This window comes from Muscardinus avellanarius (assembly GCF_963383645.1).
Source record: "Muscardinus avellanarius genome assembly, chromosome: 18".
Lineage (NCBI taxonomy): Eukaryota > Metazoa > Chordata > Mammalia > Rodentia > Gliridae > Muscardinus > Muscardinus avellanarius.
The window spans coordinates 44,734,019-44,876,613 of NC_137804.1; the positions used below are offsets into that span (position 1 = coordinate 44,734,019).

The following is a 142,595-nucleotide window of genomic DNA, read 5'->3' on the forward strand; positions in this document are numbered from 1 at the left end:
AATGGGAAAACATATATCGATGCCAACACATGATGAAAGTTGATATTCCGACGGCTACCAGGACAGGGCTCTGTGGAGCGTGACCTTTATTTCTTAACACAGAACGAGACAGCGATATTTAGCCGATAAAAATCCAAAGTGGGTTCCCTGGATCCTGTAGGATTTCTCACCCCAGAGGACGGAGGGAGCAGCGCGAGGCAGGCTCTGCTCAAGCGTTCGCAGAGACAGGTCTCCGAGTGGCGAGCACCCCCAGGCTGTGCCAGGTCCCTGGCAACCCCAGCCCCTTCCCGCCAGTACTGCAGGCAGGTCCGTGCACGTGGCTGGACCGTGGAGGGGCCTCTGGGAGAGAGGGCTGTGCTCAGCCGCCCCTGGAGGCTTCTGGCTGCTGCCCGAGGGCCAAGCCGGGCTCGGGGCTCCCCGTGGAAACCACAGGAGCCTCACGTTCCGCGTATGACCAGAGACCTGGGCTCCTCCTTACAGAGACCTCCCGCCAAGCCACGCCTGGCCTCTGCTGGCGTCCTGAGGAGGACCTCACTCACTGCCCCGGAATAAAAATAGCAAAAGCAAAAGGGAGGCCAGTTGATTTAAAGCCATTCTGCTCGAAACGAGGCCAGCTCCTTAGCACCCGAGGATGATGCCCGGCCCCACGCAAGGCGCTGCTCGGTCTGCTGCGACTCCAAGTCTCCAAATGATGCGAAGATGACTCCCTGGGAGACAAATGCAATGTTTTTTTTTTTTTTTCTTTCTGCCTTCATGGGGACTTTAAACTGATGAAATAGACCAGGCACACACCTGTCATCCCAGTACTTGGGAGGCTGAGACGGGAGGACCGCAGGTTTGAGGACAGCCTCAGCATCGTAGCAAGACTTAACAACCTAGAAAGATCCTGTTTCAAAACAAAACAAAAATATAAAATAGGGAGCCGGGCGTGGTGGCCCACGCTTGTAATCCCAGCATTTGAGAGGCTGAGACAGGAGGACCGCAGGTTTGAGGACAGCCTCAGCATCTTAGCGAGACTTTCAACAACCTAGAAAGATCCTGTTTCAAAACAAAACAAACAAAATAAAATAAAATAAAATAGGGAGCCGGGCGTGGTGGCCCACACTTGTAATCCCAGCATCCGGGAGGCTGAGACAGGAGGATCGCGGTTTGTGGACAGCCTCAGCTAATTAGTGAGGCCCTCTGCAACTCAGTGAGACCCTGCTTCAAAATAAAGAATAAAAAATAGGGCTGGGGGTGTAGCTCTAGTTCCACCAGTATTGCAGTATATATATATATACACAGTATTTATATATATATATATATATATATATTGCAATATATATACTGCAATTCAGTATTCAGCATATATATATGCACATATACATAAAATATATATGCATATATATGCAGCATATATATATGCTGAATACTGAATCAGCATATATATATATATATATGGCTGGGGGTATAACTTCGAGGAAGAATGCTCCCTCCCAGTTCAATTCCTAGCAACACACACACACACACACACACACACACACACACACACACACGCGCGCGTGCGCACACAGCAAGGACAGGAAGAGGAGGATCCTTTCTGGCTCTGGTCCTGGGCGGCAGCCCCCCTTCCAGCCCCGGGTCTTCAGGCTCCCGCAGGAACCCGCGTCCTGGCGGCGGTCAGGAGGACGAGGCGACCTTCCCGCGGCTGAGCCTCCGCAGGGCGCCTTGCAGGTCTCTGTTCCTCAGGCTGTAGATGAAGGGGTTCAGCATGGGGGTGACTGCCGTGTACATGACGGCAGACGCTTTCTCCTTCACCGCCGTGCGGACGGAGGAGGGGCACAGGTACACCCCGATGGTGGTCCCGTAGAAGAGGGCCACCACGGAGAGGTGGGAGCTGCAGGTGGAGAAGGCTTTCTTGCGGCCGCCCGCGGAGGGCACCTCCATGATGGCCGCGAGGATGCGGGCATAGGAGGCCAGGATGCAGACGAAGGGCGTGGCGATCACCATGGCGGCCACCGCCAGGACAAAGAGCTTGTTCACCGACGTGTCGCTGCAGGAGAGCCGGAGCAGCGGCGTGAGGTCGCAGAAGTAGTGGGGCAGCCGGTTGTCGCCGCAGAAGGCCAGGCGGGCCATCAGGAGGATGTGGGTGAGGGAGATGAGGCCGGAGAACAGCCACGGGCCGCCGACCAGCAGGCCGCAGAGCTGCGGGCTCATGATGGCGGCGTAGTGTAAGGGGTGGCAGATGGCCACGAAGCGGTCGTACGCCATCACCGCCAGCAGGACGCTGTCCATGATGCCAAAGAAATGGAAGAAGTACATCTGGGTGAGGCAGCAGGGGTAAGAGATGGACTTGCTCCCGGTCCGGATGCCCGCCAGCATCTTGGGCACCGTGTTGGTGGCCAGGCAGAGGTCGACCCAGGACAGGTTGGCCAGGAAGAAGTACATGGGGGTGTGGAGGTGGGAGTCCCAGCCGATGGCCAGGACGATCAGCAGGTTCCCCACGACCGTGACCAGGTACATGCAGAGGAAGAGGGAGAAGAGCACCGGCTCATGCTCCGGCTTCTCTGAAAGTCCCAGCAGGATGAATTCCGACGCGCCTGTTTGGTTCCAGGGAGCCAGGGGCATGGTTCTTCTGGAAGCACAGAAAGCGGGGGTTGCGTGAATGTCGCGGAGAGAGTTTGGGAAGGTCACAGGAGGGTGCCCCTGCTTCCCTCCACATCTGGGCTAGTCCCCACACCTTGGACCCTTGGCGAAACGGTCACACGAACTTGTCTCTCAAGGCTGCGTTCCGGGACCCTCCTACGAACAGCTCCAGCTCATGTGGAGAGCAAGAGAGTAAACCCTGAACGGACCTTTGCAGAAACAACTACTGAAGGGTGTTCTCCAGCAGAGGTAAGTTGTGCCCAGAAAGAAGGGTGCTGTGACTTCAGAGTGCACGTGTGCAGGGGACAGGAAGAGCAGGCGCGGGGCGGCGACTGGACAGGGCCAACGAGCCCTCGATGCACGTGTGGAATAGCCTGGCGACCCCAGTGATTTGTACAAGTTAATCTGTGCCCGTAAAAAAAAATAGTCAACAAATATGTGTCTGCACACACATATATATGTGAAGTAGAATTAGAATAAAAGTGTAAGGCCAGGCGTGGTGGCGCACGCTTGTAATACCAGCATTCGGGAGGCTGAGACAGGAGGATCGCTGTTTGCCGACGGCCTCGGCTACTACTTCCTGAGGCCCTTTGCAACTCAGTGAGACCCTGTTTCAAAATAAAAGAATAGAAAATAGGGCTGGGGTTGTTGCTCAAAGGTAGAATGCCCCTGAGTTCCATTCCAGTACAAAAAAATGAATAAAAAATAAAGAATAAAAAATAGGGCTGGGGACGTGGCTCAGAGGTAGAATGCCCCTGGGTTCCATCCCCAGACCCCCCCAAATTACATTGTTTGCAGGAAAAAGGGGGAAAACTAGAAAATATTGTGCTAAATGAGACCAGCCTGTCTAAGAAAGTGAAGGGACTTCAGATAAATGGAAAGAGGGAGGGGGGGAGAGAAGAGAGAGAAAGAGAGAGAGAGAAAGAGAGAGAGAGAGAGAGAGAGAGAGAGAGAGAGAGAGAGAGAGAGAGAGAGAGGATTAGATCAGCAGAAGGGTGGGAAGAGAGATGGGAGAGGGAAGGGTGGACTGATGCAGGAGCCAGTTCGTATAATGTCCATAGATGAGGCCCTCTGCAATTTAGAGAGACCCTGTTTCAAAATGAAGAATAAAAAATAGGGCTGGGGTATGACTCGGAGGTAGAATGCCCTGGATTTCGTCTGCAGTACTGCAAAAAAAAAAAAAATCCATTTATTTATTTATTTTAGGGGGTAACTGGAGGATGAACCCAGGGGCATTCTACCTTCATGCTACCCCCGGCCCTTTTTATTTATTATTTTTAATTTTTATTTATTTATTTTTTACAGTACTGGGGATGTTACCCAGGGGGATTCTACCTTCGAGCTATACTCCTAGCTCTATTTTTTATTCTTTATTCTGAAATAGGGTCTCACTGAGTTGCAAAGAGCCTCACCAAGTAGCTGAAGCTGTCCGTGAACTGCGATCCTCCTGTCTCAGCCTCCCAAATACTGAGACTACAGGTGTGCACCATAAACGTGTTTAAATAAAAAAAAAAGAAAAGAAAAACTGAAAGCGGGTGTTGATTTGTTCAGTAAGAATCTTCCAGCGTCAGAGGTGGGTGTGGCACACGCCTGCCATCCTGAGAAGGATCTGTGAGGCTGGCAGGTTCGTGACCAGCCTCAGCAACATAGTGAGACCCTGTTTCAAAGGAAAAAGTAAAATAGGGCTGGGGGTGTATCTCGGAGGTTGAATGGCCCTTGGATTCCATCCCTAGTACCAAAAAAGAAAAAAAAATCTTCCAGTTAGTGTCTCTCATTAGTTCTACCAACTCCCACTTAGTGTCTGTCTGTCTGTCTGTCTGTCTCTCTCCATACTTACTTGGCTACCTTTCTTCTGGACACCATCACTCAGGTATTCGTCAAACTGGCTGCGTTTCCTCCCTCATGGTGGACGGCAAAGAGGCAGATTCCACTTCCGGGAGCGTCCTCTTTGGGCGAGAAGGACACCTCAGGAGTGCGCAGCCAAGAACCCTTCTGGTCCAAAGAGGGCCACGAAGGCACGAAGGCAGGGGATAAGTTGCAGGAACTGAGGGAATATTTACAAATTCTGGGCCAATAAGGAAAACATCAATCCCCAAAGCTCCTTGTTAGACAAACTGTCCAATTTCCTCGATTCCCCGAGTAGCTCACCCTCCTGTGGGGGCAGGAGGAGCCCGCAAGGACCATCTAGGTGTGTTTACAAAGCAGTTTAGTTTAGTTTCTCAACTTCCTCTACATCCTCCCCTCTGGCTGCAAACGCTGCCTTCTGAACTCTCGTGTCAGGAACATTTATTATTATTATTTTTGATACTGGGGATTAAATCCAGGGACTTTCCACCTCCAAGCTTTACCCCAAACGCTTCTTATTTTTATATCTTATTTTGAAACAGGGTCTCACTGTGTTGCTGTGGGTCTGGAGAAGCTGGCAAGTCTGGCCTGCAAACTGCGATCCTCCTGTCTCAGCCTCCCAAGCACCACTGCAATTTGCAACCACACTGTTCCTCATCACTAGGAAAGTGAAAAATATTTTAAACCCCTCCCGACATTCGTCCAGCGACTGGTCACTGAAGTCAAGTCCGCTTCCAGCCCCGCTCAGCTTGCAGAGGGTGTCGCTCGTGAGGGCATTGTGGGTCCCAGCAGGAACTGGAGTTTTCATTGGTGGGATTGTGCAGAGAGAGACACCTGCCTGCCCAAGACTCTACAGCTAGATCCCCACGCAATCACAGCAGAATTCCTGGAAGTCTCTGCTTTGTATTTTTAGGGTTCAGTTTTAAGAAATCACCCTTATACTACTGGATCATGTGTTCGCTCAATAAACACCCTCAGAACTACTAAACACTAGGAACCCATTTTCAAAATGCTTTACATTTTTGAATGTCTACATAAAGACAGAAACAAAAAAAAATTAACACTAGGTGAAGCCATATGAAATTGCCAACATTGTGTGTGTGTGTGTGTGTGTGTGTGTGTGTGTGTGTGTATCTGTTACTGGGGATTGAACTCCACGTCCTACCTCTGAGCCACACCCTCAACCCTTTTTTAAATTTTGAAATAAGGTCTTGCTAAGTTGCCGAGGGTTTCACTATATTTCTGAGGCTGGACTCGAAGTGTTAGCCACCATGCCTGGCTCCTTCTACTGTTTTTTGTTTTGTTTTGTTTTGTTTTGTTTTTGCAGTACTGGGGATTGAATTGAGAGGCATTTTACCTCTGAGCTACACCCCCTGCCCTATTTTTTTTTTTTTTTGATGGTACTGGGGTTCCTGGAAGCCCTTCTATCTCTGGGCTACACTCCCAGACCTATTTTTACATTTTTATTTGGAAACAGGGTCTCCTAAGCCAGCGCGCGTGATCCTCCTGTCTCTGCCTCCCAAGTGCGGGGATTACAAGCGTGCGCCACCACGCCCGGCTGCCCTATTTTTTATTATTTATTTTGAAATGAGGTCTCACTAAGTTTCAGAGGGCTCACTAAGTAGCTGAGGCTGGCAGAAAACCTGTGATCCTCCTGTCTCAGCCTCCCAAGAACTGGAATTACAGGCATGTTCCACCACACCTGGCTCAATTTATCATTTTTGACCAAGAAAATTAGCAATTTTCACATGCTCAGCTTTATCTATTAAGATCCATCTACTCATTGCCCGGCTTTAATGATTATCTGGTAGAGGCTTTGTCTTGTCTGTATCCAGCATCCCGCATTCACTAACTGAGGTATCACTCAGCTCTTTGTTGCTATGATAAAATACCTGAGGAAGCCATGTTAAAGGAGGAGAGGTCGTTTTGGGATTGTGGTTATGGTGTTTTCCATCCATGGTCAGGGAACTCCCTTGTGGCTGGGCCTGTGGGGAGGCAGGATAGCATGGCAGAGAAAATCAGCTGCGAGAGAGAGAGAGAGAGAGAGAGAGAGAGAGAGGGAGAGAGAGAGAATGAGAGAGAGAGAGAAGAAGAAGAAGAAGAAGAAGAAGAAGAAGAAGAAGAAGAAGGAGGAGGAGGAGGAGGAGGAGAAGGAGGAGGAGGAGGAGGAGGAGGAGGAGGAGGAGGAGGAGGAGAGAGCGAGCAGAAAAAAGACACAGTGCCTAGGAACCACTCTTTCCACTGAGGCCTTGCTGAGAGTTGGCGCCATCTCCCAGTGGTCCATTTAGCTACACATCCATCCATGTATCAATCCACAGATGTGGCCAGAGCCCTCATGACCCAATTGCCTCCCAAGAGCTCCCTCTGAGCCTTGCTGTGTGGGGACCTGGCGCTCAGCACCAGAGTTCTGGGACATTCCGCGCCCTTCGCTTTCTTTCTGTGATGACTCTCATTTACTGATTCACATCTGTTGAACCATCCTTGCATTCCTGCTTGGTCATGGTGTACAATCCTCTTTTTACATTTTGTCATATTTTTATATTTATTTTTTACTTTTGTGGTATTGGGGATGGAACCCAGGGGAGTTCTACCTCAGAAGCTACACCCCCAGCCCTATTTTTTAGTCTTTATTTTGAAACAGGGTCTCAATGAGTTGCGGAGGGCCTCACTAAGTAGCTGGGGCTGGCTTCGAACCACGGTCCTCCTGTCCCAGCCTCCTGAATGCTCGGATTACAAGTGTGCGCCTGGTTCATCATATTTTCACTTAAAAGCTATATTTTCTAAAATAATATGAGGAGAAAAGTAGCACAGTTTTACATTTTTTTGCATATCTCTAATGCCTGGCTTAATATAAGACAACTGTATTCTCATACCTTGTTCTGCATGCAACCTATTGTGCTGTGTTGTTTTGGGGATAAAGCATAGGAAGAAGAGCAGGACTTAGATACATGGTTCGAAAGGAGGAACACTTCAGTAGCCTTTTCAGTGAATTGCTGATGCTTTTTCTTTCACACTATCCCAAACTTTACAAAAGGTTTTTTTTTTTTTTTTTTTTTTTTTTTTTACAGAGCAGTTGCAATGAGGAATAAGAAAACAGATATCTGAATTTTTCTACTCTCTTATATTATAATCCATTTGTCTCTCCTGAAATTTGAATGCATCATCGGCACACATTATTTTATAACATTACACATTAGTCTCTTGGAAATACCGTTTCTCTAAATTATGTCAATTTTCCAAGTTCTGACACGTATTATATAATATAATAACATCACGTTTGTTGATATTACCACTGGTATCATTAGCGTATCCTTGAATATTGGGGATATAAAGATAGAGAGACAGAAGTTTTCAAAATTTTAGTTTTTCACACAAACGCCTGGCTTTTGCTATTGGCAATAGTTTTCCTTGAAGTGTTGGGCTCACTTCATTCGTATGTTGGGAATGTGTACAACCTTCTTGATGTGGCTCTGGATAGGAATTGCTAGTGTTTTATTCAGAACTTGTGCGTTTACATTCATCAAGGATATCGGTTTGTAATTTCCTTTTGGGGGAGGTCTTTTTCAGGCGTGCGTTATAACCACACATCATGATGCGGTTCAGCGTGATGGTCACACGCATGCGCACAGCACTGGCGAGCTCCTCCCGGCTCCCTCCTCTTCCCTGTGTATGATATCGGAATGGTAATTTTGTATGTATACATCATATAAACTGCAGTGTTTTCTTCATCAAGTCTCCCTCCCTCCACCCATCTCCCCATCCCCACTAGATACCCTCCATCACTCTACTGGGTCACTCCTCACCCACCTCCCCGTCCCCCACTAGATGGCCTCCATCACTCTACTGGGGTCGCTCCTCTTCACCCACCTCCCCGTCCCCCACTAGATGCCCTCCATCACACTACAGGGGTCACTCCTCCTCACCCACCTCCCCGTCCCCCACTAGATGGCCTCCATCACACTACTGGGGTCACTCCTCCTCACCCACCTCCCCGTCCCCCACTAGATGGCCTCCATCACACTACTGGGGTCACTCCTCCTCACCCACCTCCCCGTCCCCACTAGATGGCCTCCATCACTCTACTGGGGTCGCTCCTCTTCACCCACCTCCCCGTCCCCCACTAGATGGCCTCCATCACACTACTGGGGTCACTCCTCCTCACCCACCTCCCTGTCCCCACTAGATGGCCTCCATCACTCTACTGGGGTCGCTCCTCCTCACCCACCTCCCCGTCCCCCACTAGATGGCCTCCATCACTCTACTGGGGTCGCTCCTCCTCACCCACCTCCCCGTCCCCCACTAGATGGCCTCCATCACTCTACTGGGGTCGCTCCTCCTCACCCACCTCCCCGTCCCCCACTAGATGGCCTCCATCACTCTACTGGGGTCGCTCCTCCTCACCCACCTCCCCGTCCCCCACTAGATGCCCTCCATCACTCTACTGGGGTCGCTCCTCCTTTGTCTTGGAGTCTTTTTGTGTCCAAATGGATGACAAAATTATGAAATACACACACAACAGAATTCTACTCAGCTATAAAGGAGAAAATCATGTCCTTTATAGGAAAATGAATGAAACCAGAGCACATTATGCTAGTGAGATCAGCTATCCATAAGAATGAATGGTGTATAATTTTCTTTCCTCAAGGCATCTTTATTTGTTTGGGTAGCAAGGGGACGCTGGCATCATAGAGTGAGTTTGGGAGTATTTCATCTTTTTCTGTTTCATGAAATCATTTGAGAAGCATTTTATGATTTGTTGGAATATAAATTTTCAAAATAGCTCCTGAGTATCCTCTGGATTTTTTTTTTTTTAGTGTCTGTGGTGATAATTCTCTTTTCATTTTTTAAAATTTTATTAGTTTGGGTTATTTCTCTCTTTTTTTCTTTTTTTGCAGAACTGGAGATTGAACCCAGGGACATTCTATCTCTAACCTATATCCCAGCCCTATTTTTTATTCTTTATTTTGAAGGAGGGTCCCACTAAGTACCTGAGGGTAGATGTGAACCTATGATCCTCCTGTCTCAACCTCCCAAGTGCTGAGATCACAAGTGTGTGCCACCACACCTGGCTTCTCTCTTTCTTTGAATTACTTTCCCCCCAGAATATTTTTTAGTGTGAATTCCACATAACACAACGAGGCATATTTCTAAAACAATAAAAAACGGTTTTAAAGGTATGAAAATACTAATTATTTTTATTTGGTCCTGGGGTTTGAATTCAGGGGCATTCTATCACTGCGCTATACCTCCAGCCCTTTAATTTAATTTATTTTATTTTGAAACAGGGTGTCACTAAGTTGCCAACAGTCTTGCTAAGGTGCTGAGGCTGGCCACAAAGCTGTGATCCTCCTGTCTCAGCCTCCCAAGTACCGGATGACAGGCATGTGGCACCACACTAGGCTTTATTTTTAACTTAAAACATTAATTATAGAAGAAAAAAGATGACAGTGTAAAGGAAGCCGCGCTTTCCAGTTGTCCTGTGAATCAGAGCTAAACCAGCAGGGATCCTGCTTCCCAGCACTGCAGGTGATGGGGAGATTCACAGAATTCAACTCTGGAGCGTCAAAGACGCAGGGACCCCCAAGTCCTGGTGTTCTGAGCAGAGGACAAGAAAGGGTGGAGTGGAGAGAAGCTGGTGGTCCCCAGGACGGAGAGGGGAGGAGGGTGGTATCCGGAAAGAGAGAAGAGTGCAGGAGGCAGACCTAGAAGGAGGATTTCTGTAGAGAATAAAGGCAGCCAGAGCGCGGCTGAGCCAGCTGCTGAGCCGAAAAGTGTTCCGTGAACTATTTCATTTTTTTTTTGGTGGTACTGGGGTTCCTGGAAACCCTTCTCCAGGCTACACTCCCAGACCTATTTTTATATGGAAACAGGGTCTCTTAAGCCAGCGAGGCTGGCTTCGAACCTGTGCGATCCTCCTGTCTCCGCCTCCCATGCGCAGGGATTACAAGGGTGCACCACCACGCCTGGCTCTAGTTCCTTTTTCTCAGCATCCTTGCCAGCTTTGATTACTATTTGGTGTGTGTGTGTGAGAGAGAGAGAGAGAGAGAGAGAGAGGGAGAGGGAGAGGGAGAGGGAGAGGGAGAGGGAGAGGGAGAGGGAGAGGGAGAGGGAGAGGGAGAGGGAGAGGGAGAGGGAGGCTGGGGATTGAACCAGAGGCATTCTACCTCTGAACTCCATCTTCTGCAACCCCTTTTCTATTTTATTTTGAAGCAGGGTCTCCCTAAGTTGCTGAGGGTTTCGCTACATTGCTGAGACTGGCCAGGAACCTGCGGTCCTCTGTCCTTTGTGCGCCACGACTCCGGGCTCTCTCGTCTGTTTCTTGATGACTGCTCGTCTGAGTCAGATGGGATCTCATTGTGGTTTTGATTTTCATCTCCCTGCTCGCTAATGATGCTGAACATCTTTTTCTGGATTTGTTGGCCATTTGAAGAAGAGTCTATTGGGTTTTATGGACAATTTTTTTGGACTGGGTTATTTGCTTTTTATTTTTAAGATTTTGAGTTCTTTTTATGTTCTGGATGTTAGTCCTCTGTCAGATGGAACCCAGGGGCATTCAATCTCCAAGCTACAACTTCTGCCCTATTTTTTTATTCTTTATGTTGAAACCGGGTCTCACTAAGTTGCAGAGGGCCTCACTAAGTAGCTGAGGCTGTCTGTGAACCGTGATCCTCAGGTCTCAGCCTCCGAAATGCTGGGATTACAAGCGTGCGCCACCACGCCCGGCTACTGAAGAAATTTTTAAAATTTGATTTGAACCATTTAATTTGAGACAACTATGGATGATGGTGTGTGTGTGTGTGTGTGTGTGTGTGTGTGTGTGTGTGTGTGCTTTGCTGGGAATGAACCTGGGGTCATTCTACCACTGAGCTACACCTCCAGCCCTATCTATTTTATTTTTATTTTGAAACAGGGTCTCACTAGGTTCAAGAGAACCTTGAACCTGTCCTTGAACCTGTGATTCTCCAGTCTCAGCCTCCCAAATACTCGGAGTACAAGCATATGTTCCCACAGCTGGCTAACTTTTTAAAATTATTTTCAAACAGAGTCTTTCTAAGCTGTGGAGGATTTTTGCTAAGTTGCTGAGGCAGGCTGTAAACCTGCAATCCTCCTGCCTCAGCCTCCCAGATGAATGGTATACCCTTGGCATCTGATTTAGGAAATCAGCCACCCTGAATTCTTTGCTTGTGTAGTCTTGGTCTTCAAGGATCTGCACTCCTGAGATCACAGTGATAGTAACATATCTGCTCTAACGAGGAGCTGTGGATACTGAGCCCCCAAGGGTGCAGAGACCTTAGGAGTCAGCCTGTGGCATCTATCTCCACAGCCCTGCCCCAGCCAGCCAGCAAGTTGGGCCTCCTGCCAGACACGGTCCCTGCTGACCAGAAACCTGCTACTGCAGTCGGCTTGTCTGCCAGTGCCGAGAACAGGTCTCTGTTCTTCTATAACCAGGGGAGGTTCTCAGTCTCTTCCTCCCTGAAGCGACTCAGGTAACCCAGAGGCTCCTGGTTAACGCGTAGGGATTACAGGTGTGCACCACCACGCTCAGCCCCATCTCCTGAGCAGAACTGTTTCTCTTTTCACATATGATGACTCTTATGAAAAACTCTGAAGTTGACTTAAATTTTGGAGCCGGTGCTGGGGAGGGCTTGGGCTGGTGAGCCGGCTGCCTGGGCTGTTGGAAAGAGATGTCCCGGGTCAGGTGGCTTAACCACAGAAACTTACATCTCCCTGCTCTGAAGTCTACATGTTCAAAGATCAAAATGTCATCAGGGTTGCTTTCTCTGAGGCTGCCTTCCTGGTCTTAAAATGACTAGTTCATGATCCTTAAAGATAAGAAAGTCAGCAGGAATGTGTGTTAAAACATACACTGCTGTGGGAGGGACGTGGTGGCACACACCTGGGAGGCTGAGGCCGGAGGATCAAAGAAGGTTCGAGGACAGCCTCAGCAAGTAGTGAGACTCTTATAAACCTAGTGAGACCCTGTTGCAAAATAAATATAAAATAGGGCTGGGGATGTAGCTCGAAGGTAGAATATTCTTGGGTTCAATCCCTAGTAACACACACACAGAGAACAAAAACAAAACAAAACAAAACAAAACAACAACAACAACAACAACAACAACAACAAAACCCCAAACAAACATTTCTGGTCTGCTTCTCCAGATAGTCTCATCAGTAAGGGCATAGCCATAGCAAGGTTTTCCGTTTCTACCAAATCATCATTTTTTTTTTTTTTTTTTGGTGGTACTGGGGTTCCTGGAAGCCCTTCTACCTCCGGGCTACACTCCCAGACCTATTTTATATTTTTTATTTATTTGGAAACAGGGTCTCTTAAGCCAGCACGGCTGGCTTCAAACCTACACAATCCTCCTGTCTCCGCCTCCCAAGCACGGGGATTACAAGCGTGTGCCACCATGCCCGGCTGCCAAATCATCATTTTTAATATGTTTTTATTGGTGCGTTGTAATGATGTACCATGGTGAGGTTCAGAGTGATAGGGACATGCAGGCCCCCAGCACTTAATGCGCTTCCCCCAGAATGCGGCCCTGTCCCTCACCCATCCTTGTACATGATATTCAGATTGGTATTGATAATTTTTTTTTGTGTGGTACTGGGGATGGAACCCAGGGGCATTCTACCTCCGAGCTATACCCCCAGCCCTATTTTTTATTCTTTATTTTGAAACAGGGTCTCACTGAGTTGCAGAGGGCCTCACTAAGTAGCTGAGGCTGTCTGTGAACCACGAGCCTCCCATCTCAGCCTCCCGAATGCTGAGATTACTAGCATGCATCACCACGCCCAGCGGTATTGATAATCTCATATATGTGCAGAGCTTTGTTTAAAATGTTTCCTAAGTCACTGCTTGATGCTGCTGCTGTTTATTCCAAAACCAGTGATTTGATTTGATTTTCTTTTCATTTTCCCGTAAGATTTATCAGCAATACGGAAACCACTAACCAAACAGCTGCTTCCAAATTCCTCCTCCTGGGACTGACAGACGACCCAGCGCTGCAGCCGCTCGTCTTCAGCCTGTTCCTGTCCATGTACCTGGTCACCGTCCTGGGGAACCTGCTCATCGTCCTGGCCGTCAGCTCCGACTCCCACCTGCACACCCCCATGTACTTCTTCCTCTGCAACCTGTCCTTCACCGACGTCTGTATCAGCAGCATCACCATCCCCAAGATGCTGGTGAGCATCCAGACGCAGGACCAGAGCATCTACGCAGGCTGCCTCGCCCAGCTGTGCTGTGTCCTGATTTTTGGTGGTTTAGAAAGCTGTCTCCTTGCGGTGATGGCCTACGACCGCTACGTGGCCATCTGCCACCCGCTGAGGTACACGGTCATCATGAAGCCCCGCCTCTGCGTCCTGCTGTCGCTGCTCCTTAGCACTGTGGACGCCCTCCTGCACAGCCTGATGGGGCTGCGGCTGTCCTTCTGCACGCACCTGGAGATCCCCCACTTCTTCTGTGAGCTCGCGCAGGTCCTCAAGCTCGCCTGCTCAGACACCCTCGTCAATGACCTCGTCAATGTAGTGGGCATTTTACTTTTTGGTGTGCCCCTGTATGGGATTGTTTATTCTTACATCCGAATAATTTCTTCTATTTTGAAGATGCCGTCAGCAGGGGGAAGGTATAAAGCCTTTTCCACCTGTGGGTCCCACCTCTTGGTCGTGTCCTTATTCTATGGGACGGGTTTTGGGGTGTACTTGAGTTCTGCAGTTACGGAGTCCTCCATTAAGAACGTGGTGGCTTCAATAATGTACACTGTGGTCCCTCAAATGCTGAACCCCTTTATCTACAGTCTGAGGAACAGGGAAATGAAGGGGGCCTTGAGGACTCTTGTTATTGGGGTACCTTTTTGGTAATTGTGTCTTGGGATCTGGGATTGGGTTTCTAGAATGAGCTAAATGACAGGGGTATGGGTCAGCCAGGACGCCTGGTGCTTCTGCTATGAAGTTCATAAAAATGACTACATAATATGGTGTCTGAACACCTATCAACTCAAACTTCAAGCCTGGCGCTGTTTGGTTGGGTCTGCAGTATATGACGATTTTCATCTCTGAACTCTGTGTGTTGCTCTGACTCCATAGAAACAGCATCTGAGTCAGGCACATAGACAGGTTCAGCAGCAGACAGGATTGAGACAAACTCAGTGGTGGTCATGACTGAGGCAGGTGTAACAGCAGCAGTGATTGAGGTAGGCCCAGGGCAATGATTGGAATGGGCATTATTACCTTTATGCTGGGTCAATTTGAGTGGTCACATAATGCTGGCTTTGCTGGGAAAAGGAGGACATGGAGCCTTCCCCTCAGGTTTCAAGGGAGGTCTTGCCACCTGTGGCAGGCACAAAGGAGGCAATTTGCATGCGAGAGGGAAGCCAACGTTGCAAGAAGAAGAAGGAGAAGAAGAGGAAGAAGAAGATGAAGAAGGAGGAGGAGGAGGAGGAGGAGGAGGAGGAGGAGGAGAAGAAGAAGAAGAAGAAGAAGAAGAAGAAGAAGAAGAAGAAGAAGAAGAACAACAACAACAACAACAACAACAACAACAACCCCAAGATCTAGAAATGCCAGAAATGTGGAATTACCATGAGGAAAGGCTGCAAGCTTCGAGCCATGGGGCCAGGATGGAAGAGAGAGTACGCTGCCCATGGTAACTAACCAGCCTATGGGGCATGGGGCCGCCAAGGCTCCTTGGAGAGCACATCTCACCACACGCGCCTCAGACGCCAGAAATGGATCAGATGCTTGTCCTGCTGGACTCTGATGTTGTTTTGGACTCATTCTTTTTTTCTGTGCCCCTGTTTATCTCTCTTTGAATGTGAATCTTCGCTCTAGGCCATCGTACATTGGATGCATGCAACTTGCTTTTTCTTTCACAGGGGCTCACAGCCGAGAGTTCACCTGGAGTTTCAGAGGAGACTTTAGGGCTTTCGAGCGATGGCATAACTGTGAAGAATACTGAAACTCTTGGAGATAGACTAAATACATTTTGTATTCTGAAACGGGCATGAACAACTTAGGGTCGAGGGTGGGATGCTGTGGTTTAGATATAGAATGTCCCCTCCTGTAACCATCATGCTACTTCCTCCTTCAAAGTGCAAGCTCATATATTACTGTCCAGGGTTGATATGGTTAGTTAATGAGGATTGTAATCTCATGAGTGTGTAAAATCCATTGTAGTGGGCTTACTGGGCGGTGACCGAGGCAGGTGAAGTGTGGCCTTGGGAACTGTGATCTTGGTCTTTAAATCCCCTGACTCTCTTGCTCTCTGGCCTCCATGATGTGAGAGCAGAGTCTAGCTCTCTCGTCTCCCTGCTTCCCACTGCTCTCTCCTGGGACCCTCAGACCCTGGTTCACATGGACTGAAATCAGAATCTCCAAGAAAGCTATGAGCAAATAAAGCTTACTTCCTGTAAGTTGTGTGGCCAGTTGTTTTGGATTGTAACAGTGAGAATGTTGATTGAGACACTCACTTCTCCCTCCATGTAGAACTACTAAGTAATAACTTCATAATCTATTAAATTACTGAGCCAGGTGTGGTAGTATACACATGTAATCTGAATACATGAGGGCTGAGGCTGGAGTATTGATGGTTTGAAGTTAGTCTTGGAAACTTAGCAACACCCTCAATGACTTAGTAAGACTCTGTATCAAAACATACAAACAAAAATAATAAAATAGAGCTGGGGGTGTAGCTCAGAGGCAGAATGCCCATGGATTCAACCGGCAGTAACACACACACGTGCGCACACATACACACACACACACACACACACACACACACACACTCTTTCTGATATTGGTGAATCTTGGGTGGCTGTTTGTATTACATTGTGAATGAGGAGGACTGAGGATTCTCTTTCATGTCTTCTCATGAAATGAAAGATGATTTTATCTGGAATTGCTGGATAAAAGAGTGTAAATCGCCTCCTTTGTGTAGTTCCAATGAGCTTATTTTTTGGTGTTCATAAATGTAATTTTATTTTTATGTCCACTTTATTAGATATTATTACTGGCCATTCTCTCTAGAGGGAAAGAGTTGAACAGTTGGAATGGAGACCCAGTGATCCTTAGAGTTAAAATACCTGGCTACCTGGGGATTGAATCCTGGAGGCCCTTCTTGGTCTTTGCATCTGCTATTCCCGTGGGTTAGGTACCAGGTTTGGTTCTGTAGTGGGGTTGGGCCTCATTGGTGCAGGGCTCTCCACCTCTCTACACCTAAGTTGGCTTGTATCTTGGGACCATGTTTTTGCTACTGCTGCTGGATCTATAGGGGTGGCCAGGCTGTTCTGCTGGGAAGGCCCACCAGCAGTCCCTGGTTGCTGGCACCCCTGGGTCTGGGGTCCTGGCTCCATGCTGTCCCCTATGGGGGTGCTGGAGTGCTCTGTGGAGGAAATAGTATAATGAGGAGCTGTGGAGATTGAGGCCCCAGGGACACAGACACTGTAGGAGCCACCTGTGACCACCTCTTCCCAGAGCCCTGACCAGCCCAGGACTCCTGAGGTTCCTCCGGAGATGAGACATCTCAACCAGGACCTGCCACCACAGCCCTGTCTGTGCCTCCGCCTTCAATATCCAGGTGAGATCTCGAGCAGCACTGATTTTGAAACCGGTCAGGTCACCCAAGGTCTTCTCTTGAATATTTTGAAAGTGAACCCAAGTGTGACTTATAGATCTCATTTATTATTATTTGATTCATTTTTTAATGGTACCGAGGATTGAATCCAGAGATGTTCTACCTCTGAGATGTACCTCTCCAGCCCTGTATTATTTATTTATTTATATTTTGAAACAGGATCTCACTAAGTTTCTGAGAGCCTTACTAAGTTTCTGAGGCTTGCCATAAACCTTCGATCCTTCTGTCTCAGCCTCCCAAGTGCAGGGATGGCAGGCGTGTACACTGAGATGGGAGGGGTATACACTGAGATGGCAGGCATGTACACTGAGATGGCAGGCGTGTACACTGAGATGACAGGCGTGTACACTGAGATGACAGGCGTGTACTGCTGAGATGGCAGGCGTGTACCACTGGATGACAGCCGTGTGCCGCTGCGCCTGGCTATTTAGTCCCTTTCATTTGTTGTGTTATATTATATATTCACATGGCGAGTGAGCGCTAGCATCTTGGATACCTCCTTTCTCGTGCTCGCTTGTGGCATTCAAGGGAGGGGTTCTCTTTCTGTCCTCAATTTCCCCAGCATATCATGTATTTCTGGTGGGTGACCAGTGCCACGTGCAAGAGCTCACTGTGGGACCCAGGTCCGGCAGGGAACGCCAGTGCTGGGCTGTGTGCTGAGCACCGTGTGGGCGATTCTGTCTTATTTCCAAGTCATGACGGATCACTCTCAAATTCTACTCTTACAGAGATGAAATTGAGTAGAGTTTTTATACATATTCAAGGTGTGTAACGTGATGATGGGGTACACTTATATGTGCAAGATGATGACCATTATCAACCTAATTAATACAGCCAGAATATCGGGCTTTCCATACAGTATATGGCTTTTTGCAACAGGAGGCATGTGCTGAGCTTGGGCCACATTGAGACCGTCTCAGTCCAATTTCATACCTAGTAATATATTCTGCCGTAGCCACTTCTGTCTTCCCTGGAGACAGAGACCGTGGCCACCACGCCCGGCTCAATAGTTTTACATCTTAATGGAGTACAAGATGGTAGAGGCACACATGCACACATTGAACCCACGGGCATTTTGAAATAGGGTCTTGCTAAGTTGCTGAGGCTGGCCTTGACCCTGCAATCCTTCTGTCTCAGCCTTCCAAGTACTGGGATGACAGGCATGCACCAAACCCTTTTGACTTCCTTTTGAAACAATGATACGACATCTGTTACCGTATGGAAAGCCCTTCGGAGGAGACAAAGAGTCTTATGCATAGACTCTGCTTTTCCTAGAATTGTTAAAAGAGAAAAATTAGAATTCTGTGGGGAAGCCTTGAAATATAAAGGCAACATTTCCCAATCTCAGCTCAAGTTTCAGTGGATAGGTGCCATCCATGATCTATAACCAATTTCACGGGTAGGGGTGGACATACCTTGGAGGTAAGGGAAAGACTAAAGGATTTGTCCAGAAAGGAACCATTAAGATGTCAGGAGTACGCTGGGTGCAGTGATGCACAACTGGGAGGCTGAGACAGGAAGATCATAGGTTTGAGGCCAGCCTGGGCAACAGAGGCCCAAGTCGCTGAGGCTGGCCACGAACCTACCATCCTCATGTCTTAGCGTCCCAAGAACTGGGATGGCAGGTGTGCGCCGCCACGCCCCACTTGCTGCTGATATTATCTTACTTCATATATCCATCAGATTCTTCAACAGCATGGGGGCTAGAAACCAAACAGAAGAGACACAATTCTCCCTCCTGGGACTGACAGACGACCCAGCACTGCAGCCGCTCGTTTTCAGCCTGTTCCTGTCCATGTACCTGGTCACCGTCCTGGGGAACCTGCTCATCGTCCTGGCCGTCAGCTCCGACTCCCACCTGCACACCCCCATGTACTTCTTCCTCTGCAACCTGTCCTTCGCCGACGTCTGTATCAGCAGCACCACCATCCCCAAGATGCTGGTGAGCATCCAGACGCAGGACCAGAGCATCTCCTACGCGGGCTGCCTTGCCCAGGCCTGTTTTGTTTTGAACTTTGCTGGCCTGGAAAACTGTCTCCTTGCAGCCATGGCTTATGACCGCTTTGTGGCCATCTGCCACCCCCTGAGCTACACCGCCATCATGAACCCCCGCCTCTGTGCTCTGCTGATTCTGTTGTCTGTGCTCGTCAGCGCTGCCAACGCGCTGCTGCTCAGTCTGACGGCGCTGCGGCTGTCCTTCTGCGCAGACCTGGACATCCCCCATTTCTTCTGTGAACTGGCGCAGGTCATCCAGCTGGCCTGTTCTGACACCTTTATCAATAACATCATGGTGTACGTTGCGGCTCTCGTGTTTGGTGGTGTACCTGTCTCGGGGATTATTTTCTCCTATACTCGCATTGTCTCCTCCGTTTTGAGAATCCCCTCAGTGAGAGGAAGGTATAAAGCCTTTTCCACCTGTGGGTCTCACCTGTCTATGGTCTCCTTGTTCTATGGGTCGGGTTTGGGCGTGTACATCAGCTCCGCGGTGACCGACTCGCCCAGGAAGATGGCGGTGGCCTCGGTGATGTACTCTGTGGTCCCTCAGATGCTGAACCCCTTCATCTACAGCCTGAGGAGCAGGGACATGAAGGGCGCCCTGAGGAGGCTCAAGGGAAGGGTCCCATCTCTTCTGTGATGTGCCATTTGCTTTGGACTGAGTTGAACTCTAAGCCACAGACATAGGATTACGGATGAGCCAAAAGAATCCCGATACCAGGGGTTCTCTAAGATGAGCAGATGACACAGCCACCGAGTCTGCTGCTCTTCATCTACAAGTGTGACGTGCGGCAGATGGTTCCAGCTCTCCACACCCGCTGGTTTGCGCCATCGGGCCACGGACTCAGAGCCTCAGCTAGGTGCTTTCACTCTTTCTTTCTTAATTGGTCGTTGTAATTTCACATCATAATGAGGTCCAGGCCAATAGAAAGGGCATGCACACAGCACAGCCCTTCAGGTACCCCCGCTCCTCATTCATGGACCAAATACTGAAACTGGTATTGACAGCTCCATATACGAACATAGCAGGAGTTAAACTATTTCTTCACCAGGTCTCCCTGTCACTTCCCATCTCCCTCCCCAAATCCCCTTCCACTATTCAACTAGGGGGCTCTAATTTCTAAGGATATTTAAAGACATTTCTAAGATATATATATATATATATGTATATATATTCAAACATATATGTATATACACACAAGTGGAGTCATACATGCTGTGGGCACAGTGTGACATTTATCCTGTGTGTATGGTGTGTAAAGATTAGATGAAGCCGGGCGTGGTGTTGCACGCTTGTAATCCCAGCGCTTGTGAGGCAGAGAAGGGACGATTGCACTAGTTGGAAGCCAGCCTCGCTGGCTTAAAAGACCCTGTTTCCAAATAAAAAAAATATAAAATAGGTCTGGGAGTGTAGCCCGGAGGTAGAAGTGTTTCCAGCAACCCCAGTACCACCAGAAAAAAAAAAATAGATGTAGCCGGGCGTGGTGGCGCACGCTTGTCATCCCAGCATTTGGGAGGCTGAGACCAGAGGATCGCTGTTTGTGGACAGCCTCAGCTACTTAGTGAGGCCCTCCGCAACTTAGTGTGACCCTATTTCAAAATAAAGAATAAAATACAGGGCAGGAGGTATAGCTCGGAGGTCAAATGCCTCTGGGTTCCATCTCCAGACCCACCAAAAAAAAAAAAAAAAAAAAAAAAAAAAAAGATTAGATGTGGTTAAGCGGAATGGCAACCACCTCACATTTGATGAGTTTTTGTTTGGAACTCTGAGAACGTTCTCATTTTGACATGTTATATGAGGTCTTGCCTGGCGTATGTATCCTCCCTTGCTATGGAACATCAGAAGCCATCTATTTTCCCAGTGGCGCCCCTGTATCTGTTAGCCATCCCTGTGGCCCCACATCCTCTAAGGCTCCCTTTCTACTCCCTCCTTCTATGAGATCAACTCAGGTTTTTACACATAAGTGAGAGTATGTGGCATTTGTCGTTCTACGACGTATTTTTTCACTTAACATAATGTTAAGTTCCATCTATGTGGCCACAGATGACAGTATTTTTTTTCTTTGTGGTGCTGGGGAATGAACCCAGGAGCATTCTACCTTAGAGCCACACCCTTGGCCCCACTGTTTATTTTAAAGCAGGGTCTTCGTAAACCATTGAGGGTCTTTCTGGTATTGAACCTACGATCCTTTTGTCTCAGCCTCCAAAGGAGTGGGATGACAAGTGCAAACCACCACGCCTGGCTGAGTTTACTTTGTATGTCTGAATAATATTCCATTGTGAACATACACCACATCCTCTTTATGTATTCACGCATTGACTGACACCTAGGATGATTTCATAGCTCGATTGTCATGAATAATGCACACAGGAGTGTGATGTGTCTCGTATATGCCGGCTTAATTTCAAATATATACCCAGTAGTGAGATAGTTGGATCCTATGGTAGTTTTATTTATTGTTTATTAAGAAAGCTTCCTACTGTTTTTCATAATGCACCCTATCATTCACTTCCCACGGCTGTCTCTGTTTCCCTTACTCTGCATACTCACCAGCACTTCTTGTTTTTTGTGGCTTTTTACAATTTTTGGTAGTGTGTATTCTACCTCTGAACTCCACCCTCAACCCTTTCTATTTTCGTTTCGAACAGGGTCTCACTAAGTTTCTTGTTAAGTTGTTGAGGCTGTCTTGGACTCGTGATCCTCCTCACCTTCCAAGCACTGGATTGCAGGGCTGTGCCACCACGCCTGGGATTTTTTCTCATTTTGATATTAGTCTCGGTAGCCGAGGTGAGATATCGCATTGCAATTTTGATTTGAATTTCCTTGATGATTACTGTTGCTGAATATTTTTTCATAGAGTTGCCGGTCATTTGTGACTGGGGATTGAAACTGGGAGCGTTGTACCTTTGAGATGCACCCTGATCTCTTTTTAATTTCTTTTTGCTTTGAAACAGGATCTCAATCGGTTTCTAAGAGTCTCTCTAAATTGGTGGTGCCTGTCTCGAACCTACGATCCTTTTGTCTCAGCCTCCCAAGTATTGGGATTACAGGTGTGCACGGTTATGAAATCCTAAAAGGGGTTAATCCAAATAAGTGTTTTGATGATAAATTTATATCTGATGAATTAAATACACAGAGTGAAGATCAAGGCTCAGGAAAGGTCAAATGGTCCTCAGAGGAAGACCCCACAGTGTGTGTGCATTGTGGTAATGTCTTAGCCACATACAGTCATGTTCTGTACCCCTCCTATGAAATCTGCTTCCACACCTACGAGAAGAGGCAAGCTTCAGGCCCCACTGCTCTGGGCACACACACACGACTGGGAGGGGGTTAGGGAGGGTTTTTGCACACGCGCTTGCAAGGCGCGGACTCTGTAGTGAGCAGAAGCAGTCGAGAAGTGAATGGACAAGCTGGATCTGAGAGGGAGGCACTCGGCCACCCCACTCTCCACTACCTGGAGTCTTGGTCCTTAAGGATTTACGCTGTCCTCGGATCCAAATCACAAGAAGAATATTTTTCTAATGAGGAGCACTGGATATTAGGCCCAGGGGATACATGGAATATATATTCTGTGTGCAGTCAGGAAGCGGGCTCTGATGATCACCAGGGCACGTCTCGCTGGCACGGAGCCCAGCGCCTCAGCCGGTCCCTCTACACCTGCCGAGGACAGATCTACGGTGTCCGTCCGACATCCAGGGCAGAGCGCGAGCCATTCCACAAAGATGCCAGCCAGGTAACCCACAACCTCTCAAAGTTTTGGAAACGAGGCAGGTGTTTGCTAAGTTTGACGCTGTTTTTTAAAATTTTTATCGGTGCCTTGTAGCCGTACATCTCAACGGAGCACAAGCTGGCAGAGGCACACATGCACACCTCACTCATTTAGCCCTCCCCCAATTTGCACCCCACTCCCTCCCCTCTTCTTCCTCCTCTTGTTTGGCTTAGTGATTGATATGTTTGTGAATCTGGGAAAAATGCATGCCTAAGGGGACCAATACCGAGCCCCACGGACCTGTCAATCTACTTTCTGGACATCCCCTGACACTTTTGTAAAAATCAGTCAGTGCCGTCTTCTCTCCTCCGTGTAAGCCGGGTCAGGAGCGTGCTCCTCTGGAGCAGAGCCTCTTCTCAGATGCGGCAACTGAGGTAAAATCCGCTGGCCTTTCCCCGCACCCTTTGGCTGGTGGAGGGAGAGCAGAGGTGCTCAACAGAGACACCCCGGGGTTCCATCACCTCCCTGTGCCTCTTGGTAGAGAAGGGCTTTGGCGTCTTCTCTGAACTGGTGTGAGGATGCTGGAGAGGAAGCGCAGACCTGGACGAACCAGGAGGCTACCAGTACCTCTCTAAAATAAACAACAGCAGAGATATTGTAAGAATAATTTAAAAAGGACCACCGTGCCTCCCTTTTTGAGAACTAGCTGATATTCATGTTCTGCTAATCAGCTTCATATCCTTTTATAGGTGATAAGTACATAACTTCTATGCAAGTTAAAAATTATAAGTAAGTAGGATGTGGTGGCATGCACCTGTCATCTCAGTATTTGGGAGGCTGAGACAGGAGGATCGGAGGCTCAAGGCCAATCTCAGCAATTTAAAGTGGTCCCCAGTAACATAATGAGATCGTGTTTCAAAAAAAATACAATAGGGCTGGGTGTGTAGCTTTGAGGTAGAACACCCCTGGGTTGTAAATATGAACACACACACAATATAGACACCTTTTATATTCCCTTCCACAAAGGTTATGAGCTTTCTTATGCCTGATTTCGCATTTTATGTGTATCCATCTGTAGAAGTGTATGAGCGGGGAAAGCTCCAAAGTGTCAACCAGATAGAAAAAGGAGAAGTTGTGATATATCGATGCAGTGGAATACTTTATGTGGTTATAATTAATGAAGCAGAATTAAAATAATCAGCTTGAATTTTAAAATGATGTAAGAAATCAATAGTAAAATGGCATGCACAGTATTTTGCTTGTAATATAGAATTTTTAAGGTTTGACTCCCAAGTCAGCTGTGGTGGTGCACGCCTGTAATCCCAGCATCCGGGAGGCTGAGACAGGGGGATCGTGGTTCATAGACAGCCTCAGCTACTTAGTGAGGCCCTTGTAACCCAGTGAGCCCCTGTATCAAAATAAAGAATAAAAAATAGGGCTGGGGTGTAGCTCGGAGGTAGAATGCCCCTGGGTTCCATCTCCAGTACTGCAAAATAAAATAAAATAAATAAATAAAGTTCAAATCCCAGAAACATGGTAGGTTGAGACAGGAGGATCACAAATTTGAGGCCAGCCATGACATGTTAATGAGAAACTGTCTCATGAATAAAATAAAAAGAGCCGGGAGTGCAGCACTGTTACAGGTCACCCTGGGGTTCATCCCCACACCTCAGTGTGAGTGAGTGAGTAAATCTATAAATAAGAACCACGAAATTACTTGTGGAACAATAATATAAAATATAATTAAAACCTACATGGGAATCAGGTATATCAGAGTAGCAGCCTTTCATTTTTATACTTTATGTTATGTGCAGATAATGTACAACAACCCAACTCAAACCGGCACAGTAGCACATGCCTGTGATCCCAGCACTTTCTCGACTGTGCCTGGAGGGTTGCAGGTTTGAGATCAGCCCAGACACCTTCTGAGACCCTCAGCAACTCAATGAGACCGTGTTTCAACATAAGAAGTAAAAAGGGCTGGGCACGTAGCTCGGAGGTAGACTGCCCCTGTGTTCAGACCCTGTCGGTTTGATGAATATTGAAGCGTTTCCCATGGAGGACCCTGCGTACCATTCAGTGTCCATTCCCTGCACATGTTCTGTGCTTACATTGATACATATGATTTGCTTTTCGTGTAAGTGATTTTGAAGGCAGTGTGTGCATGCCGAATGAATGGTCTTGGGTTCAGTCTCTAGTACCAGAAAACAAAATTTAAAAAGCAGATTGTGTATGGAGAAGATGAGGGAGAAGAAGAAGGGTGCAGAGATAAGCAAGGGAAGGGGTTCAGCGTTTCCTTGGGGTCACAGTGTGGAAGAGTTCTGGCTGAGCTGTGGTTCTCAAGCCTTAGTGCTTGTGAGAAGCTTTTTAAGTTAGGGCTCACCGGTCCCCATCCCTGCATCCTGTCTCAGTAGGTCTGCAGGGTGGTCCAAGCATCAGCACCTCTAACAAGCCCCCAGGTTGCATAGCAACTGCCGAGGACCCAGGAATCACCGCTCGATTCTCATGCCATCTACCTTTTACTTTAGATTCACCAGCAGCATGGGATCCGGAAACCAAACAGCTGTTTCCAAATTCCTTCTTCTGCCATTGACAGACGACCCAGCGCTGCAGCCGCTCGTCTTCAGCCTGTTCCTGTCCATGTACCTGGTCACCGTCCTGGGGAACCTGCTCATCGTCCTGGCCGTCGGCTCCGACTCCCACCTGCACACCCCCATGTACTTCTTCCTCTGCAACCTGTCCTTCACCGACATCTGTATCAGCAGCACCACCATCCCCAAGATGCTGGTGAGCATCCAGACACAGGACCACAGCATCTCCTACGTGGGCTGCCTCGCCCAGGTCTTCTTTGTCCTGGCCTTTCTCGTCTTGGAAAGCTGTCTGCTCACAGCAATGGCCTATGACCGCTACGTGGCCATCTGCCACCCACTCACGTACACCATCACCATGAGCCCCTGCCGCTGTGTCCTGCTGGCTCTGCTCTCCCTCCTCATCGGCACGGTGAACAGCCTGCTGCATGCCCTGATGGTGCTGCCGGTGTCTTTCTGTGCAGAGCTGGAGATCCCCCACTTCTTCTGTGAACTTTCTCAAGTCATTAAATCTGTCTGTTCTGATACCCTCATCAATAACATTTTGGTTTATTTTTCTTCTGTCCTACTGGGTGGGAGTGCCTTCTCTGGCATCATTTTCTCCTATGTTCGAATCGTCTCTTCTCTCTTGAGAATGCCGTCAACTGGCAGAAAGTACAAAGCCTTTTCCACGTGTGGGTCTCATCTCCTGGTTGTCTGCTTGTTCTACGGGGCAGCTTTTGGGGTGTACATCAGCTCTGCGGTGACCGACTCATCCAGGAAGATGGCGGTGGCTTCCATGATGTACTCTGTGGTCCCTCAGATGCTGAACCCCTTCATCTACAGCCTGAGGAATGAGGATATGAAGGAAGCTTTGAGGAAAATACTTGGCGGGAGATCATTTTTTCAGTGATTGTCATTACGTTATCAGCTAGATTTCGCGAATGTTTTTTCAGAGGTATTATATTTAAATCAGATTTCTATAATGTTTTTTTTTCAGTGTTGTGTTATATATATTTGCAGTAATGGGGATGGATCCCTGGGGCATTCTACCTCTGAGACACACCCCCAGTCCCATTTTTTATTCTTTATTTTGAAAGAGGGTGTCACTAAGTTGTGGAGGGCCTCACTAAGTAGCCGAGGCTCCCTGTGAACCATGATCCTCCTGTCTCAGCCTCCCAAGTTCTGGGATTACAAGTGTGCGCCACCACGCCTGGCCAGTATCCTTATATTTAAAACTGATTTCTAGAATGCGTCTAAGTGACCATGTAGGGCGCTCATGTAAAATGTCTGGATGGGTCTTTGTGAGGAAAATCATTTTTCTATGGAGAAAGAGTCCTATGTAATGGAGGAAATGTTAGGTGTATGAAATAAAAGCAGTGCAGGAGGATATGAAAGCAAGCAGGGGTGTACATCAGCTCTGCACTTCCCGACCCACCTAGGAAAACTGCAGCGGCCTCAGTGCTGTGTCCCGTGGCCCCTCAGATGCACAGCTCCTTCCTCTGCAGCCTGAGGAACAGGGACATGTAGGCGCCCTGAGGAGCCCGTCAGTGGTCAGCTTCTGGGCTATGATGTGTCCTTTGCTTTGGACTTGGGTTTCTAGAGAAGGCCACGATTTCAGCACTCCTGAGGAGGCAGAATGACGGACCCTCTTGTGACTACGTCCCTCTCAAATTATGAGAATATGGTGAAGTGGGACAGGTGAACTTGTCTTGGACCTGGCCAGGTGTTGTGTCCCTCTCAATGGTGTTTGACTCATGATTTCAATTCGCTAAAACCAGGGCATCACAGGAGCGAGCCTGAGTCGGGCGGACTCAGGATCCGTTTCAGAAAAAGGGGCTTGTAGAAGGTTCCAGCGAGGGAAGGCTTGTGCTCTGTCCTGATGGGAACGACTCCGGCACAGGGCGTGGGCAACAATTTGGAGTCTAACTTGAGCAACTCAGCGAGATCTTAAAAAACTTAGATCTTTTTTTCATCATAAGGTTCAGGGTGTAGTAAAGAGGCAAAAATGGCTTCGATATGAATGTATTTGTGCGACGACCAATATGAAATAGACATGAATATTGAGTATCCATACACACACGTATACACATTTGACACAAATACACAAATATACGAATCCATTTATAAATATGCTTTTTATTCAACGTGACCCCAACAGTCTTCAGAAAAATCTGTATGGTACACGTGAAGTTTCATACTGCGTTGAGTCTCATACTGCACTGTTCCCTCAGAGGTGTGGTGCTTTTATTTTTTTATTTTAATTTTTAAATTTTTTATTGGTTCATTATATTCATACATCATATTGGGGTAAAATCTTGTGTGTACATACACGTACACATCACTGATTTATCCCTACCCAATTCCTCAAACTATGGAACCAGCCAAGATGTCCATCAACAGACGAATGGCTTACACAACTGTGGGATGTGTTTTTATTTTCTCTACCTCCCCAACCATTCTTTGAGCTATAGTTCCATTCCTCTCACTTTATAATAAATCTTTTTACCCTACAGTAAATGCCATCTGAGTTTCCTGGTCAGTATTTCTAAACCTTCTGAGAAAAGAACCTGCCAGGTTGACCTTGACACTGTAGAGGGTAGGCAGCCGCTCGGGGCCAGTGGGGTGGTCTCTGTGAGGCAGTTGGACCACAGGAAGTGACCTCACCTCCTCGAGCTGGACATGATGGAACTCGGAACCTGGTAACCGGGCGCCCGGATGCGACCAGCTCAACGGCCAGTAGACACTGGGAAGCCATGTTGAGCTGCTGCCTCCCGACTTGCCGAGGTGCAGGCCTCAAGAAAAAGAGGAGCTGGAGCCTCGTCCAGCTCTGGAGACGTTGGGTCAGACCGCGGCCAGGAAGCCCTTGCAAATTCTCCTGGAGGACCTCAAAAGGGACACGGATCAGTCCAGCACAGGTTCAGTAAAGCCCTCCTACCCTACGCTGCGACCCTCAGCTGGGGATCCTGTGTGTGTGTGTGTGTGTGTGTGTGTGTGTGTGTGTGTGTGTGTGGTGTGTGTTGTATCTATGTTCAGCCAACTCACAGTGACCACATTACCTGAAAAGCCCAACATAAAGAACATTTGCCGGGTGTGGTGGCGCACGCTTGTAATTCCCATGCTTGGGAGGCAGAGACAGAAAGATCACGCAGGTTCAAAGCCAGCCTCGCTGGTTTAAGAATCCCTGTTTCCAAATTAAAAAAAACAATTTTTTAAAATAGGTCTGGGAGTGTAGCCTGGAGGTAGAAGGGCTTCCAGGAACCCTAGTACCACGATAGATAGATAGATAGATAGATAGATAGGAACATTTACATTTTACAGGTTTGGAACTATTTGAGTTTTATAGTTCATTCCAGGATCAGTTAAATGTGGTGAAACTTCAGATTAGAGTGGAGAAGAAACATCAGTAATCAAATTCTGCATGGCAGAAGCAGAAAGAAAGACAGAGGGGAGAGAGAGAGAGAGAGAGAGAGAGAGAGAGAGAGAGAGAGAGAGAGAGAGAGAGAGAATGAACAATCACTGTCTCCAGAGCTGTGACCAAAGCCCTTCTGGTCGTGTTCCACCTCTGAACCTGGCCACATTGTTCACAAGTGTGGCTTTAGGGGATTTTGAAATCTAAATCATAGCATGTAGGCCAATCTTCCCGTGCAGTTTTATGTCAGGGCAGGACAATGGCTCACTCCGCAGTTGCTACTGTTCCAGTGTTTGAACCCAGCCTTCTTTCTCAACACAGGAGGGAAATGGGTCTCCCCCGATGTCACCTGACCACTGCCGGGCGGCAGACCCGGACTTGGTAAAGCTGGAAGAGCAAGTAAACCAGTTAGTGCCTTCCCTGCTTCGTGGGGACCATGATTTTGTCCCCACCTTCCTCAACAACTACGGCAGATATGGCAGCACCCAGCAGGTGCTGAATCTAATTTTTAAAAGGTGAGTGCAACCTCCAGGCTCAGAGAGTGTTGCCCATTCCTGGCTGGTCATGGGAGGTCCCGATCCTCTCTGGCCACAGAGAGTCCTGTGGAAACTGGGGTTCTCAACGCACACGCTTCATCAGTCAATGTCAGGGACAGGAGTGATGAGTCCTGGAAACACAGCCCTGAGAGGAGTGGGCTGCCAGAGCTGGGGCTTCTCTGTGCGACTGACTTTGATCCACGAAGATTTTTCTAGACCAGGGCATTCACTTAGCTGAGGACTGTAGCAGAACACTGTTCCCTTTCATACAGGATGTCCCAGATTCCATCTGGGGGATACCCAACCTGGGTGTAGGCAAACAAGAAACTGCAGGCTGGGAGTCTGGCAACGGCCCCCCTGAAATATCTTGCAATTCACTCAGACATTCGCTTGATGAACATATGAGGCGCCTACTGTGTACAGCACATCTCTGGGCACTTACACCACTCCATGAGACGTCAGGCATATACCTGTCATCAAGCCCTTCCCAAGAGTGAGCCAGTGTATTCAGAGATGTCAGAGTAGGTACAGTCGGAATGATGCCCTCTTGTCTTCCCTTAGATATGGTTACATTGTGCCCTGCTCGAGAAAGTACAGCCAAGAAAATGAAGAACTGAGAGCGTGAGTGCTTGGGGCAATGAGGACGGGTCATGTCTTCAGAGTGGGCCCTGTAGGTTGGGGGGAGGCAAGGACTTGGCTCAGCAGGGCTGGCAAACCCTGGCTCATCCACGTTGGATTGCTGCTGGCAGGCTGAGGTCTGGGCTCCTCCTGCTGCAGGAGAAAGACACAGCGCCATGGGTGGGATGATGAGCACCCAAGGAGCAGAGGAGAGACAGGGGCTCAGAGCTGGTCCCCATGAGAATCCTTTCCCAGCACAGCCCATCCCAGGCAGGCGTGCCCACCTGTCCTCCACCTGGCCATAGAGAGGTGGGGACTCTGCACACAGGGTGCAGGCTGTGCACTTGAGCAGGAAGGTGTCAGCAGGCAAACAGGACCGTGCCTGTCCCAGTGCATATGCGGCTTCAGGATGATATCAGTAGGCAAAGCAGAGGGTCACCAGGGCCCTGTGAATGCTGGGTAGAGTGTCCAAGATCCTGGGGTTGACAATGCAGTGGGGAGGAACACAGACAGACAGACAGGAGACAGTAGGGGGTCAGCTCCCTGGGGGAGGAGGAGAGCTGCTCGCTCATGGGGTGGATGTGAGGATCCTCTGAAGGAGATCTTTGCAGCCCTGCCTGGTGGCCTGGTTACTATGGCAGAGGGCTGGGGATGGCTCGGGAGCCCAGATCCACAGGGGTGCTGTGGAGGCTGTGTGCAGGAGAGCCCTGGCCTCTTGACTGCTGCCTACTTGCCCACAGGGCCATGTATCATATCCTGGAGACCTGGCTGGAACAGTGCCCCAAGGACTTTGATCAGCCTCCTGATTTCTACTGCCTCAGGCAGGTGGAGGCTTATGTGCAGGTCAGCATGCCTGGCTCGGACCTGCAGCACCGTGTCCACCTGCTTCTGTGCCAGCTGACTGGGCTGGAGGCTGTGGAGTCCATTGAGGCTGAGCCTAAGGGTAGGTACCCGTGTCACCGGAGGAAGGGGCGCTGTGGGGCCATGATGAAGAGACTCCACATGGGACATGGGGCTGGATACCTGAACAGCCCTGGCACCCAGCAAAAGTGCCCCTTGGGCTTCTAATTCTCCCTGCTGTGGACGCAGGGCCCGGTCCCCAGGAGAGCAGGTTGTTCTCAGGCAAGAGAAGGGCTCAGGGAAGGTGGTCCTGTGGGATCTTTTTCAGCACTGGAAGCTCAGAGACACTTATCTTCCACCTGTGTCCTGGAGCAAGGGTCGGCTCCTGGGCTTGCTGAGGGCCGAGGTGTGGACCCCACGGCAGCAGCAACAGCTATTCCAGAGACGGACCTCGTCCTGGTACAACTCCCAGAGGTGGAACCAGCACTAGTGCTGGTCCCCAAAGCAGAGTCCGGTCGGCTTTGTCCGGTGGGCATGGAGAAGCCTCGTGTATGGATGGCTCCGCGGGACCTGCTGGTGGAGCTGCTGGTGCTCGTGGTGAGAGGCTGAGCTGGGCAGGAGAAGGGGCGGCCTCTTGTCTTTTATCTTCTGCCCACATCTGCCATTTGCTCCCCAGAGCCCATGTTCCTTCTGAAGCCCAGCAGCACCGCTGCAACCCCTGTGCCCAGGGAGAGTTTCTCAACCTCAAACACTTCAGTGCCCTTGGGCACTGGACGTGTGCCATCACTGCTCAGCAAACAGAGGGACTTTGTCCCCTCCATCAAGGGCCACACTGGCCTCGAGCCTCTAGCCCATGACCTGGAGGCTCCTCCTGACCCGCAGCGTGGGTTGAGCTTGAACCCTGCTGTCCATCACCCCTGGCTGCAAGGCCTGTCTCCCCGGTCCTGCACGCGTCTCATTAAGAGAAGGCACAGACCCAGGGCTGAGGTGGGGTCAGGGGAGCCGCAGCGTGGCTCACAGAGTCCTCTTCTGCAGGAGAGGGCAGCCATTAGGAACACCTGCTTCTCTTCCACCTCGTTTGCACTTGAGAGACATACCATTCAGAGACAAGTGAAATCGAAGGAAAAGGTGCCCAGGTGGGTGTGCCCCCGCCATATCGGCTCTGCATGGACCACTCAGGGAGGCAGGGGCTCACTCCCAGAGGGCAGGGCCACTCGTGGGCAGGGCAGAGGTGTCCATGGTCCCCAGTCTACACATCTGCAGCAGGACACAGATTTCCTGTCTCCCAGATACTGAAGGAGCCACTGAGGGGGAGGGTTTCATGGTTTCTATGGCAAACATGCATTTCCCTATTGGTTGAAATCAACTGCTCCAGACAGCGTGTCTGCAGAACTGCCATGTACTTACTGCTTCAGCACGAAGGCCCTTCCCCTGTGCGGGCGGTTTGAAGTCTTATCTAAAGGAAAACGCCTGTGTCTTCCTACCCCTGCCCACCCTCCTGACTGTCCCCTGCTGCTGCCCTTCCTCAGGGACACCTGCTGGATCCTTCAACAGCTCTGCAGGCACGTCTTTGAGAGAATGTCCCTGAATGCAGAGCTGCTTCCAAGGTCAGGGGCTGGGGGCCGGGAAGGGAGGGCAGGGTGGTGGTATCAGCTCCTCACTGAACGTCCATGTCAAAGACCGCGGTCCTGTCTCTCCTGGACGGAGGGAGAGGGTGTCCAGCCTTCTGACAGGCGTGGGATGTTTGGGAGTCCTCACAGTGGCTGGAGTTTGGGAGCTGGGCTATTGGTGTTGGCACATGGGCAGCCAAGGCTAGAGGTCTCTGCCTTCAGGCTGGGATGGAGAGCCGTCCAACAGAGGGTGGATGGAGGGTGTGGACAGCGCGCTTTCACTTATGACACATGCTGTCCACCTCTTAGAGTGAGTGCAAAGTGTTGTGCTAGGATAGTCCCCGCCAGTTGATTAAAACAGAGTTCACGACTTGCTTACTGTGTCGGGAGGAAGCCAGGAGGGGAATCTTGGTGTGAAGTCCATGTGCGCGGTGCTTCGGCGGAGTGGACCCCTGTTCCTTACATACAAAACTTGAGCCTCACATACATGACCTAAAAGTCTTTCTAGTTGTCTACAAGAAATATCAATGGAGCTCTACTATTTTCAAATCTGCATCTACCTATCAAAACAACCCTTAATGTTGCTAAAAGATGGAGTGAAGTCAGGCACGAAAGTGAACCTAGAAATGGCCAGATACACGAGGAACACAGGGAGGGGTGTTGACATAATGTGTGTTTTTTTTGCAGATCTGGAGCTCCAAAGCTTGCCAACAGGGCTTTACTCCCAGTCCCTGTCTCTGCAGAGAAGATATGATGTGAAAAGTAGTGTAATGAATAATAGTACCATGAACATTTATATTATATATAAGTATTTTCTTAGGTCACTGAACCCATTTTTTATATCCCAAACTGTATTAAAATAAAATATAGGATTAAATGTAGAATTAAAAATATGTTGTTTGATTTTTTTGTAACACACACACACACACACACACACACACACACACACAAACACCAGTGTTGAGTGTTTGGGTTGAGGAGTCTCACACTTGAATGGCTAGGGATATAATGTAATAATTTTCCTCCTGATCTGATATGGCAAAGATATTTGCAAAGATAAAAAATCCTAATAAACACAGTGTGTTGGAAGGTGGGGAATAGAAATTGGATATTTAAATATACAGAAAACGAAAATGAAGTCCATTAACTGGACACTAAAGCTGGGTGGGGTTGCACACATTTGTAATCTAAGCCCTTGGCAGTCGGAGACAAGAGGATTGCTAAATGGGTGAGGTGTGCATGTGTGTCTCCACCATCTTGGATCCCATTAAGATGTATGACTACAATGCACCAATAAAAAATTAAAAAATAAAAATATGCAGTTTGATTTTTTCCATCAAATGTATACACACATATACAGACAGAGGCACACACAGACACACACCATTTTTGAGTGTTTGGGGTTGAAGAAATCTCACCCTCCAATGGCTAAGGGGGGAGTAAAATAATTACCCTTCTGCGGTGAATTGTTTTCAAAGTAAGCAATTTGGCAAAGATAGGAAGATCCTAGCCATCATAGTGGAAGGTGGGAAAGGAAATAGGATATCTAAATATACAGAAAACCAAAATGAAGTCTACTAAGTGGCCAATAAAAAAGGAAAAATGTATGTACAATTTCAAGCAAACATTATTTACTTTTATTGTTCAAGTTTCATTCAAATAAAATAATACAGCAAAGATATTTTAAGTTTCAAATCTCTTACTTCACACGTCTGATTTTTGAGGACTCAACTGAGGAGCACGCCCGCCACATGGCCCAGCGGTCACTCTCCTCGTGTCTTCCCAAAGAGTGAGCTTCAGAATCCTGTGACCATGCACGCATAGTCATGCTGATGGCAGTACTAGTCACAGGAACCAAATGATGGAACCAACCAGGTGTCTACGGTGTGAAGACGATGACCACTGTGGCTCAGGGCAACGCCCCTCTCAGCAGAGCTCCTGACAGAACAGACCCCCTGCACTAAAGCCCACATGTTCAGGGTCTCTGTGGCCCGTGTGTGTGTGTGTAAACATGCTCCCCAGGCCACCAACTCCAAAGATCTCACTTGTTCTTGGATAGGCAGAATAAATATCATCAAAATGACCATTCTGCCAAAAGTGGTCTACAGAATCAATGCAATCCCTATCCAAATACCAATTTCATTCTTTATAGACCTAGATAAATCAGTAATAAGCTTCATAGGGAGAAACAAAGACCCAGAATAGCCAAAGCAACTCTCAGTAACAAGAACCATGCAGGAGACATCACTATTCCTGTCTTCAATCATACTACAGAGCTATAGAAATTAAAACAGCCTGTTATTGGCACAGAAACAGGTAAACAGACCAATGGAACAATACAGAAGATACGGAAACTAACCCGTGCACTTATAGTCAATTGATCTTTGACAAAGGGGCCAAATACATTTGCTGAAGAAAAGATAGTCTTTTCAATGAATGGTGCTGGAAAAACTGGCTCTCCACCTGCAGAAAAATGAAACTAAGTCCTTACCTCTCACCCTGCACAGAAATCAACTTAGGTGAATCAAAGACCTGGAAGTTAGACCTCCATCTAAGAAGCTATTAGAGAAAGGCATAGATTCAACATTCCAACATATAGGCACACATAGAAACTTCCCCAACAAGACCCTCAAAACTCAGGAAACTAAAACAAGAATTAATAAGTGAGATGAAACCAAAGTTTCTGCTCATCAAAGGAAATATCAAACATCTGAAGCAAGAGCCTACAGAATGGGAGATCTTTACCAGCCTTCCCTCTGAAGGAGGTCTAATATCTAGAATATACAAAGAATTTTAAAAACCCTAGAGAAACAAATAACCCAATCACGAAACAGACAACTGGATTGAATAGACATTTCACAAAAGAGGAGATACAAATGGCCAATGGATACATGTAAAAATGTTCAACATCATTAGCCATCAGAGAGATGCAAATCAAAACTACGCTGAGAGTCTAACCCCAATCAGAATGGCAAGCATCAAGAAGCCAAAAAACAATAAATGTTGGTGAGGTTTCAGGGAAATAGGCACTCTTCTCCGTGGTTGTGCCACACATAGAATGGTATCTTAGTGTTTGTGGGTTTGTTTGGAGGCTATCTTCTTCTCAAGCCGAGGTGCCACGTGCCTTCCATCCCAGTATTTGGAAGGCTCAGACAGGAGGATTGCAGGTTCTGGGACAGCCTCAGAAACTTAGTAAGACCCTGTTTCAAAACAAAAAACAAAAAAGGGCTGGGGTGTAGCATGGAGGTAAAATGACCCTGGGTTTTATCCCCAGCACCAGAAAAGGTTATTATTTATATCCACATCAGGATTCCTGAAGACATTAATTAAAAAGAAATAGGTTGTTGACCACAGTAGAACAGGGCTGGAGCCTGTTAGAGAAGCCCCAGGTGTCCTGTGCCCAGGGACCGGGCTGAGGAGAGCCACAGGCAACGCAAAGATCGGATGATGTAACCCAAACTCAGGGCTCAGGGGCTCCACCACCCTCATCCCTCGCTGCTGCAGAAACGGTCTCGAAGGACCTGCTCTCTTGGGATCAGAGGGTGTATAAAGTGCTGCTCTAATGAGGAGCAGTGGACATTGCGCCCCGGGGACACAGAGGTTGCGGGAGTCATCTCGGGGCAGCCCTGATCCCGTCCACTCCTCCCGAGGACTCGCCTGCCACCGTGAGCCTGAGATGCTGAGCAGCGCTCCTGCGGAGTCCACCCAGGTACCTGGAGCCCCTCTGCACATGCGTGCACACGGGACGGTGCCTCTCAGACACTTGTCACTGGGTGCATTTTAATGCCCACGTGTGACATCAGGTTCCCATGCAAGAAACGGCCTCCCTGATCTTTCTCTCTCCTTTCCTAACAACGACTGCTGTTTCCGGAGCCGCTTCCAACAGTTTCATTACTTCTTTCACCTTGCGTTTCTCCTCTATTTTCTCTGTGGTCCCCTAAAAAATGTTTTCTTTTTAAATTTTGGAGAAATGAATAACGGTCCTGCGATGGCTCCTGACAGGCACGGCAGGAACCTTCTGGAAATGTCAGTGCGAGGGTCTCAGACATCAGCAATGTGCTTGGCTTTGCTGTGTTTGTTCATCATGGGACGTCCTGGGAACTTTTATGTTACACATGCACTGACACACACATACATACATTCTAGAAAAGCATACCGTGAATAGAAGAAATGCATATTTATAATATATATAGGTAGATAATAGATAGACGGATAGATAGACAGATGGATAGACACATACATAGATTTTTGTACTGGAGATTGAACTCAGTGGAGTTCTACCTCTGAGCTACCCCCCCAGTCATTTTTAATTTTCTTGAAACAGGGTCTTCCTAGGTTTTGAGGGTCTTATTAAGTTGCTGAGGCTGGCCTCAAACCTCTGATCCTCCTGTTCCAGCGTCCAAAGTCCTGGGGTGACAGGCGTGCACCACCACACCTGGTTTCATGATGTATATATTTAAAAATTGCATATATTCAAAGTGTACCATGTGATGGCTGCATGCATGTGTACAATGAGAAATGACTTTCCCCATAACGTCACCTAGCACTTCGACCCCGTAGTCCCCAGCATAGAAGCACAGCACCCCGGATCCTCATACACTTGACGACGTCTCCCACTCCCAAGCATGTTCTAGAGCCTGGAGCACAGTCAGAGTGTGTGAGCTCCACAGTCCACCCCTGGGGGTGGGATAGGCTGCTGTCCCAGTGCTCAGAGGTAGAATGCCCCTGGGTTTAATCGCTAGTGTCATGCACACTTACACACACACACACACACACACACACAGAGTGCAAAAGGAACCTCTGAGATCTGAGATCTGAGTGATGACTTAGGAATGCCAGCTTTGAGCTATCCAGAAGCATTCAGAGACAGGCTAAGCATCAACGTGTCAGTGAGAACATACGGCCACAGCTTCAGTCCTGGACAGCGAACACTGGACCTCACACGTGTGGCAGCAACTCAGCTCACCTGTGTGTCTGGGGGGTAGATGAGGACGCTGGAACTCACCTTGTGTAGCCTGTCACAGTCTTCAGATGATTCTGAAGCTGGCCAGTGTCAGGTGCTATGCTCTAACAGACAGACGTAAAGATTTCACTATCGACATTTGTTAACGCACGAAAGTAACTCCATTGAAAACTCATCTCTTGTGTTTAAGCTTTTCAATACTTTGCACTTAATCTAAAACACTCCTGGTGTTTATTCAAGTTTCAGTGGAGGAAAAACAGGAGTCAGTAGAGAGAGGCAGAGGGGAAAGTAGCACCAGAAAACGTCTGAATACTCACTTGAGTTCACAGAGAAAGGTTTTGTTTTAATGAGCTGGGTCTTAAAGTCCATCAATGACACAGCATATCAGAGGGTGTGCTGGAGCCTAGACAGCTGCTCTCACATATTACGGCAGGTCAGAGCAAGCAGGGATCGAAGACTGACAGTTCTCATTTTTATTGACTTCTGAAATACTAATGCTGTCCAGAAATTGTATTATTGTTTTATCTCATTTGTTTCCTGTTAGATTCACCTGCAACATGGAGCCCAGAAACCAGACAGCTGTTTCAGGATTCCTCCTCCTGGGACTGACAGACGACCCAGCGCTGCAGCCGCTCGTCTTCAGCCTGTTCCTGTCCATGTACCTGGTCACCGTCCTGGGGAACCTGCTCATCGTCCTGGCCGTCGGCTCCGACTCCCACCTGCACACCCCCATGTACTTCTTCCTCTGCAACCTGTCCTTCGCCGACGTCTGTATCAGCAGCACCACCATCCCCAAGATGCTGGTGAGCATCCAGACGCGGGACCAGAGCATCTCCTACGCGGGCTGCCTCGCCCAGGTCTTCTTCTTCATAGTGTTTGCATGTTTGGAAAATTTTCTGCTCGCAGTGATGGCCTATGACCGCTATGTGGCCATCTGCCACCCCTTGCGGTACACGGTCATCATGAAGCCCCGCCTCTGTGTCCTGCTGGTTCTGGTCTCCCTGCTCATCAGCGTTTTTGAGGCCCTTCTCTTTACGCTGATGGCGCTGCGCCTGTCCTTCTGCACCCACCTGGAGATCCCCCACTTCTTCTGTGAGCTTGCTCAGCTCATCAAGCTGGCCTGCTCTGACACCCTCATTTTTAATATCCTGATATTTCTTGCGGCCTGTGTAGTTGGTGGTATTCCCCTCTCTGGAATCATTTTCTCTTACGTTGACATCGTGTCCTCCGTCTTGAGAATACCGTCATCAAAAGGAAGGTACAAAGCCTTTTCCACCTGCGGGTCCCACCTGTCTGTTGTCTCCTTGTTTTTTGGGACAGGTTTTGGGGTGTACATCAGCTCTGCAGTGACCGACTCCCCCAGAAATACAGCAGTGGCCTCTGTGATGTACTCTGTGGTCCCTCAAATGCTGAACCCCTTCATCTACAGCCTGAGGAGCAGGGACATGAAGGGCGCCCTGTGGAGGCTCCTTGGAGGGGCAGTTTCTCTTCTGTGACATGTATTTGCCTCTGCACGTGAGTTTCTAGAGAAAGTCAAAATGACAGGATTCCTGTTGAACATGAATGTCTGCACCTTTCTTCACTGCATATTTCTAAGGTGATGAGCTAAAATATCCGCCGTGTGCATTTTACCTTGGCTGAAAGCCAGACTTTTAAATCTAACCGTGTGACATTTGACTCATTATTTTAATGATCTAAATGCAATTTATTTGCCCAGATTTTATAGTAGTTTTTGCTGGTGCAGGGCTTCTAGTTTTAACCAATTTGTGGTGGTACTTTCTTTTTTTTATTGGTGCATTGTAGTCATACATCTTAACGTAGTCATGTATCTTAATGGGGTAGAAGATGGTAGAAGCCAATGTACACACATCACCCCTTTAGCCCTTCCCCATTCCCACCCCATTTCCCCCTTCCCTCCTTCTCATGTTTGGCTTAGTGACTGACTTTGATGTTTGACTTACATATATGTGTTGTACTGGCGATTGAACCCAGGGGCACCGTACCTCTAAGTTATACTCGCAGCTCTATATTATTTTTATTTGAAAGAAGGTTTCAATAAACTGTTTAGTGCCTATTTATATTGCCGAGGCTGGTCTCAAACATAATATCCTCCTGCCTCTTCCTCCCAAGTACTGAAATTACGGATGTGAGCCGCCACACCCAGCCTCATAATCTTAATTATCTAAATACATAGTATTTGCTAAGTTCTCACAGTACCATTGCATGGATCAGAGTTTCTAGTTTTATCAAATGTCATTGGTGGTATTCTCTTAGAAAAAGATATGATGTTGAAGATGACTGATCCAGGGAAATATCAAACGCTGGCTGCGATCGTTTCTAGGGAGTGACTTTCTGTTGATCAGAGGGCTATGTCAATGTGACTTGCCTCTTAGAGCTAGTCTGAGATGAGTAAAGGAGGGGACACCCACCGCCTGTGAAGGGATTAGTGAGAATGGCCTGTGGTTTACTGTAACCTTCTCAACTCATAATAGCATCCACTATGCTCAGCTTCCTTTCTGTAAAATGGACACGATAGATGGTACCGGTGGTTTGCCATGATTCTGATGTAGTCAGGACTCATGAGTGAAGATGGCTAGGTGTCCGTCATCACATGCATGAATGAAGAATGTGTGGTCGGTGCACACGATGGAGTTGTTTTTTTTTTTTTTTTTTGCGGGTTTGGGGATGGAACCCAGAGGCATTTGACCTCTGAGCTACTCCCCCTACCCAATTTTTTATTGTTTATTTTTTTTTGCGATTGAAGGATTTTTATTGCATTCTTTCTTTTTAAAAGACAATTTATAAAAGTTGGCAGTGTTTAGGCATGTCTTTTTTTTAACAATTTTTTTATTGAACATAAATAGTATACATTTACACTATATTTGGTGCCCTCTCCCCCCCCCCAGCCCCCGTTTTCTCTTCCCCCCTCCCACCAATGGTTGTCCAGGTTAACCATGTCTTATTCATAATTTTACACATGTTCAGGTGTAGACCCTCATTAATCAAGATCAGCCTTCCTCCTCTCCTATCTTTCCATTAAAACTTAGCTAGTATTTCCCCTCCATTATCTGGAGTCCCACTGGTATCCTCTGTGTTCCCTAGTTTGGGCATATTAGAGGAAACATATGTACCTTCTCCTTCTGTGCTTGGCTGGTCTCACTTAACATAATGTTCTCCAGGGCTTTCCATCTTCTTGCAAATGATATAATTTTGTTCTTCTTTATGGCTGAATAGAATTCCATTGTGTGTAATTCCCACAGTTTTGCTATCCATTCATCAGTTGATGGTGGTCTGGGTTGGTTCCATATTTTGGCTATTACAAATTGTGCTGCTATGAACATAGGTATGCATATGTTGCTGTAGTTCTCTGAATTCAACCCCTTTGGAAAGATACCCAGGAGTGGTATAGCTGGATCACATGGTGGATCTATTCCCAGCTTTCTTAGGAATCTCCACACAGATCTCCATAGTGGCTGAACTAGTTTGCACTCCCACCAACAGTGTAAAAGAGTTCCTCTTTCCCCACATCCTCGCCAGCATTTGTTGTTATTTGATTTCTTTATGCTTGCCACTCTGACTGGTGTTAGATGGAATCTCAGTGTAGTTTTGATTTCCATCTCCCTGATGGCCAGTGATGAAGAACATCTTTTCATGTATCTATTGGCCCTTTGTATCTCTTCTTTTGTGAAGTGTCTATTTAGTTCATTTGCCCATTTCTTGATTGGGTTGTTTGTTTTGCTAGTGTAGAGTCTTTTGAGCTCTTTGTATATTCTGGATATTAGCCCCCTATCAGAATGGTGGTTGGTAAAGATCTTTTCCCATTCTGTAGGCTTCCTCTTTAGGTTATTGATAGTTTCCTTTGATGAGAAGAAACTTTTTAGTTTGATGCTATCCCACTTGTTTATTCTTGCTTTAATTTCCTGAGCTTTGGAGGTTTTGTTGAGAAAGTTACTGCCTGTGCCAATATGTTGTAGTGTTGAACCTATGTTCTCCTCTACTAACTTCACAGTCTCAGGTCTAATTTCTAAGTCTTTGATCCATCTTGAGTTGATTCCTGTGTTAGGTGAGATATAGGGGTTTAGATTCATCTTTTTACAAATGGATAGCCAGTTCTCCCAGCACCACTTGTTGAAAAGGCTGTCTTTTCTCCAGCGTATGTGTTTGGCCCCTTTGTCAAAGATTGACTAAAGATGTGTGGGTTTGTTTCTGTATCTTCTATTCTAATCCACTGGTAAGTATATCTGTTATTGTGCCAGTACCATGCTGTTTTTACTACTATTGCTCTATAGTATAGTTTGAAGTCTGGGATTGTAATGCCTCCTGCGTGTTTCTTGTTATTGAGAATTGCTTTGGCTATTCTAGGTCTTTTCTTTCTCCATATGAAGTTCATGATTGATTTTTCTAGGTCTCTGAAGAATGTCACTGGTATTTTAATGGGAATTGCATTGAACCTATAGATCAGTTTTGGCAGAATGGCCATTTTGATGATATTTATTCTGCCTATCCATGAGCACGGGAGATCTTTCCATCTTCCAAGGTCTTCCTCAATTTCTTTCTTTAATGTTTTATAGTTTTTGTTGTAGAGGTCTTTTACATCTTGGGTTAGGTTTATTCCTAGGTATTTTATTGGTTTTGAGGTTATAGTGAATGGAATTGTTGTTTTTATTTCTTTCATTGTGGATTCGTTGTTGGCATAAAGAAAAGCCACTGATTTCTTTAGGTTGATTTTGTAACCTGCGACTTTGCTGAATTTGTCAATCAGCTCCAGAAGTCTTTTGATTGAGTTCTTTGGGTCTTCCAGATAAAGGATCATGTCATCTGCGAATAAGGATAATTTTACTTCCTCTCTTCCTATGTGGATTCCTTTGATTTCCTTCTCTTGTCTGATTGCTGCAGCAAGAGTCTCAAGGACTATACTGAAAAGGAGTGGTGACAGTGGGCATCCTTGTCTTGTTCCTGACTGTAGCAGAAATTCTTGCAGTTTTTCCCCTTTCAATATAATGTTGGCTTTGGGTTTGCAGTATATTGCCTTGATGATGTGGAAGTACTTTCCTTCTATCCCAATTTTTTTGCAGTGTCTTTAACATAAATGGGTGTTGGATTTTGTCGAATGCTTTTTCAGCATCTATTGCTATGATGATGTGGTTTTTGTTCTTGGTTCTATTTATGCGGTGAATAACATGTATTGATTTGCGTATGTTGAACCAGCCTTGTTTTTCTGGGATGAAACCGACTTGGTCATGGTGTATTATTCTCTTGATATAGTTTTGAATGCGTATAGCTAGTATTTTGTTTAGAATCTTTGCATCTATGTTCATTAAGGATATTGGTCTGTAGTTTTCCTTTCTTGAGGTATCTTTATTTGGTTTGGGGATTAATGTGATACTGGCCTCATAGAAGAAATTTGGGAGAGTTCCATCTCTTTCAATTTCCCGGAACATGTTATGAAGTATTGGTATTAGTTGTTCACTGAAGGTTTTGTAGAATTCAGCTGGGAACCCATCTGGGCCTGGGCTTTTCTTTGGTGGAAGAATTTTTATTGCCGTTTCTATTTCTTTGGTTGTTATTGGTTGGTTTAGGCTTGCTATGTCCTCTTGGCTGAGTGTAGGAAGGTTAACTGTGCTTAGAAATCTATCAATTTCATCCAGGTTTTCAAATCTATTGGAGTATAAATTTTTAAAGTAGTTTCTGATAATATTTTGAATTTCTTCACTATCTGTGGTGATATCTCCTTTTTCGTTTCTAATTTTGATAATTTGAGTTGATTCTCTTTTTCTTTTGGTTAGGTTGGCCAGGGGTTTATCAATTCTATTAATCTTTTCATCTTTGAATTGTTTTTTTGTTCTCTATTTCATTTATTTCTGCTCTAATTTTGATGATTTCTTGCCTTCTGCTGGCTTTGGGAATAGAGTGTTGCAGAATTTCTAGATCCTTGAGTTGTGTCATTAGGTTCTTTACTTGGTGGTTCTCTGTCCTTTTTATGTGGGCACTCAATGCAATAAACTTTCCTCTTAGTACTGCCTTCATGGTGTCCCATAGGTTTTGGTAGGTTGTGTCTCTGTTTTCGTTTGTTTCCATAAATTTCTTTATTTCTTCCCTAATTTCTGCTCTTACCCATTCGTCATTCAATAGTGTATCATTCATTCTCCATGAATTTGAATACTTTCTTTCGAGTTTCCTGTTGTTGATTTCTACTTTTATTCCATTGTGGTCTGAAAAGATGCATGGAATTATATTACATTCTTTGAATTTGCTGGTATTTTCTTTGTGTCCCAGGATGTGATCTATTTTGGAGAAGGTTCCATGGGCTGCTGAGAAGAAAGTGTATTCTGTAGTTCCTGGTTGAAATACTCTGAAAACGTCTATTAGGTCCATTTGGTTTATGGTTTCCTTTAGTTCTAAAGCGTCTTTACTCATCTTTTGCCTCGAAGATCGATCCAGTGGTGTGAGAGGCGTATTAAAGTCTCCCAGAATTATTGTATTTGGGTCTACTTGGGATCTTATGTCCAGAAGGGTTTGTTTTACAAATGTGGTTGCACCCATATTTGGGGCATAAATATTTACTATCATTATATCTTCTTGGTGTATTGTTCCTTTTAATAAAAGGAAGTGCCCTTATTTGTCTCTTTTGATGTGTTTTAGTTTAAAGTCTGTTTTGTTGGATATCAGGGTTGCTACCCCTGCTCTTTTTTGGTCACTGGTGGCATGGTATATCTTTTTCCATCCTTTCACCTTCAGCCTGTGAATGTCTTTGGCTGTGAGGTGAGTTTCTTGCAGATAGCATATATTTGGATTATGTTTCCTAATCCACATTGCCAGTCTATGTCTTTTGATTGGTGAGTTAAGTCCTTTGACATTAAGAGATATTATTGAAATATGATTTTTGTTTTCTGCCATTTTGTGTTCTGTCTACTCTTGGGTGGTTTGATCTTTCTTCTTTACTTAAATGGCCCATTTATTAACTTCCTCTCTTCTCTGATTCTGAAGTCTGCTTCTTTTTTCTTCCTTATGGTTTATTTCTTTAAGAATTTTCTCTAGTGTTGGCTTTGAATTCATGAATTTTTTGAGATTCTGTTTATCCTGAAAGACTTTGGTTTCCCCATTGATCTTGAATAGTAGTTTTGCTGGATAGATGAGCCAAGGCTGGAAGTTATTTTCTTCCAGGGTCTGAATCACGTTGTACCAGTCTCTCCTAGCATTCCTGACCTGGGTTGTATAGTCTGGGGTGATTCTTATTGTTTTGCCTCTATATGTCACCCGTCCTTTTGGTCTCACTGCTTTTAAGATTCCTTCCTTGGCCTCTATGCTGGTCAATTTGGTTATTATGTGGCGTGGAGTGGTTTTTCTTTGGTCCTGTCTCAGTGGAGTTCTGTATGCCTCCTGGACTTGAAGATTCAAGTCTCTTTCCATATTTGGAAAATTCTCTGAGATTATTTCCTTGAAGATATTACAGATGCCCTTGGTCTGTACCTCTATCCCTTCCTCAATGCCTATTATCCATAAATTAGGGCGCTTCATATTATCCCATAATTGCTGGATGTTTAGGTTTTGTTGCTGTAAAGATTTCTGTATATCGCTGACTGTGTTTTCGGTTTGGGATGTACTGTCTTCTAATATTTTTTTTTTCATATTTATTTTTAATTGGTGCACTGTATTCATACATCATAGTGGGATACATACTTTTGTAGACATACATGCACACATTGCCCAGTCAGCCCCCACCCGATCCCCACCCCGTTCTCTCCCTATCCCCCCCTCCTATGCTTGGCTTAGTAGTTGACATCTAGTATTATAGCAATTTATCCAAAATTAAAAATGATAATCTCTCATAACAGTTTCATTTGTCTGATACCAAGCTTTTGATGACTTAAAGATAACATTTCAATATTTCTTTTTGCTTTCTTTCTTACCAGAGAATCTATTTTTTTCTATTTTTTAGGTGAAACTATCATATATTTATATATTTATTTTTCAGAAAAAAAATCTATCCTAATATGGAATATGGACTCTAGGTACCCACATCGATCTTGAAAAAGAACAAAGCTAGAAGATATATATTTTCTGATTTCAAACCATATAAAGCTACAATAATTGAAACAGTGTAGTACTATTCTAAAGGCAGATATATAAACCATTGGAGTTAAATAAAAGCCTAGAGCTAAATTCTTCCCTATATTGTCAAGTTATTTTTGACAAGGTTTCCACGAACATTTGGTGGTGGAAATAATAATCTTTTAACTAAATATTGTTGAAACATAATAATTACATGGAAAAGAATAAAATTGGACCCTTACCTAATCCCATATACAAGTATTAACTCAAAATAGATAAAAGACCTAAATATAAATCTTAAGACTATAAACTTTTAGGAGAAAATCTGGGTCATAAAACCTCACAACATTGAAATTGGCAGTGATTTCTTGGTTATGATTTCAATGGCACAGGCAACAGAAGAGTATACAAACTCCCTAAAAAATAAAAAACATATTGTATATCCAAAGACAATGTAACCAGAGTTAAGAGTTACTAATAGAATGGGATAAAATATTTCCAAATGCTATATCTGAAGGTATATTAATATTCCAACTAGAAATCCTAAAAATTAACAACAATAAAGGCAAACAATACCCTTTAGAGATAGGTAACAGACTAACATAAATAATGAATCTCCACAGATAACCAATCTTAGTTGTCTGTTGGATGGAAAATCTTGTTTCTCTAGTTCTGATGTGTGTTACCTATTTCTTCTTTGTAGTTTATCTCTTTGAGTTTTTTCTCTAGTGCTGGTTTTGAAGACATAAATTCCTTCAGTTTCTGTTTGTCATGGAAGCTTCTTATTTCTCCATCTAATTTGATAGAGAGTTTTGCTGGGTAGGAAATTTTTGGCTGGAAGTTGTTTTCTTTCAAAATTGGGAATATGTTACTCCAAGCCCTTCTGGCTCTCATAACTTGGTTTGGGAAGTCTGGAGTGATTCTAATTGGTTTGCCTCTGAATGTCACTTGGCCCTTTGCTTTTGTTGCCTTTAAGATTCTCTGCTTGGCTTCCACATTGGTCATTTTGACAATTATGTGGCGTGGGGATCCTCTTCTCCGATCCTGTCTAAAGGGAGTTCTATACGTTTCCTGGACCTGCGTATCGACCTCTTGCTCTATGTCTGGAAAATTTTCTGCTATTACTTCCTTGAAGAGATTGTTGATCCCTTTGGTTTCACTTTCTTTTCCCTCCTCTATTCCAATTATTCTTAGGTTAGCTCTCTTAAAATGGGCCCATATTTCTTCAATATCAGATTCCTGCTGTCGGATATTTTTTCCTAGATTAGAAACTATGCGTTCATTTTTGGAATGATCATCTTCTAAGAGCGAGATTCTGTTCTCCATGTGTTCTAATCGGTTGTTTGTGCTTTGAATTGAGGCCTTTACTTCATTAATTGCATCCTTTATCTCTTTTTGGCTCTCTCTGAGTTCTTTTCGAAGCACCTCTATTATTTCTACAGTTATTTTCCTGATTTGATCTTCTAGAAATCTCTGATTTTCTGTTTTATCGGGTTCTGATGTTGTGGGGTTGTGAGCATTAATTGCTCCAGTATTATTCCTCTTTCCCATGATTTCGGAAGTTTGTGCCTTCTCTGGGTTCTTCCCTTGGGTCACTATGACTTCACTTAAGGTGCTCTGGATCTCGAGTCAGTAGTATCTCAGACCCCACTACTCCTTTACTGGGTTTTATCACAGAGTCTCCGACCCAGAGAGTCGATAGAGGCTGCTTTAGACCGTGGGGGGTGCCAGGTTGCACGTTCTCCTATGGTGTGATATCACTGCCACCGCCCCTCTCCCACTGGGTCAAGTCCCAGTGAGCACAGTACTGGGATTTCTCCGCTGTGGCCCGCAATTTGACTCACTGTTCTTGAGTACGCAGATGTAGCTGTAGTGAGTTCCGTGCTGCTGCCGCCGGTGGCAATATGGCGCCGCTGCTACGCCCTTGGCTGTTGGGCTGGCGGTTTTTTTTTTTTTTTTTTTTTTTCTTGGTTTTAATTTCCACTCTGAATCCCTGCAGCGTGTGCTGAGCTCAGACACTGGGAGCTTTAGATGTCCTCTGCGCCGAGAAATCCCGCCTGGCTGTTCCGCAGCGGCTCCCCTCGGCTTGCTGTGGCCGTCCCGTGAATTCGCCGGCAGTATGGCGCTGCTGCCGCGTCTGCCGCGTCCTCGGGCGTGAGGATATCCTCTGTGGCTCTGTTCTCAGTCCGCTTTCTCTTTGGAGCCTGGTGATTTTTTTTTTTTTTTTTTTTTTTTGTTTCTCTGGTGATGTTGTTTTCTGGCTTTGAAAGGCGCTGATTTTGTGGTAATGGATATTTGTTGTTAGCGGGGCTCTTAAGCCCCGCTTTTCTCGGTCACCATCTTCCCGGAAGTCTACTGTCTTCTAATATTGATATTCTGTTTTCCATTTCATCTAATCTTCCAGAATTTCTTTCTATTGCTGTCTTCATTTCACTTATTGCCTCTTTCATTTCATTCCAGACCTCTTTTATTATTAATGTTCTGTATTATTATTATTATTATTATTATTATTATTAATGTTCATTTTGTTGCTTATTATACAGGCATGTATAATTTTTCACGTCAGGTCACATTTTTCTAATTTTTTTCTTTGGTGATGGGAAGTGGTCTTTGATTTATTTTCTACAGAACATTAATAATAATAATAATAATAATAATAATAATAATAATAAGAAAACTCAGTCACTGTAGAACACACATTATTTATTTAGTGGAGATGGAACTTTTTCAGGTTGGACCACAAGACTTACTACAGGGGTAATTATTACGTGTGTGGCGTGACTGTGCCCACTTTACGGATGTGGAAACTGAGCCGAGACTGTTGAGTTGCCAGGTCTGTGACACAGAATAAAAAACAGGAGAGCGGAATTAAACGCCAAGCTACCTGACCGAAAGGCTCACGACTAACCACACTGCCGAATGGGCTGGACTGAGGGAAAGTCGGGATTTCTGCCTGCCCAAAATCTCATTATCTTTGACTCTTTCTAGAAGCCCACACCCCAGGGAGTTGAAACAATCCCGAGAATGAAGAGGTCCCCAAGGTGAGTTTCCTCAAGGTCCCTTTCAGGTCCTTGTTCCTCAGGCTGTAGACAAAGGGGTTCAGCATGGGGGTGACCACGGTGTACATCACCGAGGCCACCGCAGTCTTCTCAGGAGAATCCGTAAAAGCAGAACTAAGGTAAACCCCGATACAGGTCCCGTAGAACAAGGAGACCACGCACAGGTGAGACCCGCAGATGGAAAAGGCTTTGTACTTTCCCCCAGCGGATGGGATCCTCAGGATGGAGGAGACGATTTGGCCGTAGGAGAAAATGATCCCAGCGAGGGGCCCGACACCCAGCAGGATGGTTGCTAAGTTGATGCCAATGTCATTGCTGAGAGTATCAGAACAGGCGGCCTGGAGGATCTGGGTGATTTCACAGAAGAAGTGGGAGATCTCCAGGTGTGTGCAGAAGGACAGACGCAGCACCATCAGGCTGTGGACCAGGCTGTCGGCGGTGCTGAGCAGCAGACAGAACAGGACTGACAGGACACAGAGTCGGGGGTTCATGATGACCGTGTAGCGCAGCGGGTGGCAGATGGCCACGTAGCGGTCGTAGGCCATCACGGTCAGGAGTAAATTGTCCATACAGAGAAAAACCATGAAGAAAAACGCCTGGGTGAGGCAGCCCACGTAAGTGATGGCTTTGCTTTTGGTCTGGATGTTCACCAGCGTCTTGGGGATGATGGTGGAGCTGCAACCGATGTCGGCCAAGGACAGGTGGCAGAGGAAGAAGTACATGGGGGTGTGGAGGCGGGGGTCAGAGCCGACGGCCAGGACGATGAGCAGGTTTCCCAGCACCGTGACCAGGTACATGGTCAGCAACAGCCCGAAGAGGACGGGCTGCAGCCCTGGGTCCTCTGAGAGTCCCAGGAGGAAGAATTCTGCCACGTGTGTTTGGTTTTCTGGTTTCATGTTGTTGATGAGTCGGCTGGAAAACAGAGGCAGGATTGAGGACGAAACACACACAAGCATCGTCCATTGGAGGATTGCAGGTTAATGACCAGCCTCAGCCACTTAGCAAGACTATCTACAACCTGGCCAGACCCGGTTACAAACCAAAAAATAAAGTAGGGCTGGGCGTGTAGCCCAGAGGTAGAATGCCCCTGGATTCAAACCCCCAACAACACACGCATAAAACAAAGCAGTGCCCATGGAGGGATGCCCGGATACATATGTGGTGTATCCAAACACTGAAATCACGCTGAGCCTCCAAAGTGAAGGGCATCGTCACAGAGGATGAACCAAGAGGGTATTCTGGCAGCGAAACCAGCCAGACACAAAGAGGTACGTGTGTGATTCTACTTAGAAGGTTCCTAGAGGACTAGCATCCACAGAGGCTGGTGTTGGCCGGGGCTGACTGTGCTTAGAATGGCCATCATCAAGAATAGAAACAAGAATAAGTAGCGGGGAGGATGTGGGGAATGAGGAACGCATTCTGTTCTGGCGAATCTGTAAATTAGCACAGAGACTACGAAGGTTAGTATGGAGGTTCCTCAAAAGACTAGGAACGGAGCCAGGTGTCATGGCGCACACTTGTCACCCCAGCACTCGGGAGGCTGAGACAGGAGGATCGTGGTTCACAGACAGTCTCAGCTACTTAGGTCCTTTGCAACTCAATGAGACGCTGTTTCAAAATAAAAAATGAAAAATAGGGCTGGGGTGTAGCTTGAAGGTAGAATGCCTCTGGGTTTCATCCCAGTACTGCAAAGAAGAAGGAGAAGGAGAGGGAGGAGGAGGAAGAGGAGGAGGAGAAGGAGAAGAAGGAAGGAAGGAAGGAAGGAAGGAAGGAAGGAAGGAAGGAAGGAAGGAAGGAGACAAAAATTGAACCACCATAGGACCCAGCTATAGCACTTCTTGGGTATTTCTAAAATAATTAAGGTCAGACTATACACTGTACACATAACCATGTCGTAGCAGTATAAGTCACAGTAGCTAAATTGTGGAACTAATTTGGAACCACCTAGGTGTCCATCAACAGATGAACAGATAAAGAAAATATGGCATATACGCAGAATGAAATTTTACTCAACCATAAAAAAGAAGAAAATTAGGTCATCTGTGGGAAAGTGGACAGAAGTAGAGGATAGATGCTGAGCGAGGTCAGCTGTCAGAAGGTCAAGGGTCAGATGTCTTCTGCCACATGTGGAAGCTGGAGAGGAGATAGGAAACAGAACGGACTTTAGAAGTTGAGGGGAGAGGCCAGGGGACAGTGGAGGGGCCACCTGGGAGGGAGGTGAGGAGGGGTGAGGACGAACTTAAGTCAAACAGTTTAAATTACACGCTGCTGTCACTACCGAGACCCACGAGCACGCTTGTTGGCATGACTTTGAACCTCACCGGTAACAGTGTAAAAACCCAATAAAATAAAACACAGACAGCAGCAGTGAGCTCTACAATACCACAGAAGAGTGACCGCAAAAGGCTGACCACAACTTATTAACTATTTTATAAGGAACTAGCAGAAAGGAAACGACAAGCGTCTAATGGGAACGTTGATTGCCCTGATCTGATTTGTACGCAGTGCATGCCTATATTAAATAATCACACTGTACCTTAGAAATATGCACGATTCAAAATATGTTTTGGGGCCCGAGGATTGAACCCAGGGACATTCTACCTCCAAGTGATACCTACAGTCCTTTTATTTTACTTATTTTTATACTTGGGTTAAACTCAGTGATAGACTATCTCTGAACTACACCCCAGCCCTGTTTTTTTTTTTTTTTTTGTTTTGTTTTTTTTAATTTTGAGACAAGTTCTCAGTAACTTGCTGAGGCTGGCCTGGAACCTGTGATTCTCCTGTCTTAACCTCACAATTACTGGAATTACAGGAATGCAACACCACGTCTGGCTGTTATTTTTAAATTTTAAACAGAGCCTTGCTAAGTCGCTGAGAGCTTGCAACCCTCCTGTCTCAGCCTCCCGAGTACTGAGATGACAGGCACGGGCCTTCATTTTGGGTCTGTTGCTTGTATTTTCTTAAACTTTGTGAGCTGCGCAGTTCTGTAAGTAGACATGTTAATCATTTAAGGATTAATCATCTAGATACTATGAGCACAAGGCTTGTTTGCTCTACACTGGTCTAACCCGTCTCATCCCTCTTTAAGACTGAGATAAAATTTGCAGGGAGATTCTCCCGTCGGCTGCCTGGAGCCAGGGCTTTGGAGTGGTTTCTAGAGGGCTCACTCCTTGTCCTGTAGACTCCAGGGTCAGCATAGGGCGGCACGTCACCCCTCCTTGAGCAGAAGCAATCATCTCGAAGGGCAACAAGCTCCTCCTTCGAGGACCATGGACCTGAAAGCCACCCCGGGCAGCACGTAGGCATTCATCAGGAGAGAAGGACTGCTCAGGAGCCACCTTGCAGGACCGCGGCGGAACTACTGATTAGCCAGAGCACAGACGGAGCCAGACCCTTAGTTAGGCTTCCCTCTCAGCCTTTGCCCATATCCTCTTCCTGTTTAAACCTGAAGCTCCCATTGCAGTCCAACTAGAGGGCCGGGGAAATGGATCGCACTTTGCCTTCCAAGTGCGGCCCTCTGGATTAGTTTTCTTCTCTGGTATTTTTTTGGGGTGTGTGTGTGTGTGTGTGTGTGGCCAGATATGTTTTGTTGGGATATTCAGAGTTAGGCCACTAGCCTGGGACTCCAGCAATTACACATCTGGGACCGGATATTTACCCCCAAATAACTAACATTAGTGTCTCAAAGAGATATCTGGACACTCGTGTTTATGGCAGCATTGCTCACAAGGCCCAGAAGATCAAGTGTCCGTGACAGGTGAATGAATAAACAAACGGGGTAGATGCTCAGCCTCAAAAGGAAGAAAGTTGTCATGGAAACGACGGTGTGGATGGATGCGAGGACACTGTGCTCACAGTTGTCACAGAAAGGCAGGCACCGTGATAATGTAATTCCGCTTATATGAGGCACCCTGTGTACTCACATCTGTAGAGACAGGAAGAAGACTGGTCGTCACCAGGGCTGGGGAGGGGAGGGTGGGGATTGCTTTTAATGGGCACAGACGTTTAGTTGGACAAGATGATAAAATGTTCTGAAGATGGAGAACGGTGATGGCTGCGCAGTTGTAAATGTATGTGACGCCACCGGGAAATTTGTAAATCGCCAAAGGGGACGGGTTGCTATGATATGAGAGGCTGAGCTGGGAGGATCTCTTTAGCCTGGAATTTCAAGACCAGGCTGGACAGCATGGTGAGACCCCTTTTCAAAGAATAAAATAAAACAAAATGAAATAAAGCCAAGCATGACAGCACATGTTTGCATTATTCTAGTATTTGGGAGGCTGACACGGGAGAATGGCGGATCTGAGGCCAGCTTCAGCAATTTAGCAAGGCCCTGGGCACCTTAGTGAGGCCCCTTTCTAAAAGAAAATAAAACAGATCTGGGTGTGTGGCTCAGAAGTAGAACGTCCCTGGGTTCAATCTCTAGTACACACACACACACACACACACACACACACACACACGTGCACGCGTGTGCACACACACACACACACACAAATAAAAAGATGAATACAAAGGTAAACATCGTCATGTATGTTTTACCACAATTTTAAAATTACTTATTTAATAAAAATGTTAAAGGACTGTTCTTTAATTGGCTTTTTTCTTTTTCAGAACTGGGGATTGAACCCAGGGTCATACTACCTCTGACCTACACCCCCAGCTCTAATTTTTATTTTTATTTTGAAACAAGGTCTCTCTAAGTTGCAGAGGACCTCACCAAGTAGCTGAGGCTGGCCGCGAACCTGCGATCCTCGACTCTCTGCCTCCCAGGTGCTGGGATTACGAGCGTGTGACTGGCTTTTTATGATGACTATCTTTATTAGTTTCTGAGAAAACACTCACCCCTCTCATGCCACGCATTCCGTGGGTGGAAAGGCCCTTTCCCCTGTCCCATCTCTCTCTCCCTCAGCAGGAATTTCTACAGACGAGGAAAGACCGCACGCTGTTCGGTATGACGCAGACCCTTCCTCCTCCTGTCTTCCGGAGCATCACCTGCACTCCAGCTTTGGAGTGAGGGGTGGAAGCTGCGTCTTGGAAGGAGGCGGCACATGGACACGGCTTAGATGTCCGCAAGCTCCGTCTCTTCTCCGGTTGGGTCCTGGAACACTGGCCCTTAGATGCCCCCGCAGTGACAAAGGGCAGAGTGCTTCTGTACGTGTCTACCAGAGCTTCATATAAATAAAGGGATTCAACCACCCATGACGAGTCCCTCGGGACCAGCAGAACCACAGAGCTCTCAACACACAGCACCCAAGTCCCACACACCAGGGGCCAGACGCCCAGGGACGTAGGGCGGGTTATTCTCTAGAAAGATGGCAATCGCCCTCCAATGGCGTCTCTCAGGCTCACCACCCAAAGGGCTAATTAAGGCACAGACCACTGGGTCCTACCCAAGGCTCTCAGATCCACTAGGTCTGGTGTAGCATCCTACAACTGGCCTCCAATCAAGCTCCCAGCTGCTGATAATCCTGCTGGTTGCAGAACTCTGCTTTTAGAGGAATGCAGTACATAAAAATTTACAAGTACAGCTGGGTGTAGTGGTACAGACCTGCAATCCCAGGACTTGGGGGGATCGCAGGTTTGAGGTCAGCCGTAGCAACTTAGATCATGTTTCAGAAGAAAAAAGGGTGAGGATGTAGTTTAGAGGTAGAAGACCTCTGGGTTCAATCCCGAATACTACAAGAAAAAAAAATTGCACTTACATAATATTTGGCAACGATTATTACACCACTGTCCAAAGTTCCTGGTCCCTGAATACATGAAACAGTGCTAATAAGCAGGCTCTGATGGGGGACCTGTAACCAACATGATTGCATGAAGCACTTGTTTTGTAAAATAAGGGAGTGTCACTGAATGCCAAGGAAGGCTCGACTCCCAGTGCACTCCCAGGCATGGCTCAGTATACTTCAGGGAGATATTTGGGGCATAAATGTGACTCTCACAGCATACACAGGTGAGGTCAAGGTAAAATAAAAGTAATAAAAAGAAGACAAACGGGGAAGGAAAGGACGACTGTAGCTTTAAATCTAAAAACTCCATGATGGCCCTCACCTTAACCTTGAAGGTCTGTTTTCCTTCGGACTTAAATTCCTAAAACAATCAATAAATATTAGAGTACTATACATCCAGTTAATTGGTGCATATATTTTGTTAGCCTATAGATTATATGTTAGACTGACAAGAGAAGTCTAGGCTCAAATTCATTCTTTATTTATTATTATTATTATTATTATTATTATTATTATTATTATTATTATTATTATTTGGTGGTACTGGGGTTCCTGGAAACCCTTCTACCTCCGGGATACACTCCTAGACCTATTTTATACTTTTTTAATTTTTGGAAACAGGGTCTCTTAAGCCAGCAGGGCTGGCTTCGAACCAGTGCGATCCTCCTGTCTCCGCCTCCCAAGCGCGGGGATGACAAGCGTGCGCCACCACGCCCACCTACTGAACTGTTTTTGTTTTCTAGTTGTCTTGGAATGTTCTGAATTTGTATGAACTCGGTCTTCTCTATTAGCCAAGGCTCCCATTCTTGGGTGGCAGAGAAACTCCCCAAGCTGTGAAGATTCAGGTGGCATCCACGCAGGAGATCAGCGCTCCTTTTTTCCCCTTACGTTTTCTCTCCACCTGTAGCAACTGGACTTACGTAGACTTCCTAGTGGTAGGTTGGTGTTTGTTGTTTAAAATTATGTTTTGGAACGTAAGAGGAGCCCTTTTGAGACCTAGAAAAAAGTGTTGCTTTTGCTCCACAGGTAGCCGTGGGACTTCAGGGAGGATATTTCTCTACCTCTGTCTCCTTCTCTCTCTCTCTTTTCCTGGCCCAAGCCCACCCCTTTTAGAAGACGAGTGCTTGTTAATAAAAGTACCAAAGACAGGGCACCCCCTTGTAGGCCAACATACCCCATACTTGGGTCCAATGGAGATTGCTCACCCAGAAAAAGCAAATAAGTGATTGGTCTCCCAGCCGTGTGAGCACCCCACATTCCCTCACCTGTGGGACTGAAAATTTCAGAGACGTCATGTTGAAGGACACCAGCGACCTTGATGTGATAGTCAAAGGGGCCACCTTCACTAAGCGCCACGTATCTAGACCTTAAAGGCCAACATTTTAGCCTTCTAAAGCTTTTTTTTTTTTGGTAAATGTAAATGTGAAGTGTCTCATCTCAAGTTTAAAGCTCTAGCAAAACCAGTCAGTTTGTCCTTTGCTGTCAACAGCAGCTTGGAAGCATTCTCAGAATTTTGCCTTGGCTAGAATATGTTGACATATATACATTTATTTTGTTCTTATTGTACTCAATATTTGATGAAAAAGTGAGTTCAGTCTTGTCGTTTTTCAGTAGCTATAGCCTTCTGCTGACTTAAGTTATTTAGCCTTAGGTAGCCGTGACCTTTTGATTTACTTGCCATAGAGACCCACCGATGCTGTTTAAGGGCAAACAGCCCCGCCTCTCTGGAGCAATACTCGTTGCACTTGAGGTATGTTTTGTTGTCTGGCTAACTTTGTTTTATTTAGGAAATGTCTTCAGATCCTTGTGGGACTCTCCACGAGGTTTTGATTCATCATAAAGTTGTAAAGTTTTAAGTGCGCTTTAATTACTTGGGATCTCAGGGATATATAATTACTTAAAGGAATTTTTCTTTTAGGTGCCCCTAGGAAATTTTCTTTTAGGTATCCCTAGCTGGCTAGGGGATCCAGGAGGAGGTAATAGAGCACCCCGAGAACTGCACACTGGGGTCAAGGACACTTAAATCACCAATAATTTGCGATGGAATGAGCAGATGGCGTTCATTCTGACTGGGCCGTGGCGCCGCTGCAGACACCTAGCCACAGGTAGATTATCGGCAGAGGTCACGTGGAAAGTCTGGTCCTGGTAGAAACAGTGAGAGTGCTATTCTTTTTAATTTTTTCTTCTCAGAAAAACACAAGAAAACGACTTAAATCACGCAAGGTTATAAGATCAGTCTCTCTTCACCTATCTCCTGGGTGCATGAGAGCATTCATGCTAGACAGAAGCATTATCAGTGCCATGGTTGGGGAAAAAAATCTTTACAAACGGCTCACTTCTTAAGCAACATGAAAGAATTCTTGAGCAACAAGACCTACAAATGCAAGAAACATAAACAGTCCTTCCGCACAAGCTCCTGCGTCACGGGAAAGACTACGAAAGCATCCGCTGTGGGAAGGCCTTCAGCAAGCTCCCGTATCGCAAGAGACGTGGAAGAACCCCCAGTACAGCCGCCGAGGAGACTTCTTACAGCCTCGGACCGTCCCTCTGTTTGCACCTGTGTGTACACGTCAGAGAGAACCCCTCACGTGTGGGGGTGTAGAGAAAACTTTTAGAAGGAGGTCCACTCTCACTTGGGTGAGGAAGCTCCTAGTGGAGAGAGCCAGCCCAAGTGCAGGGACGGAGAAGCACGCGGGGTTCCACGCGGCTGTAAGGACACGTGAGAATTCACACTGGAAAAGGCCTTTACATGCAGTCAGTGTGGGAAAGCCTCCAGGGTGGAATATTCATTTCTCACAGGAAACGCCTCATGAAAACGAAGAAATATGAATCTATGGAATGTGGGAATGCCTTTAGGGGTCTCTCAAGTCTTAATAGACCTAACAAAAAATCACGAGATGGAAAAAAAAAACCCTCTTAAATTTAGTGAGAATGGCAAAGCTTTTAGTAGCAATGTGCTTCTTACAACACTAGTGAGAATTCACACCGGAGAGTAGCCCTATCCGTATAGTCACTGTGGGGAAACTTTCCGTGTAAAGGGTAATCATACTCTGCGCTAGAGAAAATATTCTACAGAAAAATCCCAGGAGTTCAATGTCTATGGGAAAGATTTCAGTAGTTTTTCCTCTTTCAGGCAGCTCGAGCAATTTCGCGATGAATCAAACCGCTCCTGCTGGCCTGGATGTAGAATAGCCTCTGGGAACCGTCACATTGTTTAGTTGCTGTTGTTGATTTGTCTGTCTGTAGTGCCAGGGATTGAAAACAGGTATGTTCTACCGTTCACCTACACCCGCAGCCTTTTGCTTCTTTTAATTTTACAATAAAAAAATACAACGGGCTGTGGGTATAGCTCAAAGGTAGAATGCCCCCAGATTCAGTCTCTAGTATCAGAAAAAAGTACCAATAATATTTGTTTATAATTATAATAGTGAATGGGTAGCCGGGCGTGGTGGTGCACGCTTGTAACCCCAGCACTTGGGAGGCTGAGACAGGAGGAGCGCAGGTTTGTGGCCAGTCTCAGCTACTTAGTGAGGCCCTGTTTCAAAACAAAAAAAATAAAAAAATAGGGCTGGAGGTATAGCTTGGAGGTAGAATGCCTCTGGGTTCAAAAATCCCAGCCTCACACACAAAAAGAAAAGAACAGGTAGGAAAAGAAAAAGAATTTGGATAATATGTCTGTTACATGAAGTGTTTAAATTGGTTTTACAAATCTATATGTGCATGAGTTTAATGTCTATTGATACATTATTGACACTCAGATTATCTGGAGCATTTCCCACTAGGCTCATGGGTGCTTAAAATTTTTCCTCATGATTCTGGAATTTAGCAGTGCATTCTTGTTTACTTTAAAAGTATGTACAGGAATCCCCAACTCTTAAGATTTACATGCTAGAGCACAACTGTGTTAACAGCCGCACGCACTGGTCAAGAAAGCACACGTTATCGCCCACCTACCGCTCCTCAGCTGTCCCTTTCAATTTCTAAGCACCCGTATTTCTTCCAAAATATTATAAGTACTCTGTGAATTTAAGTCTGCTTTTTGTTTGCCTTTCTTTTTTTGCGGTACTAGAGATCGAACCCAGGGGCGTTCTACCTCTGGGCTATGCCCCCAGCTACATTTTATTTTCTGCTTAAAAAAAAAACACTTTATTTTTGCTGGAAATTAAGTTGCTAAGAGTCTCACTAAGTTACTGAGGCTGGCCTCAACCCTGCAATTCTCCCGTCTTGGCCTCCCATGTACTAGGATGACAAGTGTGTGCCAGCACCAGTAGCTGAATTAAAGTCTTTTAAAATAGCTTTATTGAGGCATAAGCTAACGGTCATAACAGCGACCCAACTAACTACAACATGAAATTTGTGCAAGGTCCTTGCGATGATGGTCAACAGAAGACATGGCGAGAGCTGGGTGTTTGTTTGTGGAGCCTCAGAGGCCAGGAGATCAGCCGACCTGAATCCCTCGCATCTCTAGAGTTTTTCTTTGAGGATTTGCTCTCCTGGGATCAGATGCTAGTAAACCTGCTGGTCTAATAAGGAGCTGTGGACATTGAGCCTCAGGGTACAGAGAGTGCAGGAGCCAGCCGGGGACACCGTGCTCCACAGCCCTGCCCCGCCAGGAAGCAGTGTCTGAGTCCAGGAGGACAGGGTCCTCCCCGACGAGGAGCCCATCGGCGCAGTGGAGGGTCCGCCTATTTTGCGAACAGAGCTTCTGTCTCCGGCATCCAGGTGAGGTTCTGAGCATCCTTGCCAGTCAGTGAGGTCAGCCAGGGAACGGGCAGCTGCTTAGTCCCTGCTTTGGGGATGGGGACAGATGGTCCCCTGACCCTCCCTGCAGCAGCCTGTCTTGACCAGTGCACATCTCTACCTGTGCCCCGATGCCCACCCAGCGGGGACCCTGCTGTTCTCATTCTTCCTAAAAGAATGGAACTAGCTGGGCATAGCGGCACATGCTTGTACTCCCAGTACTTGGTAGGCTGAGACAGGAGGATCCTGGGTTCGAAGCCAGCCCCTGCAACTTAGTGAGGCTGTCAGTAACTTAGTGAGACCCTGTTTCTTTTTTAAATCTTTATATACGATATTTATTTTTTAAATTTTTATGTGGGTCATATTGAAAATGGCACACATTCAGACTGTGCTTGGCGCCCCCCACTTCCCCTTCCCCCTCCCAGCAGTGAGTGTCCAGGTTGACCATGCTGCAGTCATACTTTTACACATATTTGGATGTAGCTTCTCCATTAATTAACCTCGGCCTTCCTCCTCTCCTACCCTTCCATTTCAGCTTTGCTGAGGTTTCCCCTCCATTATCCACAGTCCCTCTGGTCTTCCTAATAGTCCCTGGTTTGGGCATATTGGAGAAAACATATGTCCTTTTTCTTTCTGTGCTCGGCTGATCTCTGTTAACATAATGTCTCCAGGCCTTTCCATCTTCTTGCAGACCCTGTTTCTAAGTAATAAAAAGGGCTGAGGGTGCGGCTTGGAGGTGGAATGCCCCTGAGTTCAACCTTCAGTACCACAAGAGAAAGAAAAAAGTAGCTAAAAGAACAGGACTCATTTTCTGTGAGCCTTTCTCAAACAGGCTGTTTGTCTTTAAATATTCTTTTTGAAAATTTTTGTTGTTGCATTGTAGTGGTACATCTGAATGGGGTACGAGATGGTGGAGGCACACATGCTCACATCACTCCTGTAGCCCTTCCCCTGTTCCCACCCCTCCCCTCCCTCTCCCTCCTCCTCGTGTTGGGCTTAGTGGTTGACTCTGACATGTCTGTGAATGCACATCATGCACATTAGGGAATTGCCTTATTGGCCCATTTGTTTTCTCCCTCCCCGTCTAGAGCTCCTCCAATGCCCCCTCTCCTCCCCGGCTTCCCCACATTAGGGAGAGCGTCCACTCGCGCCTTGTGACTGACTAATCTCACATAGCATAAGGGTCTCCAATTCCATCCATTCCTTGAAAATGAGATAACTTTGTTCCTCTTTATGGCTGAATAGAATTCGATTGTGTACGTTTCCCATAGTTCCATAATCCATTCCGATATGTATCCTTGTGGTGGTTTTAGGAGAGCGTGTTAATTTTCTGGATGTTTCTATAACAAACTACCACCAGTGGGGGTGGGGGACCTAAAGAGTGGGAGTTTGTGTTCTCATAGTTCTAGGGGTTAAAACTTCAGAGACCAAAGTGTTGGCCAGAATGTTTCCTTCTGAGACACTTCTCCGTGGCTCCCAGGCGGGCATCTTTCCCTGAGTTGGTAGGCGCTGGTCCTATCTATAGTTGAATTAGCCATCCAGTGACCCTGAGACAGGCCCCAGGTGGAGACCACTGCTCCAGAAGGTAGACGCCACACACTCAGCCTCCTTTCCTTTGGCACTAAGCTATTGAATATTTCGGGACGGGCAACCCTGTCTTCTTCTATGTTACTGTTATTCTTTGCACTTGGCACAATATAAGACAAGCACTGGTGTTCAGTTAAGGCAAAGGGAGCCAGGGCATCTGTCCAGAAAAAGAGTGGAGGGGGAAAGTAACATTTGAATATTCTCTTAGAAAGAATTGCTGAAACGGCTAGGCATGGCGGTCGGTGCACATGTACAATCCTAGTCCTTGGGAGACTAAGACAGGAGGATCGCAGGTTCAAAGTCAGGCTCAGCAACTCAGCGTGGCCCTCTTTAACTTACACCTTGTTTCAAAATAAAAAAGGGCTGGGGTATAAGTTCAGAGGAAGAATGCCCCCTGGGTGCAAACCCCAGTTACACACACACACACACGAGTGATAGTACAGCTTTTCATATCTACCATATTCCCAGATGGTGCTGGCTGGCTTATATAGAAACTATATGGTGCATTTTTAAACAATTATTTCTTTTTTTTTCTTGTCCCAAGCTAAGAATAAATATGCATAGCTTGGACAGTTGCTGAAGGTTTAAAGAAGTTTATTAGAAAGATAGAAATACAGAAAATAGAAATACAGCCCCATGCCAAAATGGCATGAGGGGGTGACTCGAAATGAATACACCCAACAATTATTTCATGAGTGCATTGCAGTTACACTTCAGAGTGAGGGTCACATATGCACACAACTCTTAGTATATCTCCCTCCAGATCTCTCCCCACTCCTCCCTCTTCCCTCTGGCACGTGTTGGTGAGATCGAAATATCTGAAGTGTATTAACGTATGGAAGAATATAAAATATCTTTGTAAATGAATGTTTCCTTGCACACGCCTCTCTCTTCCCCTCCCCACACGCTCCCCATCTCCTCCCCATCTCCTCCCACTACTCCACAGTCTCTCTCCACATTGCTTAAAGCCCCTCATGTCTCCTATTTTCCCTCTCTGAGACTACCTGGTTTCATTTAGAAAATCATTTTTCTATCCCATCTTTTCTGTAAGATTCACCAGCCACATGGATCCCAAAAACCTAACATCTGCTTCCAAATTCCTCCTCCTGGGACTGACAGACGACCCAGCGCTGCAGCCGCTCGTCTTCGGCCTGTTCCTGTCCATGTACCTGGTCACCGTCCTGGGGAACCTGCTCATCGTCCTGGCCGTCGGCTCCGACTCCCACCTGCACACCCCCATGTACTTCTTCCTCTGCAACCTGTCCTTCACCGACGTCTGTATCAGCAGCACCACCATCCCCAAGACGCTGGTGAACATACAGACACAGGACCAGAGCATCTCCTACGCGGGCTGCCTCGCCCAGCTGTGCTGTGTCCTGATTTTTGGTGGTTTAGAGAACTGTCTCCTTGCGGTGATGGCCTACGACCGCTACGTGGCCATCTGCCATCCGCTGAGGTACACGATCATCATGAGCCCCCGCCTCTGCGTCCTGCTGGTTCTGCTCTGCCTACTCACCACCACCGCGAACGCCCTCCTGCACAGCCTGATGGTGCTGCGGCTGTCCTTCTGCGGACCCCTGGGGCTCCCCCACTTCTTCTGTGAGCTCGCCCAGCTCATCAACCTCTCCTGCTCAGATCCCCTCGTCAATAACTTGCTGATGAATCTGGGAACTAGTCTGTTTGCTGGAGTTCCTCTGTCTGGGATCATCTTCTCTTATACTCAAATTGTGACCTCAGTTTTGAGAATGCCATCCTCAGGGGGAAGGTATAAAGCCTTTTCCACCTGCGGGTCCCACCTCTTGGTCGTGTCCTTATTCTATGGGACAGGTCTTGGGGTGTACATGAGTTCTGCAGTTAATGATGCTTCCATTAAGAACGTGGTGGCCTCAATGATGTACATCGTGGTCCCTCAAATGCTGAACCCCTTTATCTACAGCCTGAGAAATAAGGAGATGAAGAGAGCCTTGAGACGTATCATCACGGGGGTGCCGTCTTCCCTGTGACTTCCCACCTGCTTTCAGCTCTGTTTTCTGCTATGAGCTAAAACGACAGACACCCTGGTGAGCCACTGGACCCTACACTGGACCCTACGACCACAAGATTCTTCCAAAAATGATTCAGGAATATGATGGTCAGACGCATCTCAACTCTGGTTTTAAATCTGACTTTGTATTCTGCCCAGCTCTGTGACATTTGACAACTGATTTCCATTTCTATGTTCTGTTTTAATTCTGTGCTATCATGGAAGTAGAGCCCGAGATGGGGATTCTGTTTAATGAATTTTTAAGGATCTGGGGGAGACAGCTGCATGATATTGTCATCCCAGTACTTGGGAGGCTGAGACGGGAGGACCACATCTTTGAGGCCAGCCTCATCAACTTAGCGAGACCCACAACAACTTAGTGAGACCCTTGTTTTAAAATAAATAGCAAAAAGCTGGGCGTGGTGGCACACGCTTGTAATCCCCGCTCTTGGGAGGCAGAGACAGGAGGATCGCGCAGGTTCGAAGTCAACCGCGTGCGCTGGCTTAGGAGACCCTGTTTCCAAATAAAAATGTAAAAATAGGTCTGGGAGTGTAGCCCAGAGGTAGAAGGGCTTCCAGGAACCACAGTACCACCAAAAAAAAAAAAAATAGCAAAAAGTCTGGGACGTAGTATAGAGGTAGACTATCTCTGAGTTCAGCACTTGATATAAAAAAGATAAATGAAACTAAATCAGGAACATTTTTTGTGGTGCTGGGGATGGAACCCAGGGGCATTGTACCTCTGAGGCACACCCCCCACCAGCCCTATATTTTAGTCTTTTTAGTTTTGAAACAGGCTCTCACTGAGTTGCGATGGGCCTCGCTAAGTAGCAGAGGCTGGCCATGAGCCATGATCCTCCGGTCTTCACCTCCTGAATGCTGGGATTACAAGATTGCACCATAACACCTGGATAATAAGGAACTTTAAAGAATCTGTCTTAGAAGAAAATTTGTAGAAAAGATGGGATAGAAGGAGGTGTGAACAAGGCCGATGTCATACCTAGAGGCTGGACTCACCCTATGCCATGGTTAGAACCAGGGATATTTCACCCACTGGTTGACTTACTGTGAGGCCCACGATCATGGCCTTTCGCACTCAATTACGAAAGTACATGCTTGTCATCCCAGCATTCGGGAGGCTAAGACAGAGGGATCACGGTTCTCAGCCTCACCTCCCCAGTGAGGCCTTTTGCAACTCAGTGAGACCCTGTTTCAAAACAAAACATAAAGAAATAGGTCTTGGGGTGTAGTTTGAAGGTAGAATGTCCCTGGGTTCCATCTCTAGTACTGCAAAAGAAAAAAAAAAAAGAAAAAGCAATGAGGCTGGGCGTGGTGATGCACACTGTAATCCCAGTACTTGGAGGCTGAGACAGGAGGATCTCGGGTCTGAGGATAGCCTCAGAAACTTAGCGAGACTCCCGGAAGCCTATGGAGATTTTGTTTCCAAACAAAAATTAAAAAATAAAATGGTGGTGAGTATAGCTTGGAGGTAGATTATCCCTGGGTTCAATCCCCAGCAACACACACACACACACACACACACACACACACACACACGCACGCATTTCCTGGAAAACTGTATCCCTATGAGGTCGTGTTACCATGCCACTCAGTTTCATTTTATAAGTTTCACACAATTACATGATGACACGTGAGATGGTTTTATGATACTCCTGTGAGAGCGCTTTATGATGTTGACCTGGTTTTATGATGTCGAGGCAGCCTTACTAAAGTTACTGTCAAAGAAAAAGAAAACCTCCCTCTAACGTGCTGAGAAAATAAAAGGAATTACTGTTCCTTCCGAGGACCTGGGGAGGGGAGCGCGTGTCGTCTCGGAGATAAGCTGTGAGTGCCACCGAGTCCTGCGCCGGGCGCCTCTCCTCAGCACCTCTCCCTCAGGGCCCCCGGGCGGCGGCCGTGGGGTGGAGTCACGCCTGGACACCACGGCAGACAGGAGGCTGAGCACCGCTCCTGGGCACCGCGACGCCCTTCCCTGATCGCAGTGGAGACGTCTCCGTCACAAGGTGAACGCTGGTCCTCGTCCCATAATTACGCGTTGCAATGAACCCCGTTTCAGAACGCAGTCTTTCACGATAACAGGTGAATGACGCTTATACCCCAAAGTGGTCGTTGCACGGGAACAGTTGATCTGCGAGCCTCTGGCCCTCAGTGTCACTGTGTATATTCTTTGGGTGTGGGGGCGCGCCGGGGGGCGCATGCTGACGGATTGTACCTCTGAGCTACATGCCCAGCCCTGTTTATATGAAACAGGATCTTGCTAAGTTACTGATGTTGGCCTTAGACCCGGGATCCTCCCGCCTCAACCTCCAGAGTAGAGAAATTGCACCACCTCGCTCAGCTTAATTTTATATATTCAAAGAGATGCAGAGAGGAGTTGGGTGACAGTGGCCAGTTTGTGTCAGTATTCTAGCACTTATCCCAGCTCTGTGACCTCGTGGAAGTCGAACATGTCGCCACTTGCACTTTTGTAAGCCTGTACAACTCACTTGTCAGTTTGCTCCATTCTCACCGTAAGATTTAAAGGCGGTAAATACAATACTGTATCTTTCTTGCTATTATTATTATTATTCCTTTGGTGATTCTAGGAACTGAACCCAGAAGCATTCTACATACAAACCACATCCCGAGACATTTTTTTTTTAATTTTGAAACAGGGTTCGCTGAGTTGCTGAGGGACTCACAAAGTTGGTAAGGCTGGCCTCGAACTTGAGACCCTTCTGTCTCAGCCTCCCACGCGCTGGGAGGCCGGGTGTGCGCCGCCTCACCGCCTGCATCCTTGCTCTTCTGATTACAGACTTGCTCTTAGCAAACATTCGTTTATTTTTGTCCATCTCTCTTTTTGCAAAATGTCTGCTAATAGCCCAGAGTCTTTCTGATAATGGTGCAGTCGGAGCAGGCAGATCTCGCCCTGCCGCTGTGCACAGCTGGCTGGATCTTCTCCGCCGTGTGGAGAAGCATGGCGGAGCATGTCACGACCAGGTCAGAGAGAGGAGGGCTCTGTCAGAGCCAAGTCAGGTTCCTCGGTCGTCTGTCACGCTAACCCTGCGAAGCACGAACGTCACGGCAATTTCCCTGCGGAGCCGTGCATGCTGAACGACGGGGACCTCAGTTCCCTCTAATCTAAGGCCACCGAGGTGCTCAGCGGCCTGAGCAGCGGCCTTCTGTTTCGCCCTGTTGCCGCCTGTCTTGTCTTTTCCGTCCTGCAGGCCCCGGGGCCGGTGCTGAGGGCTGGGCTGCGGTTATTCCAAGGTCCAGCTCAGGCCACAGTGAGGAGGTGTTGCTCTTTTTCTTCAGTGTTTTAAAAATATTGTTTGTGCTTGGCGTGGTGGCGCACGCTTGTGAGCCCAGTGCTTGTGTGGTTGAGACAGGAGGATCGCACGGGTTCGAAGCCAGCCTCAGCTACTTAGTGAGGCTCTCAGCAACTCAGTGAGACCCTGTTTCCAAATAATATATAAAAATAGGTCTGGGAGTGTAGCCCGGAGGTAGAAAGCCTCTGGGTTCCATTCCCAGGACCACCAAAAATAAATAAATAAAGAAATAAAAATATGGTTTGTCATATCTTTTCTGTCATTTCACTTTTTTAGTAAAAAAAAAATGTTGCGACCTATCAGCTTAAAGTCGTGACTTGAATTTCGAGCAATAATCATGAAGTGCGTCTTGTTGGACTCAGAGGCGTGGGGCTGGGAGTGTGGCCGACCGTGGGGCGCTGGCGGAGCATGCGCAGTGCTCCCGCCCAGTCTCCAGCTCCAAACCAAACCAAACCACAGTCAAAAAACCAAAAACAAATAAACCTCAAGCCAAAACACCACCACCACCACCAACAGCAAAACCACCACCACCAACACCACCACCAACAACAACGCCGCCATAGTCTAACAGCTAGGGATTCAGGAAGCGTGGACCCTGCGTCCCGAGTCGATGCCGCCACCTCGTAGGTGCTGTTTACCAGATCAGAGAACCGACTGTCTCTAAAGCTAAGGTGCCGGGGTCCAGCCCTAGCAAGAGTCGAGGTTCGTGTGTTGGTGAGAGGAAGCCGAGGTCGATGAGGGAAGAACTGCCACACGAGATCAATCTTCTCCGTTTTATTCAGGATTTGTTACAATTTTTATACTTTTTTTGGCAGAAAAGCAAAGGCATAGTTATGCAAGCAGGATCTCCAAGGACAGGAAAAGTTTTATTTTTTCTAGAGTTCAGGGCAAGGGTGCCATTTAAATAATCGTAGTGTGCTTCGTCTCACCTCCCAAGGCCGACTCAAACTCAATCTTATACAGTGGCCCAAACTAAGGTCAGTTTGAACTTACTCTTTGGCCCAAACTTTATCCTTAGGAAAAGTTCTTTGCTGCCTGAGTCTCTCACAAGCCGCTGCCCATCAGTTTTAGTTATAATGCTTATGCACAAAATTCCAATTATACATGTTAATCCAAATAATCCTAAAATAATTTTTTGAAGAAAGGAATGCCAGACATACTTCACGGGGGACCTACGCCGTTGCGGGTCCCCTGACCGAGCTTTCTCAAGGTCTGCGTGCGATGCTGTGGCACTGAGGAATACCTGCTGGCGCGCGCTTGTCATCCCGGCATTAGGGAGGCTGAGACAGGAGGACCACGGGCTCAAAGCCGGCATCACAAACCCAGTGAGGGCCTCATCATCTTAGCCCTGTTTCAAAATAAAAAATAAAATAGGGCTGAGAGTGTAGCTCGGAGGTGGAATGCTCACAGGTTAAACTCTCAGCACGGCACACAAAAAAACAACAAAAACAATTCCCAGGCATATTGATGCACCCCTGTAATCCCAGTACCCGGGAGGCTGAGATAGGAGGATCGCGGCTTTGAGGACAGACACAGCAACGTAGGAGATGTTCAGAAACCTAGTGAGACCTTGCTTCAAAAAATAAAAAAATAAAACAGGGCTACAGGTGCAGCTCAGAGGTAGAATGCCTCAGAGTGCAATCTCCAGTAACACACACACACGCGCACAGACACACACACACATGCTAAAGAATGCTTTTGTGGGTGGGCATGTGGTGCACCCCTGTACTCCCAGGATGTCCAGAGGCTGAGGCAGGAGGGTCACAAGTTGTGGGTCAACCCCGGGGACTTATTTAGGAATAAACCTAACCAAGGAGATGAAAAATCTCTACAAGGAAAATTATAAAACGTTGAAAAAATAAATAGAAGAGCTTAGGAGATGGGAAGCTCTCCCACGCCCTTGGAAAGGCAGAATGAGTCATCGCAATGGCCGTTCTTCCAAAGCCATCTACAGCGTCAGTGCGAAACCCAGTAAATTACCAAGGTCATTCGTCACAGGCATAGAAAAACCAGTTGTTAAATTCATTTGAAACAACAAAAAACCCCAGAACAGTCAAATAAAAATTTCAAAAGGGATGTGAATGAGCCGGGCTGGTGGCGCACGCTTGTCATCCCAGCATCCCAGCATCCGGGAGGCTGAGACCGGAGGATCGCGGTTCGCGGACAGCCTCAGCTACTTAGGCCCCCCGCAACTTAGTGAGACCCTGTTTCAAAATAAAGAATAAAAAATAGGTCTGAGGGTGTAGCTCGGAGGTCAAATGCCCCTGGGTTCCATCCCCAGACCCGCACACACACAAAAAAAGATGTGGATGGTGTTTAGAGGTAGAGAGAGGGCTTGTCTAAGTAGAAATGAAATGCACACATTCACACAGCGGATTTGCACTCGCACAGAAAGAAGAGCAGTGATGCCGTTTGCAGGAAAGTGGGTGGAGCTGGAGGACAGGACGCTAAGTGAGGTCAGCAGGCTCAGGAGGGGAAGGCGCCAAGTTTCTCTTGTATGTGGACAACAGAGAGAAATTGAGAAATGAAACTTCAGAAAAGTGGAGGGAGGGAGAGAGAGCGCAGAGGACAGGGATTTGGAGAGGAAGGTGGGCAGGGGAAAGGATATCCAATGAAAGAAAAAGTTCAAATACTGCTATGAACACACACGGAGTGACCACAGCCAACGCCAATAACCTCTGCAGAGTGGGAGGCCGGTGGGACCCAGCGGGACACACCACGGGCCTGTGCACGCGCTCCTCCACTTAGCCTCAGTGTGTGTGTGTGTGTGTGTGTGTGTGTGTGTGTGTGTGTGTGATTGGGTGTGAACCCTGGGGGCATTCTACCTGTGAGCTACACCCGCAGTCCTATTTTATTCTTTAATCTTAAGACACGGTTTCATTAAGTGGCAGAAGGCCTCACTAAGTTGCTGAGGCTAGAGGCTGGCCTTGGACCTCTGATCCTCCTGTCTCAGCCTCTCAAGAACTGGGATTACAAAAACGTGCACCACCACATCCGGCTGAATTTCATGATGGCACGTAATTACAATACACCAAGACAAATGATTTTTTATAAAAAGGGTATAAAAATAAAATATTTTAAAATGTCATAAACATCAGTCATACATGGAAAACACACTCCTGACGTATTTTCAGAATAGCTTAATGTTTATAATTACATTATCCATACTCATTTATATAAGAATATTTTTTTTTTGGTGGTACTGGGGTTCCTGGAAGCCCTTCTACCTCTGGGCTCCACTCCCAGACCTATTTTTACATTTTTATTTGGAAACAGGGTCTCCAAAGCCAGCCGGCTTCGAACCTGCGCGATCCTCCTGTCTCTGCCTCCCAAGCGCGGGGATTACAAGCGTGCGCCACCACGCCCGGCTATAAGAATATTTTAAAGCCTACTATAGGAATAGTTTTCCTGACATTAGTAAATATAGAGATTTCTTTGTGATTTTAAATGAACAGTATAATTAATCAGAGATCTGAATGCAAGTTCCATGCAGAGAGGACTGAATTGTGCTCAACAGGCCTCTGTGGCAGGAAACCAGCCCTCCTGGATTCCTCCCCTCAGATCTGCTGGCCTTTATGGACACGTCCTCCTGGGAGCGGAACTGCTGGTGTAATGAGGAGCTGTGGAGCTTGAGCCCCCAGGGCCTCAGAGGCCACAGCACTCAGCTGGGGCCATTTAGTTCCACAGTCTGTGCCGTCAATAGCGGCACCAGAGCCTCCTCCGGAGAAGACCCTTCTTACCTGCGCCTTGACACGTTGCGTCTGCCTGTACGCCCCAAGAAGCGCAGATGGAGACTCTGCACCTTCATGGATACCTTTCAGCATCCACGTGAGATGCTGGGCGTCATTCCCCGCGAGGCACACCGGGTAACGCGAAGCCCTGTGGTGAAGGTTTTGGAGCGGGGCGAGCCGTCGTCCCCGCCTGTCCCCTGAATGCCACGGTGGGCACGTTCTCATCTAAGTCCCGCTGATGTGCAGAAGCCCCATGCTGCTGGCCCCACGCTCTCAGCACGGCCGGGACAGGTTTCTTCTGGGCAGAAAGTGATCCCTTCTCCAGCATCACGGGCACAGTATTCTAGAATTTATACGGATTCTCCTAGGGATGTTGGCCAAGAGATTCTGTGAGTGCGTGAGGTGCTCGGGCTGCCGTGGCCAAGTGCCGGGCGGTGTCACAACAGCAGCGACTGTCCCACGGTTCTGGAGTCTAGAGGAGCAGAAGCCACGTTGTCCACACGGTGGTTTTCCAGCACGATCCCAAATGCTACTGCGGATGTCTGTGCATTTTATTATCTTTTTTGTTTGTCTTTTTGTTTCACTTATTGGTACTAGGTATTATATTCAAGAACATTCTTCCTCTGAGCACATCTGTAGCCCTTTCTATTTTTTATGTTGAAACAGGGTCTTGCTAAGTTGGTGAGGCTGGCGTCAAACCTGTGGCCCTCCTGTCTCAGCCTCCCGAGTAGTGGATGACAGGTGTGCACCACCATAACCGGCCACTTTATTATCTTTTCACTCAGATTTCCTGCAGATTCTTGAACAACATGGAGCCCAGAAACCAGACAGCTGTTTCAGGATTCCTCCTCCTGGGACTGACAGACGACCCAGCCCTGCAGCCGCTCGTCTTCAGCCTGTTCCTGTCCATGTACCTGGTCACCGTCCTGGGGAATCTGCTCATCGTCCTGGCCGTCGGCTCCGACTCCCACCTGCACACCCCCATGTACTTCTTCCTCTGCAACCTGTCCTTCACCGACGTCTGTATCAGCAGCACCACCATCCCCAAGACGCTGGTGAACATACAGACGCAGGACCAGAGCATCTCCTACGCGGGCTGCCTCGCCCAGCTGTGCTTTGTCTTCAGTTTTATTGGCTTAGAGAACTGTCTCCTGGCTGTGATGGCCTATGACCGCTACGTGGCCATCTGCCACCCGCTGAGGTACGCGGTCATCATGAGCCCCCGCCTCTGCCTCTTGCTGGTCCTTCTGTCGCTGCTCCTGAGCGTCGCGCACGCCCTGCTGCACACAGTGATGGCGCTGCCGCTGTCCTTCTGCGCGCACCGGGAGATCCCTCTCTTCTTCTGTGAGCTCGCGAAGGTCCTCAGGCTCGCCTGCTCCGACACCCTCGTCAACGACCTGCTGGTGTACTTGGTTTCTTTCCTCTTTGCTGGAGTTGCCCTCTCTGGAATCATCTTCTCTTATGTCCACATCGTGTCCTCTGTCCTGAGAACGCCATCACCAGGAGGAAAGCAGAAAGCCTTTTCCACCTGCGGGTCCCACCTGTCTGTCGTCTCCTTGTTCTATGGGACAGCTTTGGGCGTGTACATCAGCTCCGCGGTGACCGACTCGCCCAGGAAGACGGCGGTGGCCTCGGTGATGTACTCTGTGGTCCCTCAGATGCTGAACCCCTTCATCTACAGCCTGAGGAACCGGGACATGAAGGGCGCCCTGAGGAGGCTCACGGGTGGAACAGCTTCTCCTGTGTGATGTGTTGTCTGCCTTGGTCTTGGGTTTTGAGGTAAAATAAAAACCAGAAGAATTTAGGTGAACTAGATGCCATATCCTTCTGCCATCATGTTTTTTTCTTTTTAAAAAATTGTTTTTAGAATTTTATTGTTGCAATGTAATTATACATCCTAGTGAGATTTAAAACGATACATTCATATAGGTAACATCTCCTAGAGTTAGCATCTGTGAGGCCCTGGGTTCAATCCTTAGTATCTTACACACACACACACACACACACACACACACACACACACACACTTTGTCACTATGCTTTTCTAAATCAACTAAAAACCAAAATAACCAGATTCACTTTACCTGGGCGTGAAACCTGACCTTGCTTTATAGATAACCCTGCGAGGCTTGCCACTTAATTCCAATGGTCTAATTGCAACCTTTGCTGGGCATGGTGGCGCACACCTGTACTGCCAGTACTTGGGAGGCTGAGAGAGGAGGATCGCAGGTTCAAGACCAGCCACAGCAATAGTGAGACTATCAGCAATCTAGCAAGACCCTGTTCCAAAATAAAAAAGGGGCTGGGGGCGTAGGTTGGAAGTAGGATGCCTTGGGTTCAATTCCCTATAACACATAGACACCAAATTAAATAAATGCAATTTCTCTGCTCTGTTTCCCTAGAAGCAGAGCCTGAAGCAGGGGTCCTCATTCAGCAAGCGTTTTGTGGTGTCGTCTTAGAAGAAGGTAAGAGGTAATATTTAAGCAAAGCTTTAGTCTTAGCTAGACAGTAGCGCCCACCTGTCTGTATGGTGCGTTCCACTAGAATTTTGATCCAGAGCGAGTCCTGCTGGGGGCTGGAGTACTCATAGCTTAAAATCTGTGTCCTGACAAACTGTATTCTTCACATAATAAGAGCACCCACTCTCTTTGGGGTCATGATCTATCAATTTTTGCTAATCAGGTAATATCACTGGTATGTGACATCTGTATGATATTTGAACCTGGCCGGTGAAGACGCTTTGAATCCTAATAAGAAAAATAGACACTCTACGGTTAGCACACTGGCACAGTATGGAAGGCTGCCTTTCCTTGAAGAACTTGGGAAGCAAGGACGTCAGCAGCAGAGAGCCGGCTGCCTTGTGTCCTCCACCAGGGCCACCGAGGGCGGGCTGCTCTCCTCCAGCTGGACCGGCATCCTCAGAAAATGCGGGAGTCAGGTGTCAGGCCAGAGCAAGAACACGGAAGGCCCTCGCCTTGCTCCACTGATCTGCACGTTTCCCTGGCCCACCCACACTGCACCCCTGCCCCAGACTGGCAGGTGTCCCCTCCCTGTATGGGAGACGTGCTGCCGTGTGACTTGCTTGGAAAAGGGCGTTGGCAAAGAATGAGTTTCTTCCCGAACTCGCTAGGCGAGAAGTCAATGCCGGAGTGTGTTTTCTTTCAAGACCAACAGCCGAGGAGAGGACCCCGAAAGAAAGGGGACATTACAAGCACGGAGAGGAATTGGGGCTGATGGCGCTGGTCTTGCGACGATGTTTACCCCACAAGGCTGGCATTTGCAGACACTGGTGCGTGTTCTCTCACCCAGGAGAGAGCCCTCTAATTTGTTGGATAGCTGTGTCGCCTCTGGGCCTTGATAATGTCATGCCATTGGGGCACTGTATGTCTCCCTGCTGTCCTCAGCTCTGTGATTCTGAGCACGTCTTTACGTGCTTATCAGTCACCCATTTGCTAGCAGATCAGTACTCCTTCCTACGCATGGGGCGTCATAAACAGGGAGAATTCAGCCGGGTGTGGTGGCGCACACCTGCAATCCCACGCCTGGGAGGGTGGGAATGGAGGATGACAGGCTCGAGGCCAGCCTCAGCAACCTAGCAAGGCCCTCATCAACTCAGTGAGACCTTGTTATAAAATAAAAAATAAACCGGGCGTGGTGGCACACGCTTGTGATCCCAGCATTCGGGAGGCCGAGACAGGAGGATCGCAGGCTCGCAGCCAGCCTCAGCTACTTAGTGAGGCCCTCCGCAACTCAGTGAGACCCTGTTTCAAAATAAAGAATAAAAAATAGGCCTGGGGGTGTCGCTCAGAGGTAGAATGCCCCTGAGTTCGATCCTTAGTCTTGCAAAAAATAAAAAGTAAAATAAAGAGTAAAATAAAATAGGGCTGGGGGTGTCGCTCAGAGGTGGAATGCTCCTGGGTTCAGTCTCTGTGCCACAAAACAAAACAGATGTTGATGAGATTTCAGTAGCTATTTTTGTGCCGTTGTGCACGAAGCTGTTTGAATATTCTCCGTAACCTGGGAAGGAAGTCAAAGGCAGTGCTACACCTGAGGTGGGATTATGGGCGGTCGCAGAGGAACTTGTCACAGCTTGCGGCTTTGAGGAGGATTTCCTCAGGGTCAGAAGCCGGCGACCTTCTTGTTAGACATGCCTGGTGCTCTGCCCACCCTGAAAGTATTTCTACGACCCCGTTAAACTCCTGGGTGCAAAACAGTGTCTACTGCGTCCACATCCCTACGTGACTGCGGGCCACTGACCCTGTGTGTGGTATCTGTTCTCTCTTGTGACATCTGCCTGCGCGAGGATTCATCGAGCTGCTCGTCTGTGTCATAAAACTACCCCATGCCAGCGCTCCGTGCAGCCGGAGCGGGGCCCGTGGATTTAGGACTTGTCCCTGTTGCCGTTCAGCCTTCTGTAGTGAGCTTTCCTCTAGATGTGCATTCTGGGTTTATTAGATGCCCCGAGAGGTCAGTATTTATTTATTTATTTATTTATTTATTTATTTATTTATTTATTTATGCAGTACTTACTGGGGAAACATTCTACCTCTGAGCTACACCCCCAGCCCTTTTCTTATTCTTTATTTTGAAACAGAGTCATACTGTGTTGCAAAGGCCCTCACTAAATAGCCGAGGCTGTCCTCAACTGTGAGCCTCTCGTCTCAGCCTCCCGGAAGCTGGGATGACAAGCGTGCGCCACCACGCCCGGCTACTTGTTTTTTTTTTCTTTTGTTTTATTTTAAGCAGACTTTTATTGGTACAGTGTGATTCCACATCGTAATGAGGTTCAGAGTGGTAGGAACAGACCCATACATGTTACTGAGATTGGTATTGATGATTTAGTGTATGTTCAGAGCATCATTTGAACCATTTCCTTCATTTTGAAATATCTTACGCCTTTTTTTCTTTCTATTGGTGCCTTGCAGTCGTACATCTTAATGGAGTACAAGATGGTGGAGGCACACATGCTCACATCACTCATGTAGCCCTTCCCCAATCCCCTCCCCTCCATCCTTCTCATGTTTGGCCTAGTGATTGACTTTGATATGTTTGTGAATGTACATCAGGAACATTAGAGAATTTCCCTCCTCCCCTCCCATGCCCTCGGTTAGGTCGTCTTACTTACTCATCTATAGAATTTCCCTCTTTGTCTAGAGTTCCTCCTATGGCCCATTTTCTCCCTAGCTTTCGCATATTAGGGAGAGCATTCGACTTCTTATTTTTTGTGACTGACTAAACTCATTTGGCATAATGTCCTGTGTTTTCATCCATTTCCCTGCAAATGATGTAATTTTGTCCATCTTTATGCCTGAGTAAAATTCCATTGTGTACATATCCCATAGGCCTTTCATTCTTTCTTTCTTTTCTAGCTTTTTCATATTTTTAATTTTGAAACAGACTCTCGCTAAGTTGTCAGGCTGACCTTAAACCTGTGATTTTCCTGCTTCAGTCTCCCAAATAAATGAGATTATGTGAATGTACCACAATACTTGGCTATTCTTAGATGGCTTTTTCTTATTATAAGTTTTGACTACAAAAAAAAAATCTCAGGACACTGATATTACCTAATGATGAGAATAGGCATGGGGGATGCTATTATTCTATCAGAAGGTTAGCTAGTCACTAATGGTTTTCACTAATTGCTCCACAGATTACACAGAGTGACCCTTTTGGCTTGACTAAGCCCAGTACTGGGTAGACCTGTCCCTATGATCAGATGGAGACCATTCTCTAGTTATGAACAACGCTGTGCTTTGATAATTCCCTGGCATAGCCACTTTCTCCAACTTGCTTTTTCTAAGACAATACTACCACAAAATTTTCTAAAAACAGAAATCCTGCTCCAGGTAATTCTTCCGTGAATGTCGCGTCCCTAAGGCTCCGTCCTGCAGAGCCCTGGGAAAGAAGACACAAACGCCGAGTCTGTTGATGATGTTTCCTCTTTAATGCTTCCCCTTCAATGCACACAACAGGCAAATATATATCAGTCTCATCACCCCTCCCTCATCACTCCACCAACCCCAAGCTTCCCACAGCCAGGGCATGCACATTTCTAACCCTCTCATAGGTGGGCTGGTGGTAGCACGAGGCGCTGCGTCACTGATCATCCGTAGGGCGCCTGATAGGGCTCACTGCGCAGGCTCAGGGCACCGCCAGCCTCGTGAGCCTCGTGACTTGGCAACATGCCTAGGCGCCATCTTGAGCCACCACCCCTTCCCGGTCTAGCCGAGCAGGCCCCAACACGTGAAAGTTTGGAAAACACAACATACATAGAAATTAAGATTCTGAAGGTAGACGTGGTAGCACACACCTGTAATCCCAGCACTTAGAGGGCGGAGACAGGAGGATCACAGGTTCAAGGCCAGACTGAGCAACCTAGTGAGGTTCTATTTCAAATAAAAAAAAATTAAATAGGGCCAGAGTTGAAACTCGAAGGTTAAAAAAAAAATTAAATAGGGCCAGGGTTGAAGCTCGAAGGTAGAAGGCCTCTGGGTGTAATCTTCAGTACCCCCCCTCCACACACACATATTATGAATCAAACATCACAAACCTTGAAAAAAAAGCCATATTTCAAGCCAAACAAAAATGCACATGGTGGTTTTAGTTTTGCTCACTATTTTAGAAATATGCAGCAACATAACACACAGGCATTGTGGATCAAGATGAGTCACAATGCCACTGTGACTTTTGAAAAGCCCAGCCAAAAGCTAATGGCTCATCACAGAAAAAAAGCTACCGAGCGATGAGTCTCCTAAAGGCACCTTCCACGTCCTGCTCCTCAGGCTGTAGATGAAGGGGTTCAGCATTGGAGGGACCACAGAGTACATCACCGAGGCCACCGCTGTCGTCCTGGGTGAGTCGGTCACCACAGAGCTGATGTACACACCCATACCTGTCCCGTAGAACAAGGAGACGACAGACAGGTGGGACCCGCAGGTGGAAAAGGCTTTATACTGTTCTTTTGATGATGGCGTTCTCAAGACTGAGGACACAATGGGAACTTAAGAGAAGATAATTCCAGAGAGGGGAACTCCACCAAGTATGAACACTGCTACATAGACCGGGACATTATCAAGGAGGGTGTCAGAGCAGGCCAGCTCGAGGACCTGAGCAAGCTCACAGAAGAAGCGGGGGATCTCCAGGTGTGTGCAGAAGGACAGCCGCAGCAACATCAGACTGTGCATCAGGGCAACCACAGTGCTGAGGAGGAGGGAGACCAGGGCCAGCAGGATGCAGAAGTGGGCTTTCATGATGACCGTGTACTTCAGAGGGTGACAGATGGCCACATAGCGGTCATAGCCCATCACGGCAAGGAGATAATTTTCCAAATATGCAAAAATTAAAACAGAGAAGACCTAGGAAAGGCAGTCAGAGCATGTGATGAATCTGAATGCCCAGTAGTATCTTTGGGACCATGCAGGTGCTCAAACGGACGTCATTCAGGGACAGGTTGCAGAGGAAGAAGTGCATGGGGGTGTGCAGGTGGGAGTCGGAGCTGACGGCCAGGACGATGAGCAGGTTCCCCAGGACGGTGACCAGGTACATGGACAGGAACAGGCTGAAGACGAGCGGCTGCAGCGCTGGGTCGCCTGTCAGTCCCAGGAGGAGGAATTCGGAAGATGTTAGGTTTCTGGGTTGCCTGTTGCTGGTGAATTTTTATAAAAAGCATGGGGTGAAAAGATAATAAAAATGTCTGAAAAGCACCAGCTTGGGAAGTTGATAGACACGAGAGCTGTCACTCCTCCATCTCTACTTTACTGCTCATCTTCCCTGCAGTGAGGACCGCTCTCCAGGCTCCAGCACAACCCCTGAGTGCTGTAGCAGTTGATGGACTTTAAGACATAATTGATTAAAACCAAACCTTTCTTGTGGTGCTGTGGACTCAAGTGAATATTCAGGTGTTTTCTGGTGCTGCTCTCCTCTCTGTCCCTGTCCACTGACTCCTGTTTTTCCTCCTTTCCCTTCACTGAGATGAAACCTGATTGAAAACCAGTCCTTTTTCAGATTGGGTGCAAAGTGTTGAGAAGGAATCAAATACAAACGTGACTTTTGGATGGAGAGTCTTGCTTTCAACAAATGTTGATAATGAAATATTATCAGAATATTAGAAGAATATCTATCTTCTAAGGCAACTACATCCAAACATCAGCTCATTTTAAAATCATCTGAAGGTTTTTATTTTTTTAAATTCCATTTTCTTTTTTTATTGGTACATTGTTGCCATACATCTTATTTTCTAAATACTCTCTTTTTAAAAATTTTTATTGAACATAAGTGGTACACATTTAAACTATACTTGATACCCGCTCCCCCCTCCCGCCCCTGTTTCCCTTCCCTCTCCCAACAATGATTGTCCCGGGTGACCATGCCATATTCATAATTCTACACATATTCGGATGTGGACCCTCGTTAATCAAGTTCAGCATTCCTCCTCCATCTTTCCATCCTAGCTTTACTGGTATTTTCCCTCCATTATCTGGAGTCTCACTGGTATCCTCTACATTCCCTAGTTTGGGCATATTAGAGGAAACATATGTACCTTCTCCTTCTGTGCTTGGCTGATCTCACTTAACATAATGTTCTCCAGGACTTTCCAACTTCTTGCAAATGATATAATTTTGTTCTTCTTTATGCCTGAATAGAATTCCATTTTGTGTATTTCCCAGAGTTTTGCTATCCATTCATCTGTTGATGGGGACCTGGGTTGGTTCCATATTTTGGCTATTACGAATTGTGCTGCTATGAACATAGGTATGCCTATGTTGCTGTAGTTCTCTGAATTCAACCCTTTAAAAAAATACCCAGGAGTGGTGGAGCTGGATCATATGGTGGATTTATTCCCAGCTTTCTTAGGAATCTCCACACAGATCTCCATAGTGACTGAACTAGTTTGCACTCATCTGAAGGTTTTTAAAAATCACAGATGAGTTCATTCTATCGTCCCCGTGCCCCTGGGCCACTCGGGGAGCTCAGTTTCCCTCACAGTGTGAGATACAGTGTGTGACTGTCCAAGAGCAGCCTGGCCATGTCGGGTATCTAGGTATACTGGAGGATCTGATAACAGAAGACATGGCATTCTGGCTCACCTGTGTTCTGGTCACTCTAATTCATTCTGGAAATCAAAGCCCTGAGCCGAGGACACAATCACAGCGAAGGTGGCCCAGTCACAAGAGTCCTCAAGGCGCCCTTCATCTCCCTGTTCCTCAGGCTGTAGATAAAGGGGTTCAGCATTTGGGGGACCACAGTGTACATCACCGAAGCTACGACACTCTTAACAGAGGAGCCCATCACTGCAGAACTCAAGTACACGCCAAAACCTGTCCCATAGAATAAGGTGACAACGGACAGGTGGGACCCGCAGGTGGAAAAGGCTTTGTACCTCCTCCCCACTGATGGCATACTCAAAATGGAGGCCACAATTTTAATATAAGAGAAAATAATCCCCGAGGGAGGAACAGCAAAAAATATATAACCCACTGAGTACAGCAGGGTGTTACTGATGAAGGTGTCGGAGCAGGCGAGCCTGACGACCTGTGCGAGCTCACAGAAGAAGTGGGGGAGCTCTGGGTGTGCTCAGAAGGACAGCGGCAGCACCATCAGCGTGTGCAGCAGGGCATCCACAGTGCTAAGGAGCAGTGACAGCAGCACCAGCAGGACACAGAGGCGGGGGCTCATGATGACCGCATACCTCAGCGGGTGGCAGATGGCCACGTAGCGGTCATAGGCCATGACTGCAAGGAGACAGTTCTCTAGCCCACAAAATATCAGGACACAGCACAGCTGGGCGAGGCATCCCGCTTAGGAGATGCTCTGGTCCTGCGTCTGGATGTTCACCAGCATCTTGGGGATGATGGTTGTGCTCAGACACACGTCATTCAAGGACAGGTTGCAGAGGAAGAAGTACATGGGGGTGTGCAGGTGGGAGTCGGAGCCGACGGCCAGGACGATGAGCAGGTTCCCCAGGACGGTGACCAGGTACATGGACAGGAACAGGCTGAAGACGAGCGGCTGCAGCGCTGGGTCGTCTGTCAGTCCCAGGAGGAGGAATCCTGAAACAGCTGTCTGGTTTCTGGGCTCCATGTTGCAGGTGAATCTAACAGGAAACAAATGAGATTAAACAATAATACAATTTCTGGACAGCATTAGTATTTCAGAAGTCAATAAAAATGAGAATTGTCAGTCCTCGATATCTGCGTGCTGCTGACCTGCCGTATGACGTAAGGACAGCTGTCTAGGCTCCAGCACACCCCCCGGAATGCTGTGGCATTGATGGACTTTAAGACCCAGCTCATTAAAACAAAACCTTTCTCTGTGAACTCCAGTGAGTATTCAGACGTTTTCTGGTGCTACTTTCCCCTCTGCCTCTCTCTACTGACTCCTGTTTTTCCTCCACTGAAACTTGAATAAACGCAAGGAGTGTTTTAGATTAAGTGCAAAGTATTGAAAAGCAATAAATGTAAGAGATGGGTTTTCAAAGGATTCTCTTTCATGGGTTAACAAATGTTGATAGTGAAATCTTTACATCTGTCTGTTAGAGCATAGCTCCTGACACTGGCCGGCTTCAGAATCATCTGAAGACTGTGACAGGCTACGCAAGGTGAGTTCCAGCGTCCTCATCTACCCCCCAGACACACAGGTGAGCTGAGTTGCTGCCACACGTGTGAGGTCCAGTGTTCGCTGTCCAGGACTGAAGCTGTGGCCGTATGTTCTCACTGACACGTTGATGCTTAGCCTGTCTCTGAATGCTTCTGGATAGCTCAAAGCTGGCATTCCTAAGTCAGATCTCAGATCTCAGAGGTTCCTTTTGCACTCTGTGTGTGTGTGTGTGTATGTGTGTGTGTGTGTGTGTGTGTGTGTGTGTGTAAGTGTGCATGACACTAGCGATTAAACCCAGGGGCATTCTACCTCTGAGCACTGGGACAGCAGCCTATCCCACCCCCCGGGGTGGACCGTGAAGCTCACACACTCTGACTGTGCTCCAGGCTCTAGAACACGCTTGGGAGTGGGAGACGCCGTCAAGTGCATGAGGAGCCGGGGTGCTGTGCTTCTACGCTGCGGACTACGGGGTCGAAGTGCTAGGTGACTTTATGGGGAAAGTCATTTCTCATTGTACACGTGCATGCCGCCGTCACATGGTACACTTTGAATATATGCAATTTTTTAAATATATACATCATGAAACCAGGTGTGGTGGTGCACGCCTGTCACCCCAGGACTTTGGACGCTGGAACAGGAAAATCAGAGGTTTGAGGCCAGCCTCAGCAACTTAATAAGACCCTCAAAACCTAGGAAGACCCTGTTTCAAGAAAATTAAAAATGACTGGGGTGTAGCTCAGAGGTAGAACTCCACTGAGTTCAATTTCCACTATAAAAATCTATGTATGTATGTGTCTATCCATCTGTCTATCTATCCATCTGTCTATCTATCATCTACCTATATATATTATAAATATGCATTTCTTCTATTCACGGTATGCTTTTCTAGAATGTATGTATGTGTGTGTCAGTGCATGTGTAACATAAAAGTTCCCAGGAAGTCCCATGATGAAGAACAAACAGCAAAGCCAAGCACATTGCCGGCGTCTGAGACCCTCGCGCTGACATTTCCAGAAGGTTTCTGCCGTGCCTGTCAGGAGCCATCGCAGAACCATTATTCATTTCTCAAAAAAAAAAATCCCCATGTTTTAGGGGAACACAGAGGGAAAAAGGAGGAGAAACACAAGGTGAAAGGTGCAAAGAAACTGTTGGAAGCGGCTCCGGAAGCAGCAGTCGTTGTTAGAAAAAGGAGAGAGAAAGCCAACAAGGGAGGGAAGGACAGGGAGGGAATGGGGTGGGATTGGGTAGGGGCTAAAGCAGTGATGTGTCCATGTATGTACACACAAACTTTTTACCCCAATATGATGTATGAATATAATCCACTAATAAAAATTTTTAAAAAGGAGAGAGAAAGATCAGGAAGCTGTGAATTTGCATGGGAACCTGATGTCACACGTGGGCATTAAAATGCACGCAGTGACAAGTGTCTGAGAGGCACCGTCCCGTGTCCACGCATGTGCAGAGGAGCACCAGGTACCTGGGTGGACTCCGGAGGAGCGCTGCTCAGCATCTCAGGCTCACGGTGGCAGGCGAGTCCTCGGGAGGAGTGGACGGGATCAGGGCTGCCCCCAGATGACTCCCGCAACCTCTGTGTCCCCGGGGCGCAACGTCCACCGCTCCTCATTAGAGCAGCACTTTATACACCCTCTGATCCCAAGAGAGCGGGTCCTTGGAGACCGTGTCTGCCGCAGCGAGGGTTAGGGTGGTGGGGCCCCTGAGCCCTGAGTTTGGGTTCCACCATCCGATCTTTGCGTTGCCTGGGGCTCTCCTCAGCCCGGCCCTGGGCACAGGACACCTGGGGCTTCTCTAACAGGCTCCAGCCCTGCTCTACTGTGCTCAACAAGCCTATTTCTTTTTAATTAATGTCTGCAGGAATCCTGATGTGGATATGAATAATAACCTTTTCTGGTGCTGGGGATAGAACCCAGGGCCATTTTACCTCCATGCTACACCCCAGCCCTTTTTTGTTGCAGGCTGTCCCAGAACCTGCAATCCTCCTGTCTGAGCCTTCCACATTCCGGGATGACGGGCACGTGGCACCTCAGCTTGAGAAGATAGCCTCCAAACAAAACCACAAACACTAAGATATCATTCTATGTGCGGCTCAGTAAGGGTTGTTGTTTTTATTATTACATGTACCTACTCCTAAAATGTTCTTTGTAATCAATATGGATTGAATATGTGCTATAAATACAGCTCAGTTACCGGGCGTGGTGGCGCACGCTTGTAATCCCTGTGCTTGGGAGGCTGAGACAGGAGGATCCCGTAGGTTCGAAGCCAGCCATTCTGGCTTAACAGACCCTGTTTCCAAATTTTAAAAAAGTATAAAATAGGTCTGGGAGTATAGCCTGGAGGTAAAGGGGCTTCCAGGAACCCCAGGACCACCTAAAAATAAAAATAAAAAATAACAAAAATAAATAATAATAATAAAATATGGCTGAGTATAGCTTGGAGTTAGAATGTCCTTGGTTCAATCCCTCGTATACACACATATGCACGCATGCACACATACACACATGCACGCACACACACACACACACACATGCCCTCACAAAGAGAATTATTGAGCACAAACAGGGGAAATATTAACTAACGAACCAGATTAAGACTTACTGCCTAGATGCGGCCACTCAGCACATTAAGGAAGATCCGAACAGGCCACACACGTAAAAAGTAAGTTTGCAATCGAGAGAACTAGGAAAGGAAATAAAGAATCTTTATACACTGACCAAGAACCCCACGAGGTCGATCTCTGACACAGAATTTCCAAAGTGAAACATCACTATATTCTCTCACATAAAATGTAAAAAGACAGTCAACCACATCAAAGAGAAATATGAAGTAGCAAAATAACACTTCACACTGCGAGATGTCTGGGCCAAGGAAAATGTCTTCCTTGATGGGGGACCCCAGGGTCACCCCTGGACATCACTCCATTCTGCTCTTGCCTGGAGTCGCGGCAGACACCTGGCCAGAGGTCGTATTGTATGTCACAGAACTGCAGACCAGGCTGAAGCCAGGTGGACGCGCCCTGAGCCGTCCTGTCCTCGCAGTGATGGGGGCAACCGCACTCTTCATATGACCACGGCTCCCTTGCCAATTATGCTAAGCAGGATTAGTCAGTCGCAAAAAGTAAGAAATCGGATGCATTGCAGTCATACATCTTAATGGGATCCAAGATGGTGGAGACACACACGCACGCCTCACCCAGTTAGCGATCCTCTTGTCTCCGACTGCCAAGGGCTTAGATTACAAATGTGTGCAACCCCACCCAGCTTTAGTGTCCAGTTAATGGACTTCATTTTCGTTTTCTGTATATTTAAATATCCAATTTCTATTCCCCACCTTCCAACAAACTGTGTTTATTAGGATTTTTTTATCTTTGCCAAATAGCTTAACATTGAACACATATCATATCAGGGGGAAATTATTACATTATACCCCTAGCCACTGGAGTGTGAGACTCCTCAATCCCAAACACTCAACACGGGTGTGTGTGTGTGTGTGTGTGTGTGTGTGTTTCTGTGTGCGTGTTACCAAAAAAATCAAACAACATATTTTTAATTCTACATTTAATCCTATATTTTATTTTAATACAGTTTGGGATATAAAAATGGGTTCAGTAACCTAAGAAAATACTTATATATAATATATATGTTCACGGTACTATTATTCATTACACTACTTTCACATCATATCTTCTCTGCGGAGACAGGGACTGGGAGTAAAGCCCTGTTGGCAAGCTTTGGAGCTCCAGATCTGCAATAAAAAACACACATTATGTCAACACCCCTCCCTGTGTTCCTCGTGTATCTGGCCGTTTCTAGGTTCACTTTCGTGCCTGACTTCATTCCATCTTTTAGCAACATTTAGGGTTGTTTTGATAGTTAGATGCAGATTTGAAAATAGTAGAGCTCCATTGATATTTCTTGTAGACAACTAGAAAGACTTTTAGGTCATGTATGTGAGGCTCAAGTTTTGTATGTAAGGAACAGGGGTCCAGTCCGCCGAAGCACCGCGCACATGGACTTCACACCAAGATTTCCCCTCCTGGCTTCCTCCCTACACAGTAAGCAAGTCGTGAACTCTGTTTTAATCAAGTGGCGGGGACTATCCTAGCCCAACACTTTGCACTCACTCTAAGAGGTGGACGGCATGTGTCATAAGTGAAAGCGCGCTGTCCACACCCTCCATCCACCCTCTGTTGGACGGCTCTCCGTCCCAGCCTGGAGCCAGAGACCTCTAGCCTTGCCTGCCCGTGTGCCAACACCAATAGCCAGCTCTCAAACTCCAGCCACTGTGAGGACTCCCAAACATCCCATGCCTGCCAGAAGGCTGGACACCCTCTCCCTCTGTCCAGGAGAGACAGGACCGCGGTCTTTGACATAGACCTTCAGTGAGGAGCTGATACCACCACCCTGCCCTCCCTTCCCGTCCCCCAGCCCCTGACCTTGGAAGCAGCTCTGCATTCAGGGACATTCTCTCAAAGACGTGCCGGCAGAGCTGTTGAAGGATCCAGCAGGTGTCCCTGAGGAAGGGCAGCAGCGGGGGACAGTCAGGAGGGTGGGCAGGGGTAGGAAGACACAGGCGTTTTCCTTTAGATAAGACTGCAAACCGCCCGCACAGGGGAAGGGCCTTTGTGCTGAAGCAGTAAGTACTCATGGCGGTTCTGCAGACACGCTCTGTCTGGAGCAGTTGATTTCAACCAATAGGGAAATGCACGTTTGCCATAGAAACCATGAAACCCTCCCCCTCAGTGGCTCCTTCAGTATCTGGGAGACAGGAATCTGTGTCCTGCTGCAGATGTGTAGACTGGGGACCATGGACACCTCTGCCCTGCCCACGAGTGGCCCTGCCCTCTGGGAGTGAGCCGCTGCCTCCCTGAGTGGTCCATGCAGAGCCGATATGGCGGGGGCACACCCACCTGGACACCTTTTCCTTCGATTTCACTTGTCTCTGAATGCTATGTCTCTCAAGTGCGAACAAGGTGGAAGAGAAGCAGATGTTCCTAATGGCTGCCCTCTCCTGCAGAAGAGGACTCTGTGAGCCACGCTGCGGCTCCCCTGACCCCACCTCAGCCCTGGGTCTGTGCCTTCTCTCAATGAGATGCGTGCAGGACCGGGGAGACAGGCCTTGCAGCCAGGGGTGAAGGACAGCAGGGTTCAAGCTCAACCCAAGCTGCGGGTCAGGAGGAGCCTCCAGGTCATGGGCTAGAGGCTACCAGTGTGGCCCTTGGTGGAGGGGACAAAGTCCCTCTGTTTGCTGAGCAGTGATGGCACATGTCCAGTACCCAAGGGCACCGAAGTGCTTGAGGTTGAGAAACTCTCCCTGGGCACAGGGGTTGCAGCGGTGCTGCTGGGCTTCAGAAGGAAATGGGCTCTGGGGAGCGAATGGCAGATGTGGGCAGAAGATAAAAGACAAGAGGCCGCCCCTTCTCCTGCCCAGCTCAGCCTCTCACCACGAGCACCAGCAGCTCCACCAGCAGGTCCCGCGGAGCCATCCATACACGAGGCTTCTCCATGCCCACCGGACAAAGCGGGCCGGACTCTGCTTTGGGGACCAGCACTAGTGCTGGTTCCACCTCTGGGGGTTGTACCAGGACGAGGTCCGTCTCTGGAATAGCTGTTGCTGCTGCCGTGGGGTCCACACCTCGGCCCTCAGCAAGCCCAGGAGCCGGCCCTTGCTCCAGGACACAGGTGGAAGATAAGTGTCTCTGAGCTTCCAGTGCTGAAAAAGATCCCAGAGGACCACCTTCCCTGAGCCCTTCTCTTGCCTGAGAACAACCTGCCCTCCTGCGACCGGGCCCTGCGTCCACAGCAGGGAGAATTAGAAGCCCGAGGGGCACTGCTTGCTGGGTGCCAGGGCTGTTCAGGTATCCAGCCCCATGTCCCACGTGGAGTCTCTTCATCATGGCCCCACAGCGCCCCTTCCTCCGGTGACACAGGTACCTACCCTTAGGCTCAGCCTCAATGGACTCCACAGCCTCCAGCCCGGTCAGCTGGCACAGAAGCAGGTGGACACGGTGCTGCAGGTCCGAGCCAGGCATGCTGACCTGCACATAAGCCTCCACCTGCCTGAGGCAGTAGAAATCAGGAGGCTGATCAAAGTCCTTGGGGCACTGTTCCAGCCAGGTCTCCAGGATATGATACATGGCCCTGTGGGCAGGTGGGCAGCAGTCAAGAGTCCAGGCCTCTCCTGCACACAGCCTCCACAGCACCCCTGTGGATCTGAGCTCCCGAGCCATCCCCAGCCCTCTGCCATAGTAACCAGGCCACCAGGCAGGGCTGCAAAGATCTCCTTCAGAGGATCCCCACATCCACCCCGTGAGCGAGCAGCTCTCCTCCTCCCCCAGGGAGCTGACCCCCTACTGTCTCCCGTCTGTCTGTGTTCCTCCCCACTGCATTGTCAACTCCAGGAGCTTGGACCCTCTACCCAGCATTCACAGGGCCCTGGTGACCCTCTGCTTTGCCTACTGATATCATCCTGAAGCCGCATATGCACTGGGACAGGCATGGTCCTGTTTGCCTGCTGACACCTTCCTGCTCAAGTGCACAGCCTGCACCCTGTGTGCAGAGTCCCAACCTCTCTATGGCCAGGTGGAGGACAGGTGGGCACGCCTGCCTGGGATGAGCTGTGCTGGGGAAGGATTCTCATGGGGACCAGCTCTGAGCCCCTGTCTCTCCTCTGCTCCTTGGGTGCTCATCATCCCACCCATGGCGCTGTGTCTTTCTCCTGCAGCAGGAGGAGCCCAGACCTCAGCCTGCCAGCAGCAATCCAATGTGGATGAGCCAGGGTTTGCCAGCCCTGCTGAGCCAAGTCCTTGCCTCCCCCCCAACCTACAGGGCGCATCTGAAGACATGACCCTTCCTCATTGCCCCAAGCACTCACGCTCTCAGTTCTTCATTTTCTTCGCTGTACTTTCTCGAGCAGGGCACAATGTAACCATATCTAGGGGAAGACAAGAGGGCATCATGCCGACTGTACCTACTCTGACATCTCTGAATATACTGGCTCACTCTTGGGAAGGGCTTGATGACAGGTATATGCCTGACGTCTCATGGAGTGGTGTAAGTGCCCGGAAATGTGCTGTACACAGTAGGCGCCTCATATGTTCATCAAGTGAATTGCAAGATATTTCAGGGGGGCAGTGGCCAGACTCCCAGCCTGCAGTTTCTTGTTTGCCTACACCCAGGTTGGGTATCCCCAGATGGAATCTGGAACGTCCTGTATGAAAGGGAACAGTGCTCTGCTACAGTCCTCAGCTAAGTGAATGCCCTGGTCTAGAAAAATCTTCATGGATAGAAGTCAGTCGCACAGAGAAGCCCCAGCTCTGGCAGCCCACTCCTCTCAGGGCTGTGTTTCCAGGACTCATCACTCCTGTCCCTGACATTGACCGATGAAGCGTGTGCGTTGAGAACCCCAGTTTCCACAGGACTCTCTGTGGCCAGAGAGGATCGGGACCTCCCATGACCAGCCAGGAATGGGCAACACTCTCTGAGCCTGGAGGTTGCACTCACCTTTTAAAAATCAGATTCAGCACCTGCTGGGTGCTGCCATATCTGCCGTAGTTGTTGAGGAAGGTGGGGACAAAATCATGGTCCCCACGAAGCAGGGAAGGCACTAACTGGTTTACTTGCTCTTCCAGCTTTACCAAGTCCGGGTCTGCCGCCCGGCAGTGGTCAGGTGACATCGGGGGAGACCCATTTCCCTCCTGTGTTGAGAAAGAAGGCTGGGTTCAAACCTTGGAACAGTAGCAACTGCGGAGTGAGCCATTGTCCTGCCCTGACATAAAACTGCACGGGAAGATTGGCCTACATGCTATGATTTAGATTTCAAAATCCCCTAAAGCCACACTTGTGAACAATGTGGCCAGGTTCAGAGGTGGGACACGACCAGAAGGGCTTTGGTCACAGCTCTGGAGACAGTGATTGTTCTCTCTCTCTCTCTCTCTCTCTCTCTCTCTCTCTCTCTCTCTCTCTCTCTCTCTCTCTCTCTCCCTGTCTTTCTTTTGCTTCTGCCATGCAGAATTTGATTACTGATGTTTCTTCTCTACTCTAATCTGAAGTTTCACCACATTTAACTGATCCTTGAATGAACTATAAAACTCAAATAGTTCCAAACCTGTGAAATGTAAATGTTCCTATCTATCTATCTATCTATCTATCTATCTATCTATCATCTATCTATCTATCTATCTATCTATCTATCTATCTATCGTGGTACTAGGGTTCCTGGAAGCCCTTCTACCTCCAGGCTACACTCTCAGACCTATTTTTAAAATTTTTTTTTAAATTTGGAAACAGGGACTCTTAAACCAGCGAGGCTGGCTTTGGACCTGCGTGATCTTTCTGTCTCCGCCTCCCAAGCAAGGGGATTACAAGCGTGCGCCACCACGCCCGGCAAATGTTCCCTTCTTTATGTTGGACTTTTCAGGTAATGTGGTCACTGTAAGTTGACTGAACATAGATACAACACACACACACACACACACACACACACACACACACACACACACACACACACACACAGGATCCCCAGGACTTTCTCTCTGAGGGTCGCAGCGTAGGGTAGGAGGGCTTTATTGAACCTGTGCTGGACTGATCCGTGTCCCTTTTGAGGTCCTCCAGGAGAATTTGCAAGGGCTTCCTGGCCGCGGTCTGACCCAACGTCTCCAGAGCTGGACGAGGCTCCAGCTCCTCTTTTTCTTGAGGCCTGCACCTCGGCAAGTCGGGAGGCAGCAGCTCAACATGGCTTCCCAGTGTCTACTGGCCGTTGAGCTGGTCGCATCCGGGCGCCCGGTTACCAGGTTCCGAGTTCCATCATGTCCAGCTCGAGGAGGTGAGGTCACTTCCTGTGGTCCAACTGCCTCACAGAGACCACCCCACTGGCCCCGAGCGGCTGCCTACCCTCTTACAGTGTCAAGGTCAACCTGGCAGGTTCTTACTCAGAAGATTTAGAAATAATGCTCCAGGAAACTCAGATGGCATTTACTGCAGGGTAAAAAGATTTATTATAAAGTGAGAGGAATGGAACTATAGCTCAAAGAATGGTTGGGGAGGTAGAGAAAATAAAAACACATCCCACAGTTGTGTAATCCATTCATCTGTTGATGGACATCTTGGCTGGTTCCATAGTTTGGGGAATTGGTAGGGGATAAATCAGTGATGTGTACGTGTATGTACACACAAGATTTGACCCCAATATATGTATGAATATAATGAACCAATAAGAAATTAAAAAATTAATATAAAAAAATAAAAGCATCACACCTCTGAGGGAACAGTGCAGTATGAGACTCAACGCAGTATGAAACTTTACATGTACCATACAGATTTCTGAAGACTGTTGGGGTCACGTTGAATAAAAAGCATATTTATAAATAGATTCGTATATTTGTGTATTTGTGTCAAATGTGTATACGTGTGTGTGTAGATACTCAATATTCATGTCTATTTCATATTGGTCGTTGCACAAATACATTCATATCGAACCCATTTTTGCCTCTTTACTACACCCTGAACCTTATGATGAAAAAAAGATCTAAGTTTTTTAAGATCTCGCTGAGTTGCTCAAGTTAGACTCCAAATTGTTGCCCACGCCCTGTGCCGGAGTCGTTCCCATCAGGACAGAGCACAAGCCTTCCCTCGCTGGAACCTTCTACAAGCCCCTTTTTCTGAAACGGATCCTGAGTCCGCCCGACTCAGGCTCGCTCCTGTGATGCCCTGGTTTTAGCGAATTGAAATCATGAGTCAAACACCATTGAGAGGGACACAACCCCTGTCCAGGTCCAAGACAAGTTCACCTGTCCCACTTCACCATATTTTCTCATAATTTGAGAGGGATGTAGTCACAAGAGGGTCCGTCATTCTGCCTCCTCAGGAGTGCTGAAATCGTGGCCTTCTCTAGAAACCCAAGTCCAAAGCAAAGGACACATCATAGCCCAGAAGCTGACCACTGACGGGCTCCTCAGGGCGCCTACATGTCCCTGTCCCTCAGGCTGCAGAGGAAGGAGCTCTGCATCTGAGGGGCCACGGGACACAGCACTGAGGCCGCTGCAGTTTTCCTGGGTGGGTCGGGAAGTGCAGAGCTGATGTACACCCCTGCTTGCTTTCATATCCTCCTGCACTGCTTTTATTTCATACACCTAACATTTCCTCCATTACATAGGACTCTTTCTCCATAGAAAAATGATTTTCCTCACAAAGACCCATCCAGACATTTTACATGAGCGCCCTACATGGTCACTTAGATGCATTCTAGAAATCAGTTTTAAATATAAGGATACTGGCCAGGCGTGGTGGCGCACACTTGTAATCCCAGAACTTGGGAGGCTGAGACAGGAGGATCATGGTTCACAGGGAGCCTCGGCTACTGAGTGAGGCCCTCCACAACTTAGTGACACCCTCTTTCAAAATAAAGAATAAAAAATGGGACTGGGGGTGTGTCTCAGAGGTAGAATGCCCCAGGGATCCATCCCCATTACTGCAAATATATATAACACAACACTGAAAAAAAAACATTATAGAAATCTGATTTAAATATAATACCTCTGAAAAAACATTCGCGAAATCTAGCTGATAATGTAATGACAATCACTGAAAAAATGACCTCCCGCCAAGTATTTTCCTCAAAGCTTCCTTCATATCCTCGTTCCTCAGGCTGTAGATGAAGGGGTTCAGCATCTGAGGGACCACAGTGTACATCATGGAAGCCACCGCCATCTTCCTGGATGAGTCGGTCACCGCAGAGCTGATGTACACCCCAAAAGCTGCCCCGTAGAACAAGCAGACAACCAGGAGATGAGACCCACACATGGAAAAGGCTTTGTACTTTCTGCCAGTTGACGGCATTCTCAAGAGAGAAGAGACGATTCGAACATAGGAGAAAATGATCCCAGAGAAGGCACTCCCACCCAGTAGGACAGAAGAAAAATAAACCAAAATGTTATTGATGAGGGTATCAGAACAGACAGATTTAATGACTTGAGAAAGTTCACAGAAGAAGTGGGGGATCTCCAGCTCTGCACAGAAAGACACCGGCAGCACCATCAGGGCATGCAGCAGGCTGTTCACCGTGCCGATGAGGAGGGAGAGCAGAGCCAGCAGGACACAGCGGCAGGGGCTCATGGTGACGGTGTACGTGAGTGGGTGGCAGATGGCCACGTAGCGGTCATAGGCCATTGCTGTGAGCAGACAGCTTTCCAAGACGAGAAAGGCCAGGACAAAGAAGACCTGGGCGAGGCAGCCCACGTAGGAGATGCTCTGGTCCTGCGTCTGGATGCTCACCAGCATCTTGGGGATGGTGGTTGTGCTTAAACAGATGTCTGCCAAGGACAGGTTGCAGAGGAAGAAGTACATGGGGGTGTGCAGGTGGGAGTCGGAGCTGACGGCCAGGACGATGAGCAGGTTCCCCAGGACGGTGACCAGGTACATGGACAGGAACAGGCTGAAGACGAGCGGCTGCAGCGCTGGGTCGTCTGTCAATGGCAGAAGAAGGAATTTGGAAACAGCTGTTTGGTTTCCGGATCCCATGCTGCTGATGAATCTAAAGTAAAAGGTAGATGGCATGAGAATCGAGCGGTGATTCCTGGGTCCTCGGCAGTTGCTATGCAACCTGGGGGCTTGTTAGAGGTGCTGATGCTTGGACCACCCTGCAGACCTACTGAGACGGGATGCAGGGAGGGGGATCGGTGACCCATAACTTAAAAAGCTTCTCACACGCACTAAGGCTTGAGAATCACAGCTCAGCCAGAGCTCTTCCACACTGTGACCCCAAGGAAACACTGAACCCCTTCCCCTGCTTATCTCTGCTCCCCTTCTTCTTCTCCCTCATCTTCTCCATACACAATCTGCTTTTTTTGGTGGGGGTGTTACTGGGGTTCCTGGAAACCCTTCTACCTCCAGGTTACACTCCCAGACTTATTTTATATTTTTACTTGGAAACAGGGTCTCTTAAGCCAGCACGGCTGGCTTTGAACATCTGGCACAATCCTCCTTTTCGCCTCCCAAGCGGGGGGATTACAAGCGTGCGCCACCACGCCCAGCCACAATCTGCTTTTAATTTTTTATTTTCCTGGTACTAGAGAATGAGCCCAGGAGCATTCTACCTCTGAGTGAAAGCCGCAAGCCTTTTTGTATTTTTTCTTAAACTAGGTCTTGCTAGATTGCTAAGAATCTTGCTAGGTTTCTGAGGCTGGCCTCAAACCCATGATCTTCCCATCAGCCGCCCAAGTTTGGAATTACGCCATTCACCACAGCACCCGGCTTCTGCTTAGCTGGCGTTGTGCACTAACTCACTCACGTGTTTGGCACCTGCTGGGAATGAATTAAAGAACCTGTGTGTGTTCTTCTAGACTCATTCTACATCTTCAAACAGAAATAAGGAAATAAAATCAAGAAGTCAGCCTCACGCCTCGCGCAGTTCTCTTAATATTGCAGGGGCTATGGATTTTGAACCTGAAAAAACAGGTAAAATGAAAAGCGTATGCTACTAGAAACACATATGAGAATAAAGACAACGGGTTGGTGCTCAGAGCCCGTAACGCTGGGGCCTGGCGTCCTCATAAGAATCCCCCTGTGGAGCACAGGGCTCCTCCTGGGAGACTCAGGAGGAACGTTCCGAGCAGAGACCATTTCGGGCGATTCCGAGACTCACGTGCTCTGAACAAAGTCCAAAATCCAGCACCTGCTCTATGAATGGAAAAATAACACTAAACTGTGTGAACGGCCAGGGTCCACCTCTGTGGAACAGGGGCTAGTGTAAAATTATGTGGGGTTGGATGGGGAATGAACAGGCGGAGGGCAACCAGTGTTCTTTACAACTGGGGTTCGTGTGGGGACCGTGACAAAAGGATCTGGCACAGTCCCGCTCTAGGAGGGAAGCAGTCAACGGGCAAAGTGAGAAGAGAGGGAAGAGAGAGTGCCGCTGGGCTGCAGCCGCACATTTTAAGGAGCGCACACTTTACGTGCTGCACTTCCCCGTGGGGGTCGTGGTCAAAGACAGAGGACGGGAGAGAAAAGCAAATGAGTTTGCCGTTCATTCGGCATGCACACACTGCCGTCAAAATCACTTACACGAACAAGCAAATCAGATATGTGGATCAAGAAGCACAGAACATGTGCAAGGGGAAAAAAAGAAAATGTGCAGGGAATGGACACTGAATGGTACGCAGGGTCCTCCATGGGAAACGCTTTAATATTCATCAAACCGACAGGGTCTGAACACAGGGGCAGTCTACCTCCGAGCTACGTGCCCAGCCCTGTTTACTTCTTATATTGAAACACGGTCTCATTGAGTTGCTGAGGGTCTCAGAAGGTGTCTGGGCTGATCTCAAACCTGCAATCCTCCAGGCACAGTCGAGAAAGTGCTGGGATCACAGGCATGTGCTACTGTGCCGGTTTGAGTTGGGTTGTTGTACACTATCTGCACATAACGTAAAGTATAAAAATGAAAGGCTGCTACTCTGATATATGTGATTCCCATGTAGGTTTTAATTATATTTTATATTATTGTTCCACAAGTAATTTCGTGGTTCTTATTTATATATTTACTTACTCACTTACTACACTGTGGTGTGGGGATCAACCCAGGGTGATGTATAACAGTGCTGCACTCCCGGCTCTTTTTATTTTATTCATGAGACAGTTTCTCATTAACATGTCATGGCTGGCCTCAAATTTGGGATCCTCCTGTCTCAACCTACCACGTTTCTGGGATTTGAACTTTATTTATTTATCTTATTTTATTTTGCAGTACTGGAGATGGAACCCAGGGGCATTCTACCTCCGAGCTACACCCCAGCCCTATTTTTTATTCTTTATTTTGATACAGGGGCTCACTGGGTTACAAGGGCCTCACTAAGTAGCTGAGGCTGTCTATGAACCACGATCCCCCTGTCTCAGCCTCCCGGATGCTGGGATTACAGGCGTGCGCCACCACAGCTGACTTGGGAGTCAAACCTTAAAAATTCTATATTACAAGCAAAATACTGTGCATACCATTTTACTATTGATTTCTTACATCATTTTAAAATTCAAGCTGATTATTTTAATTCTGCTTCATTAATTATAACCACATAAAGTATTCCACTGCATCGATATATCACAACTTCTCCTTTTTCTATCTGGTTGACACTTTGGAGCTTTCCCCTCTCATACACTTCTACAGATGGATACACATAAAATGCGAAATCAGGCATAGGAAAGCTCATAACCTTTGTGGAAGGGAATATAAAAGGTGTCTATATTGTGTGTGTGTTCATATTTACAACCCAGGGGTGTTCTACCTCAAAGCTACACACCCAGCCCTAAATATATTTTTTTGAAACACGATCTCATTATGTTACTGGGGATCACTTTAAATTGCTGAGATTGGCCCTGAGCCTCCGATCCTCCTGTCTCAGCCTCCCAAATACTGAGATGACAGGTGCATGCCACCACATCCTACTTACTTATAATTTTTAACTTGCATAGAAGTTATGTACTTATCGCCTATAAAAGGATATGAAGCTGATTAGCAGAACATGAATATCAGCTAGTTCTCAAAAGGGGAGGCACGGTGGTCCTTTTTTAACTATTCTTACAATATCTCTGCTGTTGTTTATTTTAGAGAGGTACTGGTAGCCTCCTGGTTCGTCCAGGTCTGCGCTTCCTCTCCAGCATCCTCACACCAGTTCAGAGAAGAAGCCAAAGCCCTTCTCTACCAAGAGGCACAGGGAGGTGATGGACCCTGGGGTGTCTCTGTTGAGCACCTCTGCTCTCCCTCCACCAGCCAAAGGGTGCGGGGAAAGGCCAGCCGATCTTATCTCAGTTGCCGCATTTGAGAAGAGGCTCTGCTCCAGAGGAGCACGCTCCTGACCCGGCTTGCACGGAGGACTGATTTTACACAAGTGTCAGGGAATGTCCAGAGAGTAGACTGACAGGTCCGCGGGGCCTCGGTCTTGGTCCCTTAGGCCAGATTCACAAACATATCAATCACTAAGCCAAACATGAGGAGGAGGAAGAGGGGAGGGAGTGGGGTGCAAATTGGGGAAGGGCTAAATGAGTGAGGTGTGCATGTGTGCCTCTGCCAGCTTGTGCTCCGTTGAGATGTATGGCTACAAGGCACCGATAAAAATTTTAAAAAACAGCATCAAAATTAGCAAACACCTGCCTCGTTTCCAAAACTTTGAGAGGTGGTGGGTTACCTGGCTGGCATCTTTGTGGAACGGCCCGTGCTCTGCCCTGGATGTCGGACGGACACCGTAGATCTGTCCTCGGCAGGTGTAGAGGGACCGGCTGAGGCGCTGGGCTCCGTGCCAGCGAGACGTGCCCTGGTGATCATCAGACCCCGCTTCCTGACTGCACACAGAATATATATTCCATGTATCCCCTGGGCCTAATATCCAGTGCTCCTCATTAGAAAAATATTCTTCTTGTGATTTGGATCCGAGGACAGCGTAAATCCTTAAAGACCAAGACTCCAGGTAGTGGAGAGTGGGGTGGCCGAGTGCCTCCCTCTCAGATCCAGCTTGTCCATTCACTTCTCGACTGCTTCTGCTCACTACAGAGTACGCGCCTTGCAAGCGCGTGTGCAAAAACCCTCCCTAACCCCATCCCAGTTGTGTGTGTGTGCCCAGAGCAGTGGGGCCTGAAGCTTGCCTCTTCTCGTAGGTGTGGAAGCAGATTTCATAGGAGGGGTACAGAACATGACTGTATGTGGCTAAGACATTACCACAATGCACACACACTGTGGGGTCTTCCTCTGAGGACCATTTGACCTTTCCTGAGCCTTGATCTTCACTCTGTGTATTTAATTCATCAGATATAAATTTATCATCAAAACACTTATTTGGATTAACCCCTTTTAGGATTTCATAACCGTGCACACCTGTAATCCCAATACTTGGGAGGCTGAGACAAAAGGATCGTAGGTTCGAGACAGGCACCACCAATTTAGAGAGACTCTTAGAAACCGATTGAGATCCTGTTTCAAAGCAAAAAGAAATTAAAAAGAGATCAGGGTGCATCTCAAAGGTACAACGCTCCCAGTTTCAATCCCCAGTCACAAATGACCGGCAACTCTATGAAAAAATATTCAGCAACAGTAATCATCAAGGAAATTCAAATCAAAATTGCAATGCGATATCTCACCTCGGCTACCGAGACTAATATCAAAATGAGAAAAAATCCCAGGCGTGGTGGCACAGCCCTGCAATCCAGTGCTTGGAAGGTGAGGAGGATCACGAGTCCAAGACAGCCTCAACCAGTTAACAAGAAACTAGTGAGACCCTGTTCGAAACGAAAATAGAAAGGGTTGAGGGTGGAGTTCAGAGGTAGAATACACAGTACCAAAAATTGTAAAAAGCCACAAAAAACAAGAAGTGCTGGTGAGTATGTAGAGTAAGGGAAACAGAGACGACGGTGGGAAGTGAATGATAGGGTGCATCATGAAAAACAGTAGGAAGCTTTCTTAATCAACAATAAATAAAACTACCATAGGATCCAACTATCTCACTACTGGGTATATATTTGAAATTAAGCCGGCATATACGAGACACATCACACTCCTGTGTGCATTATTCATGACAATCGAGCTATGAAATTATCCTAGGTGTCAGTCAGTGCGTGAATACATAAAGAAGATGTGGTGTATGTTCACAATGGAATATTATTCAGACATACAAAGTAAACTCATCCAGGCGTGGTGGTTTGCACTTGTCATTTCACTCCTTTGGAGGCTGAGACAAAAGGATCGTAGGTTCAATACCAGAAAGACCCTCAATGGTTTACGAAGACCCTGCTTTAAAATAAACAGTGGGGCCAAGGGTGTGGCTCTAAGGTAGAATGCTCCTGGGTTCATTCCCCAGCACCACAGAGAAAAAAAATACTGTCATCTGTGGCCACATAGATGGAACTTAACATTATGCTAAGTGAAAAAGTACGTCATAGAACGACAAATGCCACATACTCTCACTTATGTGTAAAAACCTGAGTTGATCTCATAGGAGAGAGTAGAAAGGGAGCCTTAGAGGACGTGGGGCCGCAGGGATGGCTAACAGATACAGGGGCGCCACTGGGAAAAGAGATGGCTTCTGATGTTCCATAGAAAGGGAGGATACACACGCCAGGCAAGACCTCATATAACATGTCAAAATGAGAACGTTCTCAGAGTTCCAAACAAAAACTCATCAAATGTGAGGTGGTTGCCATTCCGCTTAACCACATCTAATCTCTCTCTCTCTTTTTTTTTTTTTTTTTGGTGGGTCTGGAGATGGAACCCAGAGGCATTTGACCTCCGAGCTACACCTCCTGCCCTGTATTTTATTCTTTATTTTGAAACAGGGTCACACTAAGTTGCGGAGGGCCTCACTAAGTAGCTGAGGCTGGCCGCGAACCGCGATCCTCAGGTCTCAGCCTCCCAAATGCTGGGATTACAAGCGTGTGCCACCACGCACGGCTACATCTAATTTTTTTTTTTTTCTGGTGGTGGTACTGGGGTTCCTGGAAACACTTCTACCTCCGGGCTACACACCCAGACCTATTTTATATTTTTTATTTGGAAACAGGGTCTTTTAAGCCAGCGAGGCTGGCTTCCAACTAGTGCAATCGTCCCTTCTCTGCCTCACAAGCGCTGGGATTACAAGCGTGCAACACCACGCCCGGCTTCATCTAATCTTTACACACCATACACACAGGATAAATGTCACACTGTGCCCACAGCATGTATGACTCCACTTGTGTGTATATACATATATGTTTGAATATATATACATATATATATATATATATATATATATATCTTAGAAATGTCTTTAAATATCCTTAGAAATTAGAGCCCCCTAGTTGAATAGTGGAAGGGGATTCGGGGAGGGAGATGGGAAGTGACAGGGAGACCCGGTGAAGAAATAGTTCAACTACTGCTATGTTCATATATGGAGCTGTCGACACCAGTTTCAATATTTGGTCCAGGAATGAGGAGCGGGGGTACCTGAAGGGCTGTGCTGTGTGCATGCCCTTTCTATTGGCCTGGACCTCATTATGATGTGAAATTACAACGACCAATTAAGAAAGAAAGAGTGAAAGCACCTAGCCGAGGCTCTGAGTCCGTGGCCCGATGGCGCAAACCAGCGGGTGTGGAGAGCTGGAACCATCTGCCGCACGTCACACTTGTAGATGAAGAGCAGCAGACTCGGTGGCTGTGTCATCTGCTCATCTTAGAGAACCCCTGGTATCGGGATTCTTTTGGCTCATCCGTAATCCTATGTCTGTGGCTTAGAGTTCAACTCAGTCCAAAGCAAATGGCACATCACAGAAGAGATGGGACCCTTCCCTTGAGCCTCCTCAGGGCGCCCTTCATGTCCCTGCTCCTCAGGCTGTAGATGAAGGGGTTCAGCATCTGAGGGACCACAGAGTACATCACCGAGGCCACCGCCATCTTCCTGGGCGAGTCGGTCACCGCGGAGCTGATGTACACGCCCAAACCCGACCCATAGAACAAGGAGACCATAGACAGCTGAGACCCGCAGGTGGAAAAGGCTTTTCTTTTTTTTTTTTTTTTTTTGGTGGTACTGGGGTTCCTGGAAGCCCTTCTACCTCCGGGCTACACTCCCAGACCTATTTTTACATTTTTATTTGGAAACAGGGTCTCCTAAGCCAGCGCGCGTGGCTGGCTTCGAACCTGCGCGATCCTCCTGTCTCTGCCTCCCAAGCGCAGGGATTACAAGCGTGCCCACCACGCCCGGCTATTGGAAAAGGCTTTATACCTTCCTCTCACTGAGGGGATTCTCAAAACGGAGGAGACAATGTGAGTATAGGAGAAAATAATCCCCGAGACAGGTACACCACCAAACACGAGAGCCGCAACGTACACCATGATGTTATTGATAAAGGTGTCAGAACAGGCCAGCTGGATGACCTGCGCCAGTTCACAGAAGAAATGGGGGATGTCCAGGTCTGCGCAGAAGGACAGCCGCAGTGCCGTCAGACTGAGCAGCAGCGCGTTGGCAGCGCTGACGAGCACAGACAACAGAATCAGCAGAGCACAGAGGCGGGGGTTCATGATGGCGGTGTAGCTCAGGGGGTGGCAGATGGCCACAAAGCGGTCATAAGCCATGGCTGCAAGGAGACAGTTTTCCAGGCCAGCAAAGTTCAAAACAAAACAGGCCTGGGCGAGGCAGCCCGCGTAGGAGATGCTCTGGTCCTGCGTCTGGATGCTCACCAGCGTCTTGGGGATGGTGGTGCTGCTGATACAGACATCGGTGAAGGACAGGTTGCAGAGGAAGAAGTACATGGGGGTGTGCAGGTGGGAGCCGGAGCTGACGGCCAGGACGATGAGCAGGTTCCCCAGGACGGTGACCAGGTACATGGACAGGAACAGGCTGAAGACGAGCGGCTGCAGCACTGGGTCGTCTGTCAGTCCCAGGAGGAGGAATTCGGAAGATGTTAGGTTTCTGGGTTGCCTGTTGCTGGTGAATTTTTATAAAAAGCATGGGGTGAAAAGATAATAAAAATGTCTGAAAAGCACCAGCCGTGGGAAGTTGATAGACACGAGAGCTGTCACTCCTCATCTCTACTTACTGCTCATCTTCCCTGCAGTGAGGACCGCTCTCCAGGCTCCAGCATGACCCCAGAGTGCCATAGCAGTTGATATATTTTAAGACATAATTGATTAAAACCAAACCTTTCTCGTGGTGCTGTGGACTCAAGTGAATATTCAGGTGTTTTCTGATGCTGCTTTCCCCTCTGTACTTGTCCACTGACTCCTGTTTTTCCTCCTTTCCCTTCACTGAGATGAAACCTGATTGAAAACCAGTCCTTTTTCAGATTGGGTGCAAAGTGTTGAGAAGGAATCAAATACAAACGTGACTTTTGGATGGAGAGTCTTGCTTTCAACAAATGTTGATAATGAAATATTTAGATCTACCTTCTAAGGCCACAACATCCAAACATAAGCTCATTTTAAAATCATCTGAAGGTTTTTAAAAATCACAGATGAGTTCATTCTATCGTCCCCGTGTGCCCCTGGGCCACTCGGGGAGCTCAGTTTCCCTCACAGTGTGAGATACAGTGTGTGACTGTCCAAGAGCTGCCTGGCCATGTTGGGTATCTAGGTATACTGGAGGACCTGATAACAGAAGACACGGCATTCTGGCTCACCTGTGTTCTGGTCACTCTAATTCATTCTGGAAATCAAAGCCCTGAGCCGAGGACACAATCACAGCGCAGGTGGCCCAGTCACAAGAGTCCTCAAGGCGCCCTTCATCTCCCTGTTCCTCAGGCTGTAGATAAAGGGGTTCAGCATTTGGGGGACCACAGTGTACATCACGGAAGCCACGACACTCTTAACAGAGGAGCCCATCACTGCAGAACTCAAGTACACGCCAAAACCTGTCCCATAGAATAAGGTGACAACGGACAGGTGGGACCCGCAGGTGGAAAAGGCTTTGTACCTCCTCCCCACTGATGGCGTACTCAAAATGGAGGCCACAATTTTAATATAAGAGAAAATAATCCCCAAGGGAGGAACACCAAAAAATATATTACCCACTGAGTACAGCAGGGCGTTACTGATGAAGGTGTCTGAGCAGGCGAGCCTGACGACCTGCGCGAGCTCACAGAAGAAGTGGGGGAGCTCTGGGTGCGCGCAGAAGGACAGCGGCAGCGCCATCACTGTGTGCAGCAGGGCGTGCGCGATGCTCAGGAGCAGGACCAGCAGCACCAGCAGGACGCAGAGGCGGGGGCTCATGATGACCGCGTACCTCAGCGGGTGGCAGATGGCCACGTAACGGTCATAGGCCATCACCGCCAGGAGACAGTTCTCTAGCCCACAAAAAGTCAGGACACAGCACAGCTGGGTGAGGCAGCCCGCGTAGGAGATGCTCTGGTCCTGCGTCTGGATGCTCACCAGCATCTTGGGGATGATGGTTGTGCTCAAACAGACGTCATTCAGGGACAGGTTGCAGAGGAAGAAGTACATGGGGGTGTGCAGGTGGGAGTCGGAGCTGACGGCCAGGACGATGAGCAGGTTCCCCAGGACGGTGACCAGGTACATGGACAGGAACAGGCTGAAGACAAGCGGCTGCAGCGCTGGGTCGTCTGTCAGTCCCAGGAGGAGGAATTTGGAAGCGGATGTTTGGTTTGTGTTTTCCATGGTGCTGGTGAAACTTAAGGAAAAATGGGTGAGAAGTAAATGAGTCGTTTCTGCACGACTGTTAACCATGTCACCTGGAATGGCAAAAATGGAGATTCTTGGCAACTGTCTGGCTATATGGCTGAGGAGACCTGGAATGATGGCCAGCTGTCTGTTTTAGCATAGATTATAGAAAGAAATTTAGTGAGATCCTTGACAACTTAATGAGACCTTCCTTGTTTCAAAACAAAAATAAAAACAAAAACATTAAAAAATAAATTAAAAAAAATTTAAATGGGCTGGGGGGATAGGTCAGAGTTAGAATGCCCCTGGGTTCAATCCTCAGTGCAACAACATAAAAAATTTAAAAAATGATTAAACACAAAACAAAACAATAATAACAACAAAACCAGTACCTTAATCTGGGTGTGGTGGCACACACCTATAATACTAGCACTTGTGAGGCCAAGACCGATCAGATTTGAGACCAGTGTCAGGAACGTTGCAAGTCACTCAACAGCTTAGTGAGACCCTGTTTTAAAATAAAAAAAATTAAGAATTGTCCTGGGGCAATAGCTTGGAGGTAGAATTTCCAGTTAAATCCCCAGTAAAACACACACACACACACACACACACACACACACACACACACACACGCATGCACATTCAATTGCTGAAGCTATTACAAAGGATGAGATGTGTTGTTTTTTCTTGAGAAATAACTGATCAAATCTGTATCTGAGAGTCAGGGTTCCTCACTTGGCATGCCTCAGAATTTGCAGCGGTCCGCACAGTACAGAGGACTTGGTTCACGCTGCAGCTCCACGCCCTCGGGGGGCCCACGCTGCCTGGCAGGGACAGGGTCCTGGCTCAGCCACCTTGCCCAGCCTCTGTCCTGCACCTGGACTGTACAGGATTAGCATTCCTAAAAGTTCAGCACGTCTCGTAATTTTCCTTTAGAATTTTAGTGGTTTCTTATTGAAAAAAAAAAAACACCCAAGTACCCCTTGATTTTCAGGGTCTCTTCTTCCACACGTGCGGTTAATTTTAGCCGGCTGAGGCATTCACCCAGATGGCCATGAGAAGAGATGGGAAATGCTGCCTTTAAACACCCGGTGTGCACGAGCCCCTCCCTGGAATCGTGCACCGTGAGCCTTTGCAATGGATTCTCAGGGAGACTGAGTAAGTATGTGTGAGACATTCCCTATGTCATCCTAAAGGAATAGCTTCCGTGTGCGTGTGTGTGTGTGTGTGTGTGTGTGTGTGTGTGTGTGTGTGTGACAGAGAGAGGGAGAGAGAGAGATTGATTGATTGATTGATTGATTGATTTGGGGCATTGAACCCAGGAGTACTCTACTTCTGAGCTATGCTCTAGCCCTATTTGATTTTATTTTGAAACAGGGTTTCACTAAGCTGCCGAGGGCCTCCCTCCTTTGCCGATGCTGGCCTCGAACCGGCCATTCTCACATCTCATCCTGCCAAGTACTGGGGAGTCAGACAGGTCTCACCACGCCTGGCGAAGATCTCCCCTTAACGACTAGGTAACACGTCATTACACGTGACAAACAACAAACCAGCCGGCCGCCAGGTGCCAGGAAGAATGGCACGCAGAGGCTCGTATGAAGATAGCTGGAAAAGGAAAAACAAATGTCTGGCTTTTGGGAGACAGAAACTTACAAGCTCGAACAGACTGGAGTGATCAGGCATTTTACCAGGAGAGCCCGCCGAGAGCAGCGTGTTCCTCCTGGGAAGAGAGAAGGGCCTCTGTCAGTCGCAGTCTCAGCACGCAGCCTGCCTCCGGCGCCTTGTGAGCGGGACCAATCTTCAGCGGGACAAGAAGCCTGGGTGTCCTTGTGTGTATCATGGAAAATGCCTGGGGGTGTGTTCCTGAGCCCCAGGAACCTACCTGGTGACCATTTCACAACCTGCCCTCCCCCAGTCAAGATAGTGTGCAGGTTAAATACATGCATAATTTTAATTTGTGCAATAATGACTCAAATCACTAGGGAGGGGGCTAGAAGTCTCAGAACTACGTTAAGGATGAGAATAGATCAAATGTAGCCAGCACAGTTCTGAGCAGGCGGGGCTCTCTGACTGACATCTCTAATCGTGTGTGTGTGTGTGTGTGTGTGTGTGTGTGTGTGTGTGTGTGTGTCTTCCATAAGCAATAGCAAATGACCCTTTTATCCACTCAGAGGAAAGCAATGGAGCAGGCGTGGTGGTGCATGCCTGCGATCCCAGTACCTGGGAGGCTGAGACAGGAGGATTGCAAGTTTGAGACCAGCCTCAGCAATCTGGAGAGGTCCTCAATAACTTAACAAGACTCTGATTCCAAATAAAAAATAAAACGGAGCTGGGGGTGTAGCTCAGAGGTAGAATACCCCTGGTTCAAACCTAGCGCCCCAAACAAAACAAAACGCATCAGAGTCAACCACTAAGCCAAGCATGAGAAGGAGGGCTGGGGAAGGAATCGGGTGGGTAATGGGTTGGGGCTAACTGGGTGGCGTGTGCGTGTTTGTCAACACAAGTTTTTTACACCATTATGATGTACGAATACAGTGCACCATAAAAATTTTTTTAAAATAAATAAAACATCATGTTTGAGAAGGGGCAGCTTTCTCTTGCTGCTGTTCCAAGAGCAGGTGCCGGCAGGGCAGAGCGAGGGCCGTGTGAGCGCCGGAGAGCGTGTGTGGAAGGTGGGGAGGCTGGAGAGGGCAGCGGTGCTGTGGGGAGACGCCGCTCATCACCTCCTGAATGGGACCTCTGCTTCCCTTGGAGGGAACCCTCGCCAAACACCCACACTCATGTCCAAATCCGTCAGGGACTTGGGGTTATCTGGCTGGATTCGCGCCTGTAATCCCAGTACTTGAGAGGCTGAGAAAGGAGGGCCCCAGGTTCAAGGCCAGCTCCAGCAACTAAGCAAAATTCTCAGCAGCCTAGCAAGACCTTGTTTCTTTTCTTTCTTTTTTTTTTTTTTTTTTTTTTTTTTTGGTGGTACTGGGGTTCCTGGAAGCCCTTCTACCTCCGGGCTACACTCCCAGACCTATTTTTTATATTTTTGAAACAGTCTTACGCCAGTGCGGCTGGCTTCGAACCTGCGCGATCCTCCTGTCTCCGCCTCCCAAGCGCGGGGATTACAAGCGTGCGCCACCACGCCCGGCTGCAAGACCTTGTTTCTAAATAAAATATCAAAAGGGCTGGAGTGTGACTCGAAGACAGAATCCCTAGACTAAGAAATAATTTTAATAGAGGTTGCTGGGCGTCTCACCTGGAGGTTGGAGACAGAGTCTGTTCCTGGAACGAGGAGACGGGCCCGCTGAGCCGGGGGCCCAGGGTCTCTGGGAGAAGACGGAGCCATGGCTTGCTGCTTTGCCAGGGCTTTTGAGTGAAGTCTTCCTGCCCTGATCCTGCAGTCTCTGCCTCCCTCGGGGCTCAATATGCCTCATTATGCAGAAGCACACTTTCCCTCTGATCCCAGGCGTACATGTCCCAAAGGACCCGGCAGCAGACAGGAGGGTTTATTTTTTATTTTTATTTTTTGATTTTTCAAATTAGCTGTGTTATTTTTTAAATTAATTAATTTATTTTTATTTTTTTAATAATTATTTATTGAACATAAATAGTCTACATTTAAACTATATTTGGTGCTCTCTTCCCCCTGCCCCCATTTTCCCTTCCCCACTCCCACCAATGGTTGTCCAGATTAACCATGTCTTATTCATAATTTTACACATGTTCAGATGTAGACCCTCATTAATCAAGATCAGCCTTCCTCCTCTCCTATCTTTCCATGCAAACTTTGCTGATATTTCCCCTCCATTATCTGGAGTCCCACTGGTATCCTTTGTGTTTCCTAGTTTGGGCATATTAGAGCATAGACAGGAGGGTTTAGGATGGAGGTTTAGGATGCCGGGCAGGTGCGCACCACTCCACCGCAGCTGCGGCTTCTGCTCTTCCCTGTGCAGTGTGCGCCTCGAAAACACGGCACACTGAATGTCCCTGGTGAACACGGCCTTCCAGCTGACGTACCGCCACCCATGCCATCCCATCAGGAAGCGGAATCGAAGGTACAAGAACACAGGTCTCACACGCACACACAGGCGTGCTGCACGTCAGCACGATAATGCTTTAAGAAGAGTTAAGAGGCCATAAAATTGCAAACAATTAAGTGAAGGCGCCGTGAGCCTTAACACTGGTTCTCTGCACGTTTGCCGTAAGATTTTGACAAGTTCTCCAACTTTCTCATGCTGGTGTTGGCCGATCCCTCGTCCCCTGTCCGCCTGCGCCTCCCCTCCCCTCTCCCCTCTCCTTCCTAACTCAGCCGCCGTCACACGTGGATACACCAGGTACTGGATCATACTCCCCATCCTGGGCATCGTCAAGTGTGACCCTACTCTAGGAGATGATGTAATTAAGATCTAATCCATGTGTTCCGAAAAAAAATGTCTTAGGGATATCTATCCTAAATTAATTATTCTTATTAGAATAATAATAACCAGTACATTATATGTAATGCAGATAATTAATACTACATAACCTCCCCCCAACAAACTCAATCTAAATGTGGTTCAGTGAATATTAAAATATTTTCATATTATAATGCTTAACTACTTAATCTGTGTGGCTGGGTGGGGGCGGTACTAGGGATTGAACTCAGGGCATTCATTCTACTTCCGAACTGTACTCCCAACAATATATATATATATATATATATATATATATATATATATATATATATAGGCAGTGCTGGGGTTCCTGGAAGCCCTTCTACCTCTGGGCTACACTCCCAGACCTATTTTATACTTTTTATTTGGAAACAGGGTCTCTTAGGCCGCACGGTTGGCTTCGAACCTGCGTGATCCTCCTGTCTCTGTTCCCCGAGCATGGGGATTACAAGCGCCCGCCACCACGCCCGGCCTCCCAACACTATTTTATGTTTTATTTTGAAACAGGGTCTCACTAAGTTGCCCAGGATTTCACTAATTTTCCAAGGCTGGCCTTGAACCTTCAATCCTCCTATCTCAGCCTCCCAGGTACTGGAATTGCAGGCATGTGCTTCTTAAATAGTCTTTGCAATCAGTAGGGTCACTGTATTGGATGTAAGTATGCTTTATAATTTTATTTTTTATCACCCCCACTTTCTCTTCTATGATTTTAGCTTCAGTGGATATATCATATAAGCACTACAGCTATAGATATAAATTATGGGTGTTTTTATCAGTATCACTGCAGGAAATTGCAGGCCAAATGAGATGCTTTCAGCTGGTGCTAACCATTTTGGTGTTTCTTGAATTCTTTCACTTCTGAACTTCTAAGGGGAACATTTACAGATTCTATTTCCTCTCCACCAAGAAACACATCTCTCAGGTGGTATAATTCATGGGGATGGGCTTGTGGTGACGGGAAGGAAAGCGCTGAACATCCCAGTTACACTGTTCCAACCATCTTCTTTTTAACCTCCCTTACCCCAGATACCTTTATACCTCTATTTTATAAGTACTAGTTTTAGTTTCTTCCTTACATCTATATTTAAACCAATTTTATACATATCTGAATCTAGATACACTGACCTTTTCAAAGCACTATACTTTATATTTTTGATAGTTTCCCATGAAAGCATTGCATAACTATATATATATATATATATATATATATATATATATATGTATGTATATGTTATATATATATATGTTATATATGTGTGTGAGTGATATATCACATTGACTTGAACCCCCCAAATATTAGTAACCTTTGTGGTCTTTAGTAAATACCCAAAAGCAAGGTCACTCTATGCTACTGCGTTTTTATAGACCAATAATTTAGAAGTACATTTAATAAACTCAAATGTTCTTCACAGAAATTATCCCTGAAAATAAGACGTCGGATAAACACAGTGTCTTAAGACATATTTTTCTGCCACAGAAAAAAATTCCAAAGGCAATGGACATTGTATCTTAAGATATCGTATAGAGGCAAACATAATCCTGACTGATCATTTAGCTAGGAAAAATGCATATGTTAATAATTGATTTTCAAACCTTAAATTTATTCGGTTGTCAGACTGAAGGAACTCAGAAGGCCTTTAATTAGAACACAAAAATACATGTGCAAAAACCCAGGTGATTTTAGAAAAATCATGAGCTCCTCCCGCAAAAAATAAAACAGACATAGTTCTACCTCCGGACTTAGAGCGGTATCGCCTGAAGCATTCTCTGCCTAGGACCGGTATTTGTATTTAAATTTCTGTAATCTTCTGTTCTGTGATAACCCAAGGATTTAAGGTGGTCAGTCCTGAATTTAGCTGCACACTTTAACCAACGTGTCTTTCAGCTTAGCTCACGTCATGCCAATCTGTAGCTACTTTATACACCTTTAAATTCCCATCTAATTTTACAACACCTGAGGCTATTCAGTCTAATCCCAGTCCTTCATCGTTTAGCTCATGCAAATATTAGATTTGCCAAACACTGTTTCCTCACACATTATGTGGGGAGAGCAGGGTTTTTTTTTTTTGGTGGTACTGGGGTTCCTGGAAGCCCATCTACCTTGGGCTACACTCCCAGACCTATTTTATATATTTTTTTTATTTGGAAACAGGGTCTCTTAAGCCAGTGCAGCTGGCTTCGAACCTGCGTGATCCTCCTGTCTCCGCCTCCCAAGCGCGGGGATCACAAGCGTGCGCCACCACGCCCAGTGTGGGGAGAGCATCCTTAAGATGAAGAATAGCTGAGGAGTCGCCATGCTGAAGAGCTTGGTGAGTGTGCTTCCTTGGGGCTGAACGGAGACTCTTGTAGCAGATGGTCATGGCTGCAGAGAGTAATGTTCACCTCGGTTGCTAGAAGGAATGTGGGGTTTCTATCGGTGGGTCTTAGCAACAGGCAGGTTGGTATAAGACTCAGACCCGGTGCCATACGCTCATACATGTCATGGGGGACTGCCATGAAGCGGAGTGGCGTTCACCCAGTGGAGGAGGATGGTAGCTAAAGGTACAAGGAGGAGGCAGGGTGCTCTCTCCTAGCTGAATCCGAGTCACATCACCAAACGGTTTAATTTTCTGGAGCCAATTGATGAGTCTGGCTAGGTAAGTTTGACAGAGCGCACATCCTATTTAGGTAAAATTAAGCTCGTCTCAAATGCTTGCAGCTGCTTGGTCCAAAGCAAATTAGCTATGCATGGGCATCAAACAATACAGTCCTCTAAACGAACAAGTCTGGTATTTTTTTCTTGTTTTTAGTTCTAGGCTTACCACCCCAGTATCTGAGCATAGAAGCCCGGGGGGGGGGCTATCTGAAGGAAACGTATTTCTGTCTTTTCTTTTTCTACTCTGTTTATTTCCCATCTCTGTCGTCCTGGTTCTGTGTCCCTGTTGAAGGCTCAGCCCTCCTTTCACCTGAAGGCTTCTTGTGCTCTAACTCAAATTAGAAGTTTCTTTTTCTTTTTTTTGGTGGTACTGGGGGTGGAACCCAGAGGCTTTCTACCTCCGTGCTATACTCCCAGGCCTATTTTATATTTTATTTGGAAACAGAGTCTCACTAAGTTGCTGAGAGCCTCACTAAGTAGCTGAGGCTGGCTTCGAACCTGCACGATCCTCCTGTCTCAGCCTCCCAAGCGCGGGGATGGCAAGCGTGCGCCCCCACGCCCGGCTTAGAAGTTTCTTACACTCTCTCAAGACACTTTATTAGCCTCTCCCCTCACGGGATTTCCAGGCACGTCTTAGCATAGGCAGGCGGGTATAAGCCCTAGCTAGGCCCGCCAGGACTGCGGTTAAGCTGTACGAAATCACCAACAGAACCGCAGATCCACTGACCCCACTCTTACTCCATGTCCTGAGCACAGCCCACTCACACTCATAACCTCTGAGGTACCTGACCACCAGGATGTTACGTATTTCCCTCCAAGATGTACATGCCTTGGTCCGTGCCCGAAGTGACCTGGTCACCTAGGCTTGCTGGGCCTGCTCCTGTGTTACCAAGAGGCTTTCTGCTGGGTCTTGGCCAGTTAGGTATCTGCCAGGTTATACCCAGCACCCAAAAGCCACTGCATTGAGGCTCTGGAACTTCTCTCCCGCACGTCAGGAGCCCGCGGCTTACGTCCAAATGGAAGGCATCCCAGGCACGCCCCAAAGTGGTTAGAAATGGATTCTAGGGAAGCGGAGAATAAAAACTCACATAATCAAAAGTAACTAGGCAAGGCGATTCACTTCTGCGGAAGCGCGTGCCCCGACATAGAGTCTGGTGAGCAAACACGCAGAACTGGCCATCTGTTTGGCTTTATCCCCGATGGGAACCCGCCTCTCACCCTGGTTTGAGGAGGGCCTGTGTTCACAACTCTGAGTTATTTGCTCTCTATTACAGACAGAAACATAGATTTGACCAAGACGTGAAGTCTTAGGGTACTTTCTGCATTAATGACCTCACTTGTAGGAAAAAGTTCAGGGCGCGTTCTTAGAACTAACTTATATTCAAATTGCACAGTAGACCCAGGCTAGAGTTACGGATGGACACTTAAGCTATAATCACAACACGGGAAGGAGTACACTTCTATGTAATTTTCTTCTTCAAAAGTAAAGATTTTTTTTTTAATTTCTTACACTAGGTTGCTGAGATCCTCACTATTGCTGAGGCTGTCCTTGAACATGCCACCTTCTGTGTCTAAGCCGCCCAATACTGGGAGTACAGGTTTGTGCCACCACACCTGCAGAGAGCGCAATTAAGCAACTGGAATTGTGTGTCAAACATCAAAGTCAGCTCCGAAGAAATATCGGGTTTCAAGCCCAGTTAAAATGGACCTGGTCATTTTGTTTTTTTAGTCAATTTATAAAAATGTATTGGCAAAGGATATTCGTGTGTGTGTGTGTGTGTGTGTGTGTGTGTGTGTGTGTAAAATAGATAACAGGATTAGAGCCAGGACCTCACAGAGGCTAGGTAAGCAGCAGGAGATTTTACATATATGATATTTATTTATTTATTTATTTTATTTATTTTTTGTGGTAATGGGGGCGGAACTGAGAGGCCTTCTACCTCTGGGCTATACTCCCAGACCTATTTTATATTTTTATTTGGAAACGGTCTCACTAAGTAGCTGAGGCTGGCTTCGAACCTGTGCGATCCTCCTGTCTCAGCCTCCCAAGTGCTGGGATTACAAGCAAGGCCTGATTGTGTGACTTTAAATCTAACTAGAATGTATAATGACATTGCACCAATAAACTTCTAAAAACAATTATTTTTAGAAAGAAAAATGTAGTGACCGAAAAACGTAGGATCAGGCATTCTAGCTCAACTAAAATTCTGTTATTTTGATTTAATCTCAAAACCCAGGTCGGAAAGCAAACGCCGACCTTTCATGTAGGAGAATCTGTCCCACCTACAAGTCTCCTCAGGGCGCCCTTCATGTCCCGGTTCCTCAGGCTGTAGATGAAGGGGTTCAACAATGGAGGGACCACAGAGTACATCACGGAGGCCACCGCCGTCTTCCTGGGCGAGTCGGTCACCGCAGAGCTGATGTACACGCCAAAAGCTGTCCCATAGAACAAGGAGACGACAGACAGGTGGGACCCGCAGGTGGAAAAGGCTTTATACATTCCTCCTGATGATGGCGTTCTCAGGACCGAGCACACGATGTGGATATAGGAGAAGATGATTCCAAAGAAGGGAATCCCAGCAAATAGGAAAGAAATCACGTAGAGCAGCAGGGTGTTGATGAAGGAGTCAGAGCAGGCCAGCTTGAGGACCTGAGCAAGCTCACAGACGAAGTGGGGAATATCTGCGGGTGCACAGAAGGACAGCCGCAGCAGCATCAGTGTGTGGAACTGGGCGTCCAAAGTGCTGGTGGACAGAGAGACCAGGACCAGCAGGAGGCAGAGGCGGGGGCTCATGAGGACCGTGTACCTCAGCGGGTGGCAGATGGCCACGTAGCGGTCATAGGCCATCACTGCAAGGAGGAAGTTTTCTAAACCAACAAAATTGAAGATAAAGCAGGCCTGGGCGAGGCAGCCCGTGTAGGAGATGCTCTGGTCCTGCGTCTGGATGCTCACCAGCATCTTGGGGATGGTGGTTGTGCTCAAACACACGTCAGTGAAGGACAGGTTGCAGAGGAAGAAGTACATGGGGGTGTGCAGGTGGGAGTCGGAGCTGACGGCCAGGACGATGAGCAGGTTCCCCAGGACGGTGACCAGGTACATGGACAGGAACAGGCTGAAGACGAGCGGCTGCAGGGCTGGGTCGTCTGTCAGTCTCAGGAGGAGGAATCCTGAAACAGCTGTTTGGTTTCTAGCCTCCATGTTGTTCAAAAACCTATAAGAAAATCTGTATGAATACAGTGCACCAATAAAAAATAAAATAAAATAAAATAAAATAAATAAAAACCTAAGAACAGAAAAAAAAAAAAGAAAATCTGGGGGTGAAGAGATAATAAAGTGACCAGGTGTGGTGGCACATGCCTGTAATCCCAGAACTTGGTAGGCTGGGGCAGGAGGATCACAGGTTTGAGGCCATCCACACAATGTAGCAAGCCCCTGTTTCAAAATTAAAAATACAAAGGGGTGGAGCTGGGCGTGGTGGTGCACGCTTGTAATCTGAGCACTTGGGAGGCTGAGACAGGAGGATCTTGGCTTGCGGACAGCCTCAGCTACTTAGTGAGGCCCTTCACAGCTCAGTGAGACCCTGTCTCAAAATAAAGAAGAAAAATAGGGCTGGGGGTGTGGCTGAGAGGTAGAATGCTCCTGGGTTCCATCCCCAGTACTGGGGAAAAAAAAATGGAATGGAGATATAACTCAGAAAAGAACATTCCTGGGTTCAATCCTCAGTGCCAAAAAATAAAACAAAAGTAAAAACAAAAGAGGTATTAAAATGTATAAAAATGTATAGGCAGTAGGAACGACACTTAGGACCAAGCTAGAATATCTCCTGTGTGGACAAAAAGTGGCTTCACTCCCTCTAGGGTTCAGAGCCGTGAGACAGTCGGTTTCTGTTGTTACAGCACCATTCAGCGGTGCTCGGCTGTAGAGCCCCAGCACCTACGACATGGAATGTCTTCCCCAACATCTCTACAAGAATTCACACAAATTTCTGAACATCGTGTGACATTCGACATGCTGGAGAGGGCCTTGATTTCTGCTTAGAAGGAAACTACTCCAAATGTGGGACCAATGGAGGCTTCGTCCCCATCAGTGTGACTCATGAGGGGGTAGAAAGAAGGCAGACAGGGCCAGACAGCCGAGACAGAGAGACTTGAATTTCTGAGAGGCCACAGATGCTAACTACCTTCCAACATGGCGAATGCCAAGTGCTGCCAAGATCAACGGCCTGCTGAGAGTGGCCAGAGGTTTACAAGCTCCAGCTATTCTTGCTGATACGCTGCCCCGGGAGATTCCCAGGAGAGGGCAGGAAGCAGTGTCTGGGACCCCAAAAAACAGGAGGAAACTCAAGAAAGACACGTATCTAAGTCCCTGGAAACAGGTCTGGGACCCCAACTGGGAAGGGACACTCAAAGAAGCATATAGACCCCCAGACACGCCACTTTTAAAGGCTGTCCATTCGGGGCTCATCCCTCTTGGGAGCGTTTCTATCTCTCAAATCGTGTTGGCTTTGAGAGACGGCAGTGTGCAATTGATGGCCCTTGGCCCAGGCAACTCCCAGGGGTGACCAGAAGACATCTGCTGGACATCAAGATCAACGGAGGCCCCTAGGCGTGGGCTGTACCTCTCTGCAGCAGTTCTCCTGGGCCTTGGGAGAAAGCAATTTGCAATGGAGGGCTAGTGGCGAGGGCTAATCCCAAGTAGTGTCCAGAGGCAGCTGCTGGACACCACGTCCCCAGTGCCCGCAGGGGGATCTGCCCCTCTTCCCCCATCTGTGTTCTCTTTACAGTAAACTCCACGCTTGCCTTCCTGTGTCATGCATCTCACTTCACAGACAAGAACCCGATAAGGAAAACCTCCCTTTCACTTACACGCGGATGTGTCTCTAGGCGACATCAAGGGGCAGGGGAGGGGGCGGTACTTGTTTCTCTGTCCCCAGCATGACATTGTATTAGCACATCTCGCCCCTGGTCCAAAACCTTCACTAATGGTCTTTGTCTTACCTGGCTCGCTTCAAGGGCAATGATGCTCAACATCTCACCTGAATGCAGAATGCAAAAAGTCTTCATCTGCACTTCTTGGGGCGAGCAGGCCGACCAGCTGTCAAGGCGCGGGCTCCGGCCAGGAAGAGTTTTTTCTCTGGAGGAGGCTCCGATAACTTCCTGGCTTTGAAGGCTGTGAAATTAAGTGGCCCCACTTAGTTAGGTGACTCCTGTCGCCTCTGGGGCCCTGGAGGCTCAATCTCCACAGCTCCTCCCTACACCAGCTCTTCCGCAACCCAAGGGAGGATTCCGGGAGGGCTGGTTCCCTGCCCCTGAGGCCTGATGGGAAAAATTCAGTTCTCCTTGCATTGCATAAAACTTGCATTCATTTCTTCCCTAATTCCAGTGTTCTTTTTAAATGACAAATCTCTATAATTACTAATGTCAGAGAAAACAATTCTTATAGTAGGTTTAAAAATATTCTTATATAAGTGAGTATAAGAGATCTCTGTAATTACAGGAAAACTAATTCCTATAGTAAGCTTAAAAAAGTCCTTATATAAGTAAGTATAAATAATGTAATTATACGCATTGAAATATCTTGAAAATATATTTAGGAGTGTGTTTCCAATGTAGCACTGATGTTTACTGAATTAAAAAAAAATTATTGGTGCACTGTAGTCATACATCTTAATGGAATACAAGATGGTAGAGGCGTACATCCACACATCATCCGATTAGCCCTTACCCAATTCAGTGCTTTTATTGGTAATGTATTATAATTGTAAATATACAATATAGGATCCCACCCGCTCCCTCTCACTTCCTGAGTGTTATTGACATTGGTTTTGTTAACTTCATGCGGGTACACAGCAGGATTTAAACTTTTTCCTTCGCTGAGACTCTTTTTCCCTCTGCCCATCTCTCCGAATCCCCGTCCTCTGTGCTGCTGGCCTCTCTCTTTATTTGTCTGAAGCTCCTTTTATTTTCCAGTTTCTCTCTATTGTCTGCATATGGGGGGCACTGGCACCGCCACTTTCTGCGCCTGGCTGACCTCGCTTAGCATAATGCTTTCCACTCCATCCCGTTTCCTGAAAATGGCATCAACTTGTTCTTCTTCATGTCTGAGTAGAATTACCCCGTGTGAGTGTGTACATTTAATTTCTACTCAGGCAAGCCCCTCTCTTCATCTCTAAGCTGCATCCACATTTCTTTTTAAAATATGATATGAGACAGGGTCTTGCTGAGTAACTGGGATTGGCCTGCAACTTGTGACCCTCCTGCCTCCGCCTCTGGACATCTTGGGATTACAGGGGTGCACCACTCTGTCCACCCAAAAAAGTATTCTTCATCGTGTGTGTGTGTGTGTGTGTGTGTGTGTGTGTGTGTGTGTTTTACTAGGGATCGAACTCTGGGGTATTCTGCCTCTGAGCTACACCCCCAGCTCTCTGTATTTGTATTTTATTTTATTTTGGTGGTACTGGGGGTCCTAGAAACCCTTCTACCTCCGGGCTACACTCCCAGACCTGTTTTATATTTTTATTTGGAAACAGGGTCTCTTAAGCCAGTGAGGCTGGCTTTGAACCAGCGTGATCCTCCTGTCTCCGCCTCCCAAGCGCGGGGATTACAAGCGTACGCCACCACGCCCGCTGTACTTTTATTTTTTGAAGCAGGGTCTCACTAGGTTTCTGAGTGTCTCCTGCATTGCTGAGGCTGTCCTTGAAGATGCAATCCTTCTATCTCACGTAAGTATTGGATCACAGGAGTGCATCTCCATGCCTGCCGTGTGTGTGTGTGTGTGTGTGTGTGTGTGTGTGTGTGTGTGTGTGTTACTACTGAGGATTGCACCCAGGGGCATTCTACCTCTGAGCTACACTCTCAGCCCTATTTAATACTTTTTATTTTGAAACAGGCTCTCACTAAGTTGATGAGGGCCTTACTTAGTTGCTGAGTGGGCTTTGAAGCCTGTGATCCTCCTGTTGCAGCCTCCCAAGTACTGGGATAACAAGCGTGAGCCAGCAGCTTTTTAATTAATTAATTAATTAATTTATTTATTTATTTAGCTTTAAAGACATTCCATTTTCTGAACTCACAAACAGCACCTCTGAAGTGGCAGCATCGACTCAGGACCCAGGGTGCACGCTTCCTGAACCTCTAGCTGCAATGACCATGGTGGTGGTGGTGTTTTAGTTTTGGCGTGGAGTTTGGTTTGGAGCTGGTGACTGGGCGGGAGCACTGTGCATGCTCAGCCAGCGCCCCACGGTCAGCCACACTCCCAGCCCCACACCTGGCAAGAGCCTGTTTCAAAGCAAAATATAAAAGGGTTGGGGCGTAGCTTGGAGATATAATGCCCCTGGGTCCAATTCCCAGACTAAGAAATAATGTTTAAAAGGCTGCTGAGCATCCCACCTGGAGGTTGGAGACAGACTTTGTTCCCAGGGTAAGGAGGTGCCCGCTGAGCCGGGGGTCCAGGGTCTCTGGGAGAAGACGGAGCTGTGATTTTCTGCTTTGCCAGGGCTTTTGAGCCAGGTCTTCCTGCCCTGACTCCTGCAGTCTCTGTCTCCCTCGGGGCTGAATATCCAAAGCGCCTCATTATGAAGAAACACACTTTTGCTCTGATCCCAGGAGTGCACGTCCAGAAGGACCCCATGTGTAGACAGGAGGGGCTCAGGATGGAGAGTCTCCTGAGGCTGGGCCAGATGCACATCGCCCTGTTTCCTCTGCTCTTCTTCATCGTGTGCGCTCCACAAACACAGCACCTCGGACGTCCCTAGTGAACGCCAGCCTTCCGGCTGACGCGCCGCCACCCATGCCATCCTGTTAGGAAGCCGAATGGAGCTGAAGGTGCAAAAATACAGATCGCACACAAGCATGATATAGTTAAAAAGAGCTATGATTATAAAAAATCAAAATTATAAAATCGCAAACATTTAGAAGTGTAATAATTAAGTGAATATTGAACCTTAATATTGTCCCCTATGTGTTTTCCGTATGATTTTGGCAAGTTGTCCAACTTTCTCACCTTGGTGTTGGCTGAGCCCTCATCCTGTGATAAGCCTGTGCCTCCTCCCCTCCCCCTTCCCCTTTTCCTTTCACACCGACCTCAGCTGCCATCACACGTGGATAAACCTGTTCCAAATACTGGATGTGATACATCCTATTTATCTATTTATTTATTTAGTGGTACAGGAGTGGAACCCAGGAGCATTCTACTTCCGAGCTACACCCCCAGCCCTATTTTTATTCTTTATTTTGAAACAGGGTTTCACTGAGTTGCACAGGGCCTCACTAAGTAGTAGCTGAGGCTGTCCGCGAACAGAGACCCTCCTGTCTCAGCCTCCCGAATGCTGGGATTACAAGCCTGTGCCACCACGCCTGGCTGATATATCCCATTTTTAGTATCTTTAAATGTTACACTACTCTGGGAAATGATGTAATGAAGGTCTAATCCATGTGTTCAGAAAAATTTTTGTTTGAAGAATACCTATCATATAAATTATACTTGTCATGATAATAATAATAAATATAGCATACAAATTGCAGATAATATAATATCACATAAACCCCCAATAAACTATCTACATATGGTTCAGTGAATGTTGAAATATTCTTTTATTATAATACTTAACTGTTTCTTCTGTGTGTGTGTGTGTGTGTGTGTGTGTGTGTGTGTGTGTGTGTGTGTTTTACTGGGGATTGAATCCAGGAGCATTATATTATACCTCCAAACTATACCCTCATATTTATTGTATTTAATTTTTTATGTTGAAATGGTCTCACTAAGTTGCCAAAGGCCTTGCTAATTTGCCTGCAATATTTGGCCCCCAAGTACTGGAATTATAGTCATGTGCCAACCACGTCCAACTATTAACTATTTCTTAAATATTCTCTGCAATCAGCAAGGTCAAAGTATTGGATATAATTATGATTCATTATGTTTTAAAATTTTACCACCCCTACTCCCTGCTGTATGGTCTTAGCTTTAGTCCATTTAAACACTACAGGTTACACCCCCACCTTTTTATTTATTTATTTTTATTGTGGAACAGAGTTTGTGTTGAGTTGCTGAAGGTCCCGCTGAGTTTCTAAGGTTGGCCTCAAACCTGTGGTCTTCATACCTTAGCCTCTCATGTACTGGGATGACAGCCGTTGTGAGCTTCCTGTATTCTCTGTTTTATTGGTGCATTGTAGCCATACATCTCCACTGGTTCCACAGTATGGCAATTATAAATTGTCTATGTTTATAAACATAGACATGCATGCATTGCTATGGTAGTCTTTTCTTTCTTTCTTTCTTTCTTTCTTTCTTTCTTTCTTTCTTTCTTTCTTTCTTTCTTTCGATACCCAGGAGTGGTATTGTTATGGTTATGGTGATGCTGTGGGTTCTTTTCCTCAGCCCATATAGAAATAATGAGCCAGGACAAGCAGTTGCAATTGCAGCACTTAAGCAAGTTTTATTATAAGGAAAGAGAGAGAAAAAAGAAAAACAGCAGTTTTGGAAGAGGCTGGAGTGTCTGAGAAGAGTGTTCCATCTTCCCCAAATTTCTGATCTAAAATAGGGTCTTCTGTCACCATATCTAGTTCTCCCCAGCCCCAGTTGTACCAGCGCACGGACCCTGGCCCATTTCTCATTCTTGTTCCGCCTACCAAATGCAGGTGCTGATATGTCTGCTTAGTGGTTAGTGTCGACATGAGAGAATGCAGGACGTTTCTTTAGCTCCTTTTAAAATCCTTTATCTTTACCAGGACAGCCAGCCTGGCCTGAAATTATTGGACTAATTTTCAAGATTTAGAACAGTTTTTATTTTCAGGTTTCAGTGTCTGCCTGCAGCACAGCAAGTCACGCGGGTGTTCTTATCTTCGGAGTCATGGCAGCAGCCTGTCTGTAGCTCCTCACCTTGCTTGCTTGCATAGGGGAAGCACACAGCTGCCTAGGTACGGTGTAAGGGGCTTTAGCCATTGCTGCATTTTAATTAACAGTCAATACTGGGTCAGTAGAGTTTCTAAGTAGAGTTTCTACTGGGTCGGTAGAATTTTCTAAGACTGTACCCAAACAAAGTGTGCTATGACTAGAACCCCTGACTTCAGCTCTACTTCAATAAAACCTGAGCACAGAAACTGTATTTAGAGCCTTGACAGCATGCATCCAACACAGCACAGCTAGACAGAAATAGTCTCGAGTGTGAGGGAAGTTGAACTGCCCCTGCTGTGATGTTTTTTTTTTTAAAACCATTTTGGAAGAATGTAGAGTCAGAAGTGACAGGCATTCTGGTTCATCAGGAATTCTATCACCTTGTCTTGATCTGGAAATCGGAGTCAAAAGCCACTGATAAACAGGCATGGTGGTACACACCTGTAATTCTAGTATACGGGAAGCTGAGACAGGAAGATCGCAGGTTCCAAGCCATCCTCAGCAACGTAATGAGACTCTAAGAAACCTACCAGGACAGTTTTTAGAACACAAAATAAAAAGGGTTAGGGGTATATCTTGGAGCTAGAATACTCCTAGGTTCAATCCCCCAAACAAGAACCAAACGACGTATCATAGGAGGGAAGTCATCCTACTGGTGAGCTTTCCCACAGCGCCCTTCATGTCCCTGCTCCGCAGGCTGTAGATGAAGGGGTTCAGCATTGGAGGGACCACAGAGTACATCACCGAGGCCACCGCCATCTTCCTGGGCGAGTTGGTCACCGCAGAGCTGATGTACACGCCCAAAGCTGTCCCATAGAACAAGGAGACGACAGACAGGTGGGACCCGCAGGTGGAAAAGGCTTTCTGCTTTCCTTCTGATGATGGCGTTCTCAGGACAGAGGACACGATGCGGACATAAGAGAAGATGATTCCAGAAAGAGGCATACCACCAAATATGAGCACTACTACATAGATCAGGATGTTGTCGAGGAGGGTGTCAGAGCAGGCGAGCCTGAGGACCTGCGTGAGCTCACAGAAGAAGTGAGGGATCTCCAGGTGTGTGCAGAAGGACAGCCGCAGCAGCATCAGGCCGTGCATCAGAGCGTCCAAAATGCTTATGCACAGAGAGACCAGAACCAGCAGGACGCAGAGGCAGGAATTCATAAGGACCGTGTACCTCAGCGGGTGGCAGATGGCCACGTAGCGGTCATAGGCCATTATTGCTAGGAGAAAATTTTCCAAGACTACAAAACATACAACAAAACAGGCCTGGGCGAGGCAGCCTGCGTAGGAGATGCTCTGGTCCTGCGTCTGGATGCTCACCAGCATCTTGGGGATCATGGTTGTACTCATACAGACATCATTCAGGGACAGGTTGCAGAGGAAGAAGTACATGGGGGTGTGCAGGTGGGAGTCGGAGCTGACGGCCAGGACGATGAGCAGGTTCCCCAGGACGGTGACCAGGTACATGGACAGGAACAGGCTGAAGACGAGCGGCTGCAGGGCTGGGTTGTCTGTGAGTCCCAGCAGAAGAAATTTAGAAGGAGCTGTCTGGTTTCTGGGCTCCATGTTGCTGGTGAATCTGGTGGAGATCACACGGTGTATGGGGAAGCTGCTGTGGTCATTGGGAATCTGATAGAAAGGCAAAGGCTTGTTTCTTAACCCCAGCTCACAGCTGATGCATCTCAGGGGTGAGAAACAGTCATCTGTGCTTCAGCCCATTCTCTGAATGGCTGCTGGGGATAACGAACCTTGGAAACCAGTTAAAAATAAGACTTTCTCATGGATACTTTAATGGAATGACTATTCAGAGATTTCCCTCTGCTGATTTCTCCCACCACCCATCTTATTCATTCATCCCCGCCGCCCCCGTCAGTTGACACCAAATTTACTGAATGCCTACTCTGTTTCACACATTATGCTATGTGCTGAGAGATGAACACAGGTGAGACATGGCTTTAAAAGCCAAGGTTGCCAGGCTAAGACAGGAAGACCTCGGGTTCAAGCTAGCCTCAGAAACTCAGTGAGACCCTCACCAATTTAGTAAGATCTGGTTTTAAAACAAAAAAATGAAAATGGCTGGGAGTGTAGCTCAGAGATAGAACACCTCTGAATTCAATGCCCAGTACCACAAAAACAAGCAACAAAAACAAAACAAAAACAAGACAATAGAAGTAGAAATAAAGAGCACAGCCCTAGCGTTATAAATGCAAAAAACCGGAGAAGAGTTTAATGTGTTCACCTGCTTCTGGGAATGATGTTCTTGTAGAAAAGAAAGAAAGAAACATCAGTAAGACCTATGTTAATTTGACATGGGCACATGCTGAAGTGTATAGGAGTTAAAATAAAGCGAATACGCAATCAATCACGCACATGAACCACTCTTCCAAGCCCTTCACCACTCAGAGACGTCACTCATCTGATCGATGTCAAGGGCAACGTGGCTCACATCACACTGTACTGAGTGAGGATGGGTGGTGGGTCTCAGGAAGCTCAGGCAGACGCATGAGTCAGGGCAGTCCTGGCCATGATGCTCCCTGGAAAGAGGCTCACCTGGGTGATGCCAGGTGGCTAAATGAGACCTCAGCTGACTCCTGGAGCCCCTGCATCCCTGGAGGTTCAAGACCCAGAGCTTCTCATTAGAGCAGACATTGAAAAACACTCTCACCCCAAGAGGGCAAGTCCTTAAGGACCAGCTATGGGAAGTGGGGAATCAGGCAGCTGAGTCCCCATCCTTGAGGCTACGTTGGCACCGTTGATCTCTCCATTGTGTCTGCTCCTGTCCGTCCACACACTTCACTCACAAAACACAGGGGACCTCCCTAGTGGATTTCTGTTCTGATTCAAGTTACAAAGGCATCTCTATTTGAGGGATGATGTAACAATGCCTGATTCAGTTTTTGGTATGAATGTATTTCCCATGTAAGCAGGTATGAATAATGCCTTTCCAAGTGTCAGCTGTCATGTTGTATCAGTCGGCTTTCCCTCCTAACAGAGGTTCCAGGGCATGGTCACATGGCTTGCTGCTTTTAGACCGTGACAGCATCATGATGTTATAGGAAGAACATGGTAGTGGAGACCAGTTTTCTTCATGGCAATCAGAGGAGAAAGGCGAGAGCCTTTAGTCCCAATATCTTCTCAAGGCAAGGTCCCCAGTCAACTAAAACCCTTCCAATATGCTCAACCACCTTGAAATAACAACACCTCTCAGGACTGCCAAAGCCCAGTTACCAAGACTGTAACACAGGGGTGTTGGGAGACAAATACCCACACTATAGCATCATAAAGAAGCATACACTCAGCATACTTTATCATTAGTGGGTGTTTGGTGAACCATTATTTTTGTTTCTCACATTTTAAATAGATTCTGGCTACATTCCCATGGATCACTACTCACCGGTAGAAACACAGACAGGTTGTGACTCTCTACTCAGAATTTTATAAGCAGCACCTTCACTCCTAGCACTGTATGTCAAAGCATTTTTTCTCACACTTGGGAACTTGGAGGTAGTATTCTTAATCTTGGTTTTAAATTTAGTTGCTAACCCAATTACAAAATGATAAAAAAAAACAGTATTAGAGAGATGTTTATGAACTCAGCACATTAAATTTGATTTCAAGCATCATTGAATAAATGTAAATACAATTGCAGGACAGGGAAGTGTTTATTCAAAACTCTTCACAATGTTGGCGGGGTGTAATTGAGTACAGTCACTTAGAGATCAGTGTGGAGGTTTCTCAAAAGACTAAAAATGGAGCCACCCTATGATCCAGCCATACTACTCCTGGGTATCCTTCCAAAAGAAAGTCAAAACACCACATGAAAGTCAGTTCACTGTATTTTGAACACCATCACAACAACCAAGTTATGATACCAACCTAGGTGTCCATCAACAGATGAATGGATAAAGAAAATGTGAATTATATACAGAATGTAATTTTACTCAGAAAGAACAGAATTGTGCCATTTTCAGGCAAACAATGAAACTAGAGAATATTATGATACATAAGATCAACCAGTCTCAGAAAGCCAAGGGTTGTATGTTTTCCTTAATATGTGAAAGCTAGAGAGAATATAGGAAACAGGAGGAACTTCAGGTAAGTAAGAAGAGAGATTAGTACAACAGGAGAGGGGAATTGGGGTAAAGTGGAAGGGAAGAGAAAATGAGACTTAATGAAGAGATTGGTTCAAACAACGCTATGTCCATATAAGAAGGTATCACTACCAATCTCTCTAACGTGCATGGGAAGGGGGGAAGTGGAGTGGGACCTGAAGGGAGACCACCAAGAGCTGTGTGGGTGTATGCGCATGCCACATGGTGCCCCACTATAGTGCATAATTGCAATGTGTACTGTTATAATGTATAATAACAGCCCTTGCTCCATTTATGCCACTCAGCAGCGATCAAATAAAAACATGAGCATCTTCTCTGTAAGTTATAACAACAAAAATGACAGTTTGGCACATGTCCAGTAACACTTGCTAGAATCGCTAGGAGCTTGTGCTTTTATGGTGCTGTGGTTTGGACACCTGTCCCGAGAGGCTCCTAAGTTAGAGGCATGGTTCTCATCTTCAGCGCCATCGGAGGGGCTGGAATCGATCAGAGTGGGAAGAAGTCAGGTCACTCAGGTCTGAGTCCTTGAAGAGGAAAGGGAAACCCCAGACCCTCCTCTCTCTATTTTTTCTTTTCTGGTGCGCTCTTCTGGAACTCATTCCCCATCTTGCATGAAGGTGTCACAGGCCCAAAAAACCAAAATGACCAAGATGGCAAACACCATGGAGTAATGGAGGCTAAAACAGAAGGATGGCAGGTTTGACGCCAGCCTCAGCAACGTAGGAAGACTCTGAGCAACTTACAAAGACCTTGTTTCAAAATAAAAATGAAAAGGTCTGGCGATGTAGCTCAAAGGTGGAATGCCACTGGGTTCAATCTCCAGGACCAGAAAAGAAATGAAACAAGAACGAAGAGAGAAAGAAATGTCTTCGTCAGTGTTCTTAGTGCTGTAGCTCAGTAAACGTGACCACCTATCATAGAGGTAGAAAAAATATTTATTTGTTCACAGTTTCTTGGAGATTATGGGTTCAGTCCAAGGTCTTGGATCTCGGGGCATGGCAGCAGGAAGTAGAGAGAAGGAGAAAGCAGAGGCCTTTCTCTCACATCATGGAGACTGGAAACAAAAGAGAGTGAATAAATGAAGTAGCTTAAAGACACAAGCACAATTCCTAAGGCTACGTACTCAGGGTCCCACCTTCTCCATCCATACTCTACCAACCTAGGTTACCACCCAGTAAATCCATTTTTAATGTGTTTATCTACTGATGTGATTACAGCTTTCACCGGCTCAATTGCATCAATGCTAAACACCAATAAATGATCTCTTCAAGGTACATTCTATAACTCCAACATTCCATCCCTGGCCCCAGAAAATCTCATACCCATTTCAGAATGCAAAGTGTCTGCGGTCCATCTCTCAGCATTCCCCAAGTTTTAACAGTTCCAGGATCACTCAAAAGTCCCAAAGTCTCTTCTAAGACTCAAAGTAAACTCTTGGCTATGAGCACTGGTAAATGAAAATTAAAATGAAAACAAAAAGCAAATAACATATATCCACTGTTCAGTGGCACAGGGTAAACACTCCCATTTCAAATTAGAAGAATAGAATTATAGAAGGAAGAAATGGGACCAACACAGTATTGAAATCCAGCAGGTCAGGCATTTGATCCTGCAGCTCCATTTATGGCATCCAGGTGACATGGTGGTGAGACGTGATCTCCAAGGGGCCTTGGCAGCGCCATCACCGTGATGTGGTTGATTGCAATGTGTGGTGTATTCTCACGTCCAGCGTGGCTCCATGGATCACAGTTTGCAGCCTTTCCTTGTTGGGTGCTTCACCTTCATGGAATTTCTAAATCTTGTGTTTTACGCCGGGCGTGGTGGCGCACGCCTGTAATCCTCGTGCTTGGGAGGTGGAGACAGGAGGTTCGAAGCCAGCCACGCTGGCTTAAGAGACCCTGTTTCCAAATAAAAATATTAAAAAAATAGGTCTGGGAGTGTAGCCCGGAGGTAGAAGGGCTTCCAGGAATCCCAGTACCACTATAAATAAATAAATAAATCTTTTTTGTGTGGTACTGGGGGTAGAACACAGGGGCTTTTCTACCTCTGGGCTATACTCCCAGACCTATTTTATACTTTATTTGGAAACAGGGTCTCACTAAGTTGCTGAGGCTGGCTTCGAACCTGTACGATCCTCCTGTCTCAGCCTCCCAAGCCCTGGGATTACAAGCGTTCACCACCATGCCCAGCTTTTTTATTTTTTCTTGCAACAAAGCCATGAAGCCACAGCCTAACTTTTGGATTTTTAAAGCAATTCGCTTTGCGTGTTTGTGACTCTAACAGGAAGCTGACTGACGTGGCATCTTAACTAACTTACATAGTGTGTCATTTGCCTGTAGATAGGACACATCTCACTACAGTTGAACCCAGCTCACTGGAATCGTCCATTACAGAGACAAGGGTTTCCTTGACTAGTAGTTCTGTAAGTTCTTGGAGGAGCACAGGTGCGGTGTGAGTAAGGGGGGTGTGTACAGTGGAGAGAAACGGACCTGTGGGGAGGGCTGGATGCTGCAAATGAGGCCTTGGGGGCCAGAAAATCAGCCACCCTTCCCTCCCTTCTCCAGCGATGTCTCGGGGTACCTGCACACTTGGGATCCTGAGGTGGTTGAAGTAGCTGCTCTAACGAGGAGCTCTGGATCTCGAGCCGCCGGGGAGGCAGAGGCTGCAGGCGTCTGCGGGGCCTCACTCGAAAGCTCAGCACCGGCAGGCTGCAGCTGCTGAGCTCCTCCCAGGGACAATCCTTCCTGAGCAGGACCCGTGTCTCATCCAGCCTGTCTCCACTGCAGGAGGACGGGTTCCCTCGCAGGCACCCAGGTGGGATGTGAAACCTTCCCACTGAGTCCGACCAGGCAGCAGTAGGACCTCTACTGAACATTTTGGGGGCGTGTGATTCCTGTACTAAGTGATTCATTATTGAATTTACTTTAATTGCTATACATTTCATCTTATGCTCATGCCAAATGATGGTTGGTGTCCTGATATTTCTTTTCTAATCTTCCTACCTGTTCATCATTCCCAGAGTTAATTTAGGCACATGCAACACTTCCCTGATATTTGCATTTGCCGAGCAGGGCTCAGTTCTTTGGCTTTCTTGCTGTCCCCCTTTCCTGATTGCTCTGACTCATGGTGTGTGTGTGTGCGTGCGTGCGTGCATGCGTGTGTGTGTGTGTGCGCGCGTGTGTGTTGAACTCAGGGTCGTTCTACTTTCTAGTTACATCACAAGCCCTATTTTACTTTCTGTTTGGGAACAGGGTCTTGTTAGACTTGTTAAACCGCCGGGCTGTCCTCACACCTGTGGTCCTCCTGTCTCATCAAGTACTGGGATTGCGGGCATGCGCTACCGTGCCCAGCCGACACACGGCTTTTTACGGAGAGACAAATAGTACTCTTGGTGATTGTTCTTGACAGAAAAAGGAAACCCCAGAGGAAAAATCAGCATGGGGTTTCATACGCCCTTCACAGTGCCAGGGGATTCTCTGCTATTCATTCCTCTTCATGAACTTTGCCCACGTTTTTTTAAAAATCCAAAGTCGCTTAAGTACAATTGAGTAAAATGTGCACTGACTTGGGGACGTGGGGTGGAACGTGCAGTGTTGGGTGTGTGTATACACGGAACCAGGATAACTCAGGAGGTGAATTCACACGTCTACGGCGCAGTGCTCATGGTACCAATAGAACGTCCAGCCTGTCACGGCTGACGATCTGTTCTGTTCCCTCACAGAGTGTGTGCTTGAGTCTGGTTCACGCTCATGGTGTGTGAGGCCAGTGCCACACCCAAAGGCAGTGTGACCCTAGCAAGTCTGTTTCCTCCTGAAGACAGAGGCCACCGACTCCAGGACACTGTTACGCCCTTGGCTGGCTCCTGGGCTTGGATGGTCTTACAAGTTCCTCTTTTGGGACAATCACAACATCATTTTAATTTACATCTGTTTTATGTTTTTCTTTCATGTCTATGTACTTTCTATTTTTTCTACTTTAGCTAATTTCTTTTAAAAACAAAACAAAAAAAGCCTAAAAAGCAAAGCCAGGTGTGTGGTGCACGTATGTAACCCTGGTACTTGGGAGGCTAAGGCAGGAGGATCACAGGTTTGAGGATAGCTTCAGAATGTAGTGAAATTCTTGTCAACCTAACAAGGCTCCTCCTCACAAGTGAAGATAAATAAGAAGGGTTGGGGGTGCAGCTCGGAGGAAGAATGCCCCTGGGATCAATCACCAGTAACAAAAAAATGTTGCCGTCAATCAACATAGGAGAATGATTTCTTTAAGAATAGAGAGAGAAGCCAGGCATAGTGAAGCACACATGTAAAACCCAGGCTTTGGGATGCTAAGACAGGAGAGCCACATGTTCGGGGCCAGCCTCCGCAACATAGTGAGACCCTGTTTCTAAACGGAAAAATAAGATGGCTGGGGGAATAGCTTGGAGGTAGAATGCCTCTGGATTCAATCCCTAGTAACACACACACACACACACACACACACTCACACACACACACGGATACACAGAGAGAATCTCACAGAATTTCCCACCTTCCTTTGGAATGCCTTTCTAAAGAAGTTGACTCCTATTTCTATGAGGAAACCTTCAGAGCTCCAGATTGGAGGAAATATTTTCTAATCTCAGATATCTGGGCAGAGGCCTTTCAGCTGCTATTGATTAATTTAATTAGTGTGAATGATCATACTTTGAAGGCTTGGGTCAGAAAGAAAATGTTGAAGGTGCAAAACAAAATCATGAGAAAACAAAATCAAAAACAGGAGTGATCCTGTCGGCCTGGCAACTCTGTATTCTTCAGAGGCACTAACAGGCATTAACTCAGCCGTCGGGCTGTTAGAATCAGATTCTAGAGAAGCTGCAAACAAAACCTCATGTAATAGAAAGTAACCGGGAAAGGCAATTTACTTCTGCAGACGGCCTGGTCAGCAAGCCTGCCGTAAGGCAGTCACCCAGCCTTTATCCCTGCAGGGACCCTGCCCTTTGCCCTGAGTGGTGAGGGCTTGGCTTCACACTCTGTGTGATTGGCTACTTTCTAAGACAGACAGGAAGTTTGAAACAAATTTAACGTTCTGGAAGATTCAGGTCGAAGGTTATATGGTCTGGAATGACTGACACTCTGAGGACTCAGGGAGCGGAGCCTTCAGACACACGGCCCATTAGAGAACGGATGTCTACGCTTAACGGTTACAAAGCAGATGGAAGCTTGCTCCTGTAATTTACTATTTCAATAGAAAGTATTGTCTTTATCCCTCCCAGGGCGACTGGAGGTCAGTCTCAGTCTCGGCCAAACGTGCACCTGTATGGGTCGCAGAAGCTCACCTCGCCTGAGCGGCTCCGGGGGCAAGTGCAGATGGGGGTAAGAGGAGAACCATCTTCAGCTGACAGGACCTTCACGGGATTCTGAGTTGAACCTAAGTGAGGAAGACATTGCTTTCCAGAATAGAATGTATCTCTTTATTACTTTTTCTTTTATTTTTCTTTTGATAGTGCTGGAATTGAATGAAGGGGCATTCGACCACTGAGCTACACCTGTAGCCCTTTTTAAATGTTTCTCTATTTTACAATTTTTATTTTGAAACGGGATCTCACTAAGTTTCTGAGAACTTCACTAAGTTGCTGAGTCTGGCCTCTAATGGGTGATCTTCCTGTCTCGGTTTCCCAAGTACTGCCAGGGCAGGTGTGTTGCCACCATGTCCGGCTATGTTCCCAGATATTAAATGGTATAGAGTAATTCTGATTGAAAAAAAAAACATGCCTGTGCTTTTTGTTTCTTTTTAATGGCCTGGTACACCATATGAAGCAGAGTTTCTGTCCAATCAATTTTTTTTTAATTGGCCAATCCCAATGTCACACTCCTGTAATCCCAGTACCTGGGAGGCTGAGACAGGAGGATAGCAGGTTCAAGGCCAACCTCAGCAATTTAGCAAGACCCTGTTTCAAAACAAAACATAAAAACTTTTGGTGGTATAGTTCAGAGGTAGAATGCCCCTGGTTCAAACCCTAGTACCATTAAATAACAAACAAACAAAAACAAATCAAAATTAAGAGTTAAAAAGAGCTTACCAAGCCAGGCGTGGTGACGCACGCTTGTAATCCCAGCATTTGGGAAGCTGAGACAGGAGGATTGCAGTTTGCAGACAGCCTCAGCTACTTAGCGAGGCCCTTTGCAATTCAGTGAGACCCTGTTTCAAAAATTAAAATGACTAGCCAGGCGTGGTGGCGCACACTTGTAATCCCCACGCTTGGGAGGCGGAGACAGGAATATCACGCTGGTTTGAAGCCAGCTGCACTGGCTTAAGAGACCCTGTTTCCAAACAAAAAGTATAAAATAGGTCTGGGAGTGTAGCCTGGAGGTAGAAGGGCTTCCAGGAACCCCAGTACCACCAAAAAAAAAAAAATTAAAATGACTAAAACATAGGGCTGGGGTATCACTTGGAGTTCGAATGCCCTTGGGTTCCATCCCCAGTACTACAAAAGAAAAAAGAAAAAAAAGAGCTCACCAATTAAAAAAAAAATTAAAAAGAGCTGGGGTAGAACTCAGAGGTAGAATTCCCCGGGGTTCATTCTCCATTACCAAATAAATAAAATAGTTCTGGGAATATGGCTGGGAGGTAAGTGCCTCTGGATTCAATTCCCAGTACCAAAAACTATTTTTTGTTTTACTTAAGGAGAAAGCAAGATGAGTGAGTAGACGCTGGGCGCTGCAGAGGGAAAGCCATGTACATTCACTGCAGTTCACAGAACACACAAGACAATTTTTATTTTTAACAAACTGAGGTTCAAAATCCAGCACACAGCCAGGCGTGGTGGTGCACGCTTGTCATCCCAGCATTCGGGAGACTGAGACCAGAGGATCGCGGTTCACAGACAGCCTTGGCTACTTAGTGAGGCCCTCTGCAACTCAGTGAGACCTGGTTTCAAAATAAAGAATAAAAAATAGGGCAGGGGGTGTAGCTCAGAGTTCGAATACCCCTGGGTTCCATCTCCAGACCTGCAAAAACAAAACAAAACAAAACATCCAGCACACGTCCGGGCCATTCATGGGGCCCGTGGAAGCAGATGCTGGTCCTCGGCCCTGAGCGTTCGCAGCAGCCTGTCCAGCGTGGCTCCACGGACCCGCATCTCTGTCACCTTCCTGAGTGATGCTCCTTCTGCCAGCACATTTGAGAAACATTTTCAGCCAGGTGCGGGCCTGTGGTCCCAGTAGTTGGTAGGCTGAGACAGGAGGGTGAAAGGTTCGAGGCCAGCCTCTGTGATTTAGAAAGGCTCTCAGCAACCTAGCAAGACTCTATTTCAAAAACAAAAAATAAATATTAAAATTAAATATTTTAAAATATAAAAATAGGTCTGGGTTGTGGCTCAGAGATAGAGATATCTATAGAGATGTGGCTCAGAGATAGAATGCCTATGTGTTCAACCCCCAAATTATTTATTACAATTATGTATGTATATGTACACACACATACACACACACACACACACACAGATATTTGTCCAGATGTTCACTAGCATCCTGGGGACCATGGTTATGCTTATTTATATATGTGTTTATAAACATAATTGTAATACATAATTTGGGGGGTTGAACACATGGGCATGGGTGTTCTATCTATATGCTATATATGTGCAAAATATATATAAATATATATAATATTATGGTGCTACCTTATGTGGTATTTTATTTATATATAAAAAAGAAATATTTTTGCCATATTTTTTTTAACAGATTTAAAACAACATGGAACCCAGAAACCAAACAGCTGTTTCAGGATTCCTCCTCCTGGGACTGACAGACGACCCAGCCCTGCAGCCGCTCGTCTTCAGCCTGTTCCTGTCCATCTACCTGGTCACCGTCCTGGGGAACCTGCTCATCGTCCTGGCCGTCGGCTCCGACTCCCACCTGCACAGCCCCATGTACTTCTTCCTCTGCAACCTGTCCTTGAATGACATCTGTCTGAGCACAACCATGATCCCAAAGATGCTGGTGAGCATCCAGACGCAGGACCAGAGCATCTCCTACGCGGGCTGCCTCGCTCAGGCCTGCTGTGTCGTATTTTTTGCAGTCTTGGAAAGTTTCCTCCTTGCGGTGATGGCCTATGACCGCTACGTGGCCATCTGCCACCCCCTGCGGTACACGGTCCTCATGAGCCCCCGCCTCTGCCTCCTGCTGGCGCTGTTCGCTCTGTTCATGGGCATGGCAGAAGCCCTGCTGCACATCCTCGTGGCGCTGCAGCTGTCCTTCTGCGCACACCGGGAGATCCCCCACTCCTTCTGCGAGCTTGCGCAGGTCCTCAAGCTCACCTGCTCCGATACCCTCCTTGGTAATGTCCTGATATACGTAACATCTTTTATAAGTGGCGGTGTTCCTGTCGCTGGAATTATTTTCTCTTATGTTCGCATCGTGTCCTCTGTCTTGAGGATACCATCATCGAAAGGGAAACAGAAAGCCTTTTCCACCTGTGGGTCCCACCTGTCTGTGGTCACCTTGTTCTATGGGGACAGGTTTCTGGGTGTACCTTATCTCTGTAGTGACTGACTCGCCCAGGAAGATGGCGGTGGCCTCGGTGATGTACACTGTGGTCCCTCAGATGCTGAACCCCTTCATCTACAGCCTGAGGAATAGGGACATGAAGGGCGCCCTGAGGAGGCTCATCAGTGGTTCAGAGTCTCTCTTATGACAGGTCCTTTGCTTTGGGGTTGGCGACAGGATTCTGCATGATCCAGAATGCCGTAGAGTTCTATCTCTGCAGTCTTAGATGAGCGAGCATGGGGCCAGGTGCATTTCATCTGGCCTCCAAACCTGACATTAATTCTTTCTGCTCTGTGAGGTCCGACTCCTGCCTTCAGTTCTCAACACCATCTTACTCCCTGGATTCACAGAAGCAGACCCCGAAGGAGGACTCAGAGTCTTAGCAAATCTTACTGCGGTTTAATCTAAGAAATCGTTTTGTTGGAGGGGAGCCATCTGGGAAAAGGTCTAAGGACCTACGGTCATAGGTAGAGAACACTTTCTTTGTCTTTGCACAGTTATGAGTACATGGTAACTAAACACATTGTACTTGGATTTCAAACTTGACTTTGGGTTCTGTGCAGTTGTTTTACTGAATATTTTGGATCAGGGATTAAGCTCCTGGACATGCTATCTCAGAGCTCTATCTCCAGCCTTTTTCCCCCTTATTTTGATATAGTGTCTCCATAAGTTCCCGCAGATCTCACTGCGTTTCTTAGGCTGGTTTGTATTCCGTGATCCTTCTGCCTCAGCCTCCCAAGTACTTGAGTTACAGATGTGCACCGCCATGCTCCCCTTGTGCATTTTATCAACGTTTAATAGATGATTTTGAAAGGCCCCATTTAAAAGAAAAATCACAAGCCCTAGCAGCCAGCTAATAGTTAAAGCAGGCAGCTAATAGTTAAATAGAAAAATATATATTAATGCAGCTTGCAGCTTAAGAAGCATAGCTTAAAAATGAAAAATATGCAATAAGCCCACCCTGTTCCAGGAACGTACCTAGCATCTTATCTATACTGACTGGGTCAGCGCGCCCTGTGCCGGGGACCTGCTGACTAAACTTGGTATCTTATCTAACACTTGACTAACAAAACATACTTTTTCAAATGATTCAATGATTCTGTAATGTTCTGTAAATGCATGTAATCGGGCCCAAACCCCCCCTAACTGGTGGTCTTTTCCCTATAAATACCCTCAATTTCAGTTGCTCGGGGCCGAACTCCTATACGAGTCGGCCCCAGTGCACTGGCTCCTTAATAAATCCTTATCTTTTGCTCATTACATCAAGGACGTAGTCTCTCGTGGTTCTTGGCGTCGCTTATCCCGAGGTTGATTGAGGGTCTCCCCTCTGCGGGGGTCTTACAATTTCAGTCTCTAACTTTATTGCATCTCTAACTCTCGTTGCGGGTTATATTTTAGAAACATTGTGTGGATGAATGAGACTTAGGAGGAGACAGTAGAAGATGGACAGAGATTTACACAAACTCTTAAGATTAGACCAGATTACTGATTAATTGTGTAATTAGCTGATAATCGTCAAGAATACAAATAGCAATTAATGCTAGGTTAAAACTGTGGAAAAAGAATGCTTATATACCGTTGGTGGGAGAGTATATTAATACAAGCACTCTGGAGAGAAGTATGGAGATTCCTCACACGATTAGAAATGGTTCCACATATGACCCAGCCACTCCAACCCTCAGTATTGTTTCAAAAGAATTAGAATCACAGTACTCTAGTGATACAGGTATACACGTGTTTGTAGCAGCACAATTCACAAAAGCCAAATTATGAACTGGGCGTGGTGGTGCACACTTGTGATCCCAGCATTCGGGAGGCAGAGACAAGGAGGATCGTGGTTTGCAGACAGCCTCAGCTACTCGGTGAGTCCCTTTCCAACACAGTGAGACCCTGTCTCAAAATAAAGACTAAAAAAATAGGGCTGGGCGTGTAGCTTGACGGTACAATGACCCTGGGTTTCATCCCCAATACTACAAAAAATTAATTATGGAATCAGTCTAGGTTTCCATCAACAAATGAATGTGTAAAGAAAATGTGATCGGTCTATACAATCAAACGTACTCAGCTGCAAAGAAAAGCAAAATTATATCACCCTCAGGACAGTGGAGGAGCTGGGGGGCATCGTGCTGAGCGAGGTCAGGCAGACTCAGAAAGCCGAGGGTCCTGCATTCTCTTTCAAATCGGAAGCCCCTGCAGATCTGTCCACATATGGGACTGCCATGCTGTCTGGACAGGGAGTCGGCTCTGTGCGTCCATCCTCTGCGCTCCAAGCAGCATGCTGCTGTCGGGGAGCGCGCTGGCACTGTTGAGGGCTCCAGCTCCTGCGTGGAGACCCACAGAGCCACTGTCGGTGTGTTGGCTGCCGTCTCAGACTCTGTGCTGCAAACTTCCTCACGCTGCTGGGGCCAGACGCTCCTGGCACAGCCGGCCGAGCTCTCCTCAGCACTGCTGGGGGAACACAGATCATCATCCGGCCATGCCTGTTGTCAGAGGGCGCACCGTGGTCACCTCACTCCAGCCCCTGCGCATCATGCCTGTCTGAGGCACTAGAGTGTGGTCACTCTGGTCTCCAGGGAGAGTGAGTCGCTTTCCTTTTTTTTTTTTTTTTAATACTTTAATGGTACATTGTAACTGTACATCATCTTGGGTTCAGCATGAAAGGAGCACACATCCACACAGCCGCAGGTGCATTCCCCTCCGGATCTCACGACACTCGTGCCCTCTCCCCGTTCATAATATTGAAATTGGCATTGGTGGCTTCGCAAATGTACAGAGGGTTGTTTGAGCCGATTCCTTCATCAGGCCTCCTTTCCCTTCACATCTCCCTCCCCAGGTCCCCCTCCACTACTCCACCAGTCTCTTTCCTCAATTATTTCAGTTCTGTTTTCCAGTTTTTCTCTGGCTCCTGCATAGGAGAGAGAACACGTGACTCTTTGCTTTCAAAGACTGGCCCACCTTACTTAGAATAGCATTCTCCAGTTTAGTCCGTTTTCCTGTGAATGACACCATTTTGTTCTTCTTTATGGCTGAGTAAAACTCCATGGTTGTATTTGCACTGCAGTTTCCTAAACCATTCATCTGCTCACAGACCCAGGTTGCTTCCATACCTTAGCTCCTGTAAGGTGTGCTGCTGTAAGCAAAAACACACACACGGCACTGTCATGGCAGGACTTCAGTTCCTTTGGGAAGTTACCTAGCAGAGTCTACATCCAGTCTTCTGGGGAAACTTCAGGCTGATTTTCACAGCGGAGGTACTAGTCTTCAGTCCCACCAACAGCGTGAAAGACCCTGTCTCCCCCAAACCTTGCTGGCATTTGTTATTGTTTGTGTTCTTGATAATTGTCACTTCAACTAGTGTTAGATTTTTCAGCGTGGTTTTGCATTTCCCTGACTTCTCATGATCTTGAACTTTTTTTCTTATTTGCTGACGCATGATGAGTGCACATCACAGGACTGTGGAGAATGATGGGGACATACATGGACACCGCAGCTATGGTGCGTTTCCCTCCAGAACCCTCTCCGCTATTTCCCCTCCCCACAGATAATATTTACATGGAGGCAGATGATCTCATATATAAACAAATCACTCTCTGGATCGATTCCATCATCAGGTCTCCTCTCTCTCTCCCCCGTCCCCCAAGTCCCCCTCAAGTATTCCACTGCAGTCCCCCTCCTTTCCGTGGAGCCATCTTTGTTGCAGTTTGTCTCTGGCTTCCACATATGAACGAAAACATAAGACCCTCACTTTCCACGACTGACCAGTGTCATTAGCATAATATTCTTGAATTCCACTCATTCTCCTGCAAATGACATAACTGAATTCTTTTACGGCTAAATAAAACTCCATTAGATATGCATACATGCATGTGTATATCTGTATTATTACATATCATAATTTTATTATCCACTCATCTATTGTCAGACACCTATGCTGGTTCTGTAGTTTGAATTTTGTGAAGTTTGCTTCCATAAGCATGGAAAAACACATGTATTCCTATAGCAATCTGACTTCAATTCCTTTAGGAAGACCCCAAGAGAGAGGTTGCTGAGTCATATGGCTCGATGCCCAGTCTAAGGAACCTTGATGTAAATCTCCACACTTACTCACCATTTGTATGAAGCATACCAAACTTTACTCTTAAGAGCCAAAGAAGCTCCAGAGAGATAGCACTATGTGGGCTAGCTTAAACAGAAGCCAAAAATGGATAATAAACGGGCACGCCAAGTTAAGTTGGTTTTTTTTTTTTGCGGGTCTAGGGATGGAACTCAAGGGCATTTGAACTCTAAGCTACACCTCCTGCCCTATGTTTTACTTTTTATTTTGAAACCGGGTCTCACTGAGTTGCAGAGGGCCTCACTAAGTAGCTGAGACTGTCCACAAACCGCGATCCTCCCGTCTCAGCCTCTCAAATGCTGGGATTACAGGCGTGCACCACCACTCTCAGCTTCCAAGTCAAGTTTTTAGAAGAAAGCTCGAATATAAATTCAACCCATGTAATTTTTGGAGATAATTGATTCACCAAATCACCAGATGCACAATGTGTGTGTGTGTGTGTGTGTGTGTGTGTGTGTGTGTGTGTGTTTCTGTGGATAGAACTCAGTGGCAGTCTACCTCCAAGCTATACTCCCAGCCCTTTTTATTTTTTGTTTTGGAAACCAGGACTGGCGAGGTTGCTGAGAGACTCCTACGTTGCCAAGGCTGGTCGCAATCCTGCGATCCTCCCGTCTCAGCCTCTCAAGTATCAGGATGTCAGGCGTGTGCCTCCGCCTCTGGCAGATCCTCAAATCTTATGTCAAAGCACAAAAGAATGAGAAAAGAGGGTGACATCATGTCTTCAAAGACCACAATACTTCCCCGTTCCAGATCCCGAGCAAACAATCTTATTGAAATGCCTGGGAAGAAGTTAAAAGTATGATTATCAAAAAGCTTAATGAGAGTCAAGAGAATAAAGACACTTAACATTTTTAGAAATGCATGCTATGAATCAGAGATTCAGCAAAGAGAGATCTCGAAAAAGAGTCAAGAGAAAATGAAGAACTCAGTAAGCCAAATGAAAACTATAGTTGAGAGCCTTGGCAACCAACCAAGTGCAAAGAAAAATATCTGGATTGAGGACAAACACTGAAATATCTCAATGTGACATGAATGGATAAAATAAAAATACTGTATTATTATTATTAATTATTATTTTATTTTGGACTATAAAGAGAGGAAGATAAAAGAAGGCATAATCAATGAAATAATAAGTACAAACTTTCCTAATCATGGGAAAGATATTAACACACTCCTAAAGAATACATATATATGTATACACACACATAAAATGAACAATTGCTATTCCAATTTCAAGAAGAAATATGAATTAGTATTTATTTATTTATTTTGGTGGTACTGGGGGTGGAACCCAGGGGCTTTCTACCTCCGGGCTACACTCCCAGACCTATTTTATATTTTATTTGGAAACAGGTTCTCACTAAGTTGCTGAGAGCCTCACTAAGCAGCTGAGGCTGGCTTCGAACCTGTGCGATCCTCCTGTCTCAGCCTCCCAAGCGGGGGGATTACAGGCATGCGCCACCACGCCCAGCTTGACTTACTTTTTAAATGAGTATGCAGCTAAGTGGAAATACACCGATACATGTGATCAAAGAGAAAACTAAAGGACAATATATGAAAGAACTACCAAATTCACAGTAAGAGAAATGTGAGTCAGTGCAATGTGTTTGCTCGTTCACTGGATTCTCAGCGTGAAGTCAACATGTAGGGGTGACGGGAGGACACCAGAAGTATCTAGTGGCAAGGTCAACTGGTTTGATCATCTAGAAAAACACTTTGGAAATACCCAAAGGTAAAACAAAAACAAAAACAAAAACACTCTGTGATAGCCAGAACTTATATCCTAGGTATAAAAGTACTTTTGAAAAAATTTTCAGAGAACATGAAAAAGAATGGTTAAGAAAATATATTATAGTAACGGAAAAATAGCTCCCAAGACTTCATCGACATCGCAAGTGCTTCCTGTTTTTAAGGTCGTCAAACTTCACATGCAATTCAGAGCGCTGCAAGTAAGTGAATAACGGCCAATTCTAGCAGCATTATTTATTTTGCATCTTGAATGTGAGACTAAAAAAATATAGGAAATTCCCACTTGCTAAATTTGACCTTTATCAAGGCCAAATGGAAGCACTATAATAAATAGACCTGGATATCTCCAGGGATGATAAAGATGAATTAAAGTCCCGTGAAAATTAATAGTTTAGGAGAAAAATGGTCAAATACTGGCCACTCAAAACGGGTCGTATTAACCCCAGTTCTCCCTGTGTGTATTCTGTGTCTTATGCCTTTCTTACAAAGAAATGTGTTATTACATTTAGGATCCACTGAGATAACCTAATAAAATCTCTTCCTCTCCAAGTCAATCTTCCCAAACAAGTGGCACCGAACTGTTTACCGCTTATCATAATCACTGCTGGGGGACAAAATCTGGACACATTTTGAAGACTACCTTTTTTTTTTTTTTTTTGCGATACTGAGGATGGAACCCAGGGGCATTCTACCTCCAAGCTACACCCCCAGCCCTATTATTTATTCTATATTTTTTGTTTTTTGTGGTACTGGGGTTCCTGGAAGCCCTTCTACCTCTGGGCTACACTCCCAGACCTATTTTTACATTTTTTTTTGGAAACAGGATCTCCTAAGCCAGCGTGCGCGGCTGGCTTCGAACCTGCGCGATCCTCCTGTCTCCGCCTCCCAAGCGCGGGGATTACAAGCGTGCGCCACCACGCCCGGCTATTTTATACTTTATTTGGAAACAGGGTCTCACTGAGTTGCAAAGGCCTCACTAAGGAGCTGAGGCTGTCCTCGAACCGCCATCCTCCTGTCTCAGCCTCCCAAATGCTGGCATTATAAGCTTGCGTCATCACGCCTGGCCCCATATTTATTTTTAAAATATACTTTTATCGGTGCATTATAATCATACAGCACCGTGAGGTTCAAAGTGATACAAAGAAGCACGCACGCACACTTGGTGAGATTCCTCTGGATCCCACGCTGCTCCCTCCAGGACGTTAGTGAGATGAGCGGTGATGTCTGGCTATGTGGACACAGCACTGGTCAAACGGTTTCTTCATCGTGTCTCCTCTTTTCCTCCCTCTTCCCCCTCATCTCCTTTCCACTATTTTATTGGTCTCTCTCCTCATTTAACTGAAGTCCTTGTTATTTCTTATTCTCTATCTCCCACATGTGAGAGAAAAGATACAAACCTTGACTTTTTGAGCCTGGCTGATCTCTGCATAACATCCTCTAATTCCATCCGTTTTCCTGCAATTGACATAATCTTGCCCATTATGACCGAGTAAAACTCAGTGTGTATAGACCACATTTCCATTATCCATTTGTCTGTTGACGGACACATAGGTTGGCTCCATAATTTGGCTATTGTGAATTGCACTGCAAGGAGTTCTGGCTGACGAGGAATTCTGTCGCATAGTTTTACTCTTGAAATCCAAGTCCAAGACAAATGACATGTCACAGAAGAGACGCTGTCCTGCCGAGGAGTCTCCTCAGGGCGCCCTTCATGTCTCTGTTCCTCAGGCTGTAGATGAAGGGGTTCAGCATCTGAGGGACCACAGAGTACATCACGGAGGCCACTGCGGTACTTCTTTGTGAGTCAGTCATTGACGAGCTGATGTACACCCCAAAAACCGTCCCATAGAACAAGGAGACAACAGAGAGGTGGGACCCACAGGTGGAAAAGGCTTTCTGCTTTCCTCCCGATGATGCCGTTCTCAGGACAGAGGACACGATGTGGACATAAGAGAAGATGATTCCGGCGAAAGGAACTCCGGCAAATATCCCAGCCGTAACATACACCAGGACGTGATTGACCAGAGTGTCAGAGCAGGCCAGCTCGGTGACCCGATCAAGTTCACAGAAGAAGTGAGGGATCTCCTGTCGTGTGCAGAAGGACAGCCTCAGCAGCATCAGACTGTGCAGGAGGGCGTCCACGGTGCTGATGAAGAACGAGAACAGGACCAGCAGGACGCAGAGGCGGGGGTTCATGATGACCGTGTACCTCAGCGGGTGGCAGATGGCCACAAAGCGGTCATAAGCCATACTTGCGAGGAGGAAGTTTTCCACACCAGCAAAAACCAAGACAAAACAGACCTGGGCGAGGCAGCCTGCGTAGGAGATGCTCTGGTCCTGCGTCTGGATGCTCACCAGCATTTGGGGGATGGTGGTGCTGCTGATACAGACGTCCACAAAGGACAGGTTGCAGAGGAAGAAGTACATGGGGGTGTGCAGGTGGGAGTCAGAGCTGACGGCCAGGACGATGAGCAGGTTCCCCAGGACGGTGACTAGGTAGATGGACAGGAACAGGCTGAAGACGAGCGGCTGCAGCGCTGGGTCGTCTGTCAGTCCCAGGAGAAGAAACTCTGAGATAGCTGATTTATTTCCAGTTTCCATTGTTGACTACTATGATGGGAAAGATAGGGAGAAAACAATAAAATAGAGAAACAGCACCAGCAACATCAATTTGGAAGGTGTTAAAAAACAAAATCTTGCGGAGTGTGGTGGTGCACACCTTTAGTAATCTAGGGAGACGCTTCTTCATGGGGCAGGACTGGGGAGAGAGGAAGCCACAAGCCTGCTCTTTGCCAGTCCCTGAGGGCTCAATGTCCAGAGCACCTTGTTAGAAAGGAAAGTGGCTGTCAAGGTGCTTGTCTAACAAGGTGCTCTGGACATTGAGCCCTCATTACAAACTTAGCTAAGATGTTATGAAATAAATATACTCAGAGGCATCTCTTAATAAGCGTCATTATTTCTAAAACATTAATTTGTGTTTTTTGTAATTTGCATAGAAGAATTTTTCTTAGTGCTGACCATATGAAACACATATACCTTTACTCTTTGAGTTTCACAGATACCTCTTATAACTGCATTGCAATACATTCAAATTTTATTTTTATTCTCATTAGGAAGCTGTGACTGAAGTTTTGGCTCAAACCCGGTTATGATGGTGCATGCTCATAGTCCCAGCATTTGGGAGGCTGAAGAGAGGAGGATTGCAGTTCGCAGCCAGCCTCAGGTACTTAGTGAGGCCCTGTCTCAAAATAAAGAATTAAAAAAAAAACTAGGGCTGGGTTGGGAGCCATTAAGGCCTTCCCTAGATTGGTGTCTCTGACTCAGCTGACTGTCCTTCACCCAGAGTCAACAAGGTTTGGGGTTATGGAAAGTTCAAAGAGGTCTGAGAGAGGATCAGGTGGTGATGACACGAGGGTACTGATAGGCCTATCTGTAACGATGTGTTTTGTATTGGTCTGTATTGTATTCTGGTGGTGGTAGCACGAGAATGTTGATTGACTTGTAGCTGTGTATAAATACCTCTGGAAAAACAAAGTCGGCATCGGCGGAATAAAGACGAGATTGACCCAGAAGCTGCGTTGGCCAGGAGTGTTCGCGTGATAGAGAATACTGACCCAGGCATAGTCGTCGACCCATAGGAAATATTGACTCACAAACAGGGTCGACCAGTAGAGATAGTAGGCTGGCGGCTCCCCCACGTTAGGGTTAAAAACTCTTCATCCTCACACCTCACTTCAGAACCCTTACTCTTGCTGGCTGGCTCCGGCAGGTGGTGGCCCGTACAGGGAAATTCTGAAACAGGGTGCCATGAAGGGCACCGGTGAATAAAAAAAGAGCGCGCTCAAAAGATTTTTGGTAACAGTGAAACGTGGGAATTTTGTAATATATAATCGGTCACTAAAGTAAAGCTTTGAGCAAAAGAAACTAAGCTGGCAAATGAAGAAACTAAGGTAGAAAGTGAAGAAACTAAGATAGAAAATGAAGAAACTAAGGTAGAAAGTGAAGAAAGAAACTAGGATAGAAAATGAAGAAACTAAGGTAGAAAGTGAAGAAAGAAACTAGGATAGAAAATGAAGGCGCCTAACGTGTAAATAGTAATATACAATAGGTTAGAAGATTAGTTCCTAACATAAGAGTTGTAAAAATCCAATGGGTCAGAAAGTACACAATGGGTCAAAAAATAAGTTTTTTGTTTTTTGCATATATGTTAGAAGGCATGCTTTGTGTTAAGCTTCCTAAGGAAGAATCTGCTGCTCAGTACTATAGAGATGAGTTTTCTTTAATTTCACCACTTCAAGCAGCTATAAATCGCACTGCAAAAAATGGAGAAGATACTAGGGGATTCAGAGTTTTCCCTGATACTGAAGACCCTGATGGTTAAGGAAGTGTTATTAGATTTCTTAGATGCCGACAAAACTGGGTCGAGAAGGTGTTATTACAGGACATAGACCCTTTCTTTTCAAATAATCCAGTTACTGAAAATCCTGACAGTCAAGGAGGTGTTATTAGAGGACACAGGCCTTTTCCTTTCAAACAATTAAAAGAATTAAAAACGGCTTGTGCTCAACATGGACCAACAGCACCTGTTACTCAGGCCATGTTAGACTCTCTCTCCATGGATGCTTTGTGTCCTGATTGGAAGCAGATACCCGAGCCTGTTTATCAGGGGTGATTATTTTATTGTGGAAGTCTGAATTTGCAGAGCGATGCCAATCCACAGCAGATTTGAACATAGCTCAGGGAATACCCATAAACTTTGATATGCTAGCAGGAGAAGGACAGTTTAGGGAGACCGCTCAGCAATTGGAATTTAGTCTAGCTTCTTATGCTCAGACCGATGCTGCTGCGCGTCGAGCATGGAACAAGTTGCCCTCTTCAGGAAAACAAACAGAAGATCTTTCAAAAATAAGACAAGGACCAGACGAGCCATATCAGGAGTTTGTAGCCAGGTTATTACAAACTGCTAGTCGATTGATAGGCGACAGTGAAGCAGGGCTGTTGCTTGTAAAGCAGTTAGCCTTTGAGAATGCTAATGCTGTTTGTCAAGCTGCCTTACGCCCTTTTAGAAAGAAAGGAGACCTGTCTGATTATATTCGGCTGTGTTCCCATATAGGACCTGCATATACACAGGGACTAGCTATGGTTACAGCATTGCAAGGGAAAACTGTACAAGAAATCCTTTTCCAACAATATAAATCGGGACCTAAGAATAATATGGTTAAAAGCTATGGGTATAGACAAAATGGTCATCTAGTTAACTGTCCACAGAGGCAGAGTGCTGATAATAGACGAGAGCCAGGCTTATGCCCTCGATGTAGAAGAGGGAAGCATTGGGCTAAGGAATGTAAATCGAGGACTGATGAGCAAGGGAATCAGCTCCTGTCGGGAAACGGATGGAGGGGCCCGCCTCAGGGCCCGCAGCAACAGTGTTATGGGCACTTCAGACAGCTGAACCACAGCGGACAACTCTCAACAAAATAAACCATTCAGGACTTACTCAGAGCAACCCCAGGCAGCGCAGGATTGGACCTCTGTGCCTCCACCTAGACAGTATTAACTCCGAAAATGGGAATGCAAGCCCTTCCTACTGGTGTTTATGGTCCGTTACCTAAAGGGACAGTAGGATTGTTGTTAGGATGGAGTAGTGTCACAATGAAGGGAATTATAGTGTACATTCCAGATCCTCCCATACTTTATCCAGCTATTTAGGAGCAGCTATATACCCCTGGCCCTTTTAATAGATAAGTTTTTATATTTCAAAATAGAGTCTTTCTAAGTTTCTGAGGCTGGCCTCAAACCTGTGATCTTCCT

General features: G+C 47.0%; 14 protein-coding genes and 1 pseudogene across 15 annotated transcripts; 7 read left to right on the top strand and 8 right to left on the bottom strand.

Annotated features, from left to right (window-relative positions):
* Positions 1-1,659: 1,659 nt before the first annotated feature.
* Positions 1,660-2,607, bottom strand: OR1M1 (olfactory receptor family 1 subfamily M member 1; the record flags this gene model as incomplete). Its single annotated transcript, XM_080715109.1, has 1 exon — positions 1,660-2,607. The coding sequence occupies one exon, from the start codon at positions 2,605-2,607 to the stop codon at positions 1,660-1,662; it is 948 nt and encodes a 315-aa protein (XP_080571235.1).
* A 10,788-nt stretch (positions 2,608-13,395) lies between these two features.
* Positions 13,396-14,334, top strand: LOC308276649 (olfactory receptor 7G2-like; the record flags this gene model as incomplete). The annotated part of the gene is made up of 1 exon (XM_080715473.1): positions 13,396-14,334. Exon 1 carries the CDS (start codon positions 13,513-13,515, stop codon positions 14,332-14,334), a length of 822 nt encoding a protein of 273 aa, XP_080571599.1. The 5' UTR covers positions 13,396-13,512.
* A 4,463-nt stretch (positions 14,335-18,797) lies between these two features.
* LOC308276386 (olfactory receptor 7G2-like) lies at positions 18,798-19,736 on the top strand (the record flags this gene model as incomplete). The annotated part of the gene is made up of 1 exon (XM_080715120.1): positions 18,798-19,736. The coding sequence occupies one exon, from the start codon at positions 18,798-18,800 to the stop codon at positions 19,734-19,736; it is 939 nt and encodes a 312-aa protein (XP_080571246.1).
* Positions 19,737-25,347: 5,611 nt separating this feature from the next.
* On the top strand, positions 25,348-26,286 carry LOC308276650 (olfactory receptor 7G2-like; the record flags this gene model as incomplete). The annotated part of the gene is made up of 1 exon (XM_080715474.1): positions 25,348-26,286. The coding sequence occupies one exon, from the start codon at positions 25,348-25,350 to the stop codon at positions 26,284-26,286; it is 939 nt and encodes a 312-aa protein (XP_080571600.1).
* Positions 26,287-37,900: 11,614 nt separating this feature from the next.
* LOC308276410 (olfactory receptor 7G2-like) lies at positions 37,901-38,848 on the top strand (the record flags this gene model as incomplete). Its single annotated transcript, XM_080715149.1, has 1 exon — positions 37,901-38,848. Exon 1 carries the CDS (start codon positions 37,910-37,912, stop codon positions 38,846-38,848), a length of 939 nt encoding a protein of 312 aa, XP_080571275.1. The 5' UTR covers positions 37,901-37,909.
* A 9,524-nt stretch (positions 38,849-48,372) lies between these two features.
* Positions 48,373-49,359, bottom strand: LOC308276652 (olfactory receptor 7G3-like; the record flags this gene model as incomplete). Its single annotated transcript, XM_080715478.1, has 1 exon — positions 48,373-49,359. The coding sequence occupies one exon, from the start codon at positions 49,357-49,359 to the stop codon at positions 48,373-48,375; it is 987 nt and encodes a 328-aa protein (XP_080571604.1).
* Positions 49,360-61,589: 12,230 nt separating this feature from the next.
* Positions 61,590-62,528, top strand: LOC308276383 (olfactory receptor 7G2-like; the record flags this gene model as incomplete). Its single annotated transcript, XM_080715117.1, has 1 exon — positions 61,590-62,528. The coding sequence occupies one exon, from the start codon at positions 61,590-61,592 to the stop codon at positions 62,526-62,528; it is 939 nt and encodes a 312-aa protein (XP_080571243.1).
* A 7,889-nt stretch (positions 62,529-70,417) lies between these two features.
* On the top strand, positions 70,418-71,356 carry LOC308276653 (olfactory receptor 7G2-like; the record flags this gene model as incomplete). Its single annotated transcript, XM_080715479.1, has 1 exon — positions 70,418-71,356. One exon carries the CDS (start codon positions 70,418-70,420, stop codon positions 71,354-71,356), a length of 939 nt encoding a protein of 312 aa, XP_080571605.1.
* Positions 71,357-72,443: 1,087 nt separating this feature from the next.
* Positions 72,444-78,635, bottom strand: LOC308276654 (olfactory receptor 7G2-like; annotated as a pseudogene). The gene is made up of 3 exons: positions 78,592-78,635; positions 76,345-77,253; positions 72,444-72,525 (listed from the first exon to the last, which is right to left on the bottom strand). The product of its transcript is annotated as an olfactory receptor 7G2-like (transcript).
* A 117-nt stretch (positions 78,636-78,752) lies between these two features.
* On the bottom strand, positions 78,753-91,705 carry LOC308276655 (uncharacterized protein; the record flags this gene model as incomplete). Its single annotated transcript, XM_080715480.1, is given in 9 exon segments — positions 78,753-79,181; positions 79,185-79,406; positions 79,410-79,701; positions 84,655-84,732; positions 85,495-85,583; positions 85,663-86,359; positions 87,093-87,152; positions 87,722-87,866; positions 90,820-91,705. Coding segments are annotated over 9 exon segments (2,829 nt in total). The 5' UTR covers positions 91,637-91,705.
* Positions 91,706-98,489: 6,784 nt separating this feature from the next.
* Positions 98,490-99,632, bottom strand: LOC308276414 (olfactory receptor 7G2-like; the record flags this gene model as incomplete). The annotated part of the gene is made up of 2 exons (XM_080715153.1): positions 98,947-99,632; positions 98,490-98,751 (listed from the first exon to the last, which is right to left on the bottom strand). Exons 1-2 carry the CDS (start codon positions 99,546-99,548, stop codon positions 98,490-98,492), a joined length of 864 nt encoding a protein of 287 aa, XP_080571279.1. The 5' UTR covers positions 99,549-99,632.
* Positions 99,633-100,397: 765 nt separating this feature from the next.
* Positions 100,398-111,591, bottom strand: LOC308276656 (uncharacterized protein; the record flags this gene model as incomplete). Its single annotated transcript, XM_080715481.1, has 4 exons — positions 100,398-101,346; positions 104,581-104,650; positions 105,238-105,417; positions 110,676-111,591. 4 exons carry the CDS (start codon positions 111,589-111,591, stop codon positions 100,398-100,400), a joined length of 2,115 nt encoding a protein of 704 aa, XP_080571607.1.
* Positions 111,592-118,911: 7,320 nt separating this feature from the next.
* On the bottom strand, positions 118,912-119,850 carry LOC308276385 (olfactory receptor 7G2-like; the record flags this gene model as incomplete). Its single annotated transcript, XM_080715119.1, has 1 exon — positions 118,912-119,850. One exon carries the CDS (start codon positions 119,848-119,850, stop codon positions 118,912-118,914), a length of 939 nt encoding a protein of 312 aa, XP_080571245.1.
* Positions 119,851-130,129: 10,279 nt separating this feature from the next.
* On the top strand, positions 130,130-131,069 carry LOC308276382 (olfactory receptor 7G2-like; the record flags this gene model as incomplete). The annotated part of the gene is given in 2 exon segments (XM_080715116.1): positions 130,130-130,885; positions 130,887-131,069. Coding segments are annotated over 2 exon segments (939 nt in total).
* A 7,377-nt stretch (positions 131,070-138,446) lies between these two features.
* On the bottom strand, positions 138,447-139,385 carry LOC308276376 (olfactory receptor 7G2-like; the record flags this gene model as incomplete). Its single annotated transcript, XM_080715110.1, has 1 exon — positions 138,447-139,385. The coding sequence occupies one exon, from the start codon at positions 139,383-139,385 to the stop codon at positions 138,447-138,449; it is 939 nt and encodes a 312-aa protein (XP_080571236.1).
* Between the last annotated feature and the right edge of the window lie 3,210 nt (positions 139,386-142,595).